The sequence below is a fragment of the Lemur catta genome, chromosome 3 (assembly GCF_020740605.2).
Source record: "Lemur catta isolate mLemCat1 chromosome 3, mLemCat1.pri, whole genome shotgun sequence".
NCBI classification, from domain to species: Eukaryota; Metazoa; Chordata; class Mammalia; order Primates; family Lemuridae; genus Lemur; species Lemur catta.
In genome coordinates, this window is record NC_059130.1 from 107,977,303 (window position 1) to 108,116,986 (window position 139,684).

Genomic DNA, 139,684 nt, shown 5'->3' on the forward strand with positions numbered 1-139,684 from the left:
GGATATTAGTGGGCATGAAAACAATATTAATTTCCTGTACATCTCCATCAGAGCTCTTGGGTGGTCAGGTGCATGCATTGTCAATGAGCAGTAATATTTTGAAAGGAATCTTTTTTTCTGAGCAGTAGGTCCCAAGAGTGGGCTTAAAATATTCAGTTAACCATGCTATAAACAGATGAGCTGTCATCCAGGCTTTGTTATTCCACTTATAGAGAACAGGCACAATAGATTTACCATAATTCTTAAGGAACCTGGGGTTTTCAGAGTGGTAAATGAGCACTGGCTTCAACTTCAAATCACCAGCTATATTAGCCCCTAACAGGAGAGTCAGTCTGTCCTTTGAAGCTTTGGCATTGACTTCTCCTCTATGAAAGTCCTGGATGGCATCTTTTCCCAATATAAAACTGTCTTAATTGAAAATCTGTTGGTTAGCATAGCCATCTTCATCAATGATCTTAGCTAGATTTTCTGGATAACTCGCTGCAGCTTCTATATTAGCCCTTGCTGCTTCACCCTTCACTTCTTTGTTATAAAGAGGGCTTCTTTCTTTAAACCTCATGAACCAACCTCTGCAAGCCTCAAACTTTTCATCTGTAGCTTCCTCACCTCTCTCAGCCTTCCTAGAATTGAAGAGAGTCAGGGCCTTACTCTGGATTAGGCTTTGGCTTGAAGGAGTGTTGTGGCTGGTTTGATCATTCCAGACCACTCAGACTTTCTTCCTATCAGCAATAAGGCTGTTTTGCTTTCTTATCATTCATATGTTCACTGGCATGGCCCTTTTAATTTCCTTTAAGAACTTTTCCTTTGCATTCACAACTTGGCTAACTGTTTGACACAAGAGGCCTAGCTTTCAACCTGTCTTGGATTTCGACATGCCTTCCTTACTAAGCTTAATCGTTTCTAGTTTTTGATTTAAAATGAGAGACATGTGACTATTCCTTTCACTTGAACACTTAGAGGCCAATGTAGGGCTATTAATTGGCCTAATTTTTTTCTTATTTATTTATTTTATTTCAGAATATTACAAGGGTACAAATGCTTTGGTTACATAAATTGCCTTTGCACCGCCCAAGTCACAGCTACAAGCATGCCCATCCCCTAGACAGCGCGCACTGCACCCATGAGGTGTGAATTTACTCATCCCCTCTTCCCCCCTTCCACCTGCCTGACACCTGATGAATGTTACTTCCCATATGTGCACATAAGCATTGATCAATTAGCACCAATTTAATGGTGAGTACATGTGGTGTTTGTTTCTCTATTCTTGTGATACTTCACTTAGAAGAATGGGCTCCAGCTCCACCCAGGATAATACAAGAGGTGCTAGATCACCAATTTTTTTTTTTGTTTTTTGAGACAGTCTCACTTTGTTGCCCGGGCTAGAGTGAGTGCCATGGCGTCAGCCTAGCTCACAGCAACCTCAAACTCCTGGGCTTAAGCGATCCTACTGCCTCAGCCTCCCAAGTAGCTGGGACTACAGGCATGCGCCACCATGCCCGGCTAATTTTTTCTATATCTATTTTTAGTTGTCCAGATAATTTTTATTTCTATTTTTAGCAGAGACGGGGGTCTCACTCTTGCTCAGGCTGGTCTCGAACTCCTGACCTCGAGCGATCCACCCACCTCGGCCTCCCAGAGGGCTAGGATTACAGGTGTGAGCCACCACGCCCGGCCAAGATCACCAATTTTTTAAGGCTGAGTAGTACTCCATGGCATACATATACCACATTTTATTAATCCACTCACATATTGATGGGCACTTGGGTTGTTTCCACATCTTTGTAATTGTGAATTGTGCTGCCATAAACATTTGAGTGCACCTAATTTCTTTTTTAAAAAATTTATCTAGATAGTTTCTGAATTATTTTTATGTAATTAATTGATTTATTTGTTTTGAGACAGAATCTGTCGCCCCAGCTACAGTACAGTGGTGTCATCATAGCTCATTGCAGCCCCTCAAACTCCTGGGCTCAAGGGATCCTCCTGCCTTGACCTCCCGAGTAGCTGGGACTACAGGTGCACGCCACTATGCCCGGCTAATATTTTTCCTATTTTTTTTGGTAGAGATGGGGTCTTGCTCTTGCTCAGGCTGGTCTCGAGAACTCCTGAGCTCAAGAGATCCTCCTGCCTTGGTCTCCCAGAGTACTAGGATTACAAGCATGAGCCACGGCACCCAGCCTATTTATTTAGTTTCGAGACAGGGTGTCACTCTGTTGCTCGGGCTAGAGTGCAGTGGCGTCATCATAGCTCAAGGCAACCGCCAACTCCTGGGCTCAAGCAATCCTCCTGCTTCAGCCTCCCGAGTAGCTGGGACTGGCAAACTTATTCCTCTCTGAGGCTTAAATTTCTCCATTTGTGAAATGGCCAGATTAAAAGTCCAAATTCAAATTCCCACAGGATCAAGCAGGTCACACAAGTAAGTGACTTAGGTAAGGAGTTGTACACCACTGCATCAGGCCTTGGCCTAATTTCAATATTCTTCTATCTCAAGGAATAGAGAGGCCTGAGGAGACGAGTCAGTGGAGCAGTCAGAACACACACATTTATTAAGTTCACTATCGTATGTGGACACAGTTCATGGGGCCCAAAACAATTACAATAGTAACATCAAAGATCACTGATCACAGATCACCGTAACAGCTTGGCATGGTGGCTCACGCCTATAACTCTAGCATTCAGGGAGGCCGAGGCAGGAGGATGGCTTGAGGTCAGGAGTTCGAGACCAGCCTCAGCAAGAGTGAGACCCTGTCTCTACTAAAAATAGAAAGAAATTAGCCAGGCAACTAAAAATAGAAAAAAAAAAAAAAAACCCAGCCAGGCATGGTGGTGCACACCTGTAGTCCTGGCTACTCGGGAGGCTGAGGCAGGAGGATCGCTTGAGCCTAGGAGTTTGAGGTTGCTGTGAGCTAGGCTGATGCCACGGTACTCTAGCCCGGGCAACAGAGTGAAACTTTGTCTAAAAAAAAAAACAACAAAATAAAACCCTATCTGTTAGAGATACTGAAATAATTCAGTTGAAATGATACGATGTCTGAGATTTGCTTTGGAATACTTTGGAGAGAGGAAGAAGTGGGGAAGTAGATGAAACAACATTGGCAAAATGTTGATAATTATTGAAGGTGGGTGATAGGTACATGAGAATTTATTATATTCTCTCCACTTTTATGTATGTTTCAAATTTTCCATAATAAAAAGTTTTTAGGGCTTAAAGTAAATAATTAGCTGGGGGCCCAATGGCACAAGCCTGTGTCCCAGCTAATTGGGAGGCTAAGCAAGAGGATAGTTTCAGCCCAGGAGTTTATGACTATTCTGGGCAACATAGCAAGACCGACTCTAAAAAAAGATTAAAAAAAAACATAAATAATTAAGAAAATTGAGACAAAGAGAAAATACAGATCAAAAAACATAAAGGTTCTGAGCTTCTAGCTGGAAGTGGTGGCTCATGCCTGTAATCCTAGCACTCCAGGAGGCTGAGGTGGGAGGATGGCTTGAGGTCAGGAGTTCCAGACCAGCATGAGCAGGAGCAAGACCCCATCTCTAATAAAAATAGAAAAAATCAGCTGGGTGTGGTGGTGCACACCTGTAGCCCCATCTACTCAGGAGGCTGAGACAGGAGGATGGCTTGAGCCTAGGAGTCTGAGGTTGCAGTGAGCTATGATCACACCACTGTCATCTACCCTGGTGACACCAAGACTCTGTCTAAACAAACAAAATTCCCAGCTTCTTAGCAACCAAAGCAAAGAGGGAAACAAGAGTCATGCTAGTCAAGAAATTTATTTAAACCAAGTTTCTTGTAATCAAAAGGATCTGGGCCAGGCCCAGTGGCTTACACCTATAATCTCACCATTAGGCTGAGGTGAGGGAATCACTTGAGGCCAGGAGTTTGAGATTAGCCTGAGCAATATAGTGAGACACCCCCCCCTGCCCCCCGACACCCATCTCTACAAAAAATTTAAAACTTAACAGGGTGTGGTGGCGGCACAAGCCTGTAGTCCTAGCTACTCAGGAGACTGAGGTGGGAGGATCACTTGAGCCCATAAGTTCGAGGCAGCAGTGTGCTATGCTAATGCCACTACACTCTAGCCCAGGCAACAGAACAAGACCTTGTCTCAAAAAAGTTGTTTTTTAAAAAATAAGGTACATGAATTATTTTTACATTTAAAAAATTCGGGCAGGGCACGGTGGCTCATGCCTGTAATCCTAGCACTCTGGGAGGCCGAGGCGGGCAGATTGTTTGAGCTCAGGAGTTCGAGACCACCCTGAGCAAGAGCGAGACCCCGTCTCTACTAAAAATAGAAAAGAAATTATATGGACAGCTAAAAACATATATATATATAAATTAGCTGGGCATGGTGGTACGTGCCTGTAGTCCCAGCTACTCAGGAGGCTGAGGCAGGAGGATCGCTCGAGCCCAGGAGTTTGAGGTTGCTGTGAGCTAGGCTGATGCCACGGCACTCTAGCCTGGGCAACAGAGTGAGACTCTGTGCCCCCCCCCCAAAAAAAATGGGTTTTTTGAGGGGAAAACTGGCAGGGAGGGTTTCTAGGAGTTTCCAGGCTAGACAGCAGAACAGAGAGAATGGCAGAACGAAAAGGACTCCAGGGACTCTGCACTTCAGTCCTTCCGTCCATTTGCAGTTTGAGCTCTCCCCAGCTACTGGGCTGGAAGGGAGGAGTTAACAGCCTCACTCAGTCTTCAGCCCTCAAAGTGCCCTCCTGGCCAGCACCCTGGTCCTCCTGCAAAGACTGAGGGAGAAAGGAGCCAGCTGAGGTTGCCCTCCAACCCTCCCCGAGCGACCGCTCTACTACCTCCTCTTATGGAGAGTAAGGTTTGCTGGAGCACGAAGAGGTCTGGGGGAAGAAGGCCCTGACACAGGGAGATCTTTCTAGATGTGGCTTGTGGTCCCAGAGCCTACCCCAACCCCCAATCTTGTTGAAACTGAAGATGAAGGAGGGATCCAAGGGACCGCACTGCCTTGCCGGGTTCTGCGAGTAGACCCAGCCGGCAGTGTGGAGGCAAGCAGCCGCCGAGTCCCCAGACACTGGGAGGACAAGCCTGGGCAGTTCCTAGAATGTGGGGGAAACGGCAGCAACGACACAGTGAGGGCCCCTATCAGCCCGTCTCTTTAAAAACCGTCGCCTCCAGGTCTAGCCACTAGATTGAGTCCCAGGATTTCCCGGCTGGTTCCAAGAACCCGGCCCGGAAAATGGGCGGAGTTCCTGTCTGCTCTTCCCCTGCCCGCTCGGGGCCGTCGGGTACAGTATTTGGGCCCCAAATCCGGACCCAATCCCAGGGCCAGCCCATCCAGCACCCAAGTCTAGCCGGCCTTGCGCTCCCTCAAACGATCCCTGGGTGTCCGTCCCTCCGTCTTGCTGCCCCCCATTTCCGCATAGTTCCCACTCCCGTCACCCCGCGCGCAGCCTCGCGCAGCTCCTCGGCCCGCGGGAACCGGAGCTCGGAGGCCCCGCCCCCGGGGCAGGCCCCGCCCCTCAGTGGGGCCCCGCCCCGGCACGTGCGCGCGCGTGCTCTGTCCGTTGCTCCCATCCTGCTGGATGACCCCCAGGCACAATCCGCGCACCTATGAGCCCCCGGGACCGGCCACGGGAGGGTTGGGATGAGGGTGGTACCGTTCAGGGAAGCTGGGGGAAGATGCGGGCCTGGGAGGCGGAAGCAGATGCTTCTTTCTTTCCCCTGAGGTGGAGAGGGCCCGGGGTCGGGGAGTTAGGGCTTCACAGCCCGAGCCCACTCCGACCTCCTATCCCCCAGGCCGGCGCACTTGGCCGCGGGACGAGACTTTCGGACTGGGCTCGGCGGGCTCGGAGTGGGGTGGGCCAGGGTTGTGGGCTGGCCAGGTGCCCGCCAGGTGAGCAGCGCGGGACTCACCACAGGGCAGGGGCCCCACGAGAGCTTGTAGGGGGTGGAGGGCGAGTGACGTCAGCAGGGGGGTCTATGTCCGCCCTAGGATCGGGAATGCAGGCCCCACGAGAGATATGGAGTGTGTTTTGGGGAACATCCAGTCTCAGGCCCAGCGGCCCTATTCTCCTGGATGCTGTCACCTGCCCTGGCAGAGGCTGCAGAGCAGGGCCCAGGAGGCCCAACCCACAGGGCGCTGCCTCCTGGTCGCCTCCTGGGTGGGGCGCGGAGCTCGTCTCTGCCCCGCCACCTTGTGGGCTGAGAAAGCAGCGCCTGCTTGGCGCCCGGAGACTCCCCGCGTCTGGAGGGGACCTGGCGACCGAGGCAAGAGCTGCCCTCTGGGCAATCGGCTGTCAAGACCCCGCCCCCTCCCGAACTGGGTTCCTGGAATGGGTTTGAGGTTGCCATGGCGACGGCTGAGCGGCCAGGGCCTTTCTCCACCCGTCGTGGGACCGGGGTGTGGACACACCCAGCATCTGCCTCCATCCTACTCGCTGAATAACCTGGAGTGGTCCCTCCTAAAGCAGCAAGGCCTCTAATAACCAAGCAGCTCTTCCTAAGCGTATGCTGTGTGTAAGGCAGCGTCACCTGAAGGAGGCATACAAGAATGATTAATTAAAATGACATTCGTGGTTCATGAAAATAACAGGTAACGTTTAAGGAGGGCTGACTATGCTAAGCACTTACTGAGTGCTTTTATATGCATGATCACATTGAATTCTCACCATAATCCTAGGGGTAGGCACTTTTCTTCCCATCTAGCAGATGAGGAAATTGAGATTCAGAGAGGTTAAGTAACTTGTCCAAAGCTAGCTAAGGATTGAATTTCTAATCCCTGGCTTTTAACCACTACACTAGGCCACTCCCCTGAAGGAGGACTCAACTGGGACTTTGAAGGAGGTTTAGAAGGGATGGGAAGGGTATTCCAGGCAGGAGGGTTGCATATATAAAGATGTGGTGGGACTTTCTGGGTATTTGGTGAGTTTGGCTTGAACTGAAGTTCCCAAACTAGTCAAGTTTCAATCTCATAGAGTTTATCCCAAGCAATAATTGCCACAAAATCATGGGTTCCATGTGCAAGTTTTATTTTTTGAATACCAATAGTGATAAATATGTAACTATTAAAAAGTATTGGATCAGATACCACTAAAAATCATCCTGAGAGCCCCCAAGTGGTAGTCAGGCCCCATTCTGGAAAACACTCTCACAGGGAATTACTGGAAGTGCCCTGGGGAGGAAGGATGAGGCCACTGTTTATTGAGCAAGGGATGTCTATGTCCCAAGTAAGGAAGCTTGCTGCTTTTCATAATTCTCAGCCCCAGACCTACCAGCATATCTGATCTTAATCTTTCCTGCTGGCAATGCTTTGGTTGTTCCCCATTCTCTTCCAGATAAAGAGCAAATGTGTTAACAAGGCTTTTTGGGACCTTGGGGTGGCCCACCATGGCCCCATCAGGCTGGGGAATAGAGGGAGTGAGAAGAGGACCACCAAACAGGGGGACTGCCTGGAAGAAGTGACACTAGAGCTGAAATCTTACCGATTTGTGGAAGAGAACTGAGAACGGTGAAAAGCTTTCTAGGTAGGAGGAACTGCATGTGCAAAATTTCTGAGACATGAAGGGACTTTTCTGCATGTGAGCATCTGAAAGGCACGGGAGGAAGGAACTAGAAGAGGGGAGTTTGCAGAGGCCAGAGCCTGCATGCCCCGGAGGCACTGGACTGTGATCTTAGCACTGCCCTATGGAAATCCATCTAGGGTTTCAAGTAGGGGGATGACTTTTTTTTTTTTTTTGAGACAGAGGCTCGCTTTGTAGCCCAGGCTAGAGTGAGTGCCATGGCGTCAGCCTAGCTCACAGCAACCTCAAACTCCTGGGCTATAAGCAATCCTACTGCCTCAGCCTCCAGAGTAGCTGGGACTACAGGCATGCGCCACCATGCCCAGCTAATTTTTTCTATATCTATTTTTAGTTGGCCAGATAATTTATTTCTACTTTTAGTAGAGATGGGGTCTCGCTCTTGCTCAGGCTGGTCTCGAACTCCTGACCTCGAGCGATCCACCTGCCTTGGCCTCCCAGAGTGCTAGAATTACAGGCGTGAGCCACCGCGCCCAGGCGGGGGATGACTTTTATTCAAGTACTTGAACAAATAACTTTTTGAGCACCTACTACATGTAGAGTGCTGGGGATTTTATAGTAACCAAACTCTTGTGGTCCCTGCCATGGGGAAGCTCATAATCTTTTTCTTTTTTAACTAAAGTTAGACATGCACAAAATTCAAGCAGATGACAAGTATTATACGTTTTCTATGAAAACAAAAGGCAGTCCCCCGTTTACACTTTCCCAGAGGCACCCATTTGCAACTCTTCCAGCTGACTATATTTTATATTTATCTCCATATCTTTAAATAGATATGCTTGTTTTGCTACTTCTTGATGTTTCAGTTTTAGGCACTCTCTCTTGATTTTCTACTATAGAAGATGGTTTTAACTCCCCCCATCACCAACCATAGACACAATCCCCACCACCGCAACTGCCAACATAATTTTGGTTAGTTCTGTGTTTGTTGTTTGCATTATTATATGTAAGCTATGATTCCTTTCCTCTGAAACTTTTTGTTTTCCCTGGACTTCATAATTGCCCTGTTTTGTCACTTGCTTAGTTTTTATGTATTCCATTCCCCACCAGTTATCTAAATCTCTTTTTAAGATGTTCAGCCAAATCAGATGTCTCAGGTTGGTCTTTCTGGAAGGTACATGGAGAGGGAAATGTTTGTTAGAGATCAACACCTGGGAAAGGATATGGGTGGAAGCAGTCTTGGGCAGAAGAAGTTCAACTGCAGTGCAGGCCTGAGAAAGACTAGACCAATCTGTGGCGGGGAGCTCTCGAGCAAGTGTTGCCTGTCAGAGTTTGCCAATCCCGGCTGAAATGGCCAGGCCTTCATGCTACTCTCTGGGTGGGTCGGCTGGTGTGGGCTGCTGTAGGGAAGGATGTGATCTTGGGCAAGGCTGCTCTCTGCATCTGAGGCCAGCCCCGAAGGAGCTGACAGCTGGAGGCTGTCTGCTGTCAAGACTCCCCACAGGTGGGCAGCAAGCCCTTCCTTGAAAGAAGAGCTGGTAGTCACACCATGTGGTAGTCACACCACGTCATATACTCTATCAATTTCATCTTCTTAAAAAAACTCTTCTTGGAGTCCTCTGTTCTACTCCAGTCTGGAGAGTTTGCCCCTTATACCCGTGGAACAGTTATTCTGGGCAGGAAAGATCCAGATTTTTGTAGGGTCTAAAGATTATACAATCTGGGAGTCTTTAAAAAAATACAAAATTAGGTATAATTTACTTAGCTTGTTAAAAAGAAATCAGTAAATTAGTGGAATTGCAGATTCCTGGCGACTCAGGCCCCTTTCTTCTGCGATCTAGCAGACACATTCCTGATGGCAGCCTGGCTTCTGCCGACATACAACCCTCTACAACTCCAGCAATCACAGGGGTTCATGGAGGTGCAGGAACCTGAAGCTGAGGCTTAATCTTCAGGGCAATTCTGCCGTGATGCTGGGGTCTCCTTCACTGTCATCCCAGGGAGTCCCCTCATCTCGTCTAAGTTGGCTTTCTTTGGGATTGCTTTGTTCTTCCTTTGCTCCATTCTTTTGGTGGAGCACCTACTCCAGTGGTTTCTTGGAAAGAGGGTGTTGGAGGTGACATTTTTGAGAACTTGCATATCTGCAAACTTCTTCATTCCACCCTCGCCCTTAATAATTTGGCTGGGTACAGAATATATGAAAAATCCTTAAAACCGTGCCTGGCACAAAGTAACAGCTACAGAAGTTTAGCAATTATTACTATAAAAAATTCTGGTTGGAGGCTGTGAGTGGTGACTCACTCTTGTAATTCTAGCACTTGGGGAGGCTGAGGCGGGAGGATCACTTGAAGCCAGGAGATCAAGACCAGCCTGAGCAACACTGCAAGACCCCATCTCTACAAAATATAGAAAAATTAGCCCGGCATGGTGGTGCATGCCTATAGGCAGGAGGATCACTCGAGCCCAGGAGTTGGAGGTTGCAGTGAGCTATGATGATGCCACCATACTCTAGCCCTGGGGACAGAGGGAGATCCTGTCTCAAAAAAAAAAAAAAATCTATTTGGAGATTATTTTCCTTTAGTGTTACTATGGAGAAGTCCAAAGGCATTCTGATTCCTGGTGCTTAGTATGGAATCTCTTTTCTACCTTGGAAGTTGTAGGATGTTCTCTTTGTCCCCAGGGTTCTGACATTTCGTGATGGTGGCCTTGTTATGAATGTGTGTGCTAGTGCTCATCTATCACAGCACGTGGAGGCACGGTTCAATATGGAAATACATGTCCTTCAATTCTGGGAATTTTCTTCAATTTTTAATCGATAACTCCTCCCCTCTGTTTTCTGTATTTTCTCTTTGTGTAATTTCTATTTAAATGTTGGGTGTCCTGTTCCAGGCCCCTAATTGTCTTTTTCCTTCCTCTTTTCGATCTCTGTTCCTCTTTGTTCTGTTTTCTGGAAGATTTCCTCAAATTTGTCTTCCAGCCATACTGTTGAATTTTTATATTCCAACGGCTTTTTTGTTGTTGTTGATGTTTGACTATTTCTTTTTAAAATAACATCCTCTTTTTGCATCATGGATGCAATATCTTCTCTTATCTCTCTGAAGATGTTAACAGAAGGTCCTCCCTCTTGGCCTGGTCAGATTTCCTCTGAGGAACCTTTTCTTGATCTCCTGGCTAGGTAGCAAAGCCATGGTGGCCAGCTTTGTGGGGGCCCAGCTGGGAAACAGGGTTGGGGGTGTGTCTGCATTCACAGTGTCTGGTCACTTCATCGCCTGATGTGGGAGGACGCCCCGCCCTCAGCTGTGCCTGTGGTCTCCCACGCCAGCGATCCTGCTTCCCCGCCTCCGAGAACAAACCTCTAGTTTTCTACCGGGAGTGGGGAAGCCACAGGGACCTAACAATTTTGATCCTTAGACAGCTTCAACTCCTTATTTTATCACCCCTCACCCCCATTTAAAGAGGTGCCTGAGCCTTTGGGGGAGTCTGTGGTCTACACTGGGTTGGTTCTTCTCTTTCCCCACATCCACCACTACAGTTTTCTTACCCCCACCTGTCTCCTTCCCGGCTTCCAAGTGCCGCGCTCCTGTCATCTCCTGCCTTCTCCTTGTGTCAGTGGGTTTATGCCTTAAACAAAATCTCTTTCCTGTCGTTTTAGTGAGGTTTTGGGAGGGACTGAAATTAGATATGTATGTTCAGTCTGCCATAATTTTCAGAGCTTCTGTTCTTACCTAAACCAGCAAGCAGATTAATAACTACAGACTGTGAGTGCTACAGACACGGGGCCAGGACAAGGATGGCAGGCAGGACAATGCCGACTTGCAAAATGCAGATTTTGTCTTTAACATTTGCCTCTTGCTGCTGTGTAGAGATGAGGTTGTGCAGGAACACGGGGGAGTCTGGGGGACGGTGAGGAAGCGACTGCGGAAATCAGGGTGAAGGATGGATGGGGTGGACTGGAAAGGTGATGGCTGTAGAGCCGGAAGGAGCCATTTAGGACTCAGAGAGACTGTAACCCCCAGAGGTCAGGTACCATGTCCATTTTGTTCCCTGATGTGTATATAGTCAGAGCGTAACATGGTCCCTGGCCACCACAGACATTGTGTAAAATGTTTGTTGAGTGGACATGGGGGTGAGGAAGAGAGAGGGACCAAGGATGACCTTCATGTTCCTCCTCCTCCTGGTATAGACCCCGAAGGCCAGCTAAGGGCTGTGGAGCGTATAGCCAGGGGGAGCCACAAAATGTCCGGGAGCAGGGGAGTGACCAGGTGAGAGCAGGTCCTTACCTGCACCGTCATGCCCCTCCTCTCTGTGGCTTGTCCTTTTCCACACCACACTCTTTCCACTCTGGCCTCCTCGCTCAAGCAGATCCTGCCTGACACAGCCTCTCCCCAGCCCCACCCCTTTACCTGGCCACTCCACACTCCTGTCTTGGCCTCAGGGGGCCACAGTCTAATTCTTATTTTTATTTCACTTTTTATTTATTTTGTTTTATTATTTTTTTAAAGAAGGAGTCTCACTGTGTTGCCCAGGCTGGCGTTAAACTCCTGGGCTCAAGTGATCCTCCCACCTCAGCCTCCTGAGTAGCTGGGACTATGGGTGTGTGCCACCAGGCCTGGCTTTTTTTTTTTTTTTTTTTTTGAGAGATGAGGTCTCTATATGATGCTCAGGCTGGTCTTGAACTCCTGGCCTCAAGCAATCCTCCAGCCTCAGCCTCCCCAAGTGCTGGGATTACAGGTGTGAGACACTGTGCCCGGCCCCCACCACCATTTTAACACATTGACTGCCACACTAGAAAAAAATATTTTTCCTTGGGGCCACAGTGTTTTATTATGAAAATAGAACAAAAACTTCAAAAACAAAATGATCCTTTCTAACTTCATGAAAAATTTGTTATTTTTTATTGTTTTCTGTGTGTGAGTTATATATAACTTGAAAAATAGTTCATGCAGCTCCCAAGGTGAAGAGACATGTGAGTTACATATGCTTCACGAGGCCCTGGGCTCAAAACTAGCGTGAGTTAAATACAACTCATATGGCAGTTGATGTGCTAAAGATGGGGAACACTGAGGCTCAGAGAAGAGAAGTGACTTCTTATAATCACAGGGCTGATCAGAGGACTTACATCTAGGCCTGCCACCTCTGCAGCCCACCGTGCTCACCGTACTCCAAAGCAAGGCAGGTAGGACCAAGGCTGCTTCTCCCAGCCAAAGCTCTCACCTGGGTGTCCTGGGGGGTTTCATGTTACACTAGGCAGAAGGAGAGGTGGGGCTAGGGGTAATTTAGCACACTGGTCAGAAGCGCAGATTTAGGAGCCAGAGTGCTCCGGTTGGAGTCTTAGTTCTGCTGTACCCTCCTCGATTTTGCCTTTGGGAAGATGGGATGATAATAATATTTACCTTATAGGGTTACTGTGGGGATTAGATGAGGCACATAGATAACACTGAGTGTTGCTTGTCATAATTTCCCTTCCTGAAACCCCTCTGCTCAGTCAGGGCCCACTGTTTTCTCTGACACTGTTCAGTGCTGGCACCAGGGAGTAGAGGTTTCTCTTTGCTCTGGCCTGGGGACTGAAGACAAGAGGAGGTATAATTTCCTACTGTCTTCATTTAATAATGAGGAAGCCAGGCCTCAGGGAGGAGAGGTGACTTGCCCAAGGCCACACAGTCAGGCACAGAGCCAGGGTGAGAACCCGAGTCCACCCAGACCTTGAGCCCAGGGTCTTGTTACTGTGCCAGCTGCCTCCCCAGCATGTTTCTGAACCCTCTGGGGGAAGCTTGGCAACATTTCCCTCACCAGGAGACCCAGAACGTTCTTCTTCCAGGTCTAAGATATGCACACAACTCCACACAACTGGATTACAAATCCAGGAATGAGGCTTAAGCCCTCTCGTCCCATTCCCTTGCAGGGTCAGAGAACTGCAGGTCAGGAGCTAGTTACACACCCCACCCTCCACCCGGATCCCCAGTGGGCCCTAGGGATAGCCGGAGGTGGGGAGTCAGGGCACAGAGGGCAGGCCCAGGGTGGGAAAGGGAGTGCACTGTGGGCCCTGGAACCAGGCGGCTTCAGATTTGATTTTAGCTCCTACCACTTTACTAGGTGACCTTGGCCAAAGTCGCTTCACCTTCATGAGCCCCATGTTATTCAGCTGTAAAATGGGTGGAATAAAACCTTTTCTTAGGGCTCTTGTGAGGTTGTTACCTTAAGGTTGGTGCCCAATAGGCATCCAATACATATTTATCGAGGGAGTGACTGACCCAATGCATGTAAAGGTGTGTTAGCACAGGGCCTGGCTCACAGGTGGTTTCTGCTGCATGTCTCCTTGGTACCTGGCTCTACCTAGTGCTGCACCTTTAATGCAGCCTGCTCTTCTCACCTCTGTCTCATCCTGCAGGGATCCTTCAGCCTGCCAGCCCACCCCCACCTGGTGCTGCTGCTGTGGCAAACCAACCCTCCCCTCCCCGTTTAGTGTCGTCAACACTCTCCTGCCAAATCTCACCCCCAGCTTCTGTCCCTCATTGTCCCTCCTCTGGCCATGCTTATGACCTCAGACCTGAAGCTTGTCCCTTTTCAAGCTCTTGAATTCACCTTCAACCAATTTATTCGTTCTCATACATTTATTGTTTGGTTCCTGCATAGCATCCAACAGTCAAGGCCTGGTATATTAACACTGTATTGAGTATCCACAGTGCATGGCACGTAAGAACTTAGTCGATGGACTCAATGCTTGAATTCACATCCCAGCTCAACCTCTCATTAGCTCTGTGGCTTTGGGGAAATTATTTACCTTTTCTGTGCCTCAGTTTCCTCATCTATAAAATGGGATTAATAATACTATCTACCTGGTAAGGTTGCTGCAAAAAATTAAATGACCTAGAATGGAAGTGCTATAAGGGCAGGGAGTTTGGTCTGTTTTGTTCATGGTTGTGTCCCCAGTACCTAGCATAATGCCTGGCACACATAAGCTATTCAATAAATGTTATAAGTATGTAGAATAGTGAAGAACAGCACATAAAGCGGCACTGAAATATAATGCAAGCACATATGTAATTTTATAATTTCTAGTACCCATGTTTTAAAAAGTAAAAGGATGGAGCCGGGTGTGGTGGCTCATGCCTGTAATCCAAGCACTCTGGGAGGCTGAAGTGGGAGGATTACTTGAGCTTAGGAGTTTGAGACCAGCCTGAGCAAGAGTGAGACCTCCATCTCTAAAAATAAATACATAAATAAATAAATAAATCCAAAATATTATCATTGTAACATGAAATCAATATAAACTATTATTTTTTAGAGATGGGGTCTCACTGTATCACCCAGGCTGGAGTGCATAGCTCACTGCAGCCTTGAACTCCTGAGTTAAAGTGATCTTCCTCCCTCGGCCTCCCAAGTAGCTGGGACTACAGGCACATGCCACCATGCCCGGCTTAAAATAATATTAGCGAGATACTTTCCATTCTTTTTTTCCCACAAAGTCTTCAAAATCCAGTGTCTGTTTTACATCTACAGAACGTCTCAGCTATACAACAGTATCTTGTGTGACGTGATGGTTAAAGTAAAATGTAGTTCTACCAAAAAAATACAGTTGTGTTTAATAGAAAAAATATTTTTGTTTTTATGTTTAAATTAAATACGATTGAAAATTTAGTTGCTCAGTAGCACTAACCACATTTCAAGAGCTCAGCAGCCACATGTGGTTAATGGCTACCACTCTGGGGCAGCACAAATGTAAAGTGCTCCGCATGAGTTAAGTTCTCAATACAGTTCAGCTGTTATTATCGGTAACGTGGAAGCTGTCTGTGCTTTAGGTTAAGTGGAACAAGCAAGTCACTGAGCACTATGTAAAATATGGCTTTACTTGTGCACAAAAAACCCTGCCCAGATGTACCGCAGATGTAAGCAGATGCCCCTTGCCTTGTGAGAGCCTCCAGCTCCAATCAACAGAAGCACCAAATGCCCGCTGAGGAGGACGGGCCAGCTCAGTGAAAGGCCCCTGGAGGAGCTGAATGGAACTGAATAGCATGGGCAAGGGGAGGGGGACAGCGTGAGCCAGGGAAGGACAGGGTGATGAGAAGAGGAGGGACACGCATGGGGTAAGGGGCAGGGAGAACCTCTCCATCACAGGTGGTGGCTGGAGGGACTCTGAAGCCTTCACAAAGATGCCACTTAGTGTTTCCGTGTGGGGGTACAATGTGAACACTTCAAGAAACCCCCAAGCTCTCTGTGAAGTCTACCAGAAGGCGGCGCTGCCTCGGGAGGAGCGGCTTTGGAGACACAAAGGGTATTTTCACCTATGCTTTCTGTCTGTACTGCTTGAATTGTTTAAAAATTATTTTTACCGTGAGCAGCTAAGGCTTTTATATTTAGAAGGAAAACAAAACACTCCCCTCTGCGCTCCCACCCCAAGGAGTACCTGGCTATTATGGGAAATTTAGTACATTAACTGCCATGTGAGTTGTATTTAACTCACAGTAGTTTATTTTTTTTCCCCCCCAGAGTCTCACTCTTGCCTGGGCTAGAGTGCCGTGGTGTCAGCTTGGCTCACAGCAACCTCAAACTCCTGGGCTTAAGCAATTTTCCTGCCTCAGCCTCCCGAGTAGCTGGGACTACAGGCATGTGCCACCATGCCCGGCTAATTTTTTCTATATGTTTTTGTCCAGCTAACTTCTATTTTTAGTAGAGATGGGGGGGTGGGTCTTGCTTTTGCTCAGGCTGCTCTCGAACTCCTGACCTCAAGCGATCCTCCCACCTCGGCCTCCCAGAGTGCTAGGATTACAGGCGTGAGCCACCGCACCCAGCCTAACTCACAGTAGTTTTGAGCCCGGCGCCTCATGAAGCAAAACCTGGGCAAAATCTTGCAGTTGGTTTGTGAAAATCTTATTTGTTGGTGTTCTTACTGTTAAAATTAATGTTGACAATTTAATTCTAAAAATGTGGATTAAATGAATACAAGTCAATAACAAATTTTATTAAATTAGAAAGGATCGTTTTGTTTTTGAAATTTTTATTCTATTTTGATAATAAAACACTGGGGCCCCAAGGAAAAAAATTCTTTTTCTAACATGGCAACCATTGTGTTAGAAGATATGAGTTGGTGAGTAGAAGAAGCAAGAAGTCATTAACTCACTGCCTGGCAGCCACCGATCTCTTCTCAATTGTTTCTGTGCTCCGGGGAAATGTCACACTCTGGGTCTATCCTGACAGGGCCCTGCCATCTTGCCCCCGCTCCAGAGTAGCCAAAAAGGCTGTTTCAGGGCCAGGGGCTGAGAGGTCTTGGCCCGTGTGCCTGAAGTGCTCCTGCTTTGGTGTGGGGCTTGCTGCAGGCCTTAGGTATGTCTGGGCTCAATTTTGGGGCTGTGCTGGGAACACGAAGCCTCTGAAGAATCACCAGAGCTGTAGGAGTCATAGTGATGCCCATGGCATTGAAGGCACTGCCACCTTGTGGCATAGCAGTCAGTGTGGCCAACTTGCTGTGAGCAGGTTACTTAACCTTTCTGGGCGTCAGTGTTATTTTCTGTGAAATAATGTTGTGAGAGTTAAATGAGATGATGTATGTCATACACTTAACACGAAATGATCTTGGTAAGGATACAAATATTCCAAGAACTAGTCCCTGCTCAGCGAAAGTTAAATGTAGAAGGTGACAGATAGGGTCCCAAGGGCCAGCATTCTGCCTGGGAGGAGCAGGAAGGGAGAGTGTTACTAGAAACTCTGTCTCGAGGCAGTGGCCCTTCCAAAGCTTCAGTGATAGAAAATGGTGGGTGGTAGGGCGGTGGCTGGCAGCTTTAAGGGCTGGGGCACACGGGGTACACCCTTGAGGTCATGGAAACCAGGCCAATGTGAGAGGCAGGTATAGACTCTAGTGTCCACTCTGCCATCACTGTGGCCAAGGGTGCACTATGGAGAACTAAGAATAGTGTGGAGGTTTCTAGTGCTGCCTTTGGGCTTAAACCACTCAAGTTCAAGTCAGGTTTAGTCACTTACCAATTATGTGACTCGGGGCACGTTACTTAACCCTCCTGGTGGCTCAATTCTGCAATCTATGAAATGGGGACAATGATGTTACTAGGTTATTATCAGCATTATATGAGATAAAGCATTTAGAAGAGAGCAAGGCTTATACTGAGGGCCCAGTAGGGATGAAGTGTTGTTGGTATTTCCTGTTTGCATCATGAAAGAGTGGCAGGCAATCCTTAGGGTTTTTCTGGTTTTAAAAGTCATTATCCAGGCCAGGCACGGTAGCTCATGCCTAGAATCTCAGCACTCTGGGAGGCCGAGGCAGGAGCACGAGCTTAAGAGTTGGAGACCAACCTGAGCAAGAGCAACATCCCATCTCTACTAAAAATAAATAAAAACGAGCCAAGTGTGGTGGCACATGCCTGTAATCCCACCTACTTGGGAGGCTGAGGCAGGAGGATCACTTGAGCCCAGAAGTTTGAGGTTGCAGTGAGCTATGATGACACCACTGTACTCTAGCCTGGGCAAGAGCAAGACCCAGTCTTGGAAAAAAAAAGTCACTATCATTTAGGTACCTAACCCAGACTTCTTAGAGGGCATTTTAAGACTAGTCTCTCCTGTTCAGTTCTACCTCCAGCTCTGAAGAATGACAAAGCTTTTGAAAAAATGATAAAAAGTTAATTTCCCCAAAGTCACAGAGCTAATTCTCTACTGCCTGCATTTTTATGAGAAACGAAAGGGAGTTTTCTGTCGTGGTCAGTAATGCCTCAGACTTCTAGTCCAGAGTCCAAACAGTTGTCATTCATCTTTTCCTTCATTGATACAGCAAATATTATCTGGACCCATTTGCAGAACAGAATCATGGTTTGTGGTGTGGGCTCTGGAGTCACATGGACCTGGACTCCTGGCTATACCACTACCGCAGGTCTGACCTTGGAAAGCCTTTCACTGCTCCAAGACCTAGTTTCTTCAGCTGTAAAATGGAGAGATTAATTCCCACTTCCTCAGGTTGGTGTGAGGATAAATGAAACAATCCACTGAATCGGTTAAGACTATTTTCAGCTGCAGGTAACAGAATGCAGTAGTCCCCCCTTTATCTGAGGGGAGTATGTTCCAAGACCTCAAGTGGATGCCTGAAACTGAGGACAGTACTGAACCAGATCGTGGTCAGTGGAACGTTTCTGTTCATCTCTTCCATCCACGAATTTAATGCCTTTTCCATCTTATCACTTATCATGTACTGTGGCTGTAACTTTTGCAGTTTGAGGTGTGACAGCAAAACAGGCACAAATTTCTTCTTCACAATTTCACAGATTTGTTCTACCATAGATCTTAGCAACTTCAGCATCTGATTTTTTTTATTAAGAACTTGCACCTGGCCAGGCACAGTGGCTCACACCTGTAATCCTTAGCACTCTGGGAGGCCGAGGCGGGAGGATTGTTCAAGGTCAGGAGTTTGAGACCAGCCTTAGCAAGAGCGAGACCCCCGTCTCTACTAAAAAAATAGAAAGAAATTACCTGGACAACTAAAAATATATATAGAAAAAATTAGCCGGGCATGGTGGTGCATGCCTATAGTCCCAGCTACTCAGGAAGCTGAGGCAGAAGGATCGCTTAAGCCCAGGAGTTTGAGGTTGCTGTGAGCTAGGCTAACACCACGGCACTCTAGCCAGGGCAATAGAGCAAGACTCTGTCTCAAAAAAAAAAAAAAAAAAAAAAAAAAACTTGTACCTTTTCACTTAAAGGGAAACACTTTACCGCTTGTCTTTGGCATATGTGAATGGCCAGCATCACTACTATTATGCTTTGGGGCCACTGTATTAATAAGGGTGACTTGAACACAAGCACTGTGATATGGACAGTCGATCTGTCACTAAGATGGCTACTCAGTAACTAACGGGTGGCAGCTCGAATATTCCCCTTTCCTGTCTTCAATAACCAATTTCATGTCTTCACCTCATTGCCATCTTCCCCTCATCAGTGATTTCTCCTCATACTTCACAGTGGTAGAAGTGCAGTTAAGAAAGGACCTACCTTGTCTTCCCCACCTCCACTAACTACCTGAATGCAGCGCGCACAGGTCCTGCAAGCCCTCCAACTACTCCAGGAAGGAGGCTTGTGCCTCTGCCACCTGTTAAACAGGACAGCAATCACGTGCCTCTTGCCGGGGTCAAAAAGTTTCTGCCTCATCTGCCTTCTCTTCTTAACCAAATTCTTTTCTTAGTTGCCCACAACAGTATTCTGGCTTTAATTTCTCCCTCTCCTTCACACTCCATGACCAACCCGGCAATAAATTCATTGGCTCAATATTCAGTATCTACTTTGGACCCAACCAGTGGACACCAACTCCAGGAGTTCTCAGATTCCCCAATGCCCCCTCTCTCATTTTGCTCCTCCCCTGCACCAGAGCACCCCTTTCACTTACAGGCATGGATGGAAAACCACTTCTAGGGGCATGAGATCTGGCTTCCTAAAAGGAAGCCAAGTAGCTGTGATTCAGTCCATAACTGTGAAGTTAGCTTCCCAAGACATAAACGCTGAAAAGTAGGAAACAAGATGGCAGGGCATGGAACTGGGCTAATAACTGCCTCCTCCATCTCTTCTGTGATCTTCCCCAAGGTTCCTCCCGGCAGCCCTTCCGGAAGTCTCTGTGCCAAGCAAATATACCTGATTGACCTCCTGTGACTACAGCTTCTTGAAAAGCAGTAGCCAATGCATAACTGCTTTCTTCTCATCTTCCTCACCTTCATCACCCTGGGCTTGCATCTCCTAAGTAAGGCACCAGCATTTAATCCTTTCTTCAGCTGCCTCTCTGGAGACAAGGGTAACACCAGGGTAAGACACAACCCTAGTCCAAGCCACCACTAATTCCTGTGAACTTGTTAGCAATGCCAGTGAAGTTCTTGGGCCCTGTCCCATATTCGCAGAGGCAGAATCCCTGGAAATGGGGGCCCAAGACTGATTTTAAAAACTGTTCAGGTGATTCTTGTGCCCACTTAAGATTTTTTTTGAGGGAAAATGAGTTCCTAAAGAAAAGCTTGTTGCTGCCTTTCCCCTAGCTTCCTTGAATTGTTTATGAGAAGGTGAAGCTTGGAGCTGCAGCTACCACTTTGTGAGCAAGCGCCAATACTGAGGATGGCAGAGCAGAAAGCAAGCCTGGGACAGCACTGAGCTGTCAAGCCATTACAGCTACTGACCTCCAGATACTTATGTGAGATGAAATACCTGTATTGATTTGTTAGGTACAGTAGTCCCCCTTTATCCATGATTTCACTTTCTGCAGTTTCAAGGTCCAAAAATATTAAATGGGAATTTCTAGAAACAATTCATAAGTTTTAAATTGCATGCCATTCTGACAATTTAAAAATTAGCTCGGTGTGGTGACATGCACCTGTAGTCCCAAGTACTCAGGAAGCTGAGGCAGGAAGATCGCTTTAGACTAGGAGTTTGAGGCTGCAGTGAACTGTGATCACACCACTGCACTCCAGTGTGGGCAACAGTGAGACCCTTATCTAAAAAACAAACAAACAAAAAACCAAAAAACTGGCCGGGCGCGGTGGCTCACGCCTGTAATCCTAGCACTCTGGGAGGCCGAGGCGGGTGGATCGCTCAAGGTCAGGAGTTCGAGACCAGGCTGAGCAAGAGTGAGACCCCGTCTCTACCAAAAACAGAAAGAAATGATTTGGACAGCTAAAAATCTATATAGAAAAAATTAGCCGGGCATGGTGGCGCATGCCTGTAGTCCCAGCTACCCGGGAGGCTGAGGCAGGAGGATCGCTGAAGCCCAGAAGTTTGAGGTTGCTGTGAGCTAGGCTGATGCCACGGCACTCACTCTAAGCCTGGGCAACAAAGCGAGACTGTCTCAAAAAAAAAAAAAAAAAAAAAAAAAAACAAAAAACCAAAAAACCAAAAACAAAACGTGGGCATGGTGGCTCACACCTGTAATCCCAGCACTTTGGGAGGCAGGAGGATTACTTGAGGCCAGGAGTTAAGAGACTAGCCTGAGCAATACAGTGAGACCCTGTCTCTACAAAAAAATAAATAAAAATTAGCCAGGCATGGTGGCATGCACCTGTAGTCCTAGCTAATTGGGAGGCTGAGGCCAAGAGGCTCATTTGAGCCCAAGAGTTAGAGGCCAGCCTGGGCAACATAGCAAGACATCATCTCTAAAAAAATAGTAAAAGGAAGAAGAGAGAAGAAAGTTACATATATATTTAATAAAAAATAAATAGGACTTCATTAAAATTAAAAACTTTTGTCAAAGGACACTACCAACAAAGTGGGATGGGCGAGGTGGCTCACACCTGTAATCCTAGCACTCTGGGAGGCTGAGGCAGGAGGATCACTGGAATTCAGGAGTTTGAAACCAGCATGAGCAAGAGTGAGACCCTGTCTCTACTAAAAACAGAAAAATATCAGCCAGTCGTGGTGGTGCACCCCTGTAGTCCCAGCTACTTGGGAGGCTGGAGGATGGCTTGAGCCCAGGAGTTTGAGGTTGCAGTGAGCTATGACAATGCCATCTTTTCGACAGAGCAAGACTCTGTCAAAAAAAAAAAAAAAAAAAAGTGAAGACAAGACACAAAGTGAGAGGAAATACTGACAAATTATATAAGGATCTAATATCCAGGATATATAAAGAATTTTTACACCTCAACAATATAAACTCAACCCAATTAAAACATGGGCAAAGGATCTGAATAGACATTTCTTTCAAAAAGATATACAAATGGCCAGTAAACATGAAAAGATGCTCAACATCTAATCATTAGGGAAATACAAATCAAAACCACAATGAAATGCCACTTCATACTCACTAGAATACTTATAATCAAAAAAATGGAAAAGTGTTGACGAGGATGTGAAGAAACTGGATCTCTCAAGATTGCTGGTGGGAATATAAAATGGCATAGCCAACGTGAATGTGTGGCAGTCTCTCAAAGTTAACATATGACCCAGCAAGTTCACTCCTAGGTATATGCCCAAATGCATCGAAAACTTATATCCACACAAAATGATGCTCATAGCATTATTCATAATAGCCAGGAAATGGAAACAACCCAAATGTCCATCAACTATTTAGTATATATCCATACAATGGAAAATTGGCAATAAAACAAATGAACTAAAAAAAAAAAAATGAACTAGTTGCTTCAACATGGATAAACCTTAGAAACATGCTAAGTCCAGCCTGGGATACATTGCAAGACCCCCATCTCTATAAAAAATAAATTTAGTTGGGCTTGGTGTCATGGGCCTGTAGTCCCAGTTGCTGGGGAGGCTGAGGCAGGAGGATCACTTGAGCCTGAGAGTTTGACGTTACAGTAAGCTATGATGACACCACTGCACTCCAGCATGAAGAGACTTGTCTCTCAATAAGAAAACAAAGCTAAAATGAAAGAAGCCACTCAAAAAATCAAAACCAAAACCAGATTGTTTGATTCCATTTATATGAAAAATCCAGAAGAGGTCAGTTTATAGAGACAGAAAGTAGCAAGTACCTAGGGATGGGGCGGGGAAAGGACATGGAGATTTAACTGCTAATGGGCATGGGGCTTCTTTTTTGGGGTAGTGAAAATGTTCTGCAATTAGTTGTGTTTGCTGCACAAAATTGTGAATATACTAAAATCCACTGAAGTATCTGCTTTAAAATGGCATATCTGGCTGGGCATGGTGGCTCACGCCTGTAATCCTAGCACTCTGGGAGGGCAAGGCAGGAGGATAACTTGTTCGAAGCCAGCCTTAGCAAGAGACCCTATGTCTCTACTAAAAATATAAAAAAAGAAAAAAAAGAAAATGGTAAATTTTAGTGGTATATGAATTCTTTCTCAAGAAAAAGGGAGGAGGGGTTATACTCAGCAGTGTCAAATGCTGCAATAAAGTCAGCTGAGGCCAGGTCTGGAGAGATCAGGGGATCTGAGTATAGCAGTAAAACTGTCTGCCCAACAGCCCTTTTTCTACCATCTACCCCTCCCTTATTTAAATCCAATAATCCTCACTGGTCTAAAGAGATTCTGTAGTTCAATCCCTCCTGCTATGGTTGGTTTGGGAACAGGTAGACAATTCAGTTCTGCCCAATAAAACAGACTGCTGGGGGATTCCTGGGAAATATTTCATTATTCTTAAAAAGAAAAAAAAAAAAAAGAGAAATCGTCTTCCTGCCTAGGGACATCGGTGTGGCAAGTAATGATGCCCAGAGCAGCCAACTTGAAGGGGAGGTGCTTAGATAACATCCTGAGAGCAGCAGAGCAGAAAGATGGACGAAAGAACCACCTGGGTCCTTAAAACCCTACCTCGGGACTTCTTGTTTTAAGAGATAAATCCTCCTGTTCATGCTATTTGATTTTTTTACTTAAAGCCCAAAGCATCCTAATGCAGGTTACTGGTGACTTTTCTTCTGAAATCAGTTAGAAGAATGAGCTTGGAAATGGGGCTAAAAAGAAAAAGTCCACTCTATCGATGTTCATACCTTAGTTCAGGACAGGGCTGGCACTGAGCATACCACAACTATCCTAGAGAATGGTCCTTACCACATTTTGATGTCTGGTTTCTTTTTAAGCCCACCACTCTCATGGTCCAAAAGCAGTCAAATAAATAAGTATGTTCCAGGAAGAGACAAAAAGTTCAAGCTCACCCTGTTCATCCTAAGTTTTTGGCAACATAAAAGAGGGCCAAGTAAACACAAACAGAACAGGTTACAAACAAGTTTAACCTCAGCTAGTTACTTCACCTCTGAGCCTGCTGCTCAACTATAAAATAGGGGTAAGATCTAGACATTGTAGGACTGAACAAAAGATTAAAGACCGTGTGGCACAGGTGCTAGCATAGTCCATGGCTCAACAGATTTTACTATATCTGAATACTGACAAAGAACCCCAACTATAGCTTTCTCAAATTCTGCAACTTCCACTCAAATACCAACCAAATGTACACCTAACCACTTAAGACACCTGTAATGGTTCCCACTCTAAAGATTACCTCCTCTAGAATCCTGGGATTTGTTCTGTAAAATCTGGATTCAGTCAAAAGGCCGCACTTAAGGATCTAGGCAGCCAAATGCAGCCTCAAGACTGCAGGTTCCCTACCCCTAGACTAGCTGAAAGTCTGAATCCTGACTTTGCTGCTCATTAGATGTGCACATAACCTTAACCAAGTTTCTTCATCTGAGCCCGTTTCCTCATCCATAAAGTGGCGTAACACTTGCATTACAAAATTGTCTCAACACTTAAGATGAGAGATAATACATAACCTTCTAAAGGAAGCTTAACTGATACCTCTACCTTTTTGACTAACGATAGACAAAGCAATTTTATAGCCTCCAATTTACTTTATTCCCCTCAAATACAGTCAGGTGGTCTGTGAAAGCAAATTCAGACTGCAAGCACAAATTTGTTACAAGTTCTATATCCTTACAGATAACTTCTTGGTGTTTTGCTACAGGAAAGGGGTTCTCTGCAGCATCTCCAAATTAAAACAATCAGAAAAGCCCTTATTACATCTTTGTTTGCAGGTCTACTTAAGTCATCTGCCTCACACATCTTACAGCCAACTGCCTACAAACACAGGGGTATTTACTGACAAAAGCCTACCATCAGATTTATTAATTTGCTAATTTTACAGGGGTTGTGAGAAGCTCCTTGCTGAGAGCTACCAGCAAGCAAAACTTTAGATCAACCAAAAATCTGCACGTAAAAATATATTTCGTAGTGCAAAAAAACCCCAAACACTTCAGGGAATGCTACATAACCAAGTAGAGCAATCACTTCTGTTCCCAGCCTCTTACCACCAGTCAGTCTATTCTGGGAATGCTTCCTAACTCCACCTAGCACCACATGCTCTGGAGACTGACTATAAATCAATGAAAGATCATTCCACTGTACACGGAACCTCCACACCTCAAGGCAGAATGCATCCTGCCCCAAGAGACTTGGAAAAACCAGGTTCCCCCACTTGTGGGAAAAGATCAGAGGCAGTATTCCAAGCCAAACTGTATCCAGCTTTATTAAAGATACTTTTCATAAACAATCATGGTATTTCAGGCAGGACATGGGCAGACAATCGTTAACAGTATACAACAACTTTCAAACTCCCTTCTTCAATGGTCTACCAAAATCAGAAAGCCACTATAAAATCCAATGAAGTCTTCATTTGATGCTCTGAACAGGGAAAGTTTAGAGTGAGGGTTGACATTTCACATTTAGCATGTTGTTTAACAACTTTTCACAAGCCGACCCTGACTTTCAGGAAATGAAATGAAAATGACAGAATTTATCTGAAGATCCACAATCTACAAATGGAACTGCTGCTCTTTTGAGGGGCACCATCTCAGTGGTGCCACTGGAAAGTCCAGATTACCCAACATACTGGTAAGCAATTATTGGACGTCAGGCCCCAAGAGTTGTCTGGGTTTAAGGGAGTTAAGACTATGCTGAAGGCAGAGAGGGAGAACAGGACATAAAAACAAATTAGTTTTTCCATACCACAAGGCATTTGTGCCAAGGTGGCTATGTGTCAACGTCAGGGAATCCCTCCTCCTGAGAGCCAAGAGGGAGTCTCTCAAAACTAGAAGGGAAAGGTGTTTTCCCCATATGGATCTAGCTTTGGAGACATTCTATTAGTGACATATGCCCCCTTCCCCCCAAAAACAACAATGAAGTGTTCTGTGTGCTAACAACATAGCTTAAAAAAAAAAAAAAAGTAAAACAAAATTCTGCATTTTTATAAAACTTGATAAAAAATAGTATTTCAAACTGTACAGTCACCAGAAGTACACAGTTATCAAAAATGCACACACTTCACTTGGCATCTCCAGCACCTTCAGCTTTCTGTGCCTAGAAGAAAAACAGAAAAATTAATGCAACATGTAGATTTTGAAACCACCTTTGTTCACATCCCACCTATAGCCATCATTTTGCTTCCAGGTCAAAGTTCAGGTTTCAGGTACTTAGACACTGAGACTCAGCATTTCTTTTGAAAACGAATTACTAGGTAACCCTTCAAAGTCACCTCTCCTCCAGGTCCTACTGTAAAATTAGGGAAGGGGGGCATGCCAGGGTTAGAAGATCTGTGGTTACTCCTAGCAGTGCTCTTTTCCTGATGGCAGAAACTTCAAGAATCTGGGATTTAAGTTAACAGGAAAACCATAAGCAAACTCTCTGGACCACAAGGTACTTTTGGAGTGATGTACATATAAGGGCAATAAAGTCTTTGAGATTAGAAACTGAATGGACAGACTTAACACAAAGTGAAACAATTAGCCATACCTGGTCTGTTTTGGCATCTCCGTTTTCTGCAGGGTTATTCCCCTCCTTGCCAGCGTCAGCTTTTCCCTTTTTCCCTTTGGGTACCTTCTCTCCCTTCTAAAAAGGGGAAAAAATATAGAATTGTTTCTCCCCATTTCATATCACCAGGGTATGGTCTGCAAAATTCTACATAAGGTAGGATTTTTTATTGAAGATGAAACACACACAAACTCTCACCCGTTGATAACAACTGATCAAAACTGGCTATTATCTATATCTGCTGTGGTCTTTACTATATAAAAATTCATATCTAAGTAGAAATAACTGAAGAATACATCAACTTGAATACTTGGGTATTAACATTTAAAACTGCAAAATTCTCTGTAAACTGATGACAGAATTCTTGATTAGGAAACTACTATTATGTCAGGGATAAGGAAGCCATCAAAACAATTTATAACATCCATTAATGGAGTCACCATTACAGTGAATGAAGTTACTAAAGGACAGTCCTCATCCTGTGAAGATGATCCAATTCCAATGTAAGCACTAACCTTTGCAGGGGCCTTTTTAGGCTTGGGCTCTGGCTTTGGAGGAGCAGGTTTCTTTTTTTTTTGGCAGAAAGAGAGGAAAAAGAACATCAGTACAATGGACCAAAGAAAACCCACAACTAACCTACAGTATGCCAATGATAGAGAAATTTCTCCCACTTCTCAAAGTTTTTGTAGTTGGCTTTCTTTTAGAACATCAGCTCTTCAGAAACCCACTCAAGTAACACTATGAAGTGTCCCACTTTGGTACAGCCATCAGACTTTCAGAGCCAGCAATCCCCAAATGGGCAAGAGTCCAAAGTACAGTAGATCACTAAAAACCAGCCACTAACCATAATTCATGGGAAGCAAAGGGGATTGTTTTCCAGTGTTTCTTAGTTTCAGAGATAAATAGGAAGACTTAAAAGTGTACACACTTACAGCAGACAACCTCGCGGATCTTCTCTGTGGCTGTTAAAAATAATGAGAAAGTCAGAAATAGGACAGAAGAAATTACTTGAACAAAACAAAAATAAAAATTGTGGTGTCAATTTGCTCTAGACTATTGGAAGTGAAGAGAGCTTATTTAGGTAAAATCAGAACTAGGGTTACGGTTAATTCCCACCGAATGAGTCCTGTGGTCTCTACTAGTCCAAGGTTTGTAGGACCCTAAAGAGAATAAATAAGACTTACTTCGTCCTTTGCCTTGGCTTTATCTCCTTTAGCATCCCCTTCAGCCTATAAAAAAACAAAAGACTGCAGCTTTTGAGGTAGCTAGGGATTCCCTCAGTTTAACAGAATCCCAATGAAAGAAAGTTAAGGGACTCGTCCACACAACTTTTCTAAGACGTGTACGAATCAACAGTTTTCAGCACGCCCAGCCCCGATGCAAGTAACTGGAGGGCTCAGGAAGCTGTAAGCTTACTCATGTGTTCAAGCCCAGTACGCTCACGGGAGAGCGGGTGTCAGGAGCCTGGGCCACGCGGCCCGGGGAAGCGCCGCCTAAGCCGGACCGAGGCCGGAGAGGGCGGCCGGCGCCCGCGCCACCGTGCCAAGCAGGAGCAACAGCTGCAGATGGTGCAAACCCCTCCGGAGGCGGAGCCGAGCGCCGTTGCCATGGCAGCTGTCGAGGGCGGGAGCGGGAAGGCGCGCGCAGCCGAGGAAACTCGTGGGCGGCGGCGCGCGTCTCGTGCGCGGGGAACGTGGGCGGGCAGGGGAGGGGCCACACAACGCAAAGCCCCGCCCGCCGGGGAAGCGGCCCCGCCCCCTCACGGCGGCGGTTTTTTGGCGGCAGCGCGCTCCCCCGCCCGCCAACCCCGAGTGCCGCCTTCCCGCCCTTTCGGGTTTGAATTGCCCGCCCGCAGGGAGGGGAGGGAAGGGGGCCTGGCGATGGGGGAGGGGGCACGGGGCGGGCGCGTCGAGCCCGAGGGGAGCGGGATAAACAGCCGCCAACATGGCTCCTCCCGCCGCGGCCGCCGCTCCTCCAATATGGCCTCTGGCGCCCGCGGGCAGCCGAACCGCGCAGAATTAGCCCGAGGCAGCCCGACACCGCCTGGAGCCCCCGCGCCTGGCGGCTGCGCTTGCTCCAACCCGGCGCCGATTCTCGTGCCCCTCAGTCGAGGAGGCGGCGGCGGCTGCAGCGGTAGTGGCGGCGGCCCAGCGCCTGGGGCCCTCGCGCCACGTACCTTTCTCTTGGGCATGGTGGCGACGGCGGCGGGACGTAGGCGCTGGACACGGGGATGTAGCGGCGCGTGGGCTTTGGTCGGTCCGGGGGTCGTTCTCGCTTCCTCTTCTTCACACTGCTCGGGCTCCGGGGGGTTTATAAAGTTTTTATAGCGCTGGGAGCCCCGGACCGGTTAGAACCGGATTTCACCTCCCGCCGCCGCTCATTGGCCCAGCTGGGGTCACGTGGGCGGGGTTTAAACTCACCTCCTCTGGAGGGAGTGAGGAGGGGGGTGTTGGGGGGAGGGCGCGCGAGACGGCGGCGCGCAGAGGGGGTGGGGGCGCAGTGGGGGAGGCGCGCATCGAAGGCAATAAATGAGGGGTGCGCGAGTCGGCGGGCTCTGGCTTCCGGCTCCCGCCAAGAGCTGGCTTTTGCAAACTACCAAGTTCCTTCCACCTTATGCAACCGAGCTACCCACTTCTCCAAGCCGTGCGACACTCCGGGCGCATCTCAGCGGCTCTCCTTCCTGCTCCCGCCGGGGGCCCCAGAAGAGGGGTTTGCGAGGCCTGGCCGCAGCGCCCTGCTCCACTGGAAGCGGGAGGAAGCGCGCGCCTTGAGGCACAGGCTGCTGTTCCCAGGACCCAGGCTGACGCCGAAGTGGGAAAAGAGCGGGGAAGCCGGCTTGGCGCAGCTGGACGTGCATCCTTCCGAGTTGACACTCTGGGGAAGCCTTTCGCGCACCTCACCTGGAAGGCAGCCCACTCGAGGTGGGGTAGGGGTTTGAGGGGGAGACTTCCCGCGCAGAGGTGCCTTTCGGGTGCTGTGGGGCAGGTAGGAGCTGTCCTTTCAGCACCCGTGGCGCAGCCGCCACCCCAAATGCTATGGAAGCCCCTCTGCCCAACGCCTGTGGGGTGGCCCTTAAGTCCCTGTACCTCTAGCCCTCAGGACTCCCTACATAATGACGTAGAGCGGCCGCCAGGAGAGCATACCGGCGCTTATTGCCCCTACGCTCTAGCCATCTCACAGACATCTAGCCCAGCTGCCCCCCACCCGACGTGGCCACCTAGCCTGGCGCTACGGACACGCAGCTGGCGAAATCCCTCCTTCCGCACCGTCAAGCTGGCTGCCTTTCACTTGCGCGAGGAAAAGGAGGGTGGAGGAAAGCGCCCGGGGATTAGGAAGCAGGTACTGTGATGGCAAAAGGGCTCTTCCAGCGCCCCCCAGCCCAAAGCCAGGGGTCCTGGAGCTAGCCAAGCGCACCTGAGGGAGGGTAGGCAACTGCAGCAGCAAAACAAGGCGTTTTTCCGTGGCAGTTAGCGAACAAGTTTTACATCTAAGAATCTAAAAATTCTATTCGAGACCCAGGCGAACACAAGAGCATAAATGCCCTCAAATGGGGGCTCGGCTTACAGGTGGGAGGACACTTACATGGGTCCCACCTGGTTTCTTAAGGGAAGGGTTGAAGCTGGTTTGTAGAAATTATACTGGTACAAAGCAACCACAATGAGTTCAAGTCAACTTAATATTTTGCACCCCCTGCTCCTGGGTGACAGTGGCCTCTCTGCCTCTTCTTTCCACTCCTACAGTGCCTCCTGGGGCAGCTCTTCTCTACTCCACCCTGTGCACCTTTCCCAGAATACAGGACCTCAGGCCAAAGAGGTACCAGCCTCAATAATCACCTCTACTGTACCCCAATTATATTAGGGAAAGTCAGACACAGAAAGGAGAAAGGATTGAATAGCCACGCTCACAGGGCAGATTCCGTTTGCTGCCTCCAGCCCTCATTCCCGCCTTAATTGTAGGGCTCTGCATTACAGCGGCATAATTCATGCCTCCCTAATTAAGGCTGTCAACAGCCCCATTGTAAAGCTGGAAAATGTACAGCACCTGCTTTCCAGGAACTCTGTGCCAGGGATTGGTAGTGGGGAGCACCAGGTGTGCAGGAGGGGTTTGCCAAAGGGTGCACTGATTGGCTTCTCAATCGCAGTGTCTGGCATTTATACTTGATTCTGGAAGCAGGGATGATGGCCAAGGGGTCTCTAATGCCAGGTATCCAGGCAGAGAAAAGGGAGGGGGGCGGGGGTCTGGGGTATAGGAAAGTTAAGGGTCTAGAAAGTAGGCTCTTAACATTGCTTGCAAGACCCCACCCCTCCCCTAGAGGGAGATGCTGGGGAAACGGCTTGTGGAAAGTAAAATGGGAAGTCTGAAGGCAGCAGCATCTGGTTGGTGTTGGTGGCTGGTACTTGCTGCTGTGGGGCACCTGAAGCAGAGTTGCTCAGGCAGACAGCTAAAGGCACTAATCCTCTCAGCAGCTCTGCAGCAAGGCCTGACAGGGAGGTAAGGGAAAGGACATAGCCTTGACCCTCACAAGCAGAGAGGGCCTGAAACGAGCTTTGCCATGCTGAGAATAAATCGTCTCGGAGCCTACTGAGGGAGCCAGGTCAAAAAGCTGAGAGAAATCTTGAAGGCTGGAAGTGGGAATCAGAATTGGAGATGGTGAGGGCAGGAGGCAGAGTCAGTTGAAGAAGTGCTTGGTTCTGCTCAGCCCTGAAGTGTTACAGGAAAGGCTTGTGCTGGATTAGAGTCACCAGGGCCTACAGGCCCTTCTGTTACCCTGTACCATGGAGGGGGCTGGTCTCACTTGGGAGTGGAGCCTGGCCCCATGCCCTGCAAGAGGAGGGGAAAAGCTTGTGTGGGCTGAGTCGACAATAGGTAATTGGATTGTAGTCACCCGCCTGGCTTCCATGCGCCATTGGGGGCGCAGAGCCTTTCAGTGAGCAATCAGTACTGCATGGTGGGAGGGGGTAGAGATTCAATAGCAAATCCCAGGTGGAGAGCCAAGGGGAGGAGCAGCAGATGGGCAAATTTTCTTTCTGTCTCTCCCGCCCGTTTCTTCCTTCCCCAAATAACTGGCTGCCTATTATTTATTTACCAGCAGATCCAAGGTAGAGCCCAATCTTTTGTGAAAGTTGGGTGGAAGGCTAAGATGGATGGGTAAAGGGCTACAGTTTTGGGGAGCCCTCTTCCCTGAAACTGTGTTGAAGGATGTGCTGGTGGAAAGAGAAAGTGCATCTGGGAGAACAGGCAGTTGATGAGTTGGTATCCCCTGCTTTCCAAACCTACTGATGACCAGAGCTGGGTTTACTGTACTTGTGGAAGATCTCACCCTCAATCCTCCCCAGGGGCCACTGTCCCAGGCAGCCCAAAGGTATCCATGGCCAGCAGACTTGGCTGGGGGTGGGGGGATTCCCCTGCCAAGCAAAGGGAACACAATTCATCATCAGGAGGGAGGTGCCTTCACCAAGGAAAGAAAGGGGAGTGGGGCCCTGGAGGCAGAGGGCAGGCCAAAGTGGCAGGTGGCCAGCCTCCCTCAGGCTGATGCAGTGCCCAGACGTGCCAGCCAGTCAGCTCGCTTGAGTTCCAAGGCCTGCAGGAAGCCTTGGACTCGCTCTTCCCGTCTGGCTGAGAGTTTGTGCAAGCGTGTCCGTCGGAGCTGGGCGTCCCCACTGGCCTGGAGCCCCTCTTGCAGCAGCTGCTCTGTCACTGCCGCTTGGTCCCTCTCCAGCTGTTGCCACTTCCGCTCCTCTGCATACATGTCTCGGGCCTTCTGCTAGAGAAAAGTGGGGATTGGGGTGTGGAAATCATTTTTAGGTGTGGGTGGAACTGGGATGGAGGAGGTAGGAGGTGGGGCACAAGGTGGGCCAAGTGAAGTGGAACAGTGGAGCTGTGTACCAGATTTGGAAAGTCTTGGGAGTAGGTGTGCGGTGGGTTCAGAGCAGGGAAGTGATTTGCTAAGCCCATGTTGTACAGGCAGGGCAGTGGCAGTTCTGGGTCCATCTTGGCTTGTTTTGTATGGAAACATCTGTATTTCTTAAATCTTAAATCTCCACTTGGAAGTGAAGAAGGCAAACATGGGTCTGACTTCTGATCCCTACACCAACTAGCTTTGTGGCTTTGGGCAAATCTTCTCCTAACCTCATTTCTTCATCTGTAAAGTGGGGGTTGCGGCTACCTTAAAGAGTGATTTTAAGGATTAGAGATAATATATGCAAAATCCTCTCTAGCATGTTAGCAGGCTCTCAGAAACAGCAATTTTACAAGTTGTTATTGTCTATTCTCTGCTCTAAGGAAGGTCCTATTCCTGTGGGGGGCATATCTATTGGGTCACTTCCGTTGGTTCTCTGAGGGTACCATCCTCCCAACTCCTTATTTTTCAGGCATCAGCTCTAGACTTGTGTCCTGTATGGAGACCAGCCTGATTCTTCCAGCAAATGACCCTCCTATGAACATTCTGAGAAGCAGGTTCAACTCTCTTAAGCCACTTATTGTATTCTGCCTAGTAGAACAGGTGTCAGTGTCCACAGTCCACTTTTTCTGTTAGAAAATAAGCCCTTGAAGGCTTGATAGAGCCTCCAGGGTTCCTGGAACCAGCCCTGACACCAGGTGGTGATCATACTCCCTGGCAGCACTTCTCATACCTGTGTGTGTCTCCAGACAAACTATAAACTCCTAGAGGCCAGGGACTATGTTTTTTCCTCTCTGGCACTTGGGGTGCCCTGTACATGTGAAATACTCAGTTGACTGACCACATAATCCCAGGAGGGGAGGGAGGATGCTCCTGACATAGGAGAGGGGAAAATCCCTTCGGAGCAGAACCAGGGCCTGCTGTGCCTTGCTGATGCTCTCTGTTCCTGCCAGGCCTTTGTGCCAGAGCTGCTCCTGCCAAACCTATTCCACGTGTGAGAAACTGTTTCCATGATCCTTACCCACATTCTATCTTATATTATGGTAACTTGTGTACATGTCTTTGTACTGTCTTCATCGTGTAAAGAATATCTTGCATGTACACAAGCACTTCATCTGTTGTTTCATTTGACCCTCACAGTGGAGCTGTGAGGGAGGTCCTTGCTGTGGGACACAGACATGGAGGTTCACAGCAGGGAAGTGATTTGCTAAGCTCTCAGCAATAAAGGTTTATTGCATGAATAAAGATGACAAATGAGAATTCTGGAATATCCCTCCTCTAGGCTCTTGAATGATCCAAGGCATTCAAGGATACTTCTCTTCTGCTATTATGATGAGTCACACATGTAGCTATGAAGGCTATGGGCTTGAGCAGTTGCTGCTAAGGCTCTCCATCTTGCTGGAAAAGCTTCTTCCTAGTCTTGGTTAGAAGGAACCCTGGGTCCTATGTACAGGACTTTGTTGGGGGTATGGAGATGCACAGGACACAGTCCAAGGAATCCAGGTGCTTACAGGCTGATTAAGACACAGTCATGTACACAAAGTACCAGAATACAAGATAGGATGTGGTGAGGATCATCAAGGAAGCAAGAGGAAGGCCTGGCAAACTTAGAGGAGAAAGCAATTGTGGTTGATGAAGGTTAAGGAGCAGTGAGACCTCATGGACAGGCAGAATTTGAGCTGGCTTTTAGCTAATGGGGAGGATTCAGACATATGGAGTGGGAATAAGGGGCAAAGATACATGAAACTGAAGAGTCCACCTGGAATACTGGGGTTTCAGAAGTTCTTGTCCAAAGGACTCTATCACCTCTCTAAGTCTACTTCTTAATCTGCAAAATAGGGATAATTGTACCCACCTCACTGGGTTGTTTCAGGAAAATGAGATGATGAATGCCCAGCCTAGTGCCTGACTATTAACTGTGGGCTGGTCTTCTATTACCACTGCTGTGGCTGGGGCTAAGTAGGCTAAGTTCTGGCAGGACGGAAAGGATGGGGGACACCCAGCCACAGAGGGAGGAAACACAGAGCTGGTTAAAGACACTGAGGGGTGCAGGATTCTTCCCACTGATGGCCCCAGATTGAATGCCAGCAATAAGGGCCATGGCCGGGCAAAGCTGGGCTCCTATTTGCCAAGAATCAGTGGTTCATTGTTAGGATGACAGAATTGGGAGAGTCCCTAAAGGCCATCTGCTCCAGCTTCCTCATTTTATAGACAAGGACACTGACGCCAAGATGGGAGGCACTTGGCCTCTGTCACACAGCTGGTTGAAGTTCCCCTGGCTTCTCCACTAAGATGGCTTCATGAGAGGACAATGGGAAATATATCTTGTGCATATGTGTAAGCTGTACTTTCTAGGGATGGAGCGGAAAAGCTGTGACCTGCATCTGGATACCTATCTGTCCAGCCCCTACATGGTCTAGATCTACCCTTCCAATCTCAGAGGTGTTCTAAGTTCTTGTCAGGCACTCATCCTTGGAAAATTCAAGCTAGCAGAAGTCCTAAAGGTCCACTTCTCTCTTCCTGACCACATGTCTATTATACTTTACTTGGATAATGACCAATCTATACAGATCTAATACAATCTTGGTGCAAGGGCTCCAAGATGCTCACTTTGAGAAATGTGGCTCTTATCTATTAATCTAAACTCCTCCTGGGCATTGAGCCTCTCTGGTCCTGTTCTCTCCTTGGTAGAATCAGAGAACAAGATGTAATAGCTTCTCCAGTACTTAAATCCTCAAGTCCTCTCTCACTTCACTGGAGAGACGCTGCAAGTCCTGGGCTTCAAAACATTTATTAGCCAATGAAAAGTCTTCCCCTAAGCCAGCATGCCCAGGTGAGTAGCACGGAAATGCATTTCTGAGGGCTGCCCTCAGGCACAGAGAACACCTCCTACCAGAGACATGATGTTCTAAAGCACCCCCAGAGTCTCCCTGCTTGGGGAACTGTTCTGGGGACAAGATGAGCAGGGTGCTTTTCCAGAGACAGAAGTCTGATGAAAGGCCCAGAGGCGCACATGTAGTAACAACATTGGCTGCTGTTCTCTGAAAATGAACTCTGTTCCGGGCACCACACTCATCATATCATATATGTTAGCTTACTGAATCCTTATCAGAAATTTGCAGGGTAGATATTATAATCATTACTCCTCTCATTTTATAGATGAGGAAAATGATACTCTGAGGGGTTAAGTAACTGTACAGTCAGTCACCCAGCTAAGTAGGCAGTGTCGTGATTCAAAGTCAGGAGTTTCTGAGACTAACTCAAGATTTAACTTCTCTTGAAGAGAAGAGAGTGCCTGCAGAGCACTAGGAATATAATGGTCGATCCAGCCTGGTTTAAACTGTGACACATGCATTGAAGGAAGCTTAGTAGGAACGTGTGTCTTCTCCCTTTCTTGGGGGAGAATCCTTGGAGATTATGTGGACAAACACTTTTTACTTATCTCTGTCAATGACCTCTCATAGACCTCCCATTCATGCAACTTGTAACTGAGGATCAGTTCCTCTGCACTGCCACCCTTCCCTGGTCTGATGCCCTATCTGTCCCTGCCTCCTTGCTGACTTGTCCCACTGTATCCTAGTCAAGAACTCCCTTTGCCAGCCTCTAAGACTGGCTGGGTGACCATCTGTAGACTGTCATGGTCCCTTCAGATACCAAGGTCTTATAGGTGAGTCCCTGCTTCCCTTAGCATCTACTAGCTGCCTTCCTCCAGTAAGCTACTCTAGGTCTAGAGCCTCACCCCTGCTCTCTGCCTGGCTTCCTGTAGAGAACAAGGACACACTGGTCTGGGCCTAGGGACAGAACAGCTCAGATTTTGACAATGGGAATTTGGGTGATGGAGCAAGAGCACAGAATAGAGGTAGGAAACTGAAGGTATGGGATTAAGTGACTATGAAGAGGAGTCTGGTTTGGCTACAATACAGGGTATGTAAAAGGGAGGCATGAGAAACGGCTGGAGAGAGAAGTTTGGTCTGAGGACAGACTGAGGAGGATGTTGTTAGTCTGGAATCTGTCAGTGCTTCTGCAAAGGTGATAAGGTTTCTAGAAACAGAGCTTTGAGGGCTCATGGGTACAGAAAGCTTGGCCAGGACCCCCAAGGGGCTCTGTTGGAAAAGGCTTCAGGATAGTCAATATCTCTGTTATAACTCTGGTTTCCAATAATAGTATTATCTACCTTATAGCACTTCGTAGAATCTATGTAATGGCTGCCTAACATTGATAAGAACTCAATAAATGTTTGCAATTACAATTCATAGATACAAAACAGAATTCTTAATAGTCATCCTCAAACATGTTCCATCCCATCCCAGGAAACAGTAGAACCCCCCACCCAGTTGCCCCGGCCACAGCTTATATGTCTGTTCTTAATAATGTTAATATTTATATATTTATTTGCTTTATCTTACAAGAAACATAAAGAGTCTCAGAATTACATTATCAACATTGCCACTAAAAGTAAACCTCTTAAGTAACGTTTAAGTTGGCTTTCCAGTTTGAGTTACTCTGAGAAGAGATTCCATTCAAGATGAATAGTCAGAGAACTGTGTTCAGGTACCTGGAATTAATTCCTTTCTCTGGGGGGTTATATTATCACCTTGATATACTTAATTTCATTTGTTTCTGTTTTCAGGTTTGTTTCTACTCCCATCTTCAGTCGTCCCCTCCCTACTGCCACCACCCTACCTGGAGGCACATCTTCTCTCACCTCAACTACTGCAGTTCTGTCCCTTGGCTTCTCCTCCTGCCTTCTAAAAATCCTGAGTGATTTTTACAAAATGCAAATCAGATCCTGTCATTCCCTGATTAAAGTCCTTCAGCTTTTTTACCAGACCCAAAAGGCCCGGTATGATCAGAAGCCTGACTCCTGCTGCCGCCGCATCTCATGCCTTCTCCCTCAGGCTCACTGGCCTCTTTTTTTGTTCTTCCAAGACCCAAACTTTTCTTTTTGAGACAGGGTCTCGCTCTGTCACCCAGGCTGGAGTGCAGTGGCATGATCACAGCCAACTGTAACCTCCAACTCCTGGGCTCAAGAGATCCTCCCACCTCAGCTTCTCGAGTAGCTGGGACTGCAGGCACGTTGCCACCATGCCTGGCTAATTTTTCTAGTTTTTGTAGAGATGGGGTCCGGGTCTCACTCTCACTCAGGTTGGTCTCAAACTGCTGCCTCAAGCAAGCCTCCCACCTCCGCCTCTCAAAGTGCTAGGATTACAGGCGTGAGCTACCATGCCCAGTCCCAAACTTTAAAACCTCAGCACTCTCTTCATAACTTTCTAGCACATCACTCTGTGTATTCTTCCATCACCTTATTACAATCAGAAATTATATATATGTTTACTTGTTTATTTCTGTCTCCTGAAGCAACAATACAAGCTTCACGAGACAGAGATCTTGCCTGGTTGGCTAACTGCTCACTTCCTGCGTCTAATACAGTGCCTGATGCACACTAGATACTGAATAAATATTTCTGGGATGAATGAAACTTCAGTTAACTCCTCTGACAACTATGTGCAAAATATCTGAGAAATATGAAATTACTGTAAAACATTTCTGAGCAGCCAAATTAGAGATAAGAATATCCATGCACAAAAACTCGTACACCAAGCTCCTCTGGGCTTCATGCAGAGCCAATTTACTCTTTTTATAAACATATTTCTAACGAGCTTGACTAACTGGTTTCCTTGCCTATAGCTGATTTAAAGCAGTAAATAAGAGAGGAGGAGGGATACTGTCAAAATTAGCCACTGACAGCAGCAGGAAACGAAAGAGGGAGGATCCAAAAAAAATATACAAGAAATCCCAAAGCCAGGTATTTTGGGACCATCTAGCTTAGAGCAAACAGCCCTACTCTTCAAGGGCATTGCTATACAGTGAAGTTCTTAAAGATGATGGTTACCATTATCATCACCATTAGAGTGTGATTACTCTAATCATCATTATTAGCAAGGCTGTGGAATATAGTAGGTGTCAATGAATTATGTATAAGGTACATTTTAGAAAGTTTTCCATCAAAAAAGAGTATAAGAAAGTTTTAGTTTTTAGAGACAGCTTTGGTCATGTGGAAAAATCTGACATTCATTCCTCACTGACAGTGGAGAATTGAGGCTTTGCTGCTTTTCGTTTCACTTGTCCTAAACTTCCTCTTTCAATTTCCTCATATTCTGAGACTTAATGATCAAACACATGATCACATCTTTGTGACTTGATTGACTTACATGAAGAGTTCTGGACTTGGGATTCACAGGCAGATTTCAGGGGTTACGTGAATGCCCTGCAAGTATTCTATGTGTTTCAGTGATTAAGTACAATTCTACACAAAAGCCCATGTGTTTGATCTGCAGTTTTTCTAGAGAGATGGTCTATGGCTTTCGTTAGATTCTCCAAAGGGACCCTAATACCAAGGAGACTGAGAAGCCCTGACTTACATTATTATTTCTTCCTGGCCATTATCTCTCCAGACTCAAGCAGCAACACCAGCTATGATTTTAAAATTCAGGTTCCCAGTTCTGTGGCCTTGGAACAGTCACTTAGTCTCTCTACCCCTGTTTCCAAATCTGAAAAATGGGGACGCCAAACCTGCTGGGTTGTTGGGTTAAATAAGAAAACTTACGTAAAATCACCTAAGTGCCATAGTAGATCCTCAGTATGTTAGCCACCATCCCCCACACTACCGCTATTATTAAGAGTCCTAATCAAGCACAGGTGACTGCCTGCTAATGAAACCTGTTTCAAGATTTGGTTATCAAAACTGAAAGTAGAATTTCAAGTCTTGGCACAACACAGTTTTACACAATGGAAACACAATGTTATTTTATTCTTAATCCCTTCTGGAAAAGGCTTGGGAATGTGTATATCTCCACTGCTACAATCTTTTATTAGGCTCATACCTTCAGGGAATAATGGCCAATCTCTCTGAGAAGACTGTTCCTGGGTCTTTAAGAGATAAAAAACATTTGGCTTGAATCCTACTCTTATCTCTTATTATGTGCCCTTGACTAAATCATTTTTCTTCTTGTGCTCATTTGTATAAGGGGGCTAATAAGACCTCTTCATTGGGTTCTTGGGAGCATTAAACGAGATGCTGCATGTAAAATGTTCACAGTGCCTGATGCATAGTAAGTCCTCAGTGGTATTTACTAAGTGGTAGCTACTATCATCATCATCATCAACATGCTTGGTATATGGTAAGGTGGTCAATCTGTGCTAACCTTTTCTTCCATCCCATCCAGTCAGGCCAGCCCTGAACTCTTACCTGAAGTGCACTATGGTTCATCTGGAACTGCAGAATGGCCTCGAAGAGGTTCCAAAATGTGTATTCTGGCCACAAAACAGGTTGGAACACCAGGCAAGAGTGGGAGGTCTGGGAAAGGCAGGGAAGGAAGAGATTATGGTTTAGTAAGATATTGCTGGACTGCATCACTGGTCAGTTCTCCAAAGAAGGACCAAGTTGAGCAGGACCCAGAAGCCCAGAGATGAGATGGCACAGGCACCCTGAGCTACAGCTGGGCCTGATTCACTCACTAATAGGGGGAGGGGTCAATTGAGGCAGCTAGATCACCTGCCTGTGGCAAAGGAGAACTAAAACAAGACTAGATCAACATTTACACCAGGATTCTTCTGGGAGCCAATTTTAGGATTATGAAATAACATCTGGATTATGTTATTGGCTCTTGGCCCTTAGAGGTCATCTGGGAGACATATTGCCTGATAAAAGTCAGCAATGAGCAAATAGTAGCTGCCATTGTTATTTTAAGTAGCAGCAGTATGGCACAGTTGTTAAGAGCATGGGCTCTGGAGAAAGACTTGCCTGGCTTTGAATTCTGGCTCCAACCATTTACCATCTATTTGAGCTGAGCTAAGTTATTTAACCTCTCTGGGCCTCAGTTTCCTCAAATCTAAAATTGAGTAATAAGAATACCTAATTTTTAGGGTAATATGAAAATTAAATGAGATAATGTACATAAAGTAGAGCACAGAGCCAGGTGAAGATTTTTGACTGCCACTTTAGTGGTGAGGAATTCAATGCCTCATGGGGAATAACTCTAGTTGCTGGATAGTTTGTTAACTAAACCCATGTCACCTTCCCTGCAACTTCTACCAAGTTCCCAGGTATTTTCTCTAGAACAAATTTGTTTCTTCTTCCAAGTGACAGTCTTTCAAATATTTGAAGGCTAGATGAGAGCTACCTGTTATTTGTACCCAAGGTTGTAATGACTTGTTCAGAGTTTGTCTTTACCAACAAACTCCAATTTTCAAGAAAGTAGGGATCATTTGACTTGGTCATTGCTGTATTTCCGGCATAAAGAAGGCCCTCAATAACTTTTTCTGAGAGAATACACTGTCACCTGCTTCCCTTTGCCAGACCCCTATCCTTTGCTCGTAAGACATGAGATTCCTTGCTACTTAGGTTGGCCTCTTACAGTTAAGTCCTCTAGTTTACCAATGTACTCTCTTAAAATTCAGGGCCCAGAAGTAAACTTCCCAAACATGATCTGAGCAGCAGAGTGGGCCACAGAACCAATAGGCACACATTATACTTCTTTCAATGCAGCCAAAGACTGAAAATACCTTCAGTAAGCTAATTGTGAGTTCACTTTTAAGACTGTGGTCTGGCCAGGCATGGTGGCACCCACCTGTAATCCTAGCACTCTGGGAAGCCAAGGTGGGAGAATTGCTTGAGCTCAGGAGTTCAAGACCAGCCTGACCAAGAGCAAGGCCCCGTCTCTACTAAAAATAGAAAAATTAGCCAGGCATCATGGTGCGCACCTATAGTTCCAGCTACTTGGGAGGCTGAGACAGGAAGACTGCTTGAGCCCAGCAGCTTGAGGTTGCAGTGACCTACGATGACACCACTGCATTCTACCTGGGGTGACAGAGTGAGACTCTGTCTCAAAAAAAGACTGTCCATTACAATTTCTGGAGCTTTATCATGTGAGCTACCTCCATGCTGAGTCTCTGCTTCCAACCTCTCCTAGAACAAGGACACCCCCCAGTCATGTGCCATCCAGGGACAAACTTCATAGGGGATGGAGATTTTCAAGCAAAAACAAACTTAATTGGATATGAGCTTTTTGGGGACCACCTATGCTGGGGTAACTGAGCTGACAGGCAATGGCAAACCCCTGAGAGAGAGTTTGAAAATAGTTTTCATCCCTCACAGACCATGCTTGCATAGATGTGGCCCTTTATGCTGAAGGGGAGACTCTAGTAACTGCAAGGCAAAGTTCTAACCCAGAGGTGCTAGCGTACCTGGCAAGTTACCAAGGCAGAAGTCCCATTCCTTGAACAGGGGCACAAGTGAAGTTTTCACTACGGTTCCATAACCTTGACTTTCCTTCTAGGCTGGACACATTCCACTTTCAAGAGCAAGAACCACATAAGTTCCCAAAGCCAGGGGCAGGTGGGGAAAGGATAGCAAATGTTACTGGGCACAGCCTGGAGATACTTTTCCAGATTTTAGCTTCTCCCCTCAAGTTTTCTGGTCACAGAAAGGCTGGGAGTGGGGGTGAACCACTCTCAACCACACCGTGGGTGCAGTGAGAATTTTCAGCCTGACACAAACATAATGGTGCATGGAAACTACCTACCTGCCAGAGTAAGAAGTCACTCAGCCGCACTTCTCCAGAAGTCCGTATCAAGATATCAGGATGAGGAGAGTGGTTGGTATAGAGGCACTTATCGAGCAGAGACTCAGAGATATCGCTAAGGTAAACAGGAGGAGACAAAAAGAAGCACATGTCTCTTTTTGTGGTATTCTCCTGGTGAACTTCCACACATAAGGCTTCCCAGTTTATAAAACACCGTCAAATACACTAGCCAGTACTATCTGGTACACAGAAGGCCCTCAACAAACATTTGTTAAATTAACAAATGATTTTAAATCTTCACAACTGCATAAGGTATCTCTATCCTCATTTTATAAGTAAGGAAACTGAGGCTCAGAAAAGATGAATAATTTGCCAATAGTCATTTAGCCTCCGACCTAAAACCAGATGGATGCACTAGAATATATGTTATCCTTCATTTAAAACATCTTGTTTTTGGCTAGGCTCGGTGGCTCACACCTGTAATCCTAGCACTCTGGGAGGCTAAGGCGGGAAGATCCCTTGAGCTTAGGAGTTTGAGACCAGCCTGAGCAAGACTGAGACCCCATCTCTACCAAAAAATAGGAAAAATCAACCAGGCATGGTGGCATGCACCTATAGTCCCAGCTACTTGGGAGGCTGAGGCTGGAAGATCACTTGAGCCCAGGAGTTTGAGGTTCTAGTAAGTTATGATGACACCACTGCACTCTAGCTGGGCAATAGAGCAAGACTCTGTCTCAATTTTAAAAATGCTATATCCTAGGAACCAGAAATTTGATGAAATATCATGTAACTGCTTGGTTTTTTTAAAAGATAAATCTAAATGTGCTGATTTGGAAATATGTCCAATATTTAATGTTAAATAAAAAAGGCAAGTTTTGAGCTTCATGTCAGTGATACACACAAAAAGAGCAAATTTCTGAAAATATACAGTGTAAAAAATACCCCCCCCCACACACAGGTGTGCATACAGGTATTCATAAAGAACAAAGTCTAAAAAGACACACATTATACTATTAACAGTGGGTTGGATAAGAAGGAAGGAAGGAAAGACTATCTCTTTTTATTTTATGTAGCTTGTTATTGTTAGAATTTATTATAAAGAGCATTGTCTTTTTTTTTTTTTAGAGAACAGGTCTCACTATTACCCAGGTTGGAGTGCAGTGGCACATTCATTGCAGCCTCAAACTCCTGGGCTCAAGGATCATCCTGCCTCAGCCTCCTGTGTAGCTGGGACTACTGGTGCATGCCACCAAGTGCAGCTAATTTTTTAATTTTTTGTAGAGACAGGGTCTTGCTATGTTTCCCAGGCTGGTCTCGAACTCCTGGCTCCCCACCTAGGTCTCCCATAGTGTGGGATTATAGGGGTGAGCTATCAACCCAGCCATAAAGAATGTTTTTAAAATCTTAAGTTATATGGACCCTAAAACACTGGAAAAAATCCACATTACTCAGGATTTTAAATAAACAGTAAAATGATCAGTTCTCCTATGTTTGATAAGAGCTATTAATGCTTTCCCAAGCAGGCAGATATCAGAGAGGAGACAGAATTGAGGAAAACGGGCAACTGGAAGCATTTATCTGAAGTAAAACTTTCTTGCCCATGGGAAGAAGGTATTTGAAAGACTGGTATATGCTGCTCCAAGGATACCATTTAACTGTCCTACCAATAACCCAGAAGCAGAATTTGGAATCTCCAAATGGCCAAGAGTTGTATCTCGGAAAGGGTCCAGAAGACAAAATTTCTTGGTAAGAACATGTTTCTGGGCATAGTCAAGAAAGCAGAAAGATCTGGGTTGAGTGTTCAAAATTAGACTCTACACTTACTAGTTCTGCACCTTTGGGCAAGTTACTTCATCTCTCTGTCATCTTTTTTTTTTTTTTTTTTTGAGAGAGTCTCACTTTGTTGCCCAGCTAGAGTGCCGTGGCGTCTGTCTAGCTCACAGCAACCTCAAACTCCTGGGCTTAAGCAATCCTACTGCCTCAGCCTCCCGAGTAGCTGGGACTACAGGCATGTGCCACCATGCCTGGCTAATTTTTTCTATATATTTTTAGTTGTCCAGCTAATTTCTTTCTATTTTTAGTAGAGACGGGGTCTCCCTCTTGCTCAGGCTGGTCTCGAACTCTTGACCTTGAGCTATCCTCCTGCCTCAGACTCTCAGAGATCTCTCTGTCATGTTATAGCAAACCAGATGGGGAGCTTTATTTTCTATCTGATCACAAAGGAAACAGTATGATTATGTTTGGGCATGAGGAAGGGTTCTGGTTCAGAATTCCCTGGTAATCTGATAGTCTTGTCTCAGCAGCTCTTAATTCTTAATTCTCATGCTCTTAATTCTCTAATTAAGGTATGTGAGACCCTGTACAAGCCACATAATTTCTCAGTTGTTATCTTTGAAATGGGCCCATTTATCCTACCTACCTAATAAGTTATTATGAGAGTCAAAGGAAATGAAAAAATAGATTTGAGTGTACTTTGGGAACTATAAAGTGCTATATAAAGAATAATAATAAACATTATTTCCAGTCCCACCATCGTGCTGTGTGACTTCAGATACCCACTTAATCTGAGTTTTATATGTGTCTGCAAAGAGTTTGTCCTACCTACTTCAGGCACTGAGCAGAATTCTTATGGAAAAGGAGGACAGTCTAGGTGGGGAAAGATAAAATTGACAAAATCAAAATGGAATATCTGTAGACTTTGGCCAAAAAAATTCCACCACTAAAGGGAGTGGTGGGTTAAAGCTGTCTACATAAAGACTTTTTGGAAATAATTTATATTAAATAACAGTAAAATACCACCAGTTTTTACCTATAAAATTAGAATAGTTTACATTAAAAAATCTTGATAATCCTGGCAAGAGTAAGGTGAAATAAGCACCTCCAGAACCAGATCCTAAAGAAATGATCTAAAATGCACATAAAAGTTTGAAATTTCATTGTGGCATTATTTGTAATAATGAAAAATTGGAAACAACCTCCATACCCAATAAATAGAACAATGATTAAGTAAATTAAGGCAAGATATACTTTGCAGCCATTAAAAATGATAAGAAAAATTACTAAAATCACGGGACATGGAAAAGTACTCACAACATTAAGTGAAAAAAGAATGATTAAGAGTATAAACTATTCATGGTGTGATTTCATAATGTTATAAATATTAATGTCATAACTGAATTTGTATTTTCAAAAGATGGCTCTGGCTACACTCCCAACCATACCCGATCACTTCTTTTGTCAGTACTAGTTCTGGGTACTGCGTATCCATTACTGTAGTACACAGCATGATGGATTACTTATTTGTGTACGTGAATTAGACTGAGAGCTTCCTGAGGGCAAGCCCCTTGACACATTCATCTCTGTTATCCTGCTCTTCCAGCATAGGACATACCTGGCACAGAGAAAGACTCAATACATGTTTGAATAAATAAATAAATGAATTATTGAAAGTAGATCTCAGAAATAAATACATACTGGCTTTCTGAAGGTAAGGAGCTTATATGCTAAAAAATTCTTTGACAAGGTACTTTCAAACAACCTAGAACCCAAACATAAGGTAACAGAAATTGTTACAACTTAATGGGAAAGATCAGCACAGTTAATTAAATACACACACACACACACACACACACACACACACACACACACAGACACACACACACACACACACAGAGCTGGAAAAACTTACTTAGTTACCAGGGTATTGCTGAGGGTGGGATCCTGGGAGATTTAAATTTCTATTTTTATATGTCTTGTATTTTGTAAATTTTCTCTAACATGTATGACTTTTATAATTATAGAAGTATGTGTGCATGCAGGACGTTGTATTCTTTGTTAAAAAAGTAGTATTTCTGTTTGGGATAATAAAAATAGTTCTGGAAATAGTGGTGATGGTTTACATAACATTGTGAATATACTTGATGCCATTAAATTGCACACTTAATGGTTATAATAAACTTTATGTTATGTATATTTTGCCACAATTTTTTTAAAAAGTAGAACATCTTGGCTGGGTGTGGTAGCTCACGCCTATAATCTCAGCACTTTGGGAGGCTGAGGTGGAAGGATCACTTGAGCTCAGGAATTTGAGACCAGCCTGAGCAAGACTGAGACTCTGTCTTTACTAAAAACAGAAAAACTTAGCTGGGTATGGTGGCATGTGCCTGTAGTCCCAATTACTTGGGAGGCTGAGGCAGGAATATCACTTGACCCAGGAGTTTGAGGTTACAGTGAGCTATGATGATACCACTGCACTCTAGCTGAGGCAACAGAGCAAGACTCTGTCTCAAGATCAAGAAATAAAAAACAAACAAACAAAAAAAAACAAACACAAGTGTTCGAGGTAGATGGACAGGAGCTGGAATCCAGGTGATTCTGCCCAGTAGCTTATGTGACTTTCAGAAGGTCCATTAACCTTTTAAAACCTTAACTTGTCTTACAGAATGGAGCAAACCAGTCATTAACATATATGAGAATTAAATAAGACTATGCATGATAAATTCTTAGCCTAGTACCTGCCTAATAAGGTCCAGTAATATTGGCTATTATTTTTATTTTTATATTGCCTTATTGTTCATTTCAACCTTCCTATGAGACAGTCAGTATATCATAGTGAATGACAGCACAGGTTGAAATGCTGGCCCCAAGGTTTGCCAACTATGTGAACTTGGACAAGTTACTTTACCTGTTCTCAGTATTCTCACCTTTAAAATAGGCATAGAAAACAGTATCTACCTTACAGGGTCTAAGGATTAAATGCATGTAGAATATTTACTAAATGCCTGGCAGAGAGTAAATGTTAGAAATTATTATTATTAACACTATTGTTTGATAAAGAAGACAGAGGCCTACAGGGGGTTAAGTGACCTATTCAAAGATACTCAGTGGAATAGAGTTTATTAACTATCCTTCAGGCTCAACCTAATTTCTTTTTCTGTAATTCCAGACTCACAGTCTTATTTCTTTAATTTCTAAAAAGAAAAGTGTACCCTGGAAGAAAGAAAAATGAGGAGGTGGATGCTGGTGATGAGAGATCGGGAAAATTCCAGCTATTAGAAGTGTAGATAGGCCGGGCGCGGTGGCTCACACCTGTAATCCTAGCACTCTGGGAGGCCGAGGCGGGTGGATCGCTCGAGGTCAGGAGTTCGAGACCAGCCTGAGCAAGAGCGAGACCCCGTCTCTACTAAAAACAGAAACAAATTAGCTGGCCAACTAAAATATATATAGAAAAAATTAGCCAGGCACGGTGGCGCATGCCTGTAGTCCCAGCTACTCGGGAGGCTGAGGCAGTAGGATCGCTTAAGCCCAGGAGTTTGAGGTTGCTGTGAGCTAGGCTGATGCCATGGCACTCACTCTAGCCAGGGCAACAAAGTGACACTCTGCCTCAAAAAAAAAAAAAAAAAAAAAGAAGTGTAGATAAAACAGCAACTCAAAGTACTGTTGGGAGAAAAAAATAAAAAAGTGTAGAACCTAACTGTAATTAACTCACTGACTTTCTGTTATACATGTGAGTTTGTCTAAATTTGAATGTAAAGTGCACCAGCTCAGGCCCTGTACAGCCCAGTGTGAGTGGAACACCAGGTGTTAGGAGCTGATCAGCCTCCTGACTCCGGTGACGCTGCCCAACCCACACCCTGCCTGCGTGACTAATCCCACACAGGCAAGTCACTAGACCGTGCAGGACAGTTATGGCAAAACTGGCTGGACAAGAAGCAGGAGATAAGGTCAGTAGTTACTGCAACGTGCTATGAAGGTAGAGCACACTGGCCTTGGAGTCAAGATCAGAGTTCTAGTCGTAATCATGAATGCACATTAAATCTGCTTGCCAAATAGCTTTTTCTTTCTAGCATAAACACTTGTCCCATATTATTTTTAATATATTATTGCATACATACAAAAGATTATTCAAAACATTAATTATAAACCATAATACCATAATGAACAACTATGAAATCACTCCCAAGCCAAGAATTTTAAAATTACCAATAATGTGCATCTATTTATATAGAACCCTCTTCTATCTCATCCTCCTGCCTGCTCTTACCACTGCCAACTTAACCAGTCTCTTTATTTCCCAACAGCTAATTTTTAATCTACATTTTAAATGACCTCTCCACAGCATATGACACCATTGTTCCCATGAGTCCCCATGCCCCTCCCCAACCAGCACCAACAAATTCCCTTTCTTCTTGGCTCCTGCAACACCCATTGCCCTGGTTTTCTTGCTACCTTTCTGGTTGTTCATTCTCTTTCGCCTTTAAGGCTCATTCTCCTCTACCCAGCCAGTAAAAGGTGGAGTTTGTCAAAATGCCATCCTAGCCCCTCTCTTCTTCCCACTCTAGATTCTCCTTAGCTTCCTCATGCCCTCTTTGTTCAGTTACGCTACACAAGGATGACCTCCACACAAGTGACTCTTAACTGTCAACCTGATGTCTCTATTCAACACCTACAGGATATCTAAACCCAAACTCCTGACCCTCTTGCTTAAACTGGATCCTCTCTCCTAGTTCCCTAGCACAGTAAAGGGCACCACTATCTGCTGTTATATAAGTCAAAAACCTTGGGGTCACCCTCAACACATTCTTTTCCCAGAATTAGCAACAGTGGAATCCTAATTAAGTCTGATTGATTTTACCTACTTGATAGCTCTTGAAGCAGTCTACTGTATCCATTCCAGCACCACCACCATAATCCAAGCTCCCTTCCACCTGCTCTCTACTTGAATTATTCCAACAGCCTTTTTGGAACCAATTAGCTCCTCACAGTCCTGCCTCTTTCCCTAGCTACTGCTTATTCTTCCATCTTAGGTCACTTATTTCCTCGGGGTAGCCTTCCCTACCAGGTCCATTCCTCTTATTATCCCCTTTTGTACCATGTACCAATCCCTTTATAGCACTTATCACCATTATAATTTTATGCTAATTTATATAATCTTGATTAATGTCTGTTTCCCTTGCCAGAGCTCCATAAGGCAGGAAATATGTATTTTTATCCCCTATGTACAGCAGTGTGTCTACATAGAGTTGGTTTTAAAAATATTTGTTGAATGAATGGATGATTGACAGAATGAACTATGTGGCACAGAAAGATCACCCAGTGTTTGGGAGGAAAGGCACTCATAAAATAGCCTTAAAAACTATCTCCTTTCCTTCTTATCTAATTCCATCCTTAATGAGCAACTTCTTGATTTTTAATTTAGTTTCCCAAGTCAACTGAATTATACCCGAGAAGAGGGTCAGAAAAATTCCTGGGTCCAAAGATCCCATGTAATAGAGGTAAAGGATGAGAACTCTGGAATCAGACAGTATTAGATATGAATCTCAGCTCTGGTACTTACTGTAGAATGACCATGGGCAAGTCACTTCAATGACTCAGTTTTCTCATGTATAAAATGGACAATAGACTTGAATCTCTCACACACGAGGTTAATTACATAATAAAATACAGACTGTGACACAATGCCTGGGTTATTTATTACTCCTATTATTTTACTATTGCTATTATTAGTTTAATAATATTATTACTAATAGTTACATTAATAACATGAGAGGGATCAAATAGATAGATGGTTTCCAAAGTCCCTCCCAAGCTCTAATAATTAGGATTCTACTATGCTGCTAATCATTAACAAATTTTCTTTTTGAAAAATATCTGAATCTTTTTTGGGAGATTTCCCCCTAAATCTTTCCATATGCACCCCTGATTTGACCTCTGGCCAAGTTCATGGCACAGGAGGGGTCTTATGGTTTGGTATACACCTGTTCTGTAAGTTACCACATGCAAAAACTTGGAATACCTAGGATCCAGCAGGCCTTGCTCTACGCCCCAGGCCATCTCTCTCACAGCATTGCTGATCTCATGACGGGATGTGTATGCAAAGCAGACATTCAGGAAACATCTGAGGTGGAAAAACAGAATAATTTACCAAAGAGGGACAGGGACTGATGACTGCAGTCACTGAGTACAGAGCAGCCCCTCCCTGGGAGAACAAACACACACCAAAGGTTAACTGTGGATACCTCTGAAAGGTGAGATTATGAGTTTGTTGTGGTTTCCAAGATTTCTTGTAATAAACATGTTATTAGTTTTATAATAAGACAAAGACTAAATGGTCCTTATTGCCCTCCTACCCCTCTCCCCTTCTATTGCCAACCAGCTTTCAGAGGATGTGAATCCACTGTGATATTAGCACAAACAAAGGAAAATAGGAAGGAGATCTGATGCAAAACAAATCCAGTGCCAAACACAAGTTCTACTCCCAAACTATACAAAATGAAGCTTGGATTATTGAACTGTATTCCCCTCTGCATCTGTATGACCTCCCAAGGTCATCCTATCCATAGGTTAAAGGGGTGGAACAAAAAATGAATTTTTTTTTCCTTAATTTTTCTTTTTTAAATTTTGTAAATATGAAAGGGTAGGAATTTGTGAGGAGGAGTGCTCAGTTGCCTTGTTTTTGTTAAGACAGAGTCTCAATCGCTGCCCTGGGTAGAGTGCAGTGGCGCCACTGTCCTGCAACCTCTGACTCCAAGGCTGTAAGCAATCCTTCTGCCTCAGCCTCCCAGGTAGCTGGGACTACAGGTGCATGCCACAGCACCCAGGAGGGTTTTTTTCTCTCTTGTCTTTTTGGTAGAGATGGGGTCTCACTCTTCCTCAGGCTAGTCTCGAACTCCTGAGCTCAAGTGATCCTCCCACCTCAGCCTCACAGAGTTCTAGGATTACAGGCGTGAACCACCACACCTGGCTGAAAAAGAATTTCTTGAAGGATCTAGCTTCAGAAAGACAGGGATGAAGACTGCTGCACTCCCATCCCATTCCCTGCCAAGTTAAAAATTATATATATATATATATATATACACACACACATATATATATAAAAATATATTAACATATATTTATATATAGTATATATAATTGGGGGAGTAGGCACTTTTCAGCATGAGAAACTGTGTGTATGTGTCAATATACACACATATAATATGGTATTGCAGAATCATCTCTGGTCTGCCCCACAGATGGAAGGAGAAAATCTCTAAGCATCTCAAACTATTCCCTCATTGTCCCTTGTACCAAATGCATACTAAGGAATGCTCGATACCTCCCTAATACCAGCGGGGAGTCAAAGATTGCTACAGGTCCCAAGGGGAAATCTGAGAACTTACTTGTTGTAGTTCTTAGTGGCCTGTATAGCTTGTGCAATCAACTCCTGGAGATCCAAGGGCAATAAATGCAGATCGCCCAGGACCCGGATACACACCCCATGCTTCTGCAGTTTCTCCCTGATGGGGGGAAAAGGAGGCAGGGTTGGCAAAGAGCACCTGCAGAGCTAGAGAGAGGAAGGTGCTTAAATAATAACCAGCTACCAGTTTTGGGGTGCCTTCCTGTGTCTCAAGCATTGTTCTACGTGTATTATTTCTCTGTATCCCCTCAACAACTCTGAAAGGAGTTTACTACAGTGTTGAGAGTTAGGATAGTCCGATAGGGACAGTGTTGCAGCTCAGCTAGGACAGTCAGAGACTGTCACATAGTCGTCAAGTGCTGTGTCAGGACTGAAACCCAGGTCTGTCTGATTTGAGAATCCAAACTCTTTCACCACATTACACTGCCTCATGTACTTCTCAGCAAGTTGCATTTTATGTATTCTATGATATATTTGTCCTATTTTGAGAAGTGAGTGAACTCCTCAAGGGCAAGAGATTTATTATTGGTTACTTTTGTTATGTTCTGGTGAAATAGGATAATAATAGTGACAGCTAACATTAATTATATGTTTACTAAGTGCCAGACATTGGTCTAAGTGCTTTACATGCAACAACACATTCCACCCTCACACCAAGGATTAGTATTCCCCTTTTACAGATAAGGAAACTGAGGCAAAAAGAGGTTAGATAATTTGTTCAGACAGCTGGTGAATAGAGAGCCAGGATTTGAACCTAGGTAGTCTGCCTCCAGAGCATATCCTCTTAATTGTGACATTATATTGGTTCCATACAGTAACTCCCAAACCCTGCAGATGGTAAGAATGAATTTTGTTACCCTATCAGCTTCTGTCACCTGGGAATGCTATGGAGAAACTAAACACTTCATGTTTGGAAAATGGCAGCTTAAATAAGTGTACTAGAGGACCCTGGCCCAGAGCTGAAAGCCATATCCATAGCCTATCCACCCAACATAACCTTCAACCATATTTCTTCAAGGTTTGTGAAGCAAGATCTAATCAACTATTTTTAAGAACCTACTGGAGACAAACATATAGTCAAATCAAGGCAAAACTCTGAACAAGAATACCTAGATTCAAGTCCTAGTGCCCCCATTTAATAGATGATCTTGCATGAACACTTGGCCTCTCTCAGAGCCTCAAGGTCTACCGCCCACCCAATACCTGCAAACCAAGGGTTACCACTGCCCCTACAACACCATCTGCACAGGCTTGTGTTAAGTGAGAACAGGTACATGAGAGTGCTTATTCTCAGACAGCAGGTGCAAGATTTTGGGGAGGTCTATATAGGAGAAGGAACCACAAAAGCCCTGGGGAGAAGCCAGATCTGAGTTCCCAACCTGGCTCTGCCACTAGCTTGCTGTGTGACCATGGGCAAGCCCTTCTCTTCTCTAGGGCTCAGTTTCCAACTGATGAACCTGAGCTAAGCCAGTGATTTTACAACTTTCTTCTAGCCAAAGAACTCTTTTTTCAAATCAAATCCTATATGGAAGTCCAACATATAAAATGGATAAATGCAGACCAGTACCCTATACCCCACTTCTGATAGGTTTTTTTCACATCTACTCCCTTAGAACTCTGGGTTCTGTAGCACATTATTGGAAAAGCTCCTCTGTGGTTTCTTTTCTTCTTTTTTTTATTAGACACAGGGTCTCTTTCCGTTGCCTAGGCTGGAGTACAGTGGCATGATCATAGCTTGCTGTAACTTTGAACTCTTGGGCTGAAACGTTCATCTACAGGTGTGCATCACCATGCCCAGCTAATTTTAAAATTGTTTGTAGAGACAGGGTCTCGCTATGTTGCCCAGGCTGGTTTCAAACTCCTGGCCTCAAGTAATCTTCCTACCTCAGCCTCCCAAAGCACTGGGAATATAGGCATGAGCCACTGTGCCAGCATGAATTTTTTCTTGCACTGGCCAGAACTTCATGATAAATATTTAAATGAGACCATTTTCTCTACTACTACTGATTAAAACAATTTCACTAGCAAAATAACTGCCAAGCACTTTGATCTTGCAGGAATTTTAAGAATGCGGTCTGTCTCTCATAGTGTAGTACACAATAGCTCAGCTCTGGAGTCAGAAGGACCTAGGTGTATACTTTGGCTCTGCCTGTCTGATAGCTGTGTGACCCAGGATATATACCTTAACTTTTCTGGTTTTTACTTGGGTTAATAATATCTTTCTCCTGTCCCTCTCAAAAAATAAAAAAAAAAATAAAAAAATTAATATCTTTCTCATAGGATAATGTGACTATTAAATTAGAAATATATTGCAGGCTAGTACATAGTAAGCACTTAAGAAAGGTTAATATTAATGTGCAGTACAGAAGAATTTGGACACATGGGATGTGTCCCCCATCCCCAGGTCCTTTGGTGTAAACTCTGAGCTGCATGGGCTCTGCTAGGGACTAGAGAGCAATGTCTGTGGCCCAAAGTTTCACCATCCTAGTATAGACAGAAAGAAGCCTGGTTACCCTCCCCACCACCTGTTGTTCTAGGCCCATCTTCACTGGAGCTCTAGGCTTGCTGTTTTCTCATCTTCCCAGTACTGGTGTAGGTAGGTGCTGGGCACATATCAGTTATAATGGTGACTTTGGGGCAATTCTGATGAGGGCTCCACACTTTGAAGCAAACAATCTCCATAGAACTTCCTCTTTGCCCCTTTCTGGCTTTGTTCCCTAAGTTAAGCCTAAACTTAATGACAGCTAAAAATGGTACTAAAGCTACAGCTAAGAACAGTACTGACACTTCCTCATAAAAGCCTCTTATGCACCATCCCATCCCTCCCAAGAGACTCTGCAGTGGGAGAATAGTAACTTCTAGTGATCACTATGCAGAGAAAATGAATTCCACAATGTTTCTTTCACTCCATTCCCTTGGCCACAGTTTATTGGTTCTTGGGTAGAAATTTGATAAAAGGTGGGCCAATTAAGGGATTTAGTTCATTCTGGGCTACTCTTCTGAAGCAGAGAAAGCTGGTCTGCAGAGAGAGAAGGAAGTAAATATATGAAGGGGTTCTACCTAATGGATTTTAATTTCTGGTTTCAGTTTTGCTTGAGGCTGGCTGTACTTGACCTTGAATTCTGTGAAATACTTCAATATCCTCAGATAAATGCCAGAAAGAAAGAAACGAAAGAAAAGAAAGAAAGAAAGAAAGAAAGAAAGAAAGAAAGAAAGAAAGAAAGAAAGAAAGAAAGAAAGAAAGAAAGAAAGAAAGAAAGAAAAGGAAGCGAGGAAAGGGAGGAAGGGAAGTAAGGGAGGAAGGGAAGTAAGGGAGGAAGGGAGGGAATAGAGGAAGGGAAGGATGGGAGGAAGGCAAACTAGCTTACATTTCTGATATTTGTCACTAAAGACATCTAATTAACATTAAAAGGATTTGAAGTCCCTTAAATAAGCTTCAGATAACAGAGTTGGAAGGGTTAGGGTGAGGCTGGGGGTGGTGGAAGAACAAGCTCTCCCCCTGATAGCATCTTACTGTTCTTCCATCAAGCGGGTGAACTTCTGCCGGGCCAGGTCCATTAGCCCGTCTACCTCACTCTTGGAGCGTTTGAAGTTCTCAATGCTGAATGCGTAGACTGTCACCTCTAGGATGCCCAGGTTCAAACACCAGCGCAGAGTCTGAAAGGGAAGAAGGCAAGGAGCTAGGATACAAGGAAGAGCAGGAAGGGAAATAAGAGATGTTTTGGCCCTGACTCAGAGTTGGAGATGGGAGGCAGAATTTTCTCCCCAAACCTGGGTAAAGCTAGGATAACATCAGTGTTTATGTCAGAATAATGAACCAAATAACCAGAAAGTCACCATTAAAAAAAATGAAAAATGTGATCTTAGTGAATGCTGATGCCACTGTGATTTACTGGAAAGAGCTGTTCACTGAAAGTATAAAGACCTAGGTTCTAGTCCCTGAGTCTATCATGCACTACCTACTATGTGATGGCAGGGAAACCTTTTAATCTCTCTGGGTCTAAGTTTCCTTATCTGTAAAACAGGATCACAGGCCGGGCGCAGTGGCTCACGTCTGTAACCCTAGCACTCTGGGAGGCTGAGGAAGGTGGATCGTTTGAGCTCAGGAGTTCAAGACCAGCCTGAGCAAGAGTGAGACCGCGTCTCTACTAAAAATAGAAAGAAATTATATGGATAACTAAAAACGTATATAGAAAAAATTAGCCGGGCATGGTGGTACATGCCTGTAGTCCCAGCCACTCGGGAGGCTGAGGCAGGAGGATTGCTTGAGCCCAGGAGTTTGAGGTTGCTGTGAGCCAGGCTGATGCCACGGCACTCTAACCTGGGCAACAGAGTGAAACTCTGTCATAAAAAAACAAAAACCAAAAAAAAAACCAGGATCACAATCCATCCCTCACAAGGTGGCTAAGAAACAATATAAAAACACAAGGTATTACAGCATAACGTCATTATTCTGGTAAATTGAGAGGCTGATGCAGTAAAAGAATAAAAGCAATTGGACAGCTGTTAGCATTTAATAGTCTGCAAAGGGTTTTCACATACATTATTTCATTTGATTCTTCAACCACTTAAAAATGGCACTATTTCATGCCTACTTTATAATGAAAAACAGGCTCAGAGAGTTGAAGAAATGTTAAAAGCACACAACTCAGCTGTATGATTCCATTATATGAAGTTCTAGGACAGGAAAAACAAATCTATTCCTACAGAAATCAGAACAGTGGCTGCCTAGAGAGGGAAGGACGAGGTAGAACAGGGGCCAACTAGAAAGGGACACCAGGGAACATTTTAAGAGGTGGAAATGTTCTGTATCTTGAGAGGGGTACAGGTTAGATAAACAAATGCAATTGTCAAAACTCAAAATCTGTGCATTTCACTGTATGAAATTATACCTCAGTTTAAAAAGAAGCAAAGGCCGGGTGCAGTGGCTCATGCCTGTAATCCTAGCACTCTGGGAGGCCAAGGTGGAAGGATCGCTTGAGTTCAGGAGTTAGAGACCAGCCTGAGCAAGAGTGAGACCCCGTCTCCACAAAAAAATTGAAAAAATTAGCCGGGCGTGGTGGTACACATCTGTAGTCCCAGCTACTCAGGAGGCTGAGGCAAAAGCATTGCTTGAGCCCAGGAGTTCAAGGTTGCTATGAGCTAGGCTGATGCCATAGCACTCTAGCCTGGGTGACAGAGCAAGACTCTGTCTCAAAAAAAAAAAAACAATAAAATAAAATAAAAATAAGTGAAACTCAAACGTGGTCCTTTGGGACTGCTCTAACCCAGTACTAATAAAGGTAGAGAACAAGCTCAAGCTGAGAATAGCAATGTTGAGATGGGGAGCTGGAGGTTATAGAAGGCATTTGAACAGAACCAAAGAAACAAAGCTGAAGACTTACCTCTCTAATCCCTTAACAGACATATAAGCAAACAAATCCATTGCCACCTTAGGAAAAGGACTAGATGAGGCATAGGATTATATAAACTTGATTTATTAAGGTGATAAGAGAAGCAATTTTGTTCTCATTTGTAGTATTTTGTGCTAATTCATTGGGTGATTACTTTTTTAATGTCATTATGAGATCGATAGCTTTCAAGCAAGCAACAAAACAAAGAAACAACTATAAAAAACACTCTCAAACCACAACAAACTCAGGGCCTGGTTTTCTAGCCATAATCGACTTCTCCAAAGACTGTTCACTTTGGGCTCTGCTATCCACACCCACCTCAGCCAGCTTGTTGAAGCCCTGTGAGTGGCCCTCCTGCCGCTCCACCTGGCACTTCTTGGCATAGCGACGGTTCCCATCCATTATGAATGCAATGTGTTTGGGCATCGGGCCTGCCTGTGGAATAAGAAGACAAATGATGAACAGGTCTCATATTCTTCAGGGATAAAAGGGGACACTACACCCTAAGCTGACGGGTTTGGGCTACGTAAGAAAGGCCCTAAGGAAGGGAATTGGATATTTCATGCTTTTAGCTCGAGTGCGGTGGCATGCTCATAGCTCACTGTAACCTTGAATTCCTGGGCTCAAGAGAAATCCTCCCACCTCAACCTACCAAGTAGCTGGGACTATAGTTACATGCTACCATGCCCAGCTAATTTTTAAATTTTTTATAAAGACATTTCTATGTTGCCCAGGCTGGTCTCAAACTCGCAGCCTCAAATGATCCTCCTGCCTTGCCCTCTCAAAGAACTGGGATTATAGGTGTGAACCATCACACCCAGCTGTATTATCTTCATTTTACAGGTGAAAAAACAGAGGCTCAGAGAGGTCAAGTGATTTGCACACGTCACACAACTAAGAAGAGGCAAAACAGGGATTCAAACTGAGATCTGTCTGCTTCCAGAGTTCATCTTTTAACTATATGCTCTTAACTACCACCTTGGTTTCCTCAGTCTCCAACTGGAAGGCAAAGGAAAAATATTTATGGTTATAGTTAAATAGAGAAGGCATATTCCACATAAAAAAGGTACCCACTCCTCACCTCTAACCAAAATTGCTGGTACACAGGAATTGGGGCTCAGTGCTGTTTGGATCTTCTAATTTCCCAAGAAAACCAAATATCAGCATTTTTATAAAAATGTAAATGTTTTTCAGTAAGACTGATAGCTTAAAAAAAACAAACAAAAAAAATGTAAATGTCAGGAACCATTTCAAAGCAAAGACCAAAGATATTTTTTGAGCCAAACAAAACTTATGTGGCTTACAGCAGCTCTGGGTTGTCTCCCACAGCAAAAACGAATCCTTTGCCTATTCTCCCTCACCTGGAGGGGCTCTTCACTGTCTGCTTCCCCAGCACCTCTCCAGCATTTTCTACTTTTGTCCCACAAATGTAGTCTTTCTGAAAAAATCAAGTCAAGTCCTGTGGCTTGTTCTTCCTAACAAGCCAGTGCAGTGGTTCCCTGAGGAGACAATTTCCATTTCCTGGCCTATTTGAGATCACTCGGCATTTGTGTGTGAGTGCATGTGGGGTATAAGGCTTACTGACTCACAAGTAAGTATGCTTCAGCCTGCGGCTCAAGACCAAAACCAAGCTGACTGGCCCTACCCTCAAACCTGTCTTGGACAGAGGATATATTACTAACATTGTTGTGATTCCTAGAGAAAAAGCTGAGGGGAGATTTGAAGAAGCAAGAGGGGTGTAGGAAATGGGGTGATCACAGTATTCCAATGGCTGAAAGACAACCCCAATAACAGTAGTAATTAAGAACTACTAGACGGACGTTGTGCTAAGAGCTTTATATGTATGTTTTATTTAATTCTCATAACAAGTCTACAGTTGTTAAAATCACATGGTTAATAAATAATAGGTTAGGACCTTCACCCATGTTTGTCTGCATCCAGAAGCCAAATTCTTACCTTTTGCTCTCCTGCCAGATCACAGAAAGATTAATTATTCTATCTAAATCCGGAGAACAGTACTAGGAACAATGGCTCAAAGTTCCAGGGAAACAAATTTTAATTCTCTATAAGGAAAGTTTAACAATCTATGCTGCCTAATGATATTGGTAGGCCTGGGCTTTCTGAAAATGTTAGAGTTAGGACGATAATCTACCAGAAATGTAGACCTGGAAGTTACCTTACAATGCTAAGACGCTTTGATTTCCTTGTGAAATTCCACTAAACATCATGACTTGCTTAAATTTAATAACAGGTTTTGACACAAAATTACCCAACTGACCAGAAAGCCAAGTAGTGCTCTGGTCACTGCTCACCTTTATAATGTTGGCACAGAAACGCTCCCAAAGTGACAGCTCGCCTTCCTTGATCCATGACATAGTTCTTGCTCAATCAGAAGATCACCAGGGAACAAGACAGGAGCCAGGTAACCTTGGATAAACAAGAAAGAGAACAAGAAGTCACCAGGGCTTGCAAACAGCTACAGATGACTTCTATGGATTCGACTGGACTGTGGAGAGCGGCCAGCATTAAAATCCAAAGACCTTGGACTAAGCCTCTAATACTTCACCACCTAGAGCTGTAAAAGCCTATATGACCTTTAGGGGCAGAAGCCTTTTCTTGGTTCTCCTAGCTTCATGGGCCTGCTCTCATTCCTTTTTCCTCAGTATCTGCACTGACTTCTGGACCTCTAAGTCGGCTTCCTGCCACATCATGGTGCCCGCATCTTGATCATTTTCCGCATCTTCCCCCAAGCCGTTCCCCACTCTGCGCTCTCAGTTACTAAGCCCTTCAGTTATCGCAGCCCTGCCTGCTACCGCATCCCTCAGAGATCTCCTAACTATCTATTCCTCAGCTCTCTCCTGACCTTTGCCGCAGCCGCCTCCCCCCCGGTCACCCCTCTCTCCTCTCGCTCACCCCTTCAGTCCACCAGCACCTGATTCGGCTGTCTGTGTCCCAACTGCTCCAGCGGGCCAACACTTCCTCACGACGTGGCGCTAGAAGAACACGTCATCTTTCGGCGCTGGGCACGCCCTCTCCCGGCACCTGGTGGGCGGGGCCCAGCCCTTGGCCCGCGGGCCCGCAGGCGTCCTGGGGCCGCAGTTCGCGCGCTCCCCCGCGGCAAGGGAAGAACCGGGCGCCATGCTCACGTGACCGAGCGGGGCAGGCCGCCGGGCTCTAGGCCACGTGCTGGGGACCCTGCTGGGGAAGGTGGGGCAGAGCCCAGCATGGGAACCGGAGGTCAGTAGACTTACAGAAAGAAGGCAAGAATTAAGGGAGCACCACTTAAGAAATTGAGGGGCTTCTCGGCCGCTGATGGTCGTTTAGGACTGCTGTAAGGCAGTGTTTGCAGGGTGGACTTTATTAGAGCCCTGGTACAATATAATCTTAAAAATTATATTTTTACTGATTCGTGTTTTATTTAGTGGATTTTATTGTTTGGGGAGAAATTCCTAGCCCTTGCCAATCCTATAGATGGACTGAATATCAATCCATTTTGTACCGACTTAAGAGATTTAAGGTACCGTGTTTTCGGATTTACGGATTTTCAATACCTACCCAAACGAACGCAAAGAAAGAGGTAAGGCCTGAAAGAGCTCTGCCATCAGAATGACTTCTAAAATATCAAAAAGGCCGTCAATTAGCCCTGGTAGAAAAACCAAGGTCTTTTGCTCTGTACCAAACCTTAGTATTGGTGGGATTTTAGGCACTAACTTACAAAAGAAATTAATAGTTTAATTTTCTCAAAATTGAAAGCTGGAAAAAAAAAAACTTTCAGATTTTAATCCAGCCAGTATTTCTTTCAAGTATAAAACAACTTGGATCTGAATCTTTTGAGTAAAATAGAATTTCACAATTTTCAAAGAAGCTTCTTATAGTATCTGACTTTGCATAAACCCAGTCTCATAAAAAAAATGAGGCAAGAGATGTTGCACTAGTGATCCCTAATTCATGATGTGTCTTCCACTCTTTCTGATGAAAAGTTTAACAGAGTGACATCATCAGAGAAAGACCTCGAAATGAGTAGATATGAATATATTGTCTTAGCTTTTCCATCCTTCCTGCTTTGCAACCTGGAGAGTAAATTTCAGCATATGTTATTTCAATTTTTCAGGAAGACTATTTACTGAAGCCTTGAATGTTGGTACAGTTGTTAGTTAAGGGGCCAAAGTCCCTGGAATGAAACTTCTTACACTTGCTTTGATAACGTTGCCAGGCTTTAGGATTTAAAAGTTTCCCTGTTTCCTTGCATTTTTTGTTAATACTTGGTTTGTCTCCAATCAAGTTTTTTTTTCCTTTTAAAATCTTCTTTCCCTTAGGGGGAAATAGATATTTTAAAAATTCAATGTTCATTAGAAGGCTGACAAACTTTGGCTCAAAGAAACCGTTGCATTTATAGCTAGTCAGTGAATCTTTTCTGGCCTCAATTTCCCCAGTTCCACATACAAATTTATCTCCTTGGGGTGCTGCAAGGGGTTAATTAATTAAGATTTGTAAAGGGCTTTGAGGAGTAGGGGACAAAGTATTATTAGGGTCTCATGCCCCAAGCCATGGCCCCATCCTTTCATCCCAGCCAGTGGCACAGGCAACTCCATTCTTATGCATGCCAAACCCCTAATCCTCTCTTGAATGTGGCAGCTTCCAAGGAAAGGACAAGAGGCCTTAACTAGAAACAAAAATCCACTGTAATGAGGTACTAAGAGGACTGAAATTTCAGAGATTCACTCCTAACAAAGTGGCAAAACAGGAAAACTTAATGGTTCTTCTGTGACTTCTGAGTCCTGATCCAGGAAGGTGGAAACTATGGGAGGAGAAAAAGCATGACAGAGAGAAGGCAGTTTCAGTACCAATAAGTCTTTATTTATTCATTGTATTTTCCCAGGGAAAGTAGAAAGGAAGGGAAAAGAGTCAGCATGTGTGCTACAAAATGATTAGAAAATGGGAAAGGAAGCACCCAGTACAGCAAAATCAACCATCAAATAAACATACCCCAGGATGGGGTCACCAAAGCCCAAGGGGGCTCAGTCTCCTGCAGTTCAGGAATGAGGGGAAGGGATCAGGAAAAGAACAGACAAGCATAGACTTTCCTACCCTCCCTCCCTCCCCATAAATTCAAGATTTCACACAAAGCTTTGGTTTCTAGCAGTAAACATGGAGTTACATTCGTCCGTCTCCTATTAAACAATCTTGTGGCCACTTTGACATAAGTTTCTTGCACCTGTATAATAAAAGTTCCTGAGTGACTTGGATATACATTCATAATCCTTTTCTTGGTCTCCTGCCCCCACTTTCTACATGGAAGGCTCCCAATTGCATCTCTCTACTTTCAGATTACAGATTAAGTAGGTTTGATCCATCTAAAATACAGCAGTGTTTCAAGTGTTTGGCATGAATCACCATCAAGAAATGGTTTTGACTTAAGAGGTTGGGAACAAGGGATGGAGGGTTCCTAGCTTCTTAAGGATTTTTGCATAAATCATTGAAGAATTGTGAAGCTATCCCAAGAATTAAATGCATTATGTGTGTGGGTGTGTAGGTTTTCTTTTGGGGGGGATGGGAAAGAGGGTAGGGTAGGAGACAAGTTTTTAGGACAGAAGATCTGGTGGAAAATAAGAAACGGGAAGGGGAACACAAAAGAAAAAGGTTGGTGTTCAAGATCCCCACTTCAAGAAGAGGGCCTCCCCAAGCTAATGTTTCAGATCCTTTTGCCTGGTGCAGAACCTTCTGTCAAAGATGCTTTGGCTATTTTTCTCTCAACACAAAAAAGTTTGTAAACAATAAAACCCCAAAATAACATGAAAGCCAACACATTATATATTTACACAAACTAGGCCACCTAGCAATCACCAACTCAGTAAAGTCCTACAAAGCCCAGACAAATACAATAACTAGAGGGGGGCAGCATTTAGGGGAGACAAGAACCCAGGATCAGACACACACCACCCAATGCATTCTATTGCATTTGTCCCGTTTCAACAGTGAGGTAGGTTTGCAGTGATCTCACAGCATGTAAACGAAACCCCCTTTTGCTCCGTCAGCTACCATGACACTATTAATGACTACTGCAGCAGGGCAGGACACTGGCTCCGGGCACCACAAAAGGTCCTCCTTTATGGATCTCCCTGGAACCTAAGAAATTTGAAAGGTTAAGGATTTTTGTCCTCAATTCATATATCCATCCCTCAACAGCATAGGATGAGTACAGGGATATTGGTCTTAAAACTTATCCTTACTAACTCACAGTTTTTACAAAAACACACATACACCCTGTTGTGCATGAATAGGCCTAGCCTAAGCCAGTGAAGGATGGATTGGGTATGTAAAGCATGTCCTGTGCCCTAGGATTAGACAACCCTTCCCTAACCGTGGCTTCCTCTCTGGGCCTTTCACCTGACCCAGCCTCTCCTAACCTCTCTGCAGCACCTTTTCCTGTTTAGACTAATTTCTAATCTTTCAGTAGAAGGCGATCAAGTCATGGGACAACCCAGTTAGAACCTAGTCTCCCATGAAACATATTCAAGGTGGAAGGGGTTTCAAGTAGACACTATGGCAGAAAAGACAGCTCTAATTGGCAAAAATGAGGTAGTTCAATAGGCTATGCACTCCAATTAGTTGCTCTCTATGGTGATAAAAACAACAAAAAACATTCCTGCTGTGCAGACCTGGAGATGCTGCCAAACTTATCCCTGAGATTGCTCATGTACCTGAGAACACAGTGCAGGAATGAGGGCCTTAGATTAAACTATACAAAAATACAAAACCAGAATATTTATATTAAGAAAAAAAAGTTAAAATGCACAAGATACGTCATTCGCACACAGCTAGTGCAGTTGGCATCCTGGAGAAAGTGGGACCCAAGGTGCAGTTATCCAAGGGAGCAAATAAATAAAATCACATTGGCCCAGAATGGGGTGGGAGTGAGCTTAGGAGCAGCAGGTCTGCAGCTGTTCCCCCAACCACCCTTTTTGCCTGTCATCACTACCCATTGCTTGGGACAGTTCCCAGCACTCTATCTCAAGAATGGGTGTGAGAATACAAGATGTGGGAAAAAACCCTGCCTTACTCCTGAGAGATTCCCTCCCACAGAATGTAGTGGCTTATGGGTGGGGTCCATTAATCTGGTCTTGTACTTAATTGTTTCACTCTGGCATGGGCATTATATTATTACATATCCTTCTTTAAAAGGAAAACAACTTCCTATCCAGGCCACTTTCAAAAGCTAGATTCTGGGGATGGAGTCTCAGATAAAGCATTCAGGTTCTAGGGTTATTTCCCCCTAAAGCCCTCCCTTGCATGTGGATAGAGCATGGATGGGTAGGGTTCCTTTGCTTCACCCTTTCCTCCCACCAAGAGAGAAGAAAGGGTGATGCCGTGAACCCGGCCTGAGATACATGGCAGTGCCAACCACCCCCAACCCACCCTATCCCCACTTTCTCCACTTTGCCCGCTCATTGAAACTTCCTGATAGCAAAAGAATAGCCCCCACCCACTGTGGCTCAATTCTGGGCCTCTGGGAGCAGGGCAGGGCTGTGGATCTCTTCTTCTTCCTCCCGAAAGTAGGCTGGCTTTCCCTGTGCGCTAGGGGCCTGCTGGGCCTTCAGTGGACACGAGGCTACCATGTGGCTGATGCTCTGGCAGAAGTGGCACTTCTTGGGCTGGGGTGGCAGCTTGCATTCCTTAGCATGATGGTCTAGACCTCCACAGTTGTAGCACCTAGTACAAAGCAAGATGGTAAAGGTGAGAGAAAGCAGCAGGAAGAGGTCAGACACATCCCTTGAGTGAGGACACCTGGGCTACCTGGGCTCTGGTCTAGATGTGTCACCAAACTCATTTCCCTTCCTGGAGACCAGAATCCCCACTTAACCAGCTGATCTCAAAATACTTTCCAAATCTAATTGTCCAGATGATCTCTTCAGATTCATGTCAACTTGAAAAGACTAAGATACCAAGAATAGAAGTCATTGACCCCAAGTGAGAATTTCAACTTAGGGGACAGGTGAGATTCTATTAATGCTATACCCTTAATAAAAAAGAAATTAAAGAAGCCAAATTATATTTTCTGCTCAGAGCTATGGGGCTTTAAGCCCAATAGCAAGATTAAAGAAACCAGCCATTTGGAGACCTGGTAGAAAAGCAACAGATATAGATATACCATCTTGTCCCATCACTTACCTTATCCAAGGTCTCCTTAGTGTCATTAACTTCTATTAACAATAGAGGCTAGAGCTTATAGAGCAAAACTATGTGTCCCAACTAGAAGAGCTAAGTCATCTCCAGTGCCTGCTGCATACATTGCCCTTGTCCACACCTATGCCTGGCACCTCAACCATCCAGAGGTTGTCAGGAATCACAAGCTTCACTTTACCTTTGGCAACCTGGCCTAACAAATGACAAGACGGGGAGGGCTCTCGCCATCCTCAGCACATCCCTAGCAACCTACAGAAGCTGCCTTCCAATCCATACCTGTCTCCTTTTGATCTGCGCTTCTGCATGTTCTTCCCCTTTGGCCGCCTCTCACTCCCAATACAGAACACTCCACCAGGTCCAGTGACTCGGATAGATTCCAGGCCCTTGGCAGACTTCTTAAAGGTGAACTCAACTGCCTCACCCTCCTTCAGGCTCCGGAAGCCCTCCATGTGCAGCTTACTCTGGTGAAGGGAAATGTGGTCAATTTCAACATTAGTTCCCATTATTGCACCAAAAACCAATAACAAAAAAGCACACACCTATTTCTGTAAGGCCGGAAGAGCAAATGTGGTAGCATTCCCATTTTATCAGTAACTCAGTCATCATAATGAAGAACAAAAAAAAAAAAATCTATATTACATTAACAAAGATTATGATTATATAGGCAGATGCCATAACATTTTTTGCAGCTAGTCAGGTTTAAAGTTTCAAATAAAATAGAACAGAAGGAAAATTTCTAAATATAACCATTTGTAAGAAATCAAATATGAAATTGTAAAATATAAAGGGCAACACCATAAAGTGCTTACCCATTATGTTTTCACATAATGACTCAGTTTTTATATCATCAAAAGACCAAATAAGTAGAATACTGGAAAAAAATATAAAATTAGGCAGTATTTTTATATCGAAGTCATATTGTATACTTTACTTATACCTTACTTTAAAAAAAAAAAAACTCAAGATGTTCAACAATTTAAGGAATAATCATAACAGCAGCAAAACTCATTTTAAAAAACTTGGAATAAATTTAACAAGGTAAAAAGCCTATATTGGGGGGAAAATGGAAATTGTATTAAAGGATATAAAATAGGACCTGAAAAAAAATACAAATACCACACCATCATCTTAGATTGGAAGATTTAGTGATTCTAAAGGCTATAGGAGGCCAGGCACAGTGGCTCATACTCATGGTCCCAGCGCTCTGGGAGGCTGAGGCAGGAAGATCACTTGAACCCGGGATCACTTGAGACCAGCATGGGCAACATAGCAAGATCCTATCTCAAATAAATAAATAAAGTTCATAGGAAAACATAAATTGCCAAGAGTACCAGATATTATAATTTACTTTAATCAGAAATAATCAGCAGTTTCTCAATTACAAAGGGAAAAACAGCAAGTTTACAGTGGGGAGAACTGAACTGGCAGATAGCAACCCTAGCCAAGTTCTTCAAGTTTAGCATTGCTTATAATGGAACATACATATCTCCTGATATGCTGCATCAAGGACGTATGTCTTTAAAAATGCCCACCTTGAATCTAACCTTGAGGGAACATCAGATAAACCCCAACTGAGGCACATTTTACAAAACAAGACTTCAAAAAGCTGAGGTCATAGAAAGACAAAGCCTGAAGAACTGAACAGTTAAATGCAATGCAAGATTCTGGACTGGATCCTGGAACAGGAAAAAAAATTAGGAGAATTGACAAAATTTGCATATAGAATATAGATAAAGGTATCAATGCTAACTTTTACGATTATGATCATCGTACTAAAATTATGTAAGACAATGTTCTTAGGAAATACACACTGAAATAGTTATGGATATAGGTGTTTAATGCTTACAACTTATGGTTAAGAAGAAAAAAAGAATGAAACTATCTGTACAGAGATAAAGGGAATGATAAAGCAAATGGGACAAAATATTAAGTACTGTTGCATCCGGGTAAAGGTTACATGGGAGGTTTTATAACTATTCACGCAAGCTTTTACTAAATTTGAAATTATATCAAAATAATGCTAATGAAAGTTGAAGGATAAAGACAGTATAAGCCAAGCAAATAGATCAGGGGAATAAAACGCAAAGTCACTAAGAGATCCAAGAATATATGGAAAAGTTAATAGGTGAGGAAAACACTTTAATAAATGCTGCTGAGGAAATTATCCACTTGGAAATGAAGTCAGATTCCTGCATTTTATGTTATACATATGCAAAATACATTAAAGAGGAATTAAATATCTAAATGTTGAGAAAACTATAAAAAGTCAAAAGACAGATAATCACACTGATAAAACTATAAAAAGCTACTAGAAACCATTAAGAAGAATTATATAACAGAATATAAGTAGGTAATTTGTAGGAAGACTTAGCATGACACATATATTCACTCTCATTGTTGGTTTAAAAAAACTGGAAATAATTTACTAGTTTATTTGGAGGGGAATGGTCGAATTAAATATGATACATCTATAACAATGAATATCATGCAGTCATTAAAAACAATGTAAAGTCTCTGGTTTGTTCACTGCCACATTTTGGTAATAAAAATAATACCTAGCATATTTTTGGATGAATTAGTGAACAAGGAGGTAGATTTTAAATCATTCAACTTAGAAAGATGACCAGACAGTATTGTTCAGGGAAAAAAACAAGATTTAGAACAGTATGTATGGATAATCCTATTAAAACACTGCATGTTTATACCAAACTTCAAAAACATTGACACTTATAAAGCAGTTAACAAAGAGCCTGGCAGCCTTCAAAAAAAGGAGTTATTCATACAGCTCTTTGAGTAGCAAAACCAGGGTCGGAAGAATCCATAATCCCAATTTAAAGCTCCAAAATCATTCTACAATGCTACTTACTGCACCACCAACACATCAGTGGAGATGACAGCATCTCAGACCCTACTACCCAGAGTAGACTTCATTATAGCTTCATCTATCATATTACAGTAAAACACCAAAGAGTGTGTCTAATTATGTCAACAAGGAGTAGTCAACATAGAAAATGGTGTTCAGAGAAGTAAAAGGTTATCACTGTGCATCTACCTAGTCCTGGCCCAAGAGAACATGAATAAGTATTAATATTGAAGGGGGGATGAAGGGAGGATGAATATTTCAAACTGGGACTTAAATCAAACATTTTCTTTAGCAAGATGGGACCTGCAAATTCCTCAATCATTTTAATTTTTGTCTTAAGATGCTATTACAGCCGGGCGCAGTGGCTCACGCCTGTAATCCTAGCACTATGGGAGGCTGAGGCGGGTGGATTACTCGAGGTCAGGAGTTCGAGACCAGCCTGAGCAAGAGCGAGACCCCATCTCGCTAAAAATAGAAAGAAATTATCTGGCCAACTAAAATATATAGAGAGAAAAAAATTAGCCGGGCATGGTGGCGCATGCCTGTAGTCCCAGCTACTCGGGAGGCTGAGGCAGTAGGATCGCTTGAGCCCAGGAGTTTGAGGTTGCTGTGAGCTAGGCTGATGCCATGGCACTCACTCTAGCCCGGGCAACACAGCGAGACCCTGTCTCAAAAAAAAAAAATGATGCTATTACAAAAGACAAAACTTCCATTTTAGGTAACTGGTTAAGCACACAGGCTCTGAGGCCAGACATATCCTGGTTCATGAAATGCTGGTTCTACCAATTACTGGCTGTGTGGTCTTGGTCAGCCATTCACCTCTGGGGCTCAGATCCTTCAGAGAATGGGAAAACAGTACCTATCAACCTAATAGGGTCTAATGAAGATTATGTGGGCATGGAAAGATCAACTGTTCAGTGAATATTTCATGTGTTACCATTATTTGTAGCTGTCCTATCATAGAAATAGGATCTTTTCACTTGTTTTTATGTCCACAGGAACATGCAGGGATGTGATTGCCCCACGCCCCTCCTCCAGTATGCCCCAACTTGTTGTGGGGGAGGGGGTAGATCATTAAAGCAGGAAATAAAAAACACCGTAGGCTGGGTCATGCCTGTAATTCCAGCTACTTGGGAGGCTAAGGTGGGAGGATCACTTGAGTCCAGGAGTTTGAATCCAGCCTGGGCTACAGTGAGATTCTTCTGTCTCTTAAAAAAAAAAATACCCACACTACCAAGGCAAAAGGAACTTTCCTCCTCCCAGCTGCACAGTAACCACCCTGAATTTAAAGTAAGATTTGACTTGTCTCTTTTTGAGCTGGAACAAGAAACGGGAGAGGTTAGTGAGTTGGGAGGTAGTGGAGGAGCCAGACCAAGAGCCTTGTTGACCCAGGCAATTCTAGCTTCATCCCTTTGCCATGTTGGCTCTTAGGCTGGGACACTCCCAATTCTAGCTGGGATTCAGCAGGTAAGTGGTTAAGAACAAGGGTTGAGTTTGAGGGCCTGTTCCCTCTCTTCTTTAATCATCATAAAATGGAGTAAATACTAATTTTATGGTGGTGCTCTGAGGTTTAATGCATGAAAAGTAGTTAACACTTCGCCTACCACACATAAATCCTCAGTGAGTGGCAATTATCAACCTCTTCAGACTGGATCAGGGCGGGGTAATAGTGAGAACCAAGTGCCAAGAGACTCTAGTTTTATCACTCACCAGCTGTAGAACTCAGAAAAATATCCCCTCTCTGAGCTCCAGTTTACTGGAGAGGAATACATTCCTCCATGGGCACTTCATAGGCTTATTTTGAGAACAAGAGGATAATATAAATGGGATAATATAAATACTGCAATTTCATGTGCAACATGAAATTGACCAGTCCTCTCAGGTCATGCCACCATTGGAGGATCTGATGTCTATTTAAGACTTTTAAAGAGTCAAAAAAACAAAAACCCCTGCAGGCACCTCAACATAACTGGCTGGCCAAGGTTTAAACTGGTGGTCTCCAGGGGTGGCTGGGGGGGCCACCCTCCCCCACCCCTTTCTAAAACACATAGTTTGAATTCCTCTCTTATCAGATAGGTAATCAGCGTGCAGCCCCACAGAGCCAGCCTCCCAGGGCCAGCATCTGAAAAGAGCCTGAAATTCTTGTACCACCCCCACTCCACCCCCAACCACACACAAAGCAGGGCCCCGCCCCTCTCCCCATCCCCTCCAAAAAGAAAAGGCTTTGGGGGGAGGGGCATGGCCTGAGCTCCCCCAATAGAGCCCAGCCCCAGGAAACAAAGAGTTGACACTGGTTGGTTCTGGTGGTCAGATTCCTGGAGTTCCAAGGCTGCAGATCCCCCTTGCAGCCCCCTCTCCCTCCCCCTACATTCAACAGTTTCTTCCTTCCTCTCTTCCATGCTGGGGTTATGGTCACGGTGAAAGAACTAGATATAGAACCACCACCTTCTTTCCCCATTCCCCAGTCAGTCTTGCTGGGTTTGCCAAAGTCACCTCCAGCAGTCACCTTCCCTTCCCTCTGGCTTGCCCACCCCATACTTCACAGATGGAAATGGACAGGACCCCCTTCCCTCAGGGGCCTTCAGTCCAATCTTCAATTATTTATTCAGATAAATTATTTTAAAGGGGAAGAGGAGACCGGATGCCCATCTTCCTTTCATGATTTGTTTATGTCAGGAGGGTGGGCAGCCTACATGGGCCCACAGTTGCAGAAAGCATTTCTTTTTCTTTTCTTTTTGATGGCAGGGAAAGAATCTTTCCAGTTCAACTACTTAGGCCTTCTCCTCCCTTCTTAATACCTTACTAATTAATTGCCTACTCTCCCACTCCCCACATCAAGTACCCCATCCCAGTATCAACTTATGTCTTTGTTAGGCTTAGAGATAGAGTGGACTTTAGCAGTCACTTAGGAAATGTGGTGAAGTTAAAAAAAAAAAAAAAATCACTCAGAAACTTACAACTTGCCCCAAGAAAATCGGAGTCTCTGGTTCTTTCATAAAAATCTTTTGTCAAATTTGGGCATCAGACTTGATGCTAATCAGGTCCCTTCCAGTTTTTTTTTTCTTTTTCCTATGTACTGATTGACAGTTTTCATTAAGCCCCTCCAGTTCTTCACACTACATTTTAGTCACATTGCTCCTTTCTACACAAGTGGCCACAGAGTCAGAATTTCAGGGTACTTGCTCAGGTTGTGGGGATCAAAGCTGAGGTTCTCTGCTCTTCTGCAATACCAGGGCCCTTCCCACTGCGGATTATCTCCCAATTGTCTCCTGCATGTCTCTACCCTCAGTTCCAGGTTCCTGGCAGAGCACAAACATTTGTTGAATAATCTAAGTTCTCTACTATCTGAATTACCTTAGGAGTTGATGCTTACTATAGGTTAAGCTGTGTTGTAAGCACTCTACATGTTGTAACTCATTTAACCCTCATATCAAACCTATGCAGTCGTTTTATGACTCCCTTGTTACAGCTGGAGGACATGGAGGCTGAAGGGTTAATAAGCATTTTAATTAAAGTCACAGTGAAGGGAAGAGCCAGGCTGATTGCAACTGGCCTGACTCTACAGCCGGTGTGATCCAATATGATGCGAGCCGCATAGAGAATTTGAAAACTTTCTAGTAGACACGTTTAAAAAGTAAAAGGAAGCAGATGAATGTAATTTTAATGACTCAGTCCTGTGGTGAGCTCCATTCCTGAAGGTAGGATTTGGTAGAGGTCAGGAAACCAACCGGTTCTCCCAGAAGCGGTTATTGGATGATGTGTGTCAAAGAGGGTGGGGAGAGGATGTCCAGAACTCAAGGCTGTAGGCGGCCAACCCCCAGTCGCCTGGGCTCAGCCACAGCCAGGCCCAATAGCGCCTGCCCGGAGTTCTCCACCAGATGGCGCTGCTCAGCCTGTGCACACAGGGAAGCCAAAGGCGCCAGCACGCCAGAAGGGACGGAGGAGCTACCTGGTTCTGAACTGTGAACACAAGTGTTCAGGTAGGTTTATCTCCACAACTCCTTAGGGCAGTCATCTTGTCCTCATCTTCAGGAAGATGGACTTTCAAGGATTGCGTGCTTTCCTCCTGCCCCACCCCCACCCACCGGCCTACCTGCATTAGATCAGGGATAAGAATGAGAGGTTTCTAGGGTTTTAGGCCAGAAACCCAATTCTTGTACTTTACTGTTGAGAAAAGCCAATTACTCTCCTTGGACTTCGGTTTCCTATTTGAAGCTGAGATCATGTTAAATAAGTCCGTACCAATTATAAACTATTCTTGAAAGTTTTCTCCTTCTCCAACTCCTTCCCAGACTGACTACTAGGCTAGTAATTGCTGTTCATGCTTGCAGAAAGAAGGGAGCACTAGTTTTACCTAGGGCAAACTAGGTAAAACCAAAAAAAAAACCATGAATTCCAGTAGGGTGGGGAGTGTGATTGTTTGATTAGGAATGTTCAAGAAACTATATTGCCCTGGTGAATGTCACTGAAAACCACTCATATGGCAGGAAGCTTTCCATGTTTGAACCTTTGTTTGGGATAGTGGCACAGCCTTTACTTTAGACATTGTTTAGAAAGCATATGTCCTTAGAAAGACCCCAGAATATTTGACAATGCCCTAGTTAACCCTCATCCTTCTCTACCAACTTTCTGAAAAATCAAAGTGATTTATTTTTAAGCTGCCTTTTCCTATTAAGGTGGAAATGAAATAACTAATGAATGGCCACCCCACTTGTGGCTTCCAGTTCCTTAAGAACAAGAGGATCCTATCTGGGCTCAGAGTTGTGGTCTGTTGACATTCACTCCACAAATTTTCATGGTGCCGTATTGTGCCAGGCCATGTTCTAGCCAGCCCAGAAAGACAGCAGCCATCAGCTAGCACCCCTCCCTCCCTAACTCCAATCTTCTCTGGATGAAGAATTCTGCTGACATGGATCCCAAACTGCTCTGTGTACTCCTGATTCACCAAGGTCCTCAAGATGCCCTTACTTTTTCACATTCATTCTTTCTGCCTTCCAGGTGCATACTGGAAAACTAACAAGACTTAACTAACAAGCTCCTCCCTTCGAAGGTTAGTTAGGAAGGTGTACAAGTACGTTAATAACTGGACATGAGGAAACGAAAGGTGTGACGTTACAAACCAGGTGGGGAAGACACCATATATTCCCCAGCCCCCAAACCCAACAGACCTAACCTACACCCTGGCATTGTTCTTGCCACCAGCTCCTCACTCATCCCTTTCAGAAAAAGCAGGGCCACATGGCTTCAGGGCAGTTCCTGCGGTTTCCGTCTCAGTATTTCAAATTCTTTTCTCCTAACTCAACTTGGCTCCTTGGTCAAATTTGGGCTTTTCTTTTGCCTCCCAGCCTCCTAATATAGTATTTTAGTCAGAAAGCCAATTTAAACATATCTGGGTTCAGAGGAACTATGGGGAAAGCAGGAAATTTTTCTTATTTCCAAATTTCTACAATGTTTGGGAGTTTGAGAATTGAGCCACAGGAAACATGAGTTAAGCTAAAACTCTTAAAATGGCCATAGGGGTTTTAGAATTGTTGGTGAATCTCAGGAAAATAGTTGACGGTTTAGCACTTTCTTGCTCCAGCTTTCCCTATGTAACCCTATTTCTCCAGCAGGGGTGACTTTGCCTCCCAGGGGACATTTAGAAATGTCTGGAGACATTTTTGGTTGTCACAACTGAGGGATGCAACTGGCTTCTAGGAGGTTGCTATACAACCTAAAACATGTCAATAGTACCAAGGTTGAGTGAGAAATCCTGACTTAAGGGCTTGCCCTCTGCCACTATGATTTTTAAATTCCCCTAACCCCAGATATAGGCAGAGATTTCTAGATCTAATGACCTGTGGCTAAGTGAAAGGGTTGTTATAGAAATCTCTGTTTTATGTTTTGGGTTTTTTTGAATTTTGTTTTGTTTTGGTTTTTGGCTAAGGGTGGGCTTTTTCTCCCACTTATCTACTCCTGGGTGGCACAATATAGTATTTGGGAAGGAGCCTAAGAACAGTAACACGGTGTTGGGACCCTAATAAACCAACCTTGGAAGGGGTCTCCCTGACCTCTTCCCCCTGGCAGATGCGCTATCTTGGGACAAATGCCCTTCTCACCAGCCCACCCCAGTCCCAGGGTGCCCAACACTAGTAGCCAAAGAATGCGAAGTTTTGGTAAAGATTTCTTACCCACTCTCTGCTTCAGGAACACTTTCTTCTCCCAGAAAACAATTCTTAGAGGTTATCCTGAGTCCAGTAAATTCCTCTAACATTAGATTTCCAGAGAGTTATTTCAACTTTCTCAAGTGCAGGGGCTGGAATCACTAGTCTTACTGCTAAGGTGGGGTTTCAGGACCAACCCAAGCCCCCAGCAACATGCTATCATAAAGACAGCTACTAGGTAAAGGCTCAGGGAATTCCCACCCATTATTGTACTCTTTGACTAGAGTTGGGAGAATTGGGGATTAGGAGACACATTCTTGATTCTACTCCAGCTCAGCTCCTTCTTGATAACTTATTCAACTCTAGGGCCCTGGACATTCCAAGACCCTAAAGTCCAGAGGATCTCCAAGCTAATCAATCTGAAACAGCAAAGTGTAGGCTCCACTGCCCAAGCCTGCTTTCCTCTATACCACGCAGTAATTTCCCCATTGCTCTGGATCCTAATACTCAGCCTGCTGAGGCCCAAATTCCCATTTGCTCAGAAAAACCTTCCTTGATATATCACCAAGGAACCCCAGAACACGAGAAGATACCTGCTTTTCAGCCCCTCCCTGTTTGGCAGCCTTTGGACGGGAGATGAGAAAATGTTGGATCTGACTCTTTTATTCCAGGCTCCCAAAGTTGGGGAAGCTGTCCAGTCTCCAGACCAGGAAAGATTTTAATCTCTTTGTGATCAGATAAATGGGAGAGTGGGGGAGGCTTGCCACCCCGCTGAGGAGGGCCATTCAAAGCTGGTTCCTGTAATAAAGTGATTTAATAGATCTAAAGAGGCCAATTCCCTTCTTTCTCCCACAATTACTTCCTGTGGGTTATCATTCACATATGTAAATGAGAGGGAGGGGGGCCAAGCTACCAGTCTGAAACTCTCTAATGTGGGGGTTGAAACGGGGTGTTGCAAGGGGGTAGCTAGGCATCCTGCTGCAGGTCCTCATCCTCTGGGCAGATGTTCAAGTAGCCCAGTAACCCCATGGCCCCAACAGTAACTGAAGGGTCCCTATCTCCCTGCATCCTCTGTGTCCCTTGTTCACCCCACTCAACTTCCTCACTAAAGGCTAAGCTCACAGACTTCCTTGCTGCCTCCAACTGGTCCACCCAGCATCTCCCTTCCCCACCCCTCCCCCCCAGAATGCCATCCCTCAGGCTCCAACCCTTAATCCCCACATCCTCCTTTCCCCTCCCCCACACCTCCTAAAGCCAACCTCCCCGAAGTAACCCCTCCCTGCCCGGCCTGGGTGTCAACCTACAGGGCCTGAGATTAGCAATTTCTGCTTTCCAAATCCAGCCTCAAACCTCCACTAGTGGAAGGGATGCAGGCTGCAAGCAACTTCCTTTCCAAGGTCTTTATGGGTAGCTGGTGGCCCAGGACCACCGGAATGCCTCTAGTATATTCAGGAAGGGGAAGCCTGGGAGGAGGGAGACCTAAGAAAGTCTCTGGCTCCTTGTTTGAGGCCAGGAATGTTAGGACAGCAATCAATGGCTGTCTGGGGCCATAAATGCCAAGCTGAAGAGAATAGGTCCAGAGGCCAGCCTCCCTCCACCCCCTGCCCTGCGACACTGAATTTCAACCCCCACTGTGCTGCCCTGCTTTAGAACTTGGGATTGTGACCTACCCCATTCCCTCCCAGCCTGGCCCAGAATGGAAATGAGGCCTGGGATCCTTAGGCTTCCCTTGGGACAGGAACTGGACAGCAAAGGCTCCTGTCCTGAACTTTAAGGAGGCCTCTGGAGGGCTTTCAGGCCCCCAGATGGATCCTTCAGGGATCTGCCAAACCTACGCAGGCCCCAAGGCCTGAGTTTTGTATGACCACCTGGGTGGGGTCTGCTTAAAAAGGGGATGCGGCTGACTTCTCAGCTTTGCATCCCTTGGGTCGGGTAACCAGCTCCCCTCACTCTCTCCCGCCTTCTGAGCTCCATTCAGACGTTAAAAGCGCTGGGTGCTCGGGGCGGCTGAGGCCAGGCATGTGCTTCCCTGGCCGGGTTGCTCGCCCTCCCCCCACCGGCAAGCACAATACAACCTTAGTTTCTGCCACATGGGGTCACCTCCCTGCCCCCTGCCCCCTTCCCAGGGGAAAGAGGTAATAGACACGTGGTAAGCCGGAGGGGTTCCAGGAAGGGGGCAGGGAGGGGGGTGCTGATCATTGGTGCTGCCTTCCATTCCTGCCCTAAGTAACGGGGACTTGGAATTGGGGTGCCACGGCAAAGACGGGGACGCACAATGAAGGCCCGGAGCCTCAATTCAACAGCCGAGCCCGGCTCCCACCCATGGATATGCGCTCCTAGACGCCCTTTCCCCGGAAAAGTTACCGGAATCAGTCTCACCTGGTGCACAAAGACGTCCACAGGGGGGTCGAGCGCGACCCCGGCGCGGGCGGTCATGGACAGGAAGCCGAACCCCATGCGCACGTTGAACCACTTACAGATGCCGGCACCATGTAGCAGCTGCGGCTCGTCAGCAGCCCGGGCCGCGTCCTCCGGCGCCTCCTCGGGCGCCTCCGCCGCCTTGGCGCAGCCACCTGGAGATAGGGAGGACCGGGCACTCAGCTGGGGGGCCACAGCATCGGAGGGCCCTCCCAGGGAGACCCGAGTGTCCAGCCCACTGGTGGACACCCAGGAGGGGGCAGCTGCCAAGCGGCCGGCGAGAAGAAACCTGTCCCGCTCGCCTCCCGCGCTCCCCAAGCGTACACCTAGGCCAGTGGTGCCCCGAAAGTTTTGCTCCTCTTCCCGCAACACGTTTCCCGGGGACACACTGCCGGACAGGCCCCTCCTCTTCGCTACCTCCGCCCTAGTAGCCTCGGCGCGCACGCCACTGGGACACCAGGGTTCCTTGCTCCAGAGGTGGCCCCAGGAAACAGGAGGCCGCACTGACTTGGAGTCCTTCGGGCAGCCCAGGGGTCACTTCCCCATCTCCCTTCTATGTACCTCCTGGCCGCCCCTGCATCCTAAGGTGTCCCTGCTAACTCCCGAGCTCGAACCTGCAAACTGCTGGTTGGACACGGAGCCCATGGTCGTCGGCTGAGCCCGCGGCCCCTGGCCCCTGCTCAGGCGGCTGCTGGCCCCAGAGAAGTCCGGAGGCAAAGGGGTGGTTCGGAGAAGAGGCTGCTACATCTTCCCCCGCACAATGGCGGTGGGAGGGCCCACGGCTTTTCAAAGGCTCCCAAATTCTAAAAGACAATGACCCAACCCCCCGCGGGCAGCCCCCTCCCCTCCCCTCTCTTCTCTCCCCTCCCTTTCCCTCAGGCTCCAGCTCGGGCCCTCCCCCACCGCTCCTGTCTCTGACACCTCTGGGGTGTCCCTTCTCAGAACCCTGAGGGTTGACACCCCCTCCCCACACACATATCTGGAGATGGAGGCCGTCTGCCCTAAAAGTCGGGGACCCGGAAATTTGGGATCCTGTACTTTAAGGACTCTGTAGGGGGTCCCAAAGCAGATACAGGTGGGGGAAATGGGGGGTAGTTTTAAAAGCACGTGACTGCTCCCACACACACTCACACACCACCCCCACCCCCCGCGCAGATAATTATACATTCCAGAGAGTTGGGGGAGGGAGGTGTGAGCCTGGCGGCGCCGGCCAATCAGAAACACAAACCACCTGTCAAGGGAGAAATGGATGAGCCCTCCCCCTCCCCCAGCCCTTGAGCGCCCCTCCCCCTCCCTTCCCCCTCAGGCCACCGAGCTGACCCGGCTGCTCGGCGCTGACCCGCTCTCACCCCCCACCCCGGTGTGCTTAGATAGACCTGGAGTTCTGGGCACCAGGAAGCCTGGATGGAGGAGCAGGGGAGAGGCCGGAGACCCAGCGGGGCTGATCGGTCCTGACCTGGGCGCTGCCTCTCACTACAACTGAATGTCTCTTCCTCCCAGAGTTTCAGAGTTTTTCTGGATCTCCCCCAATGAGAAGAGAGAAGGCGCTCTTAACTGATTGTGTAGAGAACCTTTCCTTCTTTCTTTCCCTCCAAATCTGTCTAAAGTTGGCCCCAGGTAGAGCTCCCTGGGACAGCAGGAAGAACCCAAAGTCTCGTGTGTTTCTCTGTCCGTCAGCCGCCTTCTCACCCTACCCCCACCCCGTCCCCAACCCCGCTGCGACAGGGGCTGGGTGGGCTGGTGGTAGAGGCACTTCCTCCTGGACTCCCAACACTGTTAGAGTCTCAGACCCTCCTCGTTTGGGAGTCGCCGACCTAAAATGCGCTCCTCTCCTCCTAGCCGGGTTGGTGCAGGCACTGGACTAGGGGGTCTCCTCATTTGAAGAGGCAGCCGCCCCTTCTAGGAGATAAAGAGGGCTGTCCAGGGGGGTGGCTACTGCCCTGGTCGGAGGTGGACAATGGCCCGGGGCTCAGTGCACGGCCCTGGCCCTGCCCCTTCACTTCCGGTGCTCAGTTCAAACTGGACAATGCCAGCTCCGGCCAGTTCCCCTCCCCCACCGCTACAACCCATTTAAAGGGACAGAGCCTGCTTTCGGGGGCATCCGGTTGCTCTGAGTTCAGTCTTCTCCACAAAGTATGCGGAACCTCTCGAGCTTCTCACGCCGCAGCCCTGTGTATGTGCGTGTGTGCGTGTGTGCGTGTGCGTGTGTGTGTATGTGTGCACGTGTGTGCGCGCGCGGGCACGGGTGTATTTTAGAGAAAGGGATGACTGTGGTTAGTGAGGGGAAAGACGGAGAGGAGAGCAAGAGACAGGAGAAATTATCTCCCTTTCTTTCCTATGGAGTGCTCTCCAAGAGACTAAAGCTTAAGTGTAAGGAACGGGTGATAGGACTTGGGGGGATAAAAAGGACAACTGTGACCCTTTGCTACTCAGCCTAAAAAATTCATATCGTTAACAAATATTATTAGCAGTGCCCCGCTCCCAAGTGAGTACTGTAATTTAGATCTTTCAATAACTCTCCGAGTACATCAGCCAAAGCCATTTTTATTTACATAATTCTCCCTATCTAAGAGTCTTATCTCCCCCATTAGTATCTCCCCCTTAAAATATATTCACTCCCTGTACCTCTGTTCCAAAGATTCAGGGGCAGGTGGCCGAGGTCTGTCTGAAGAAAAGAGAGGGAAAGGGAAGCTGAGCGTGCCCGCTTCGCGTGGTGGGTTCTCAGGCGACGTTCGGTTCCCGCGGCAGCCGGACCGGCGTCTCTGTCCAGGGTCCTGAGGGCGTCGCCAGCTCTGTCCGCGGTGCTGAACTAAGCCACGCTCTCTTGGCCGCCCGCTCACAGCTTCGACAGTGCCTTGGAGTTCCCGTATCCAAGTCCTTCCCAGAAAACCTGATTCTCCTCAGCCCCCCAGCCCAGTAACACTGACACACTTGAGACGAATGAAGAGACTTTTTTGGACACTAAAGAGAGGGCATTTCCAACAGTATTGATAGACGATTCTGTGAGAGTGGTGTGCATAACTCAAGCACCCCTTCAGAAAAATGGGTAGACCTACTTACACGGCTGTAGAGGGTGAGAAAAGAGGACATAATTTTTTTGAGTCAAAGAATACCAGAATAGAATAGAGACTAATCTCTACTTTCAAATTATTTTCTTAATTACCAGCACGTCTTTTCACAGGTGCATAGACGTTGGAGTCAGATTACCCATGTTTGGATGTCAGCTCTACTATTAACATTTATAGCTCTGTGACCTAGGGCAACTTTCTTAACCTCTTTGTGCCTCAGTTTCCTCTTCTGTTCAGTGGGAATAATGAGAATACTTAACCCTCAGAGATATTGTGGGAATGATGTTAGATAATGTTTGGTTTTTTTTTGAGACAGAGTCTCACTTTGTTGCCTGGGCTAGAGTGAGTGCCGTGGCGTCAGCCTAGCTCACAGCAACCTCAAACTCCTGGGCTTAAGCTGATCCTACTGCCTCAGCCTCTCGAGTAGCTGGGACTACAGGCATGCACCACCATGCCCAGCTAATTTTTTCTATATATTTTTAGTTGTCCAGCTAATTTCTTTCTATTTTTAGTAGAGATGGGGTCTCACTCTTGCTCAGGCTAGTCTCGAACTCCTGAGCTCAAATGATCCACCCACTTCAGTCTCCCAGAGTGCTAAGATTACTGGTGTGAGCCACCATGCCTGGCCTCTAGATGATGTATTAATAGATAAACCTTTTAAACTATGCCTGACATATCACTTCTCAGCCTTTTGGCGAAGATCAAATGTAAAATAGTGCCTGACATATAGTTAGTTCTTAATAATGTAAATTATTACTATTAGTATAGCTATTGTGCACATGCTTGTCTCTATAATCTAGAACCTTCTGGATCATTTGCTCCCTGAGAGATGGCACCTTCATGTGTTTTTTACTTCTGCATCGTCCCCCACATCTTTTCCAGCACCTAGGGCCCACAGAAGCCACCCAAGAACGTTTCCTGAATAGGATTTAATTAAAATAATGAACATTATTAAAATAGTCATAATACTTATTCTCCTAGGCTGCCTCTTTCAAGTCTATTTCCAGAAGAACTCAAGAGGGGTTTAGATCCTCATTAAGTTGCATATATGGAGGCAGAGGATACTTTAGGAAGGGACACATGGCTCACAACATAATTGATTCCTCGTCCTCAATGGGGTTTTCCATGTGGGGGGTGGGGACTCCTGACCAAATCTTCTTCCTCTCTTGGGTCCCCATCTCAGTGAAAACTTATCAGGTACCTACTATGATCCAGTTATTGTGCTAGTTCACAAGTTTGGTGGAGGAATCAGATAAGTAGTATGCACTAGGTAGTATGATGATATACAAAAAAAAAAAAGGAAAGAAGAAACATTCTCTTCCTCCCAAGAAGTTATAGCTTAATAAGGAAGACAATACCTGATATAGCTAAGTATTATAAGTTCCTTGTGTACTGGTTTCTGAGAATAATAATATCTGGGTAAAAGGGGGTAAAGGAGGGTCTTTAGACAAGACAAGGATGTCTAGTATCAACAAGAAAACCATCTTCCCTTTATGGTATTTTGCTAAGTTCCTTTTGTGCAGGTTCATAACTCCATAAAAGTTTAATAGCTGGAAGAGGTCTTAGTAATAATATTAAATAACAATTCATTCAACAATTACCAAATATTTTTTGAGAACTTCCTTTGTGACAGGCATTGTTCTAAGGGTTGGGAATGCATCAGTGAGGAATACAAACAAAAATCCCTGTCTTTGTGGAGCTTACATTCTATTCTGGTAGATAATAATAACAGCTATTATTTATCAAGAATACAAGCACTTTTCTTATCTCATTCAAGCCTGTCAATAACCCTGAAGAATAGGTATTAAACTCCCACTTCACAGGAGAGGAAACTGAAGTTTAATGTATCAATATAGCTTGCCTAATGTTGTTCAGCTAATACATGGCAGAGGCAGATTTGAACCCACACCTGTTTGACTCCAAAGCCCACATTACTCCCCCAGTTCTAGAATGTTGTTATCATGACTGGTGCTGTCACTCTTTTACCAATGAGGACAAAGATATAGGCAGGCAGAAAGGCTGTGGAGGGAAACTGTATATTCAATGTAATTAGTATAGGAACCAAACTTGTGATTTCTCTTCCCTAGGCCATTCTAGCCTGTCATTTCTATTGATCAACCTTCCCATAACTCCTTGGCTTTCTAGATCAAAGAGTTGGCCAGAGCCAAAGAAAGTCCTCTCCTGGGTAATCATCCAAACCCAGCTCCCATTTCTGAAGTATTTTGAGAACTCTGTGGTGGAGTCCAGGGTGTTATCTAAGTGTAAAGCCCTGACCATCTATAACATGAATGATGATATGTATTTGAGAAAAGTATCTCCCACAATGTGTCCCCCAGGATACTAGTGCCATGGGATGATTAATATATATTAACATTGAAAAATGTTTCTATAGTGAAATCATTTGGAAAATGATATATTAACTATGTTTCCTATGCAGGGATTTTTAAAGTATGGTAATATGCTGTATGGTTTATCAGGAAGGGAATATGATGTGTGCAGTGCTTCTATTTATTCATTTACTCATTCACTCACAGACCTGACAAATATTTACTGAACATATATTATGTATTAGGCAGGACTATTTGAAGCACTGGTAAATACATCGGTGAATAACACAGTTAAAATTCCTGCCTCAGAGAGCTTCCATTCTAGAGGAGAGAGTGACAATAAACAAATAATTCAGTAAAATGTATCTTATATATAGTTCCACCCTGTTAATTTGCTCTGTGATCTCAAGCAAAGCACCCAGTTTTACCGTTTAAGGGTAGAATGAGAGAATTGGATTAGTTGTTAGACAAATGTTTTTTTCAGCTGTGACATTCTAAAGTGATATGATGGGTGTGTGTGTGTGTGTGTGTGTGTGTGTGTGTGAGGTGGGAGATCTCATTCCTAATTCACAGAGAAACAATCTGCTTTAGCCCCATGCTGTCATCCTCATCCTCTTCCAGGGACTAAGGCTTCCTGTATCCAGCAAGATTGTGCATCTCTCACCTCTCAGGCCTGTTGAACTGGCAGGAGGATGAGCCGAGGGTAAGGGTAGAATGAGAGAATTGGATTAGTTGTTAGACAAATGTTTTTTTCAGCTGTGACATTCTAAAGTGATATGATGGGTGTGTGTGTGTGTGTGTGTGTGTGTGTGTGTGTGTGTGAGGTGGGAGATCTCATTCCTAATTCACAGAGAAACAATCTGCTTTAGCCCCATGCTGTCATCCTCATCCTCTTCCAGGGACTAAGGCTTCCTGTATCCAGCAAGATTGTGCATCTCTCACCTCTCAGGCCTGTTGAACTGGCAGGAGGATGAGCCGAGGGAGTCCCTTCCTTCTTTCAGCCTGCTCCCCATGCCGGCCCTGCTTCACAGAGCAAGATGCCAGGCACTTGCTTTCACCAATAATGGCTTCATTAGATTGAAAGGAGACCAGAGTGACCTCAGTGAAATAGACTTCCTGACCCCAGCTGACCTCCGACCCTCACCCTGACAGCCTCTAAATCTTTTCCTTCTGACACATCCCCCACAAGGTATAGGCAGGAAGAGAAAATGATGAGCCTGCTACAGCCTGCTATCCTGCAACTGCAGCTCTCCAGGTGTCTGCTCGCAGGGGAACTCACCATACCCAACTGCAATGTCCCTCATGGCCACTGATCCTCTCAGTGATCCTCACTGTGACTCTAGTCCGGTTTGTGGATCACGATCCATCCAGCTGTCATTCACCTGGTGTCCATTTGTTTGTATCCAGTGGTTGCCATGTACCACGGAGGCAGAAGGGTGTCTAACCAAACACTGTCATGTCCCAATGCTACCTCAGTCTAGGCCTTTCACCTACTCTCCTCTGTCTCTGTAGTTACTGATTATTGAGTGCTGATTGTACACCAGGCATGCACTAAGTGCTTTGTGTGTATTTCTCTTTTGGTCCTCAACCATCTTAATAAGATCCCCATTTTGCTGGAGAGGAAACTGAGACTTACTGGTGTCAAGTGACTTGAATCAATTCACAGATCACAGGGATAGATCCCAGGTCTGGCTCACTCTGATATTCTCTTTCTTCTTTACTTAAAAAAAAATACTGTAGTTAAAGTAATTAATGCATGTGGTTTAAAAAAATCAATTAATATTGAAAGAATTATTCAATAATTCTGGCCACTAGCCACTCCACCCTCTCTACTCCCTTGAGGCAACCACTCTTTGTGCCATTTCTTCTGGAGGATATTTCCATATCCCTAAATAATATGCATGTATGTATATTCCTTGATATATTTATTTTTGATCTGATCTATTGATCTTCTGCTATGGTAGTGAGGACTTACCTCTCTTTTAGGGCCCACCTCATCTGTCCCCTTCCTCCCAGCATAGTAAGATCATCATTTTCAACTAAATTGATAGCCAGTGTTTACATTGTCATGATTATAGAAATATTCACTCCATTGCCAAGTAGAAGACTAGGTTAAAATTTCCTTTCTTTCTTTATGTTTTTAGTGACAAAGTCTTGCTATGTTGCCTAAGCTGGACTCGAACTCCTGGGCTCAAACGCTCCTCCCACCTCAGCCTCCTGAGTAGCTGGGACTAAAAGGAAATTTCCTTTCTTACACTGCTTTTTATTTTCCCTGGACTCTCTAACTGCCTTTCTCCCTTTCCTGCACTATTTACCATTGAAATAATCTAGGTTATTTTCAAAGCCTCCATCATATTATTTCTTTCACTAAGCCCTTCCCCCAGCCCCCCAGCCTCTTTCCTGAGACCCCCCCCCCATTCTGGTTGTTCCCTGGGCTTGCTTCCCAGCGGTCATCTGGGGGCTTCCTCTCACTGCTTTCCAGGTTAGAGCCAATGTTTCCTGGACCCCATGTCAACAACTTAACAACTTTCTTGGTTCACAGTTGAGGAGCACATCTTCAAAGAACTGCCCAAGGAAGGGTGAACAGGAGTGAAATTTTCTGGACCTTACAAGTCTGAGTGTGTTGCTGTTTTATCCCTACTTTTCAATGGTTTCAACTCCATGCTCTTTTTCACTCTGCTCTGAAGATCACTAGCAGAATGAAGAAAGACACTCAGCTTGCTTTGAGGACATTCAGCTTAGAGATGTCTTTTCTGTATTCTGAGGTTGTGAACAGAGTTATCAGTGGAATAAAAATGATGATAGCTGAGACTTTTTGAAGGCTCACCATGTGCCAGGTACTGTGTGAGTGCTTTACATAAATGATCTGCTTTAGTCGTCACAAGAAACTTATGAGGTAGGCATGGTTATTCCCATTTTGCAGATGAAGGTGGTGCACAGAGGGGTTAAGTAGTTCCCTCACAGCCATAGAGTAAGTGATCTTCAGGATTCAAACTCTGGAAGGTTGACTCTGGAATCAGCATTCAGAGTCAATAATCTACACTTCTTCCATTAGACGAGCCTTAGGAGTTAATATCTTTAGGCCTTGCCTTTCTTCCACCCCATTTTGTAAATGTGGCAGCAATATCTAAACTCCAAGTAACTTGTTCAAGGTCCCATAGCTAGTAAATAACAAAAAGTAGAAACCCAGGTCTCCGGCTTCCTGGTATACTCCTCTCGATCTGGGAGTGTGGGTTCAAATTCACAATTGTCCCCTGTCTGTTTGATGGGGAGAAAGCTAGTGGAGAAGACAGATATATAATTAGACAAAGGCATCAAACTGTGGCTGGGAGGCATATGTAATGTATGGGAACAATGAAAGCTCGTACATGTTATATATTATGGAAGGCTTCACAGAGAAAGTGGTATTGGGTTAGACCTTGCATAAGCTTTTTTTTTTTTTTTTTTTTGAGACAGAGTCTCACTTTGTTCCCCAGGCTAGAGTGAGTGCCGTGGTGTCAGCCTAGCTCACAGCAACCTCAAACTCCTGGGCTTAAGCGATCCTACTGCCTCAGCTTCCCGAGTAGCTGGGACTACAGGCATGCGCCACCATGCCCGGCTAATTTTTTTTTTATATATATTTTTAGTTGGCCAGATAATTTCTTTCTATTTTTAGTAGAGACGAGGTCTCGCTCAGGCTGGTCTCGAGCTCCTGACCTCGAGCGATCCACCCGTCTTGGCCTCCCAGAGGGCTAGGATTACAGGCGTGAGCCACCACGCCCGGCCAGACCTTGCATAGGCTTTTGAAAGCTAGGATGGCAGGACATTTCAGAGAAAGGAACAGCAGAAATGAAAGCCAGGAAGCCTAAAAGGGAACAGCTTGTTTGAGGAACAGCCACAGAGTTTGGTTCCCACATTGGCAAGTCCTCCATGTCTCTGGGAACACATAGAGAGAGACCTGCAGTCCTTTCATTCAATCTTCAATGATACATTCATTCAACATTTTGTCAATAATAGAGATAGAATGGTATGTTAAGAAATTTCTGGTTTCCAATCGTGGCTTTGTCACTAACTCACTGTGTGTCCTTGAGCAAATCTCTTTGTTTCTGGGCCTCAGTTTCCCATCTATCAAATGGGAGAGTGGATTTATGATCTCTAAGCTCTCTCTCACTGCTCACTGCATTTGTGATGTTTACAGATAAAGAATAGGACAAAAGGTGTCAAAGTAGCCCTGACTCCCCGCTTTAGAGTAAGGGTTGAAAATCACATCTGTTAACTTCTGCTGTGTGCCTGACATAGCCGCCTCCAACTACCGCATGAGGGAGGTGTTATTCTCTCCATTTAGCAGAAGAGAAAACTGAAGCTCAGGCCGGTGCGGTGGCTCACGCCTGTAATCTTAGCACTCTAGGAGGCTAAGGCGGGCAGATCGCTTGAGGTCAGGAGTTCGAGACCAGCCTGAGCAAGAGCAAGACCCCGTCTCTACTAAAAATAGAAAGAAATTAGCTGAACAACTAAAAATATATAGAAAAAATTAGCCAGGCATGGTGGCGCATGCCTGTAATCCCAGCTACTCAGGAGGCTGAGGCAGGAGAGGAGGATCGCTTGAGCTCAGAAGTTTGAGGTTGCTGTGAGCTAGGCTGACTCAACGGCACTTCTTGAGCTCAGAAGTTTGAGGTTGCTGTGAGCTAGGCTGACTCCACGGCACTCTAGCCCGGGCAACAGAGTAAGACTCTGTTTCAAAAAAAAAAAAAAAAACCCTGAAGTTCAGGGTGTTTGATTAACTTCCTCAAATCCCCCCCAGCATGTAACAACAATAAAATGCAAAGGGTCCCTAACTTAAAATGGTTTGATCTACAACTCTGCAACTTTAGATGGTGTGAAAGTGATACACATTCAGTAGAAACCCTACTTTGAGTACCCATAGTACACTCTCAGTACAGTATTCAGGAAATTACATGAGATATTCAACACTTCATTACAAAATAGGCTTTTTGTGTTAGATGATTTTGCCCAACTGTAGACTATTGGAAGTGTTCTGAGCATGTTAAGAGCTAACCTGTATGAGTGCTTACCATGTGCCAGACACTGTACCAGGCCCTACATTAGCTGGTGTAATCCCCTAACAACCTCCCGATGTGGAAATTATTGTGTCTCCATTTTCAAAATGATCAGGCTCAGAGATTTAACAATTCGCTCTGGGTAGCCCTTACAGGAAGACCCATCCAGGTTGGTCCCGTGCTGCAATCTGTACTCCTAACCACTCAGCTACACTGCATATCAGTGATAACATGAGATAACACCAAACTCCACATTAACCATCCTGAGCTCAAGGCCTCCAAACGATAGGAGTGTGCCTCCCTCTCCTTACCACTGAGTCCCTGTGGTTTGGCCATGGGTGGGAGAAGGACAACAGAAAGACAGATGCATGAAGCTGTCCAATCTCCCTTCCAGCCTTTTCCGAATGCAAGTGGCAATGTTAGGTTCTGAAAAGAAATGCCCTCACTCCACTCCTGTTCTATGAAAGGAAGGGGAACAGAGCAAAGAGAATAGACATTCCAAGATCCTTGATTCCAAGACTCTCAGAGCCAAAAGGGACCTTACAGATCAGCTAACCCCCTCCCATACCACAGTTTGACATAAACCATTTTCCAGATCAGCTTGCAAACTTCCAGCAACAGAGAACTTACTGCTTCTGGATGCTTTGTCCACCCACTGACAGTTGGGATTGGTAGAAAGTTCTTTCTTCCATTGAGTTGAATCTAATCTCTGTATTCTTGACCCACTGGGGTCCTTAGGAAAAGTCCTCTCTGTCCTTTGCAAAGACTCTGGGGTCATGCTTTCTGTGCAAACCCCAGTCCTACCATTCCCTGGTTGTGTGACTTTAGACACGTTTTTTAGAGGCTCAATACCTCCATTTTTGTTAATTTCCCAGTGTTCTTATGGAAGTTAGCCCAAAGCCAGATTTACCCAGCTTGATCATGAGTGATCCACAGTCCCTTTCTGTTGTCTACATACTACTTTGTATAATGCTTTTCCAACCACAGATTTTCCCATTCATTGTAGCTCCAGACCCTGGAAAACAGGGCTGCTGGAAAAAGAGGGAGACAAGGTGAGCATGTGGTTTTCTCAGTTTTGCAGGTGAGGAACCTGAAGTACCCTTACTTTCACTTTGCTGATCACTGTTCTTTCTTTGGGCTCTAATGTAGATGTGCTCTGTCCATCCAGGCATCTCTTTGCCTCCCTCCCTGCCTCCCCAATACCCCTTCCCCATTTTTTATGGTACCCTGCACTCCTGTGACAGAGCATCTGCCCCACTCTGTTATATTTGCTTATTTATCTTTCTCTCCCACTGACCACTGGAATGCAAACTCCATAAGCCAGGGACTCTGTCTGTCTCCTTCATTGTGTCAGCACACAGCACAAAGCTTAGCAGAGCATACTTGCTTATTAAATGTTTGTGGAATGAATAAATTCATGACTTGCCCAAAGCTCCACAGTTCATAAAGGGAAAAATTAGAATCCAGGTTTTATTTCCAAGTCCAAGAATTTCTTTTTACTATCCCTTGAACCCAATCTAGTTCTTGCCCCTAACCCCAACTGTCAGTCCTGTCCCCATTAATTCCTGAGAATCTTAGATTGTTTATCTGGAAGGGACCTTAGAGTTCATCTGATTCAATCCCTTCATTTATAGATAGAAAACTAAGATCCATAGAGGTTAAGTGATTTGCCCAAGGCCACACAGGAATTCGTGGCCATACTTCCTGACTACTATCCTGGTTCTTTTTCCACGGGTTTCACCAATGAGTTCATGGACTCCCAGGGGTGGGGGTGGTAGTAAATAATTCCATCCAAGCACCGGTTTTTATGGCCTCTGCTACCCCAAAGGCCAGACACCCAAGAAGAGTCTGTTCTGAGACATCCCACCCGGCAGAAATTGCAGGCAGGACAGGATGGAAGGGGTATGTGTGTGTGTGTGTGTGTGTGTGTGTGTGTGTGTGTGTGTGTGTGTGTGTGTACGCATGTGTGTAGGTTCACGGGGCGCTGAGGATGCAGATATGAAAACCGGCGGCAGCACAGCCCCACTGTTGTGGGGTCCCTTGAGTCTCCCACCATGGCAACACCACTCCCCCTGCCCCTGAAGCTGACCTTCGGGGCCAGAGATCAATAACCTGGACTTTGGCTTCAGCACCCTTTAGCCCCCCCAGTGACCACAGGCTGCCCAGAAGAGCTAGCAGGACTCAGGGTCATTAAGTAACTGTCACTCTTCCCCAGCCCCACTTGGGGGCATGGCTGGGGGAGTGCCAGGGATGGGAACCTACAGAGAGTCACAGGTGTGGTCCTGTGCTCCCACCCTCCACAGAGGAGGAGCCACCTCCATCTCTCCTTGACCCCACCCATGTCCCCCTTTTTCCCTGGGCAGAGGGGTTTCCTCCTGCCCTCTCTGCTCCCTCCTCCGCCCTAAGCGCTCAGCCCCGACACCCCTCACAGAACCCCCATGTTCCTCACTAACCCCACACATTTCTCTTAGTCCAATCTCCTCTGAGACCCTCCCCTGCCACTGTGCTCACATTGTACGTCAACTGGGGGTATGTTACTCTTTCTTTCAGTCAAGGCAGTAGCTGGGAATTCTTCATTCACCTTTTTCTAACTATCCCAGGTATCTTCTCACCAACTCTTCCCCCCCAAAGAAATCCACAGTCCTGTCACACTTTTAGCAAGACCTTGTTTCAGAAACACACTTACCACCCCACCCCCACCCAGCCAACTTTCCAAACTCCCCGCCCACCGTTCCTGGCCCACATCCACCCCAGCGCCCCGGCCAATCACTTCTGATTGACTGATCAGGGAGGAGGAAGAGAGGATCGATGGAGGATTCTGGGCCTATTCGTATTCAAAGCTGAAGGTCCAGCAGCCAGGGATATTAATTGTGCGGAGGAGCAGAGCTGGTCTGCAGTGTGGGGGAGGATGGGTGTAGGAGTCAGACTACGGGGGTAGGGAGGAGAGCGATGGTGGAGCTGATCGAGGTGGGAAGGCCGAAGTCAGGAATCTGGTCATGGGGAGGGGTCCCCGAAAGCCCCGCAGGAAGGAAATTTACCACGCTGTCATGCTTCCCAGCTCAGAGAGGAGGTCCTGGGCCCCTGGTACTCCCGGTGTCCGGCAGGGGGCGCTCGTTCCCCACATGACCCCTTTCCTCATCCGCCATAACCACGTTCTTTTGTTCATTCATTCCTTGAAAGTATTATTTGAGTGCCACTGTGTGCCAGGCACTGTGCGCCGGACGCTATGCCACAGACTGGAAAAATAAAGGCGTGAACAAGATAGACAAACAAGGTTCCAGAACTCGTGGCACTAGCAGAGTAGGATTACAGGGTATGATTTCATATAAGGGAAAGGGAATTAGACAAAGCCTTTCTGAGAAACTGAGACTTAACAGATGCCTAAATCTTGACCAAGTGAAAATGTGGAAAAGAGGTGAAGATGAGGGAGTGTGTGTGGGGGGAGTGGGGGTAGGGAGTTCAGACACAGGAAACAATTTACAAAGACCCTGAAGCAGGAAAGATCAGGGCCCCTTTAGAGGGATGGACAGAAGCCTGTGTTTGGGGAAGATTGAGTTTTGGTCAGAGATTTAACCCTTTCTATTGTACCCCTCTGGGGCCCTCAACTTTCTGAGGCCTTTCCAGAGTAACCAAGCTCAAAACTTGTCTTCCTGAAATGAATGGAAAGTGGTAGATTTAGCTTAAGGTTTGGGGCTTCTCCCTGGGAGGAATTAAGTGATGTGCACAAATGAGATACTTTAATCACAGTTGGAAATTTTAAATGTATACAGCCAGAAGTTATTCTGCTAAAAAGTAGTGTGGAGGTGTGCTAGACAATTAACTGATACATGATTTTATGTGCTAATTTTATGATTTTTGATATGTGTGGTATTTTTGGTATTTTATGATATTTGTGGTATTTTTCAGCTTTTATTTACTTATTTTCAGCTTTTAATGTTTATAATTTATCATGACTTTTCTCATTCTAAATAAACATTCACTTAGAGTACACATTTTATATTTATAATCTTCAGTTCTTTTTCTTAAAGAAGCACCCCTCCCCCCAAATTGTAATAGCTCCAGGCCTAGTAAGACCCACATCTGCCTGAGGGGGGATTCCAGAGTCCTGTCTGTCCACTCCAGACCTTAACTGGGCCCTGGACCCTTCCTCTCACTCTGATCAATCTCTCCCACCCCTGTGTGATGTCAGTTTGTCCCATTGTAGGGGAGGCTGAACTTGAATCACTTGGTTGAAGTAGAGTCTGTCAGCTCTCTCCACTGTAAATTTACTATTTTTCTCTTTGTGATTAAAAGTATCTTATAGGGACAGACATTAAGATCATGTAAATATCCTCTTTCTCACCAAACTTTCAACCAATAGTTTTAGCATCCGTGAATTAATCATTGCCCACATCAATTATTATTTTCATGGTCACCAAATGGTGATTTTCTAACTACATTATTCCTGTACATTTATTAGAAGAAGAGTTTTCTCATCTCCCCCATGTATTTATATCAGAACGGATTTATAGATTCCTCTTTTCCAGTGGGCTGTAATCTATTGCTATCATTATTCATTCTGATGCTTAAATTCTCCCAGATTTGCCTAGTGAACCCCTTCAAACGCCTTCCTGGGTCCTTGTGGCATGCTCTCATCTTCCTCTGAGCAGTCCTTGCTTTCTGGCACATCTGGCTGTCCCAGGCTCACCTACACTTCTCCAGCATGGCACTGAGATCAGCCATGTCTTCAAGGAACCAAGTGTTTTACAAACTCAAAGTGATATATAGGTGCCATGTTCCTATTAGTCTAGTGTTTTAAGTTTGTAGAATCTAGTATCTCATGTTTCCTAAAAAGCCTTTGGCCTTAGAAAGAACTGAGCTTATGGCCGGGCGTGGTGGCTCACGTGTAATCCTAGTACTCTGGGAGGCCGAGGCGGGAGGATCACTCAAGGTCAGGAGTTCGAGACCAGCCTGAGCAAGAGTGAGACCCCCGTCTCTACTAAAACTAGAAAGAAATGATCTAGACAGCTAAAAATATATAGAAAAAATTAGCTGGGCATGGTGGCACATACCTGTAGTCCCAGCTACTCGGGAGGCTGAAGCAGAAGGATTGCTTGAGCCCAGGAGTTTGAGGTTGCTGTGAGCTAGGCTTGATGCCACGGCACTCTAGCCTGGGCAACAGAGCGAGACTCTGTCTCAAAAAAAAAAAGGAGTTCGAGAAAGAGCTGAGCTTGCACATCAAATCTTCGTGCTGGCTTTGTGGCCTCAGGTAGTGTAACCTGGGAGCCAATGCTACCCCCGTCTCCCCCTCTCTGAGTCCTTGTGAGGCTGCGCAGTCCAGGAGCACGTGGCTCTTGGGCTGCTTTGGGCTGCGCTATCCTAACACCTAGAACGAGGCCTGGTGCACAGCTGGAGCTCCACAACAGTTATTGAAGGAAGCAATGATGTGAGATGACAGGTGTAAAGCATTTGCCTCATGCCTGACACACAGTCAGCCTGGTCTCAGGTGTGGACACTGTTGTTATTTACTGGATGTGACCTGCCTTGTGGACTGTTTGTATATGGTCAGAGCTGGAGCTACTGTCAAGAGTGCACTGATAATGGGTTAGCTGGAGACCTCTGCCCCTCTCATTGGAAGAAAGGGTTCCAATGGCACGGAGCAAAAACTGGCCTCGATGTGCTGGGAAGGAGGCAGGAGCCAGGCAGGAAAGTCCGGAAGGAGCTGCAGTTACAAACCAACCAGCTGAACCAGGCGTGGTGGCGCCTGTAGTCCCAGCTCCTCGGGAGGCTGAGGCAGGAGGATTGCTTGAGCCCAGGAATTTGAGGCTGCAGTGAGCTATCATCGTGCCACTGTACTCCAGCCTGAGTGACAATGTGAGACTGTGTCTCTAAAAAAAAGGAAAGAAAAGAAAAGAAATCAACCAGTGACCAGCAAGCAGCAGCCGTGGAAAGAGCCAGGTGGGCTGGGCCCTGGGTGGAGGACGGCAGCTGGGAGGAGGGGAGGATCGGAGGCAGGAGTGCTGGCAGAGGCAGACTTCTGGGAAACACAGAGAAGCTCTGTGCCAGACTTGGGGAAACAGTGGAGGCAGCTGCATTTTGGGGGGCCACATGAAACTCCCAAACTAAAGAAGACACAGAGCCCACCCTCTGGGGCCTCCTCATCTCAACGGGAAACCAGGACTGGACCACTGGGGAGCCCCTAGTCTGACAGGAAGACACAGACCTTGGTTTTGGAGGATCTGACCCCTTGACCTTCTCAACACTAACCCGGCCCCCTCCTCCTCATTCTCCTCCCTGATCCTCCTCCAAACCTGTGGGCCCTTCAGAGCCTGGGTTTGTCCCTGTCTGGGCAGAAGGGCCCTTCTTCACTCAGCCTCTGGGGGTTCCTGGAAACAGGGCGGTGGTGACAGTCTGCTTCAGAGTGGCCACAAGTCTCTCTTCAAAGATTATTTTGGAAGATGACATCTTCCCCTTGTCTACCACAGCCCCCTCTCAAAGTTTCCCTACCTCGCTAGCACCCGCAGCTGCTGTGGCAGCTATTAATAACTCGAGGGAAACCACAGCACCAGCGCTTGAATCACTCTGCTCAGGGGTAGAGGGTGGTCAGGAACGAGGTCTCTGCTTGGCAAGCCCCATAAAACTAGTGTCAAGTAGCGTAGTAGGCACTTAATACTTCATATTTAATCCTCACGGAGGTATTCTTACTCTCATTCTAAAGATGAGAAAATGGAGGTCTCAGAGTGATTATCTTCCTGCAAGACCACTTGGGTGAAGCATGCACATTCATCAGGACTTAGTTGCAGAAAACATATATTCTATTTTATTTTTAATTTTTTTTTTGAGACAGGATCTCACTCTATTGCCCATGACAGAGTGCCATGGTGTCATCATAGCTCACTACAACCCCAAACACCTGGGCTCAAACGATCTTCCTGCCTCAGCCTCCTGAGTAGCTGGGACTACAAGTGTGCACTGCCACGCCCAGCTAATTTTTCTATTTTTTGTAGAGATGGGGGTCTTGCTATGTTGTTGAGGCTGGTCTCGAACTCCTGACCTCAAGTGATCCTCCTGCCTCGGCCTTCCAAAGTGCTAGGATTCGGCCGGGCGCGGTGGCTCACGCCTGTAATCCTAGCTCTGGGAGGCCGAGGCGGGTGGATCGCTCGAGGTCAGGAGTTTGAGACCAGCCTGAGCAAGAGTGAGACCCCGTCTCTACTAAAAAAATAGAAAGAAATTATCTGGCCAACTAAAAATATATATACAAAAAAATTAGCCGGGCATGGTGGCTCATGCCTGTAGTCCCAGCTACTCGGGAGGCTGAGGCAGTAGGATCGCTTAAGCCCAGGAGTTTGAGGTTGCTGTGAGCTAGGCTGACGCCACGGCACTCACTCTAGCCCGGGCAACAAAGTGAGACTCTGTCTCAAAAAAAAAAAAAAAAAAAAAAAAACAAAGTGCTAGGATTATAGGTGTAAGCCACCGCACCCAGCCAGACAACATAAATTCTATGGCCACGAGGAAAAAGATGTGATACAGGGCATTAAGTACTTCCAAAATAATTGGAAAGGAGCTGGTTCTAGACTAAGTTTACAGGAATACTCCAGAACTCCGCAGAACTGAGCAGCCAGGGGAGCTACCTCCTTTGCTACACTCAGAAAGGTGGAAAATCAGGGAGTCTACACTGCAGCTGTTGGCTCCACACCTGTGCTAGATCCATGCCATGAAAAACACAAAACATAAAACATTTGTACCTATGAACTGGTGTTAAATTTAAAAAAAAAAGATGCCAAGTTTTAGTTATGTAAGATGCATAAGTCCCAGTGATCCACTGTACAACACTGTACCTATAATTAACAATACTGCATTTAAAAAATTGGTTAGAATGGTAAGTATACTTATCATGGCAAGTATTCTTACCACAAAGCAACAACAACAAAGGAGCATGAGGAAATTTTTGGAGGTGATAGACATATTTATTGCCTTGATTATAGTGATTGTTTCTTGGGTGTATGCATATGTCCAAACTCACCAGATTGTACACATGAAATATGTGCAGTTATTTGTATATCAATTATACCCCATTAAAGCTGTTATAAAAAAAAAAGATGCCCCAAACCTTGACCCTAGGCCTTCAGCTGACACTGCTGCAGAAATAGCCTTGACCCAGGGCCTTTGACCTCTTTGCTTCCACCTTTCGAATCTCACCCAAGTGTACCTAGATTAGCAGATCCTCATTCACATCCAGAGCCCTAACTGCAAGGGAGTCTGGGAAATGTAGTTTTTCACTTTCCACCTGTGTTGTCCAGGAAGGCACGCTACGAGGGCGCAATGACTGTCGAATGCCAAGCCACCATTTCCACCATTTCTGCCACTGCAAAAGCCTGTGCTCTTCCATTGGACCACCCTGTCTAGGGTCTACTCTTGGTGTGGGGGATGCTGACACACAGGTTTTCATGGAGCTTTATTGAGCTCTCATTTCTTGGAGCTCCCATTCCGGCAGGAATTTATGGGAAACCCCAGGAAGGTAATCCAGTGTCAGGAGAACAGGAATCTCTCTCTCTCTCTCACTCTCTCTCTCTCTTCCCGCCCCCCTTCACTCTCTCTGTCCCTCTCTCCAACTCTCTCCCTTTCTTTAGCAGCTTTATTAAGATATAAAAGATATAATACACATACTATACAATTCATTCATTTAAAGTATACAATTTAATAGTTTTTAGTCTATTTACAGAGTTGTGCAACCATCACCACAATCAAGTTTAAAACATCTTCATCATGCTAAAAGCAGACACTCCCCATCTGCCCCTGCCAACCCCCAGCCTCTGGCCACCACTAATCTACTTTCTGTCTCTATGGATTTGCCTATTCTGGACATTTCATGTAAATGGAATCCTACAACACATTGCCTTTATGTCTGGCTTCTTTAACGTAATGTTTTCACTGTTCATCCATGTGGTAGTGTGTATCATATTAGTACTTCATTAGTTTTAAAGGATGAACAATGTCCCATGTATCAATATACCACATTTTGTGTATCCACTTATCAGCTGATGGGTTATTTCCATGTTTTAGCAATCATAACTAATGCTGCTATGAACATTCATGTACAAGTCTTTTTATGAACATATGTTTTCAATTCTCTTGGGTATTTTTGCCTAAGAGTAGAATTTCTGGGTCATATGGTAAATCTCTGTTTAACCTTTTTGAAGACCCACCAATTTGTTTTCCATGGTGACTTCATCATTTGTTATTTCCACCAGCACTGTATAAGGGGTCCAATTTTTCCACATCCTTGCCAACACTTGTTTTCATGTTTTGTTTTGTTTTGTTTTTTAGTTACAGTCATCCTAGTGGGTGTGAAATGGTATCTCATTGTGGTTTTGATTTGAATTTCCCTCATGACTAATGATGCAGAGCATCTTTTCATGTGCTTCTTGACCAATTGTATATCTTCTTCAGAAATATGTTCAGATCTTTTGCCCATTTTTAAATTGGGTTATTTTTCATTTATTATTGAGTTGTAAGAGTTATTTATAAATTCTGGATACATGTTTCTTATCAAATATATGATTTGCAAATATTTTCTCTCATTTTGTGGGTTGTCTTTTCATTTTCTTTTGCTGAAAAATAATTTATTGAGGTGAAATTCATACAACTCAAAGTTAACCATTTTTATTCTTGATATATTTTTTAAAAAATTTTTAAGGGGAAGTGTGGAGGGTGGTTCAATTTCCTTTTTTTTTTGTTTGTTTGTTTGTTTTGGGACAAGGTCTTGCTCTGTGGTCCTGGGTAGAGTGCAGTGGTGTCATCGTAGCTTACAGCAGCCTCAAACTCCTGGGCTCAAGTGATCCTCCTGCCTCAGCCTCCCAAGTAGCTGGGACTACAGGCATGTGCCACCACACCTGGCTAATTTTTCTATTTCTAGAAGAGATGCGATCTCACTCTTGCTTAGGCTGGTCTTGAACTCCTGAACTCAAGCAATCCTTCTACCTCGGCCTCCAGACTGCTAGGATTACAGGCCAAAATTAACCATTTTAAAGTGAACAATTCAGTGGCATTTTGTACCCTCACAATGTTGTGCAACCACCACCTCTATCTAGTTCCCAACATTTCTATCAGTCCAAAGTAAAACCCCTTACCCATTAAGCAGTTTCTCCCATAGCCCCCTCAGCCCCTGGTAATGACCTATCTGCTGTTTCTATGGATTTATCTATTCTGGACATTTTTAATGAATAGAATCATACAATATGTGACCTTTTGTGTCTAGTTTCTTTCACTTAGCGTAATGTTTTGGACGTTTATCCACGTTGCAGCATGTATCAGTACTTTATCCCCCTTTAAGGATGAATAATATTGGTTGTATGTATATAATACAATTTGTTTATCCATTCATCTATTGATGGACCTCTGGGCTGTTTCTACCTTTTGGGCTACTGTGAATAATGCTCCTATAAACGTGCATGTACATTTACTTGTTTGAGTACCTGTTTTCAATTATTTTGGATATATACTAGGAGTGGAATATGGTAATTCTTTAATTTTGAGGAAACACCAAACTGTTTTACCATAGCACCTGAACCGTTTTGCATTCACACCAACAATGTGTGAGGGTTCCAATTTCTCTACATCCTTGCCAACACCTTGGTATTTTTCTTTAAAAAAAAAAAAAAACAACTTACAAACCAGGCACGGTGGCTCACACCTGTAATCCTAGCACTCCGGGAGGCCAAGGCAGGAGGATTGCTTGAGGTCAGGAGTTGGAGACCAGCCTGAGCAAAAGTGAGACCTCATCTCTACTAAAAATAGAAAAAATTATCCTGGAGCAGTGGCCTGTAGTCCCAGCTACTTGGGAGGCTGAGGCAGGAGGATTGCTTTAGCCCAGGAGTTTGAGGTTGCAGTGAGCTATGATGACACCACTGCACTCTAGCCAGGGTGACAGAGTGAGACTCTGTCTCAAAAAAACAAACAATTTATAGCTATCCTAGTCTTTTCCTTTGATATAATCCTTTGAAGCATGAAAGTTTCATTTTGGTGAAATCCAATTTACCTATTTTATCTTTTGTTGCTTGTGCTTTTGGTGTTGTATCTACGAAGGCTTAGTCTAACTTAAGGTCACAAAGATTTGCTCCTATATTTCCTTCTATGAGTTTTATAGTTTTAGCTCTTACATTTAGGTCTACAATCCATTTTGAGTTAGTTTTGTGTATGACAGGAGAATGGGTACAACTTTTTTTTGTATATAACTGTCCTGTTTTCTCAGCACCATTTGCTGATTTTATATCCTGCAACCTTGCTAGATACTTATTAGTTCCAATAGGTTTTTGTAGATTCCTTAGGATTTTCTAGGTTTAAGACTATGTCTCCTGTGTATAGAAACAGTTTTACCTTTTTTTTTTTTTTTTTGAGACAGTTTCTTTCTGTTGCCTCAGGTAGAGTACAGTGGCATCATCATAGCTCACTGCAACCTCAAACTCCTGGGTTCAAACTATCCTCCTGCCTCAGCCTCCCAAGTAGCTGGGGCTATAGGTGTGAGCCAGGATGCCCATCTAATTTTTCTATTTTAGTAGAGACTGGGTCTCTCCCTTGCTCAGGCTGGTCTTGAACTCGTGAACTCAAGTGATCCTCCCACCTTGGCCTCCCGGAGTGCTAGAATTACAGGCATGAGCCAACGTGCCAGGCTAGTTTTACCTCTTAATATCCAATGTGAATGCCTTTTATTTATTTTTCTTGCCTAATTGCCCTGGCTAGAACCTCTACAACAATGTTGAGTAGAAGCAGTGAAAGTGAATATCTTTGTCTTGTTCCTGATCTCAGGGGGAAGCAACCTGCCTTTCACTGTGTGATCTCAGCTATGCGCTTTTTGTAGAAGCCCTTTATCAGGTTGAGGAAGTTCCTTATCTCTAGTTTGGTGAGTGTCTTTTTCATGAAAAGGTAGTGGATTGTGTCAAACGATTTTCCTCCATCTATTGAGATGATCATGTGGTGTTTGTCCTTTATTCTGTTGCTATGGTATATTACAGTAATTGATTTTTGCATGTTAAACCATTTCTGGAATAAATCCTACTTGGTCATGGTGTATAATCCTTTTCGTATGTTGCTGGATTCTGTTTGCTCATATTTTGATGTAGATTTTTGTATCTCTATTCACAAGAGATACTAGTCTATTGTTTTCTTGTGATGTCTTTGGTGTTTGGAATCAGGGTAATATTGGCCTCATCAAATGAGTTGGGAAGTGTTCCCTCCTCTTCTATTTTTTGGATGAGTTTGTGAAGAATTGATATTAGTTATTTAAATGTTTAGCAGAAACAATCTGGGTCACAGCTTTTAGAAACAGCTGGAAACGTGGAAAGGGCTTGGGCTTGGGGACCTTGGGCAGAGGCTGCTGAATTTGGCACACAGGCCTGTTCTGATTGGCATGCACATTATTTTAAGACATTTGAACCAGCTTTTTTTAAAAATTAGAGATTTCACATAAAAATCCTGATTTTCAGATTCTCTAAGAAAGTTAGAACCTCTGGCAACACTGGCCCCTGCTTATGCTGAATAGGGGCTGCCCTTTAAGAATGGCCCGTGCTCTCTGGTTTGCCCTTGCTGTGTCTTCATTTGCTCATTTATAAAATGGAGACATTGATAATTCTTACCTTGGAGAATTTTGAGGAAGATTAATTGAGATGATTGTAGAGAAGTTTGGCATACAGAAGTCACTGAATAAATTTACCTCTTGCCTTTTCCTGGCTGCGTAGTATTCTGGTGCATGGATATACATACTATGTAGCATTCCTTCAACGGTAGACATATAGATGGACTTCAAGTTTTCCCTGTTTCACACCAGGCTGCAAAGGATATGCATGTACATGACAGGCAGTTTTCCATAGTGATTAAGAGTATATTCGTGCTATTGGACTTGAATCCCAGCAGTGTGACCTGCTTATCTGCTTATCTCCTATCCTTTTGGAATGGTTGAGATGAGAAGGTGAGTGGGATGACCTCACATGTCATTGAAGATATATCTGCAGTTTTGCGCTCAAAAGGATGGGAAGGGCACAGGTGGGTGCAGGAAGATGCAAGAGTCTCCAGGCCCCTTCTGCAAATGTGAGAGCTGGCATGCCCTATCTCAAGATCTCTTCCCCACCCTGGAGTGTGAAGCCAAGTGCCAACTCACATGCATCTGACAGACTAACAGGTGGGCAGTCCGGGGAGATAAGCAAGTGGGTGTCAGGCAGAGGGAGGGAGGTGTCAACCACAGAGCAGAGCCAGGTGACAGCAGCCTCAACCCCACACTCAGCCCTGTCCTTAACCCTCTGAGCCAATGATGGTCCCAGACCCCCTCTTGACCTGGAGTCCTTACCTGGTACCCTTCAAAATGTCCATGTGACAGAGCTCCTGGACCCATGCACTGAGCAGGTTGAGAAGTCAGCTGGCTGGCCTCAAGGTTGGAGGTGGCAGTGGTTATAAGTTGAAGAAGTTTTTGAGGTTCTCAGGGAGGAAGTGGGGCTCCTAGCTGTGGTTCCATTGCCTCCCTTTCTTCTTGCACGAGCCAGCCCAACCTCCTAGCCCCGGCCCTACTGCGCTCCCCCAACCCCAGCCTCCTAATAGTAAGCTCTGCTGTGTGTACATCACTTTCTATTTCAGCAACATCCAGTAAGCTTCTGATAGCCGGGCTCTAAACTTCAAGGTCTGGGTCATATGCCTATGGGCTAGATTCCCAGAAACTAGTCCAATGCCCGATACATAGTTGGCAATCAGTAAATATGTGAATGAATGAAGGAGTGACTGAATGAATGAATGACAATTGCCTGCAGGGTGCCAGATGCTAATTCTGTACCTCATTTTTCCAATCCTTAACTTGGGTCTCTGTCCATCTTGATTTTTTGGGGGGTCCTATGGCCCCTTCTACCATGACAACTGCGTGGCCCCTTTCACCTCTTCAAAGGCCCGGCAATCCCTCCATGAGCAATCCTTCCCCTCTGGGACTTCACAGCACCAACTTGGGTCATGTGATTCTCTTTAAATTGTATATATTTAGGGTGTAGGACATGATGTTTTCATATATATATATACATAGTGAAGTGACTGCTACAGTCAAACAAGTTAACATATCCATATAGTTACCTTGTGTGTGTGTGTGGTAAAGGTACCTAAAATTACTCTCAGCAAATTTCCAGTATGCAATACAATATTATTAACTATAGTCCTCAGGCTGTGTGTTAGATCTCTAGGCTTACTCATCCGACATAACTGCAGTTTTGTATGCTTGGACCTCCATCTCCCCACTCCCCTCACACACACACACACCCTCGCCCCTGGTAACCCACCTTTCTGCTCTCTGTTTCCATGTATTCCAGTTTGGGGTCATGTGATCTTGAATAAGTCACTTTCTTCTGTCAGTTTTCTTGCCTGTGAAATGGGAATAACGGCATCTGTTTTGTGGGGTCATTGTGTTGATCAAACAAAACAAAGCATGTTGAGAGCTTTGCACAGTTCCCGGCACACAGTGAGGGCTCGCGTGCCGAGAGCTATCATTAATATTATTGTGGTGTGTGGACGGGAGTGGGGGCCAGACTTTTGGATGAGAGCAGTGGCCCGGCTACCTGGGAGGGGTCAATGGACAAAGCAATGAAACTGATTGTAGTTGATCTCTCTAAGTCCGCTCCCCAAGTTCTGATCTTCCAAAGTGAGCCAGGAGTAACCATCACAGTGCAACACTTTTCGGAAGCTGTCTTTCAGATGCTTGCCTAACTAGACATATAATATCGACCGTCACCCACATTTATCAATGCTTTAGGGCAGGCACCATCCTAGGGGGTTTACATGAATTATCTTGAGGAATTCTGGAAATAACTCTATGAGGCAAGTACTATTATTATCCCCATTTGACAGATGAGGAAAGAAGCACAGAGAGGTTAAGTGACTTGCCATAAAGTCATCCAGCTGGGATTAAACGTAACAAAGCTAATTTTTTTTTTTTTGGTGAGACAATCTCTGTTGTCCAGGCTAGAGGGCAGTGACATCATCATAGCTCACTGCAACCTCAAACTCCTGGACTCAAGCAATCTTCCTGCCTCAGCCTCCCAAGAAGCTGGGGCTACAGATGTGTGACACTATGCCCAGCTAATTTTTCTATTATTTGTAGAGATGAGGTCTCACTGTGTTGCACAGGCAGGTCTCAAACTCCTGTGAGACTCTTGCCTCAGCTTCCCAAAGTGCTGGGATTCCAGGTGTGAGCCACCTCGCCCGGTCTAAGCTAATATTCTTAACCACTCTGTGTACTCACTCTGTACGGAGATCCTTGCTAGCCTTGTATGGTAAAGGGAAAAACTGGAGCCCACCCGTGTGTCCACCAACAGGCAAATGCTACATATTATGTCCGACCCTGCAATGAACACGACATAGTCAGGGAAAAGCAGGAGCTGGATATGTATGTTCATGGCATGAACTGATGGCCACAATAGATTATTGGATAGGAAATCCGGCAGAGCAATATATATTGGATATTCTCATGGTTGTATAGACATAAAATTTTAAAAATCCATTTACCTGTTTGTTGGTTCACAGAAAAATGCCTGGAAGGATAAACACTCAACAGTTCCCATTGACCACTGGGAAATTGTGAAGGAGGAGGAGCTTTCATCCTTTGTTTCTGTATTCTCTGCTATTTGAAATGTTTACCACTAGTAGGTATTATTTTGCAACTAACAAAAGGAAGAAGAAAGTAAGTGTGCAGTGAGCACCAGAAGCCTGAGGACCCAACACCCTCCAGCTCTGGTCCCCTACCCCAGCGCGATCTCCCCTCAGAGGCCTCTCTAATGTGTCCCCCCAGCCCTGGAGGCAGCTCCACCCTGCTTCCCCTCCATGGGCACTTCCTGAGCCCACTCTGGTCACCCATGACTTTCCTTGGCCAGGGTCTCTCATCTGGGTCTGGGCATGTGCCCAGGCCCCCCTCTTAGAAAGCCATGGCCCTACCTACCTCTGTGCTACCTCCCTGGATATTGGGACAAGGTGACATCACAGTTAGGCCTGTGACACCACAAGGCATGGAGGCTGACAAGACAGAGGATCTGGCAGGGACCCGGGAGATGGGAGCAAGGAAGGGCTTGGCAGGTAGAGGCTGTTCTGTGTGGGAACTTGAGGGAGTGTGTCCTCAGCCCACCTCCCGGGACATTTCTGAGCCAAACCAGGGGACTTTCAGGATTGGAGACCTGGAAATCTCCAAGACTATTTCCCTTTTTGTTCTAACCGAGAGGTTATGCAGCCGTTCTGAGAGTTGGGCGCAGAGTGCAACGTCAGGACGAGGTGGTGCTGCAGATGGAAGGCAAAGATGTGTGGGTCTGTCTTGGACGTGGGGGTCTTCCTTCAGAGCCCAGCGACCCCCACTTCACTGGATTCCCAGCAAGACTGGAGGGGGACAGGCTTATGGGCTGGGAGTCTGGGGTCGGGGGGTTCTAACTTTTGGAGAGTGGAGTTTTGGCGAACCAAGACTGCAAGTGGCATCGTGGGAGAAACTCCTCCATTAACCTGAAGGACACTGGGAGGGCCACTGGGGAAGGAGGCGAGGCTGGGGAGGGAGGGAACAGCATGCCAGAAGACAGCATGAGAAGCAGAAATGAGGGGTGGGCATGGTGGTGCGGGGAGCTGACATTGCCATGAGATGGCGGAGTCCGAGGTTTGGCATTAGAGAGCTCTCGGCTACTTGCTCTGTGGCTCCGGGCGAGCTGCTTACTCCCTCTGAGCTTCTGTTGATCATGGGAATAATAAAATCAACCACACAGGCATATTGTGAAGACTGAATGTGATAATGCTTATGAAGCCACCAGCATGGTGCCAGGCACATGATACTCTGAGTGGTTCGTAAGGCTAATTCTTCACTCTGATCCTTGGAATACTCCAGCCTGAGCCCTGTAGCTTCATCTTCTGTTCTGGGCATGTATAATGCAGGATCCTTGGTTGTAAGCTACAGAAACCATTTCAGGGGGATTTAAGCAGAAAAGGAATTTACTTAAAAGATGCTGGGCTGGTCAGGCTTGGTGGCTCATGCCCGTAATCCTAGCACTCTGGGAGGCCGAGGCGGGTGGATCACTCGAGGTCAGGAGTTCGAGACCAGCCCGAGCAAGAGCGAGACCCCGTCTCCACTAAAAATAAAAAGAAATTATCTGGCCAACTAAAAATATATATAGAAAAAAAATTAGCCGGGCATGGTGGCGCATGCCTGTAGTCCCAGCTACTCGGGAGGCTGAGGCAGAAGGATCGCTTAAGCCCAGGAGTTTGAGGTTGCTGTGAGCTAGGCTGACGCCACGGCACTCACTCTAGCCCGGGCAACAGAGTGAGACTCTGTCTTCAAAAAAAAAAAAAAGATGCTGGGAAAGCTCACAGAAGGCTGGAGGGGCTGGGCTTGGAGAATATGGTGGATAGACCGAGGCTGGTAGGAGCCGGGACCACAGCTGAATATCACACCCCAGGACCAGCCCAGCAAGGACTCTGCGGTCTTCTCTGAGCCTCTCTCTTTCCTCTGTTGCCCTGGAAGCTGGACATGGCACCACAGCATTGGCAGTGTGGCCACTGACCTGCCACCTCAGGGCCACTGGCTTCTGATCCACATCTGGGTGGGGGCATCTGATCACCCCAGTCCACGTGTGCCAGCATCTGTGCTGGGGAGGGGGTTGGAAGCCGCTTTGGCTTTTGTAGCAGGAGATGCCTTTTGCTCCCTCGAGACTCACGGGGGGACAGTTTCAGACGCTATTCATCCAAAAACCTAACACATGTCTACACGGGAAACAAAAATGATTTGACAGTGGTCCCTGTGCTTGAGATGCTCACAGACATGTGGGCGAATACTTGTGGTGGGAAGTGATGGAGGCAGCTGCGGACATAAGTGGCAGCTCTGGGGGCTGAGCTGGCAGAGGAACACCAGCAACACGCCCCAGCCGTGGTGGACAGTCCGAGATGGCCCTCTGTGCTCCAGGTCACCTGGGTGGCATGGCTGGGGTGGAGACTGATGACTGGGTGGGGCTGTGTCCCCCTGGGCCAGACTTGGACACACTAGAATTTGTGTGAGTCCCCGGGGGGAGATGCACCTTGTGATGCTCACGGGAATAACGAAATTGCTCAAGCTAAAAAGCCACGACCTGGCTGGTGAGGCCTCCCCTTTCATAGCTAGTCATGCTTTACGCCCATTTTGCTGCATCCTTGAATTATCTCTTGCCCTCTTGGGGCCTCAGCTTTCTATCCGGATCAGAGGATAGACTGTCCCAGGATCAGGAGATCCGAGATGGGACCAAGAGAAGGAAGATGTGTTTGCTGCTCTGGGACTCCACTTGCCTCATTCCATATCCTTCTATGTTCCTATTCTTGTCTCTGCCTGTTCCTGTTTCTGCAACCATCTCTGCCTCTTCTGTCACCATCTCTGCCTGTTCCTGTCCCTGCCTGTCACCAACACTGTCTTTGCTGTCATCAATGCCTGTCTCTATCTCAGCTCAGCCCCTATCTCCAGAAGGACCCCACCTCCAGCCTTTGAGCCCAGCTCTGTCCCTCTCGTGCTCAGCCATCTGGGTTCTCTGAGATCAGAGGTAACACCCTTCCCACCCCCAATACACACACGTCCCGAAATTCCAGCAGCCCCAGTTCTCTGTGATCCAAACCTGTGCATTGGCCTACAGAGTTGCTGCAGGGGGCAAAGGCTGGGTGATGGCTCCCCCTTGTCACATCTTGCAGGGCTCCCAGGGCTGCCTGCTCACCCCCCTCTTCCTATTTGTGGCATCTTCAAATGTAGCACCTTCCTGTCATCTCTCACACCCATGAGACCTCAGCCACAGGCAGCTGCTGCCCGCCTGCCCACCCTGCTTCCTTCCCCAGCCGGAGCAGTGCTGCAGAGCCAGGAGAGCCCACGGCAAGTGGCCCTCAGGGGCCAAGGTATTTGTTTTGAGACCAGAGGCGGGGTTGGGAGGAGTCAGGGGAGAGGGAAGGGAGAAGGGTTTGGAGGGCTGAGACACTGGGTGCAGGTTTTAGGGTCTGAGGGCATTTGTGGTTAAGGAGGGAAGAGAGGTCACTGAAGGGACAGGGATAGGGTCTTGGGGCATTTGCCAGGCTGAGGTGATCCCTGTGCCGTGTGGCCTCAAGTGAAGGATGGCAGAGGAGCAAGGTGCTGAGTGAGCAGATAGCTGAGCTCTCAGAGCATCCTCCCATCAGCCCAGTCAGGGCCCCTGGGGACTCTTGGCTCACTCAGGCTTTGTTCATGGCAAAAGTGCAGAGCCTGGGCCATCTGGGTGACAGGAGTGTACACAGCTGCCCAGAGGAGCTGTCTGGGTGAGCTGGGATGCACGACTCCCCTTGGTGCAGAGCCTCTGGTTGGTAGAGGCAGGGACATCTCACAGCACAGAAGGGGTGGCCTCTCAGTTCTTGGTGACCCTGAGGAATCTGGAATGTTCCTTCAGATCTCTGAGCTCACTTGAAAATAACCTCCATGAGGACCCTCCTCTCTCCTCTCAGTACAGCTCTGCTCCTCCCCTGACTGGTTAGTCTCCATTCGATCTCCTTCCCTCACCTATCAGGGGAGCATCATTGGCTTCCACATGTCAGCGCTAAGACAGTCCCTGCACAGCGACCAGTCCAGCCCTCCCATTTTGCAGATAGGGAAACTGAGGCCAAGGGAAGTGAATGGCTTGTGGTCACACAGCATATTAGTGGGAAAGCCAGTCCTAGAACCCAGACTCCTATTTGGAGGACTTTCACAGCTTACCTGTGACTCACCTGTCTTCCCAGCAGGTAGAGGGGACATGAAGGGAGAACCAGCTGCTCAGTAGGGTTATTGCCACAAGACCAAGGCCTTGAGGGGGACGGGGGACTCTCTGTCCCCAAACCTGGACTTCCAGCTCTGCCAAGGCGACCAGGTAAGGTGGGGTCCCAGCCTTATCTTTCTGGGTAGTCTGCATATGATAGGAGGTGACATTAGGAGGAAGCAGGGGGATGTCTGAAGGGGCCTAGATCACCGTCCTCCCTGGTCCTGAGCACCTCCTGCCCCAGGCACATCATGGGGATGTGCCCTTGAGGGGCCAGAGACCCTCTCCCCGTGCCCAGGTTCCATACTCTCCTATGGGGGAAAGAGGGGGAGGCCCATGCAGAAACGTGGCTGGATGACCATGGCCTTGGGTCTCAGTGAGGGGGCTCAGGGCCACCCTGTGGGGTTGACAGCCTTGGATGGGGATTTTCTGCAGGTTCACCCTGGCTCCATTCAAAACACAGCGGGTGGTCTGAGACACACTGAGGACCAGGGTGGTTGAGGTGGTGTTGGGGAGAACAGGGCTAGATAGTGTTCTAGGGGGCAGGGGAGGGCAATCCTGCGGCTAGTCCTTGGGGAAAGAAATCTTTGGATGAGGGAAGGGGAAGCCATTTGAGTGACAGATATGGGGTGGGGGAGTGAGTGCCTTAGCTTCTTCTCCCCTTTGGAAACCACACTAGGGGTGGTGGCATCCAAGGGACCCATGGAGTCCCAGCCACCAGCCCCCAAGCCCCTTGCCCCTTGCCCTCCAGGTCTTCTCAGCCTGCAGGCCACCTCCAGACACAGTGGATTCTCATAGCCCGTCCTGTGCCAGTTGGCTGTGCCCCTTGTCACTGGCACCGGCCAGATCTTCCCGGCTGGCCTGCCCCCAGGGCCTGGACCTATACCTGTGCACCCTGCAGCCGGCACCCCTGGGCACAGTCCCGCAGGGTCTCAGAGAGGACTCCTTAAGCATGAGTAAGGCCAGAGCACAGTGCTGTACCCGCACCTTGGTGGAGGCTGGAGGCGGGGGTGCTGCTAGGTTTGGAGATGGGAGGTAGAGGGGACACGGTGTCCCTGGTGATGACAGAGCCTCAGGCACACATTATTTCTATATTTTGGCCCTGGCGTTCTGGTCTGAGGGTGCCAAGGGGCGATCAGGTGGTGACACCTGAGCCAGAGGAGGAGGTGGGCAGTGGCTTTCATAGCCGAAGACACGGGGGTGGGAATGGTGTTCTGTCAGCTTACAATGTCTGAGCTAGTGGGGTTTTTCTTCAAAGATAAGAGCACTGGACTGGGAGTCAGGGAACAGGGGTTGGAGTCCTGGTTTTACCCTTGCTAGTTCTATGAACTTGGGCACATCCCTGAGGCTTACTCTCTTCATCCATAGAAGCGAGATCTCATCTATACCTATGTTCTAGGTTTGTTGTATTGTAGTATTATAATATACCATTTCCTTAAGCAACTGTGACCTCCTGGAGGGCAAGGACTATCCTGCTGTGTCCTTCATTTCTGGGACCCCAGCACAGAGCACAGAGTGAAACGACTCAGTAGAGCTGAGTGAGTCAATAAATGAGGCTCAAGCAGACAATCTACTTTTGAATAGTTTTTTCTTTTTAGTATTTTACTTGTTATTGCTGTTAGCTTTACTTCTACCTCACTGCTGTTGTATCCCAGTTTCCCTGGCTAGCTCTTCTTCTCTTACCTCCTAAATATTTTCATCCCTCAGAGCTCAGCCCAGAGTCCTCTACTCTTCTGTCCCGTCCCCTCCTCTCTTCTTTTTCTTTCTTTCTTTTTTTTTTTTGAGACAGAGTCTCACTCTGTTGCCCAGGCTAGAGTGCCATGGTGTCAGCCTAGCTCACAGCAACCTCAGACTCTTGAGCTCAAGCAATCCTCCTGCCTCAGTCTCCCAAAGTGCTAGGATTAAAGGCATGAGCCACTGTGCCCAGCCTACATTTTTTCTATATATTTTTAGTTGTCCAGTTAATTTCTATTTTGTAATAGAGACAGGTTCTCGCTCTTGCTCAGGCTGGTCTCAAACTCCTGACCTCTAGCAATCTTCCCTCCTCAGCCTCCCAGAGTGCTAGGATTACAGGCCTGAGCCACCGCACCCGGCCCCCTCCTCTCTTCTTGTCTTCTCTTCCTTCCTTCTCTCCTCTTTTTTTCCTCTTCCCCTCCCCTATTCACTTCATCTAGAGCAGCGCTGTTTGATAGAACTTCTTGCCGTAATGGGAATGTTCCATACCTGTGCTGTCCAATACTATACCTATTGAGCACTTTAAATGTGGCTAGTGCGACTAAGGAACTTAATTTTTTTTTTTTTTAAGACAGAGTCTTGCTCTGTCATCCAGGCTAGCATGCAGTGGTGGGATCACAGCTCACAGCAGCCTCAAACTCCTGGGCTCAAGCAATCCTCCCGCCTCAGCCTTCCGAGTAGTTGGGACTAGAGGCTTGCACCCATGCCTGGCTAATTTTTAAAACTTTTTGTAGAGATGGGGTCTTGCTATATTGCCCAGGCTGGTCTCGAACTCCTGGACTCAAGCAATCCTCCCACCTCAGCCTCCCAAAGCGCTAGGATTAAAGGCATGAACCACTGCACCCAGCCTACATTTTTTATTATACTTATTTTAATTAATGTAAATGTAGTCACATGTATCCAGCGGCTGCCACCGCAGATCTAGCATCACCCTTATGTGGTCTCATCTGGGCCCATGGCACCCAAATTTCTGTCTCCACCTCATATATCTCCTTTAAACTCCAAACCAATTTATCCATCTATCCACTTGACTTTTCCACCTGGATGTCTAATAGGCTTCTTGAATCATTTTCTCCCCCTGAAATTGTTAAGCACTAAGAAATGCTAGTAGCTTTCATTGGCAAGTGCACCTGCAGACCAGGAACCTGAAGCCCAGAGAGGGGAGGCCGCTTGCTTAAGTTGCCCAGCAGGCTTGCAGGCTGGAGCTTTCCCACCCCCGAGCTGGGCAGGTTTGATAGGGAACAGAACTTTACCCCAGGCTGTGGGGTCCTGACCTTCTTCCTTTTCCTGCTCAGAGCACCAGCCACCGGTGCTGCATGCCAGCTCCACCGATGAGAAACTCGCAGCCAAGTGCCCACCGAGCAGGGACAAGATGGGAAGCCAGCCTGAAAGAGCTGACAAGGGGACAATCTGCCCAGCTTTCTCTCCTCACAACGGCTCTTCTCCACCCCCCTGGCAGAATAGAAAGGGCCTTAGCCCCTTGGCTTTCTGCTCCTGCCCCCTTCCTGCCCCCATCTCCAAGGAGCCCCCATTCCACTTCTACCCCTTCTACCCTGGGCACCCACTTCTCCTGCCTCCACGCTACCTGTTCACCTATGGGGCCCTACCTTCTGTCCAACGTCCCCACCTCTTCATGCTGCCCCAAGACACCTCCTACCCCACCATGGCTGTGCCCAGCTTGCTGATGACAGTCAATGAGCCTAGGCACCCCGGTGCCCTGACAGATAACCTGCTTCCCAACCCAGGGGCCTGCCAAGCCTCTGGCCAAGCCCTGTCCTTCCAGGCCCAGAATCCAGGCCCTGGAGCTGCTCCAAGCTACTCCTCAGGTCTGGAGTGTGCTGGCGTGGTGGCCCCAACGAAGAGGGCCCTACCGGGCTCCCAGACAGGCACGGCAGCCCTGCCTTACCCGTTGAAGAAAGAGAATGGCAAAATCCTGTACAAGTGCAACGTGTGTAGCAAGAGTTTTGGGCAGCTCTCCAATCTCAAGGTACATGCCTCCTGGGCTCTGCTGCTCCCCTCAGCCTCCTTCAGTGGCACGCCACCCTCTACTCCTCGCCTGCTTCTAGGAGCAAGGACCTCAAAGCTAGAAGGGCCCTGGGCAGCCTGGTTCATTTGGGTGGAGAAAGAGGCTAAGATGGCACCAAAGTCCTCATCACCCTAGAAGACTGTCTATGAGATCATCTAAGTTAAAAATGGGGAAACTGAGGCTCCTACTGGGCATTTGCCCAAGGTTACTTTGATTTAATGATGGTGTTTGGCTTTGATCTGTCTCTCAACCTCTAGTGCAAAGCACTTTCCAGGACAACCATCCTTTTGGATTCCCAGTAAAGCCTCTGCTTTATTTTTTTGGTGGTCTGTTGGGAGAATGGATAGATTTTGGTGAGTCTAGATCACACCCTGACAACCAGCTTTTTTCAAGTGGGATCCCGCAAACCAGCACACGTGCTGTTGGCTTCATCACCGCATCTCCCAGCAGGGGGCGCCCGAGGGCGCATCGCTGTGTGTTAGAGAGGACCGGAAGCTCTGCACAAGCGGGCCGCGCTGAGGTTGAGGAAACGTTATGGTTACTGGGGGACAGCCCTACTGTATCCAGTCGGGCAGGAGTTCTTAAACTTTAATAAGCCTCAAACCAAGCTGGAGAGCTAGTAAACATGCACATTCCTAGGCCCCAGTCCAGAGTTTTTGATTCCACAGGTCTAGGGTGGGGCCTGAGAATCTGCATTTCTAACATGCCCTCAAGGTGCGATATCAATGCTGCTGGTCTGTGGACAATGCTTTGAATAGCACTGCTCCAGGGTATACCAGGGTTACCCCTTACCAGGCCTTGGGACCCTGCCATCTCCTCTGCAGGGCAGCAGAAAGAGGAGTATCCTGGGGGTGATAGGCCCGGAGGGAGGTGACAGAGAGGCAGGGGATTGAGGGGCCTGCATACCAACAAGGGGTCCTGCAGGGAAGTGGGCAGAGATTCAGAGGGGACCCCAGGCCCTGCTGGGTGCCCTGGGAAGTTGGCAGCGTTTCTCCCACACCTGGTTCAGGTCCACCTGCGTGTGCACAGTGGGGAGCGTCCATTCCAGTGTACCCTGTGCCAGAAGAGCTTCACCCAGCTTGCCCACCTGCAGAAGCACCACCTAGTGCACACTGGGGAGCGGCCTCACGAGTGCCCGGTGAGACCCTCTTGCCCCTCCCCTGTACTCCTGCAGGCTGGTGAGGAGTTCTTAGCCCCTGGGGGGATGGCACCTGCAGCCTCCATTCCCCAGGCCTTTTGAGCAAATGGAGACAGGAAAGAGGAAATGCGGGGGGAGGGGGGGCCCGAGAGTCCAGTGTATGTGAAAATGATCCCTCTCAGCCTGGAATGAGTGATGTTGGAGGTCCTTCCCAGGGCCTGGGGGGGTGGGGAGGGATTAGAGACTGATGTCTGTGGGGGGAGAATAATAAAGTTGAGGGTCCTGGAGAGTGGATACCCATTACCCACCTCCCAGGGCTGTCGGAGGAGTTAATGCCATAGTGTATGCAAGTATCCGAGGAGGAAAACAATTAGATCCATGTTAGCTCCCTCCTCCTGTGAGCCCAACCACATCCCTTGGGAGATTAGAAGGGCAAGGATTCTTTCCCAATTTTACAGGGGCAGAATGAAAGCAGTGTAGTGGCTGAGTCTGGGCTACAGGATCAGGCTACCTGTGTTCAAATCCTAGCTCTGCCTCCAATTTGCTGTGTGACCTTTGGCTAGTGGCTTTACTCCTCTGAACCTCTGTTTTCTCACTATAATACAGGAGTTGTACTAGTTACTTAGTCATGCTTCCTCTGGGGAAGACTACATGAAACCAATTCCTGGCATGTGGCAGCCACCAGTAAAAGTTCATTACCTCCACAGAAGCTGCAGACTCACACATATGGGTTCTATGTGATTATCTTATTCAGCCCCCATACCTGTGAGGCTAGGTATTAATAATCATATGTTACCAATGAAGAGAAGAAGGCTCAAAGAGCAGTTACTTATCCAAGCTCGCACAGAGAGTAGCAGAGCACTGACCCAAGTCTGCCTGGCTCTGATATGCAGTCACTGTGGGTTCCAGGGAGAAATCATCAGGAAAAGCTTCTGGGCCTGCATGGACAGGGAGGGGTTCATGTTGTGGGGTGTTTCCCAAATGGGGAGGTGGCGCAGAACTCCTGAGTCTCCAAGGGCAGAGCTGATGCCAGCGTTCCCATCAGACATGCCACAAGCGCTTCAGCAGCTCCAGCAACCTCAAGACCCACCTGCGTCTGCACTCGGAGGCCCGGCCCTTCCAGTGCAGCGTCTGCCTGAGTCGCTTCTCCCAGCACGTCCACCTGAAGCTGCACCATCGGCTGCATGCCCCAAGGCCCTGGGGCCTGGCTCACACCCATCTGCCCCTGGCCTCTCTGGCCTACCCTGCCCCATGGCACCAGGGAGCACTAGATCTTGTAGCAGTGCCATCGGAGAAAGAGATGGGCTGGGATGTGGGCAGGGTCAAGGTGTCCTTGACATCCCAGGGAAATCAAGAGCAGCCAGCCTGAGTGGTGGTGCCAGGACTGCCCTGGGGAGGGGGCTGGGGAAAATAATTAAAGGGTTTTCTCTCTAATGAGTTGAGGCCTCCTAAACTTCAACAGTGGAGGGGAAAACCACTGTGTATTTGCCAGACCCCACACTCCACGTGAGAGCAGGTCAGGGGACACAACTGGAGTGGGGAAGAGCCTGTGCTGCCAGTGCCTGGGGTGGGTGCCTGCAGCCATCTACCTCCGGCTGCGTGTGGGTTCCACTCCCTGTCTGGGACCTATCTGGGACCAGGCCTCCGTCTCAACTCACCGTTGGGCAGTCCAGCCCTCCAGGACTCTGCGCCGTGCAGACTGTGCTGCCCAGCAGGGGCACACTGCCCTGTTTCCGAATGGCTTTTCCAACACCTGTCCAGGTGTCTCTGCTGCCTCCCACCACCTTCTAGTCTCACAGTTCTTTCGTGGCCACAATGCCCCCTCCGCCACACTCCCTGCATGGCTGGGGCGGGGGGTGGTGCTCCTTGTGGAGGTAGCAAGGAAGGAGACACAAGGTGTCAGCGTCCACTCATGACCAGCAGAACAAAGTCATCCGTGTGCCAGGACCAGTCACCACAGAGGGAAAAGGGCTAACGGGGTGCCGAGCTCCGGGAAATGGGTACAGGCAGAGGAGAACTGGCAAAAAAACTGAGGAGTGGGGATCCTCCTGAGGGCCCTTCTCCCTGCAGGCCCGGGGACCCCCTCAAACGCGCAAGTTGTTCCCCATCCCCGCTCTTGAGTCAGAGAGGCAGCGTCAGAAATGGCTATGGCTGGCAGGCAGGAGGCCCAGGCTGTGATTACAATAAATGATAGCTATTATTAAACATGACAGTAATTTTCAGACCAAGTGGGGCTCTCTAGCAGACTTCCAGCAGGGGCAGCATCTGCACCCCTGTGGGGACTCAGTGCTGCTTCTCCACCGCAGTGCAGAACCCGATTCCCGCTCTGCGTTGTAGTTGTCTCGTAGGGAATCCAGCATGGCAGGGCAAGGGCAGGGTCGGCTGCGATCCCACCGGTTCCAAGCCCACCTCAGTCACACCTTGGGCCCCGCGCGGGACACCAACCACTCGCGCTAGGCCCCGCCCAGTCGGCGAGGCCACGCCCATTCCCGGCCCTTGGCCCCGCCCCGTGGTCTAGCCTCGCCTGCTCCTGGGCGGTGCCCCTTTGCTCGGCCCCGCCTCCCGGCCCTGCCCGGCCCTGCTCGCCCCAGGCCCCTGGTTCCCAGCCCGCCTCGTGCAGGTCCAGCTCCCCAGCTGGCGCCCCGAGTCGGCACCTGCTGACTCCTCCCGAGGCCTGAAAAAGTAGCACGGCCAGGGCGGAGAGCAGGCGTGGGGGCGTGGGCTCAGGCGGAGGGGCTGGGGGCTGCGGTCCGGAATGGGGGCGGCGTCCTCCAGGGCGCGCGCCCTGCCCCAGGGCACGGGCAGCATCTGGGTCCGATCCCCGCCCTTGAGGGCCGCGGGTGGGGCGGTTGTTTGCTCATTGGCGCGGCCGGAGGAGGCGTTTCTCCGCAAATGCAGCGGATCCGGGTGGCCCTGCTGTCAGGTGTCCAGACGGCCCAAGCCCCGGGCCTTGCCCTTGCCATGGCCGAACGGCGTGGGGGTCTGGGGGCCCGCCTGGTCCGCCTCTTGGCCGGACTAGGGGTCCGGAGGGAGCGGAGGGGGAAGGAGACCTCGGAGGAGGCCACATCCGGGGATAGGTGAGGGGAGATGGAGAAAGGCCGGGAGGGGCGCCCCTGGGCCCTAGGGGTCGTGTGTATGTGTGTGCGCGCGCTAGAGTGCAGTGACTGATCACATAAGCGTGAACGCATAAGAATATGTGTCAGTGTGCCACAATTTGGGGTGTGAATGTGGAACGGTCCCTTGTGCTCTTTTATAACTTTAAAACATTTACAATTTCGTAAGTCAGGCAGGCGGCCTACAGACAATAATTTCCTCTCCAGACAAAGTTTAAAGGCAAATGGAGTAGTTCCTCCCTCCCCTGTGGACTTTGATTCTCACATAGCAGGCCAATGTCTTCATGTCCCTTTGTCATGAGTATGAAAGGTTCCAGAGTCGTCTTAGACTGCACCGCCTTTGCCATTCGTTGCCACGGAGAGGTTTTCTCCATCATCCCTCCACCTGGAGATTGCTCTAGATGGTAACAACAATCAGCCTTTTATTTGCTGCTTGCTTTGTGCTTTACCTGGATTATCTCACGTAATCCTCGCAGCCCCATGAAGCAAGTATTCCGTGTGATTCAGATACGGAAATGGAGGTTCAGAGAGGTGAGGTCACCTACCCTAAGCCACACAGCTGGGAAGTGGTGGAGCCAGGATACGGGCTTAGGCAGTCTAACTCCAGAGCCCACATCCTGAAGCTCTGTTGCCTTCACAGACTGCCAGACTGCATGCAAGTGCTCCTAACCCTAGGTGCCACTGGTCGTGCGACCTTGAGCAGATTGCTTCACCTCTCCAAGCCCATGCCCGGGTAGCTGATGGAGGAGTGGAAGGAAAAACACCCTGTGGGTGGCTGAGCTGAAAGGCTGGGAGGGCGATAGTGAAAATCCAAGAGAACCCCAGGAGCTCACAGGCCCCGTATCCCGGAAGACCGTGGCTTGTGCTCTCGGGCATGGTGTTTGTACGTCTGCGCAGTTACTGGGCAATTTGTTCTGATCTTATCATGGCACAGCTGTCTTCAGCCACCCAGGAGGGGTGGGGGGCGTGGTGGGGGCAGAATGAGGGGAGGAATTTGTACTGCTCTCTCACCCTAAAGAGAGCGGAGGGGAGGGCCTAGCCACCCTATGCCTGGAAGCCTGAGTGCCCTGGGGTGCCCACACCCTGCCAGTGCCCTGCCCGCCCCCGCCTGGAAGGCACGCCCTCTCCCTTTACCCTGTCTGGCAGAAACCTGCCCTATAGGCCCAGGTGGCACTAGGAGAGAAGGAGGCGGGGTTGGAAGTACAAGTGAGTCACAGGTGGGGAGGGCAGAGGAGGGGCTGTACAGGCTCCTGGCAGGGCTGGCGTGATGACACATGCCATATGTGCACTTGCACTCGGTTCTCACCGGCTGTAGGAATGGGACCCCAGTGCTGAGGCACAGGCCTCTGATTGCTGGGTTGGGGGTCCTGATGGCATGGAAGAGGAGCCAAGGCATTTCCCCATCTTTCCCCTATTATTGCCATGATGTCCAGGCAACCTCTGGAGTGGGAGTCCTAAGTCCAGGAGTTCTAACTCCAAGGCTCTTTAGCTGTGTGACTCTGAGCAAGTCACTTCACCTCTCTGGGCCTCAGTTTCCTTATCTGAAAAATGGGGACACTAACAGCCACCTTCTAGGATTATTGTGAGGCTTAAAGGAGATCACGTAAGCACAATACTTAGGGCAAAGTCTGGCACATGGGAGGGCCTCGGCAAGTGGCAAGCTTCTGAATTATCAGAGCGCTATCCTTTCCCTGTATTCTAGCCCAGATACAAGGCCAGTCCTGCTTTTGATCCAAGCCCATTCTTTCTTTGCCTCTGGGGATGGAGTGGACAGCTGGGGGAGGGAGCAGAGAGGAGGGTGACACAAAGGCCTTCCACAGAAATGTTTTAGGAGCTTGTCCTGCTGGGCTATGGGCCCTGAGAGAAGGTAAGGGGAGAGGGCCACTGGGTCTGGTGTGGGGGTGATGGTGTTGAGACAGGAGAAGGCAACTTCATTCTGTTCCCCCTGTGCTTCCTTCCCAGGCCTTGGAGTGGCCAGAGCTGCCCTGACCTGGCTCAGGGCCAAGGCAGCACCAGCAATGTCAGCCTCAAGGTAGGAGAGAAGCCAAGGGGGGCGGGGGACAGCAGGTCCCAGAGGGCTGGCCAGGCTCTTAGAACCCTGACTTACAAGTCAGACAGGTGGAGTTCTAGTCCCCCCTTTGCTACTGATCCACTGTGTGACCCTGAGCAGATCACTCCCCACCTCTGAACCTCAGTGTCCCTATCTGCAAAATGGGGACAATAATGCCTTTCTTTCAGGGCTATTGTGAGAAATAAAGTAATGGAAGTGGAAGGCCCAGCATGAATGGGGCCTGCACCTTCCACAGGAAATGTGATTTCCTAGTGCTGGGGAGGGGAGGCATGTAGGGGCAGTACCTGTTCCCAGGACCCCCTTCGCTCCATCCCCTTCCTCAGTCCCTTTCCCCCACTTCCTGGCATGGCCCCCCTTCTGGCCACAGTTTCCCCATCTGCAGTGGAGACCTGAGCCATGAATCGGACAGTGACAGGGTGTTCTCCCCTTGGAGGAGCAGAGCAGCCTCCTCTGGAAGTGGCTCAGTCATGTGTGTCTTTTTGGTCCTGAATACCATCAGTAATTACTAGAGTTTAACTGACTCGTTATGTGTTGGGCACTCTGCACGGATTATCTCCTACAATCTGCACCGCACTCCCAGAAGGCAGGTACTGTTAATATCACACTCATTTTATACACGGGGAAACCGAGATGCAAGCGATATTGCAGCTAGGCAGCAGCAGAGCCGGGATTCAAGCACAGGCTGCCCCTATCCAGACCCCCACATTGATCACTGTGCTCTTTTGTCTCTTGTGTTCAGTCCCTGGGGAATGAGAGGCTGTATCTATTTCATAGATGAGTAAATTAAGTCATTTGGGATCAAGGACCCCTGCTAGAAGGAATTTTGACCCCAAATCGGGCTCCTCTGTTGCCAAGGACACAGCCCATCCCTTAAAACTGGTGGTTTGGGGGGCAGCGTCCGTGTGAGTCTGGGATCCTGAGTGCTTATCCGCACAGCCAGGCTGAACCCCCAGGGGAAGAGAGAGCAGACAGAAGTCAGGTGTTGTCTGACTTTCAGGGGAACCCTCTTCCCTGGCTCCCTCATGTCCCAGGTACACCTCTATGCCCAGGTACCTCCTCCCAGCTCTGCTGTGAGAATCACGCTGGGAGGGGCCAAGGGAGGTGGCTGCAGGCTCTCTGGTAGCCTGGAGTGGGCAGAGGCCATGGGCACTGGAGGCAGGCGTGCCAACGTAACCCCTAATCCCCAGGGCAGCTGGTGCCAAAGGGCCAGAGGCCTATGGACGCCTGGGAAAGTGCAGTAGGCCTGTGGGGAAGCTCAGATCACCAGTCTATGGGAGGCATGGCCAGGCCCTGGTGCCTTTTCACCTGGGAGGCAGTGTGGCACCTGAGAGTTGGGAGCTCTCTGTGCCTTGCTGTGTGACCTTAGCCATGTCCCTGTCCTCTTTGGGCTGCACTTTCCTCGTGTATAGCATGGGAAGTGGTGAGTTGTGCCCCTTTGTCCAGCTCTGGTGGCCCCAGCAGCCTCTCCCTAGGGCAGCTCAGCTTGGTGTCAGAGCCCTGCTCAGCTTTGCGGTGCCAAGGAGGGCAACCCTGGGTGCCTGGAGGGCAAGGGAGACCCTGTCACCATGCCCCTGCCCCTCTTGACGCCTGCTCCTACTTTCCCCAGGCTCGAGCCCAGAGCGCCTCAGAAGGGGACCTCCGCGCAAGCAGCCATGGTGGTTTCTGGATTTGGAAGCGACAGCGCATCTCAGGGGGGCCCGCTCAGCCCCTGGGGCGCCTACAGAGGCCAGCTGTGGGCAGCGCCTCTGACCTGGCCAGCCATGCCTCCGTGGGGCCCGAGAGCCTGGCACTGGCTGTGGCCTCAGCAGAGCCTGCTGGTACCAGGCACCCCCCATTCCCGGGGCCCACTCCTGGACATTGGGAACAGGGATCCCCAGGCTGTGCCCGTCAGCAACCCCCAGACACAGCTCCAGCGGTCCCTCTGAGGCCTGAGCCACCCGGCAACCTGGAAGACGCACCCATGCTGCCCCGCCCAGCCTCCTTCTCCACGGCAGAGGGGGCAAAGGGCAAGCCTGGCACCCCAGGGCCAGCCCCACGGGAGCCAGCTCAGACCCTACACACACGTCCCTCTGCCAGGAGGACCCGCTACTGCATCACTGTCACCCTGCAGGGGCTCGCGCAGGCACCTGGGGAGGAGGGTGAGGAACCGGCCCAACCAGCTCCACACCCCTGCGGCCCTGAGGAATCCAGGGGCTGGCGGGAGCCTCCCCAGGGGCCACGCCCCATCACGGGGTGTCCGACCGCCCAGCCCTGGGAGCCCCGGCTGAGAGCCCGACGGCATCGGGGCAGCGCGGCCCAGCGGCAGGAGCTCCGGGCCAGCCGGACACCTGGGTCTCTACGCAGACGGTGAGTGGGGGTCTGTCCCCGTGTGGGGTGATGGTGGAGGCGAGACTGGCGTCTTGCGTCTCTGCCTGTTCCCTGGGCTTCTCCAACTCAAGGCCCATTCATTCAGCACCCTGAGCGTGAGCCGACTCTGCCACCCTCCTGCCTCCTCTCCTCCCTTCACCCACAGGCTACCTCCTGAAACCCCTGCTGCTCTCCCCTGCCCTCCCAGGGAAAGGGAAAGCCTGTCCAGAGATGATGGGCAGGTGGGGGGTCACCTTCTCCTCAGCAACACCCCCCACTCCCCAGTTCTGTTCAGGAGGCCACAGACCCAGCCTGGGAATAGGCACCCAGCCAAGTTGCTGGGTGTCCTGGGGCAAGTTGCTTAACCTCTCTGGGCCTTAAGTTGTCAAGTGGATTTGGTGCCTAGAGATGAGGAAGGAGGAGGTGGTTACAGGAACATGCTTTGAACTCTAGAGAGTTGAGCTGCCAAAATAGCAGGGATGCTTATTAATTACGTCTCAGTGGCAGCAATAATTACCCCACCTGGCTCTGCGTTGGCAGCCACAGGAACAGGCGTCAGGATTCCTAAGCCCTGGTTTTTTATTTGTGTACAAATGACTCTCCTAAATCTGGTGGGTTCAGAGGTAGAAGGATGGGTCCCCCAAAACTCAGTGAGGAGGGTTGAACGTGGGACCTCCATAGGTCTCAGGCGGGGCTTTGAAGGCTGATGGGGTGGCTGTCACATTTTGTTTTCTGAGCATGACTTTATTTAATCCCCACAATAGTCCCATGAATCCCATGCCCCGCCACCTAATTACAGTAGGGAAACTAAGGCTCAGAAAGGTTAAGTCAGTTGCCCAAAGTCAACTTGAAAGTGAAGGGGCCAAAATTTGAACTGAGGTTTCTACACCTCCAGTGTCTGTGCTCTAAGCACTTCACAGCCTGCCCTGCAAAGAGACCTCTGACCCCATGCAGAGAGCGGAGGGTTGAGCCGGGTTGCTGATTGGACTCTAGAGTTTTCTGTGATCATGGTGGTGGATTTGGGGACATTGTACTAGGAGAGGCAGAATCAGAATCAGGAATTCCTGGGTCCTCTGGGCAGGGGTGAAGTATGCTTGTCCTGTGCCAAAGAAGAGGGAGAGGCCAGGTGCGGTGGCTCACGCCTGTAATCCTAGCACTCTAGGAGGCCGAGGCGGGAGGATGGCTCAAGGTCAGGAGTTCAAGACTAGCCTGAGCAAGAGCAAGACCCTGTCTCTACTAAAAATAGAAAGAAATTATCTGGACAACTAAAAATATATATAGAAAAAAAATTAGCCGAGTATGGTGGCAGCTGCCTGTAGTCCCAGCTACTCGGGAGGCTGAGGCAGGAAGATTGCTTAAGCCCAGGAGTTTGAGGTTGCTGTTAGCTAGGCTGATGCCACGGCACTCTAGCCAGGGCAACAGAGCAAGACTCTGTCTCAAAAAAAAAAAAAAAAAAAACAAAGAAGAGGGAGATGTGAGACCCAGGCTGGCTCTGAGACCTGTATGGATGCCCCAGTGGGGGGTGGGAGGATGGGGAGGGGAGGGCGGCAGAGAGAGGGAAGGAGGGTGGATGAGGCTGGCCCTGGAGTGGGGGAAGGGGAAGAGCAATAGGGTTAGCTGGGGGGACACGGGTTCTATCTGACACTTCCTGGCTATTTTGGGCCCAGGTGGATAATGACAGACTCAGGTGGGAGGCTAGGGCTCACTTAGAGAGGGAGACAGGTGACTTAACTTCTAGGGACATTATTTTTTATGTGGGGGAGGGATCTCTGGGCCAGGATTGGCAAATGTGGAGCGGGGCAAGACACAGCTGGGGCTGCAAGTGGGAACGTGGAAGATGTGTGTGCATCCAAGTGTGTGTGTCCATGTTCAGGTGTAGGTGAATTTTAGGGGGAGGAGAGCTTGTGGCTGTGAATTAACTGTGTGCACATGTGTGTCATTATGCCTGTGTGTTTCTCTGTGCATGTATGTGACTTGTATATCTGTTGTATCTCTGAGCATCTGTGTTTGTAACTCTGTGACTGGGTGTTTGTGTTTCTTGGTGAGTGTCTGCGTGTGTGTTTGTGTGTGTCTTGTGTCTCCGATTTTGTGTGTTCACGAAGGCGTCTGGATGTATTTCTGTGCCTGTGTAATTCGGTGGGTCTGCGTTGGCGTCTGAGTCGGTGCGTGTGCCTGGGTGACGCGGCATGTGTTTGCCGGCATGTGGGCCTGTGGACTGGTTTGGCCTAGTTTGGGGGTGACTCACAGGTAAGACGGGAGAATCCAGGACTTGTTGGGTTAGACAAGGCTCTTTCCCACACTCCCCCCGCCCCCTGCTCAGCCTCTCCCTTCTCAGCTCCACACACCTTGTTCCGAGTTCACAGGTCACCCTGCCAACAAATCCACTTCTGGTCTGGGGCCCCGAAGAAGGGCTTTGGGAATGGGTCCTTCTGCGGGCTCAGGAGAGGCAGCCTGCGTCATTGGCGTATGTCTTCAGAGCAAGGACAAAACGGGGGAGCTATAGGGAGGCACATTCCAGCATAGTTTGAAGAACATTCTAGCAGTCATGACTGTCCAAGGATGGGGCAGGTGAACTGTCAAGTGGTGACCTCCCTGGCCCTAGAGGTATGCGAGCAGAAGCCAATGACCACATGCTTGTGGAATGAGTGACTGCCAGGGGTGTTGTCCAGGGTTTGGTTTGGGCTGGGAAAGGCACTGAATTCTGATTGTTGGAAGGTCATTGACAATATATCTGATCTGATCATCAACGGCTTCCTTTAAAGCTGCTCTCCTGTTGCCGTGCCAAAGCTGACTGGGCCTTCCAAATGTTGTTCCTGCTTTTACATCTAATTCTTTGATCTCTGGACTCCTAATATACCACCTTCATGAGAAAGTTGGCTTTGGATGAGTTTAACCAGGACCTAGCACATCACCTGACACAATTAGCACTGAATGAGTGAATGACTGAATGAATGAGTTACTATTAGCACCATCAGGTACAAGGGGTCTTAGGGAAGGGTAGGTGGTTGTACTATTATTCAGAAATGGAGAGAGACTCAGTGAGGAGGACAGGGACCTGGGGGGCTCAGCAAAGGGGTCAGGCTCCATGTGGGGGAGTCCCAGTGAAGAGGATGGGGGTTCCAGTGGGAAAGGGGGGCTCCGTCCTTAATGAGGACAGGGGAGGGTGTTGGGGCCTTGGTGAAGGGCTAAAATCCAGGGCCTTGGGTGTCTGGCTGTGCCTTGCTCTCAGGAAGCTCTGGCTTGGGGGAATGGGAACCTATCTAAGCCCCACCTTCTGGGGGCCCCCCAGACCCTGTCCCAGATGCTGTCATAGCCACCAGCGGTCCTGGAGTCAGGTCAAGCTTTCCTGGGCCTCAGTCCTTTTCATCTCTGCCCCTCATAAAACCTGAGTCATGGCTGGGCATAGGGTAGGGTCAAAGTTCCAGATTCCACCAGCTCCTCAGGAGGGAAGGAGACGGAGATGGGGGAGGGGAGTTGTGGCAGTGGGTCCATTTCTGGCTGGGGTGGGGTCTTTGGGGGCGGCCTCATGGAGAGGAGGAACGGAGCTGAAGACAGGCCAGCAGTGAGACTGGGACTGAACAGGCTGATCTCTCTGCGGTCCTTGGGGTCTCAGAATAGGATTGCCTTGGTCAGTGCAGTCTGGAATGGGGGTGGATAGCTCCTCCAGGACTGATGTGGCCCCCTTTAAAAGTGAACCCACAAACCAAAGAGACTCAGTTTATCAGATAAATACATGAAGGTGTTTGGAAGGGTTAGGGTTCAAGTCTTGACTCTGCTACCATGTGACTCTGGGCAAATTTCTTAACCACTCTGAGCATTTTTAAAATCTCATCTGCAAAATGGAAATATTTATTTATAATGTGTTAATAATTTATTCTTTGTGAGGTCTCAAGGTCATGGGACTCTTCTGAGACTTCAACGGGACAATGAACATAAAGCACTTAGCAAGGTGTTTGGCAGAGTAAACTCTCAATAAATGGCTGCTGTTGTTATTGCAACGATTAAAACAGAGAAATTTACCACAGAGTTCCTAGGGAGTTGTCTTCGTCTGTTTCCTGTTGCTAATAACAGAATACCTGAAACTGGATAATTTATAAGCAACAGAATTTATTTCTTCCAGTTCTGGACGCTGGGAAGTCCAAGGTCAAGGGGGTGCATCTGGTGAGGGCCTTCTTGCTGGTGGGTCTCTGCAGAGTCCTGAGGTGGTGCAGGGCATCACAGGGCAAGGGGGCTGGGTGCCAGGTCTCCCTTTCCCTTCTTCTAAAGCCACTCCCATGATCACATTAACTCACTAATCCATTAATCCACGAGTGGATTAATCTATTCATGAGGGCAGAACCCTCATAACCCAATGGCCTCTTGAAGGCCCCACCTCTCAGTCCTGCCACACTGGGGATTAAATTTCAACATGAGTTTTGGAGAGGCAGATATTCAAACCAAAGCAGGAGCTTAGAGGGCTTCTTAGGCGGGCGTTAATATTATCCCCATTTAGTAAAGAAGGTTATGGGGCCCCAAGAGATCAAGGGAGGGTAAGAAAAAAATAAGACCCAGGCCTCGCGCCTCCAGGAGTGAGGGTGAGATGTGCTCTACTGATGGGCAGAGGAGTAGCAGTGCCCAGAACTTTGGCCCTGCGGGTAGGAGGGAGGATGCCTAGATGTGAGCTTAGGAGATGGGAATTCAAACCCTACCTTGGCAACTGCATAACTGCACCATCCTGAGCTAGTCACTCTTCTCTGACCCTCAGTTTCTTCATCTGTTCCATGGGGGAAATAACAGTCTGGGGAGAGAATTGAGGGGAAAGTACAATTGTAAAGCCCAAAGTGCCATGTCCTGAGGGGCTCTGTTTAGACCTACACATGCACACAGACTTGCCCCACGCTCTGACCATCATCACCACGTGCTCATGCTAGTACACACATGTGCACACCTGCTAAAATTTGGTCCCAAATCTCCAAAGTGACAGCAGGAAGTTTATGAGCCAGGGTTTTAGTTTATAAAGTCAGTTTTCATTCTTTCTCTCTTACTGGACCTTGGCATGACTCCGTGAAGCACACAGTCATTAATTCAGGTTTGTGGCCGAGGACCCTGAGGCTCGAAGGGGAGAAGTGGCCTGCCCAAGGTCAGCCAGCTAGGGAGCGACAGGCCTGGGGGACCCTAGCTCTGCTTGAGGCCAAAGGCCACCTTTCCTTTCTTCCCTTTTAACAGTCAGGAACAGGGTTAGAACGACCCTCGCCCAGTTTTCGGCTTTCCAGTTTCCTAGTTTTTGGCTCCTGGAGGACTAGACCCCGGGCTCCTCGGGCACAGTCCCAGCCCCTCCATGACCGGCGGGCCAGATGCACCTTCCTTTCCTCCCTTCGCTCTCCTTTTAGGCGCAGGCCTCAGCTTCACCCTTGGAAGGACCCTGGCATAGGAGATCACCCGAGAGTGGGCGGGGGCTGGATGAAAGGCTCCTGGCCATTTTACAGATAAGAAAACAATGACCCAAAAGGTCCAGTGACTTGCCCGAGTTACCCAGCCTGACAGTGGCAGGGGTAGTTATTCTGCACTTTGGGAAACCATTCTCGCCACGCTCTGACCCTCATCTCTCTTCTTCCTGGCACCGTCAGCAGGGAGCTGGACCACAGTGAGGCAAGGACGCCACAGGACAGGTCGCCAGGGCCCAGCATGGAGGAGGCAGGTGGGCCCCCGGCCCGGGCTGAGGCCCGAGTGGTGAGTGCCACGCTGACATGGCGGCAGCGGCCCCCTGCCCAGGAAGAGATCAGACACCGTTTGCACAAGGTGTCCCTGGTGTCAGGGGCCCAGATGGAATCCCCCAGGGAGGAGATGTTTGAGTACAGCCACCATCGTGGGGAAGTCAATGGCTTTCCTACACGGGAAGAAGAGACTGTGAGTTACCAGGGCCCTCGGGATGGGGCTGGCTCCAAGAACGTCCAGAGTCATGGGCCCATCTCTTCCAAGAAGTACACGCCACCCTACAAGGAGAAAAGGCCAGGGGGGTGGCTGAAGGAAGCCATGGACCACGCTGATGGCAGCCCCCAACCTCCCAGGACAGAGCTCCCAGGCTTGGGAGCTATGGCCAGGACTGAGCTCTTAGTGCCCCTGCCTGGCCCCCGAGAGCCAAGCCCCCACCCAGGTGTGGGTCTCACCAGTGGGAGCTCCCGGGGCCTCGAGGAACGGCGGGTGACACGCACCGTGCGGACCACCACGGTGGTGGGAGAGCATGTGCACAAGCGGGTGAGCAGCTCTGTGACCGTGGAACCGTCACTTCCGGGTGAGGCCCTGCCAAGGGGCCGCAACGCTGCCCGCACGGTGCGGGCCATGGTGGTGAGCCCTCAGGTTGAGGGCTCGCCCAGCCGCAGCCAGGCCCTGGAATTGCTAACCATCCTTGTGCCTACTGAGCACAACCCACCTGCCAGCCACCTGCCTAGGCCTGTGGGTGTCGTGCCAAGGACCCTGGGTCTGGGCAGCACAGCAGGGGTAGCCCTGAAGCAGCCATCGGAGACAGAGACAGCAGAGTTAAAGGACACCTCTGCCCCGGTCCCTACAGGCATCCCAGCAGAAGGTCACCCACCTCAGAACCAGGATGTCCCTGTAGCCCACCCAGACCAAGACCAGGACAAAGCCCTGGATGCCAGGGCCTATGAGCACCCGAGGGTGCAGAGAGCCTCCAGCCCCACCCAGCTCCCTCTCCAGGCTTCTCAGGGCCAAGCACCAGTCCCCTCCTCGCCCAGACTCCAGACCCATGCCCTTTCCGTGGACCCAGCCCACCCCCCAGAGCAGCCTGTGGTGCCCACTCACCCCAGGGCCCAGCTCACTCCCCGTTTTCTGCCCACTGTAAAAAGGGAAGGGCTCACGGACCCCCCTGCTGCCACTATCCTGCCCATGGTGAAGAGCGAGGGTGTGAAAGTCCCTGGCCAACCTCTTGCTCTATCCTCTACAAGAAGGGAGACTGTCCCCAGCCCAGGAGGTCTTTCTGCTCCATCATCCCCAAGGAATAAGTTTGTTCAGGACTCTAAAAATGTCCTTGTCTTCTCCGCCACCCAGAAAGAGGTAGTGCAAGGCCCTGGTGCTCCTGCTGCCTCATCCCTCTCAACCAAGGTTGTCCAGGGCCCCAAAGGCAGCCCTAGCATCCAAAAGGAGGTTGTCCAGGGTATTGCAGGCAGCCTTGCCCCTTCCCTCACCAAGGAAGAGACTGTCCAAGGGCCAGCTGCTCCTGCTCCCCTGATCTCCAAACAGGATAAGGTTCCCCAGAATTCTGAAGGGAGCCCCATCTCACCTCCCACCCAAAAAGAGGTTGCCCAGTGCTCGGGTGCTTCTGCTGCCTCATTTCCCGCCCAGAAAGTGGTTTTCCAGGACCCTCCTGTTCTTCCTGCCCCATCCTCCTCAGTGGACAAGGTGTCCCCCAGCCCAGGAGGCACCCCTGCCCCAGAGGCCACAGAAACAGAGGCCAGCATGGAGCCCCAGCTTGTCCCTGACCCCACTGAGGGCAAGACGTGTCCAGAACCACCGAGGGAGGAGGATGAGGTGGCCCTGGATGCTGACCTAGAGATTTTCCTGGATACCCTGCGGAGCATGGAGCCCCCTGAGATCCTCCGCACTCACCGGCTGCCACGAGCCCCGCGCTCCTCCTACCTGGCCATGTATGCCACGCTGCCTGCCATAGAGGAGGACCAGCCCGGGCCATGGGTGCTGGGACCCGGCCCCCAGGAGGTGCCTGCACTGGAAGAGAAGGTGGAGGAGGAGGAGGAGGAGGAGCCAGAGAACCCCTACCTGAGTGACGACGAGAAGCTCCAGCGCAGGCAGGAGAAAGCTGGGCCCGGCCCCTCCTGGGACCTGCGCCCCGCCAGGCCCAGCCAGGCCTCTTGCTCTCCTCTGGAGATGATGAAGAAGCACGTAGCAGGTGCCAAGGGCCCCCACCCAGAGCTGGGGCTGGAACTGCAGGCAGGCAGCAGACCTGCTTCCCGTCTCGGAGGCAGCCTCCTCTTTGGCAGTCTGGTGCCTGCCACCAAGGAGGCCCCCACCCCAGAAACACTGGGCACAAAGCTATCTGCTCTGCCGCCCCATGGAGCACCAGGGCTCAGGAAGGTGCCAGGACAGTTGCCCCTGCTCTGCAGCGAAAGGCTGCCGCCAGAGAGGCCTGCATGTTCCCAGTCCCCAGAGGGGTGGGTGAGTGAGGCCTCAGGTGGGCCAGGGAGGGTCTGGGTGGTGTGAGGAGAATGGTACCGGGTGAGGGTTAGGGTCTCTGGGGGCAGGAGGCTGTGAAGGCCCATCTTTCTGGGCCTCAGTCTCCCTATCTGGACAGTGGGAGGTTTGCTCTGAGGATTCCAAAGGGCTTGGTGGCTCCCATATCCTGGAAGCTGGGGGAGGGGAGGGGAGTGATGGACACCCAGCTCCTGGGACAGGGTGATGAGGCCCCTGGGGGTTGGGAACAAGCGTGGCATCCTCAGTGGGCTACACCTTAGGGAGGATGTGGGATCCTTGGAATGGCAGGGTGTGGGAAGGCAGCAAAGAGGTGACCCCATAAGACTTCTTGCCATCCCCTCCATTTCAGAGCCCAGCCTTAAAGACCCAGGGCAAGCTGAACACCAGGCCTGGAAAGGTAGGGGCGTGGGGCCGAGTGGGTGAGGGCAGCAGAAGGTGGGGGCCTCGGGTGGGGCCTGAGACTCCTTCTGTGCCTTCTCAGGTGATCCTCTTCTCGGAGCCTGGCTGCCAAGGCGGCAGCAGGGAGGTCTGGGAAGACATTGCTGATGCCTCAGGCTGGGCCTGCGTAGCCTCCATACGGGTGGTGCGAGGCTGGTGAGTGGGGACTGCCCAGTGGGCAACCTGGCTGTGAATCTGGGGGTGCGGAGGGCAGTGAGGAGTGCCCAGGCCAGCCTGGCAGAAACCCCATCAGCTACCCAGAGATCCTGGGCACATCCCCCTCCTCACCTGTGACCTGGGGTTTCTGTGTCCACAGCTGGGTGCTGTACGAAAAGCCCAAGTTCCAGGGCCGGAAGATGGTCCTGCCTGAAGGAGATGTGGAACTCAGAGCCCCAGGGCCAACGTGGGGCACCCAAGGCTTTGGCTCCCTAAGGAGGGTTGTCCGGGTGAGTGGGCTGGAGGGTGCACACAGCCTCGAGTGCCTAGAGTTGGAATCTCTGGGAGAGATCATATGGAGTAGGGGGCAAGGGGGCTTACTACGGATTGACCTGTAGATTCCTGCCCTTGGCGCTGACTGGGGGAGAAAGGGCTTCTGGGCAGCGTGCAGCCTGGCTTGGGGAGTCAGGGGCCAGGCAGAGGCCAAGCCCCAGCTTGGGGAAGCAGCCGGAGGAAGTTTGAGCTGGTGCTGGAGCAGGACAAGGTGAGAGCAGCAGAGACGGGGCAGGAATGGATGTGGGGTCACCTGCCACCCAGGGGCCGGCTCTCAGGCCCACAGTCAGATCCCAGGTGCCATGCACGTCTGTTCATTCATTTGTTCGCAGATGCTCACTCGTGTCTACTGTGTGCCACGCACTGTGCCAGGCAATGGGCGGGGGTGAGATCTGCTCTCTGCCCTGCAGGACTTACAGTCAAGCTGGGCTATGAGGGTTGGATCTGAAGTAGGGACGCCATCTAATCAGGTAGGGGATTTATGGATGTCCCTCTGGCTGCCAGGTGGAGAAAAGACTGGAATCCTGAAGGCAGGGAGACAGGGAAGGGCTGTGATTTCCAGCCGGGAGCGCCTCTGATTTTTGAGGGAGGGGTGTGTGGTTTCAAAAGTCAACATTGTAATTTACTATTTGTAAAGGGAAAAAACCAGCAACACTGTTTTGACAGCACAGATTTACAAACTTTCGAAATGAAGCTTGAGAAAACCATCCCCACCACTAGGGAGACCCAGAAGGAAGAACAGTGACTCTAAAAGCAGGGTCTATCACACATTTGGGATTTTTTTTGGTTTGTTTTTTGCTTTTAATGAATAACTCAGTCCGGAGCTTTTGCAATCTTCCTGGTTAAGAGACGACAAGAGCTGATTAGCCTTAACTAGGGCAATGGCCCAGTAAGACAGGAGTTTTCAAAGCCTCTCCAGAAACACACAAATGTTTGTGGACAGTTAATTGTGAGCTTCTCACAATAAATTCATCTTCATGTGGGAGGTAACGAGCTACAAGAGAAAAACAAAGGCTTTGAAGTCAGATGGTCTGGAATTCATTTGATCCATTCAGCACTGATTGGGCACCTGTTGTGTGCCAAGTGCGTGGGAGGTGCTAGGTTGCAACAGTGAACAAAAACTACACTACTCTGTGTTTGGTCTGCTACTTACAAGCTGTGTGACCTTGGGCAGGTGTCTTAACTTCGCTGAGCCTCACTTTCCTTGTCTGTGAATGGATTAGTAACACCCATGGGCAGGATTAAAGGACGTGGGATAGCACAGTGCCTTGCACTCAGTAGATGCTTCATAAACCTTTGTTGAATGAGTGAATGAGTGAATGAGTGAAAATGGTCCTGGTGAGGAAGAAACACCCAGAATGCAGAGGATCTGTTGCTTCCTGGGATGCGGTGCAGGCAAAGCCAGTCCAGACAGAGGCAGGAATTGTACCTAAAGGAAGGGTCAGAGGGGGAACCTCAGGAAGTGGCTGTCCATCTTACCCATGTCCTCATCGGGCTGGAAGTCAGGCTGCCCGGAGGCAAGGGGATGGGAATGGCGCTTTGCAGGTTCACCTGGGAACTTTGGTCTCTTGTTCCAAAGGTCCAGCAAGGGACCAGCAGGGGCTTTGGTCTCAGGCTTGGCTGGCTGACCTTGCAGAGAACACCCAGTCACTATCCTGGTTTCTGAAGAGATGGCCACAAAGGTTTATCCAGAAGCTCCCTGGAGCCTTGGCTGGACAGACTTGGGGAGCAGAGGTAGTCTCCAAGAGGTGCGGTTTTACACTTTGTTCCCCTCTGCTCCTGCAGGACTACAGCATCCCGGAGATCAGCCTGTTCTGTGATGAGGGGCTTCGGGGCGAGCAGGTGAAGCTAACAGAGGCCTTGAAGGACCCCCAGGGCCTGGAGAAGCCCCTGAAGGTGGCATCTGCCACTGTCTCTGCAGGACTGTGAGTCTGGGCTGTTCTGGAATCCCTTCCTTTAACATTCATTGTGCTGGGTGCTGGGGACACAGAGGTGACAGGACACAGAGGTGACAGGACACAGCTCCTGCCTTCTAAAGTGCTCAGCCTACTGGTGGGGACAGGCAAGTAAACAAACAATAGGGATCCAGAGTTCTGGAATCCAGAAGCAGGGTCCCTGCATGGAAGGCACCAACCACCGGGGGGCAGGATGTGGGAGTCAGAGAAGCCTTTTTGGAGGAGGAGACACCTCAGCTGGAATGAGTTGCCCGAGAATCTAAGCTCCACGAGGACAGGAATTTTGTATGTTTTGTTCACTACTGTATCCGTGATGCCTGAAGCAGGGTCTGGCAGTGTAGATGCCCCTAAATATTTGTTAATCGAATGAATGGGGAAAAGAGTGTATCTGGCAAAGAGAACAGCACATGCAAAGGCCCAGAGGTGAGACATCTAAGCTTCAAAATTTCAGCCTCGCCAGTGTAAGTAACAAGGAGGGAGAGACGAGGCCCAGGAGGAAGGCAGGGCCGCTGTGCCATTGGGCTGTATTGTGAGGCTAATGGGGAACCACTGGGGGTTTTAACCTGGTATGTGTGCCAGAAAGAACTCTCCAGCTACAGAGAGGGCAAGGCCAGAGGAAGGGAGACCAATGTAGTGGCTACTGCAAGAGATTACAGAGGACTGAAGTGTCCTCCAGAGTCCCCAGTGATGGGAGCCTGCGCTGCAAACCTCCTCCCCTCTAAACCTTCCCTCCCTTCCACCAATCTGTGTCCCTTGGGGTCTGGAGTGCAACAGCCTCTCTGCCTTCCCCCAGGTGGCTGCTGTACCCAAAACCATTCTTCGAAGACACCCCCTATATCCTGGAACCTGGAGAGTACCCCACCTCAGAGGCCTGGGGCACAACGGACCCCAGTGTGGGCTCCCTGGAGCCCGTGAGATTGGTAAAGAGCAGGGGTCACCCACAGGCGGGTAGGTCTGGGCTCTGCCCTGGTCCCAAGTAGCATGGTCCTGCGGTCTGTAGGAAAGGGGGAGATAAAGTGTAACACAGCACCCCTTGGGGACCACCCCGTGGGAGCTCCTACTGGGAAGGGTGGTAGGAGGAGAGGGAGGATTAGCCCGAGGGGTTGGAAAGAGGGAAGGCATGAGGGTCTCAGGATCAAGAAGATCATGGGGTCCTCAGCCCCATCTTTCCTCACCTCTGGGCTGGTGTCACATCTCTGTGTCCTCTGCAGGGCTGCCCATGTGTGGAGAAGCCAGGGGAGCCCAAGGTAAGAGTCTGGGCTTCAAGGTCAAAGGAGGCCTTTGGTGTTGGGGGCTGAGTGTGTGGCTAGAATGGCCTGGACTGAAAAACCAGAGAAGAGGGCGCTGGGGGCCAGAAGCTGGGTCTGGGGGGATGGAACCTGATGGGCTCACTGGGAACTAGCTTTTGATGTGTAAGGGCCAGGTCAGAGGTCAGAGTAGAGATAGAAGTTAGGTAAGGGGATGGGGCTCAGTAAGGGGGTGGAGGAATGGGGGTGGGGCGCTCTTGCCTGGTGCTGGGCAGAGCCATTCCTGGGCTGGCTGGGTGTGTTTGGGTCCAGATGACTCTCCACCATCCTGACATCCCCTTCCCCCCAGGCTGTGGTGTATGAGGCCCCAGGCTTCCAGGGCCGCAGCTGGGAAGTGAGCAGAGACATCTACAACCTTCAGCAGCCAGAGGACAGCCAGAGCCCTCACCTGATCTCTGTGGGGTCCCTGAGAGTCCTTGGGGGCTGGTGAGGACTCAGGACCCTTCCTTCTACATCAGCTCCCCCACTGGCCTTTACCCTTCGGGGTGGGGGGCTACCTGGGCTGCCCAGGGGTGGGGCAGCTGTCTGAGCCATCCGTGGCCTTCCTGCGACTGAATCTGCCTGTCTTCCCTTCCCCCAGCTGGGTGGGCTATGAGAAGGAGGGCTTCCGGGGCCACCAGTATCTGCTGGAGGAGGGGGAATACCCTGACTGGTCACACTGGGGAGGCTATGATGAGTTGCTGACCTCCCTGCGGGTTATCCGGACGGTAAGCAAGGGCAATTGGGCCATCCCTCTGCCTCTGGCCACAGCCAGATTTTCCCCAGTACAATTTGTGGAGGGAAGAATTTGTACCCCGTCTTCCTGTTCTCCCTGGAAGTGCTCCCTGAAGTCTAGCCTCTCTCCCTCTTGCTGCTCTTCTCCAGGCTACACTGACAGCCTCACCCCTAATTCCCCGGGTGGGCTGCGACCCTAGGGTCTGGGCACTCTCAGGGGTTTCTGTCCGCGGGCGGGAGAGACCTGACTGTCCCTGGGGCCCAGGACTTCGGGGACCCAGCCGTGGTGCTGTTTGAGGCCATGGACTTCGAGGGGCACGGTGTGGAGGTGAGCAAGGCGTTGCCGGACGTGGAGCTGGTGCGACACGGACCCCGCACACAGGCCATCCACGTACTCAGCGGCGTGTGAGTGATGCCGGCTGCGGGAGTGGGGCGGACACGGGCGGGCCGGGGCGGTTCCGGGAGCGGTGCGGGTTCCGCCTCCGCCGACCCACGCCCCGCCCTTCCCGCAGGTGGGTGGCCTACCAGGAGGTGGGCTTCTCGGGGGAACAGTACGTGCTGGAGAAGGGCGTGTACCGAAACTGCGACGACTGGGGCGCGGGCAACAGCGCCCTCGCCTCGCTGCAGCCGGTCCTACAGGTGCGTGCGGGCCGCGGCGGGCGGGGCTCCCGCAGAAGGGGCGGGGCTGAAGGGCTCTGAGGGGCGGGGCCCAGGGAAAGGGCGGGGACGAGGGGGCGTTGCCGCGCGGTGGGCAGTACCGAAACCTGGAGGAGCTGGGCCGGGGGCTGGCGCTCCCTTTAAGTCTCGAATCTTTGGTCCCTCCTCAGGTCGGGGAGCACGATCTGCACTTTGTCTCGAAGGTAAGGAGGGGACTCCGCAGGGAGCCGGTGGGAGCGCACGTCTCGTCTCCCCTCGTTCCAAAGTTCGCCCAGTCTTCACCACCCTCTGCGTCCCACTCCGTCGCCCTCCGCCACCCGCACCTCCTCCCCTGTCTGCTTCCAGGTTCAGCTTTTCTCCGGCCCCGACTTCCTGGGCGACCGCATCTCCTTCGAGGATGACCAGGCCTCTCTGCCCGCCTCCTTCCACTCCCAGTCCTGCCGTGTCCACGGCGGCAGGTGAGGACGCGGAGGGGCACAGGGCGGGGTGTGCTCAGAGGTTCGAGGCGGGCAGGACGCGGCCTCGGAGCGCTTAACGCAGTTGGGAATCCCGGCTGCAGGAAGAAGTTCTTTCGTTCAAACGATTTCCTTTCTTAGGCTACCTTGAGATTAGTAGTTCTGCCCCAAGCCATTCAATTTTAAAACAAACAAAATAAAGTTTTAACGGAAAATGTAAAACTGTAGATAGTATAATATAAATAATCCCAATCTTGTTTTATCTGTCCATCTGCTTTTTTTTTCAAGTGAAGTATTTTAAATCCCTGACCCAACATAAAATTTCATGGGTAAACACTTCAATGTAAATCTCTAATAAGAAAGGACCTTCCCCCCCACATAGCCACAAGTCATTATCACATCTAATAAAATTAACGATGATTTTTTTTTTTTTTTTTTTGAGACAAAGTCTCGCTCTGTTGCCCAGGCTAGAGTGAGTGCCGTGGCATCAGCCTAGCTCACAGCAACCTCAAACTCCTGGGCTTAAGCGATCCTACTGCCTCAGCCTCCCGAGTAGCTGGGACTACAGGCATGTGCTACCATGCCCGGCTAATTTTTTCTATATCTATTTTTAGTTGGCCAGATAATTTCTTTCTATTTTTAGTAGAGACGAGGTCTCGCTCTTGCTCAGGCTGGTCTCGAACTCCTGACCTCGACGGCCTCGGCCTCCCAGAGTGCTAGGATTACAGGCTTGAGCCACCGCGCCCCGGCGATGATGATTTGTTAATAACTACCTCATACCCAGTCAAATTTCTCCCATTGTCTCAAAAATGCTTTGGTTAAATTAGCTTGTTTTTCTCAAGATCCAAATAAGGTCCACACATTGCATTTGGTAGATTTGGTCTCTAATCTATAACAGTTCCCCTTCCCTTCTTGTTTTATAGCATTTATTTGTTTGAAGAAACCCAATAATTTGCCCTGTAAGTTTCCCATCTTTTATATTTAGCTAATTGCCTTGTGGTACTGTCTTTTACCTTGTTACTCTGTCCCCCATATTTCCTGTAAACTGATTGTTGGATGTAGAGGCTTGATTAGATTCAGGGTGTTTTGTTCTGTTTGGGTTTTTGGCAAGAAAACTATATAGGTGGTGCCATATACTTCCCATTGCATCACATTAGCAGGCACATAACGTCTGGTTGTCTTACTTTTTTTTGTTTCTACTTTTTCAGAGGTGGGATCTTGCTATGTTGCCCAGGCTGGAGTGCAGTGGCTATTCACAGATCATAGTGCACTGCAGCCTTGAATTCCTAGGCTCAAATGATCCTCCTGCCTCAGCCTACCTAGTAGCTGGGACGATAGGGGCATGCCACTGTGCCCAGCCTATTTTTGATAATATTATAGTCCCAACATTATAAGATTCCCCATTTATCTTTTATCTAATGGTTTTAGCATCCATTGATGATAATTGCATAGACCCATCATTTCTTTAGAGGTTACAGAATGACTTTCTAATTTTTGTTATTCCTTCAACACATACTGGTTAGAATGCTTCAATAAAGATGAACATTCCCTTTTTAACTATTTGGTTACCTGAAATAGTTTACATAGAAAAGGTAGTTTGATCCTTTCTCAAGGATTAATATTTGATACTTTCTTTCAATTTCCAGAATAATTTCTGAATTGGTGCTCTAGCAACTTCCACAGCCGACCAATAACAATTTTTTTAAAGTATTGTTATGAACTCACGGATTTTTATGTAATTGATATGCTTCAATCCATTGGAGTTACTATTCTTTTGTATGCTCAAATTATTTCATCTTTGGCCAGTGGGAGCTCCTTCAAATTGCCTCTGGGTCCTTTGATATGACCCCAGTAGTTTTTTGTTTGTTTGTTGGTTTGTTTTTTGAGACAGAGTCTCGCTCTGTTGCCCTGGCTAGAGTGAGTGCCGTGGCATCAGCCTAGCTCACAGCAACCTCAAACTCCTGGGCTTAAGCTGATCCTACTGCCTCAGCCTCCCAAGTAGCTGGGACTATAGGCATGCGCCACTGTGCCCGGCTAATTTTTTCTATATCTATTTTTAGTTGGCCAGATAATTTCTTTCTATTTTTTTAGTAGAGACGGGGGTCTCGCTCTTGCTCAGGCTGGTCTCGAACTCCTGACCTCGAGCGATCCACCTGCCTCGGCCTCCTAGAGTGCTAGGATAACAGGCGTGAGCCACCGGGCCCGGCCAACCCCAGTAGTTTTGATAACTTCCTGGGTAGAATAAGATGAACAAGATCATTTTGTACATTTTTTGCCCCAAACCTGGAATTAGCCATTTCCCAAGGAACCCTGATTCCTTTCAGTGGGAAGTGATATTTAAAGATCAAAATCTGCATGCTAGGTATGTTTCAAAATTATTAATATAATACCCATATTACCACTAACAGTTAAAACCACTGAATGAAGTTTAAGGTTTCTTGTGGATCTTTTTGTCCTCAGGGCATTCGTGTACATCCCGTTAGGTATATATAGTTCCAAATACTATGCTTTAAAGACATTTGAAATCATACTTTTTAATGTATGTTTATGTCACCAACCTATCAGGTTAGATTCATTTATTTTATTTATTTTCAATTTTTAGGAATACTTTTCATTTTATTTCATTCTGTTTTTTAAATTACATGAAATATTTACATGGTTCCTATCTTAGCTCAGGCTGCTATAACAAAATACCATAGACTGCTTGGTTTAAAAAGCAGAAATTTATTTTCTCACAGTTCTGGAGGTGAGAAGTCCAAGAAGGTACTGACCAATTCAGTTCCCCAGTCAGGACTCTCTGCTTTCTTGCTGTGTTCTCACATTAGTAGAGAGAGAGTGTGAGCTCCTGTCTCTTCTTATAAGGACACTAGTCCCATTGTGGGTCCCACCCTCATGGCCTCATCTAAACTTAATTACCTCCCAAAGGTCCTGCCTCTAAATACCATTACTTTGAGGGTTAGGGCTTTAACATATGATTTTGGGGATATGCAAACATTCAGTCTGTAACAGTTTCAAAGCCAATAGCTTCCCTCTCTGTCTCTGACACTTTTTCCCCTCCCTCCCCTATAGGGAATCATTTTTTTAGTGTTTGGTTTATTTATCCATTGTTTCTTTTTGAAGATATAAGCAAATATATACTCATAATAAATTTACATATACCTATAGAAACCAAGTCTATTTTGTTTCCCTCCTTCCCCATTTCCTTACACAAGAAGGAGCATTCTACAGCCTGGTAAATATACTAAAAAAAACACTGAATTGCGTATTTTAAAAGAGTGAATTTTATGGTATGTGAGTTACATTTCAATCTTTTTTATTTGTTTGTTTTGTTTCGTTTTGTTTTGAGATAGGGTCTCACTCTGTTGCCCAGGCTGGAGTGCAGTGACCTCATCATAGCTCACTGCAACCTCAGACTCCTGGGCTCAAGTGATCTTCCTGTGTCAGCCTCCTAAGTAGCTGGGACTACAGGTGCAGGCCACCATGCCTGGCTAATTTTTCTATTTTTTTTTCTAAAGATGGGGTCTCACTCTTGCTCAGGCTGGTCTCAACTCCTGGACTCAAGTGATCTGCCTGCCTCAGCCTCCCAAAGTGCTGAGATGACAGGCGTGAGCCACCACGCCCAGCCTATATTTCAGTCTTTTAAGGACATGTACTGTAAACATTGTTATATGTCTGATTTTTTTCATTTAACTATTTGGAGATCATTTTATATCCCTTTTAAAAATTTTTTCATTTTTCATTATCATGGGTACATTATAGGTGTGTATCTTTATAGGGTACATGTGCTGTTTTGATAAAGATATACAATCTATAATGATTAAGTCAGGCTAATTGGGGTGTCCAACACCTTAACCATTTATCCTTTGTGTTAGGAACATTCTAATTCCACTCTTTTAGTTATTTTAAAATATACAATAACTTACTGTTGACTGTAGTCACTCTGTTCTATAAAATACTAGATCTTACTCATTCTATGTAACTGTATTTTTGCACCCATTAACCATTCCCGCTTTATGCCCCCCTGCCCTTTGCTACCCGTCCCAGCCTTTGGTAACCATCATTCTGCTCTCTATCTACTCTCTGTGAGTTCAGTTGTTTTAATTTTTAGCTCCCACATATGAATGAGAACATGTGAAATTTGTCTTTCTGTTGTCTGGCTTATTTCATTTAACATAATGGCCTCCACTTCCATCCATGTTGTTGCAAATGACAGAATTTTATTCCTATTTATGGCTGAATAATATTGTGTTATGTATATGCACCACATTTTCTTTATCTGTACATCTGTTGATAGACACTTAGGTTGATTCCGAATCTTGGCTATTGTGAATAGTGCTGCAGTATACATGGGAGTGCGGATATCTCTTTGATATACTGATTTTCTTTCTTTTAGATACATACCTAGCAGTAGGATTGCTAGATTATATGGTAGTTCTATTTTTAGTTTTTTGAGGAACCTCCATACTGTTGTCCATAGAGGGTATACTAATTTACATTCCCACCAAGAGTGTACAAGTGTTCCTCTTTCTCCACATCCTGGCAGCATTTGTTATTATCTGTCTTTTGAAGAAAAGCCATTTTAACTGGGGTGAGAATTTACATCCCTTTAAGAGCACTTTCTCATTCCTCTTAACTGCTACGTTATACTCTATGTTTTCTTAGCTTATTCAGCCAATTCCCTAGTAGTGGACATTTGGGCTGATTCCTCTCTTAGCTATTGCAAACAGTGCTCTAATGAATAGCCTTGTGTGTGTGTGTCATTTCATATCTTTGAAAGGTGTCCTTGAGATAGATTCCTAGATATGAGGTTGTTGAGTAATTGCCATGGAGTTTCGTTTAATATTGCCAAATTCCCCTCCATAGGGGCAGTAGGACTTCATTCAGTGCTTTCTTAAGTCTGACCTTAGTCCCTGCTGCTGCAGTGCCTGTTCATCCTTGACTTCCCTTGGGCTAGGAGAACATGATCAAGTCTGTGTCCCTTCTTGTGCATCGCGAGGAGCCTGGGCAGGCCGAGCACAGGGTAGGCTCAGATACCCGCTCACCTTCTCCATTCTTCCCCTTCCCCAGCTGGATCCTGTTTGATGAGAAGAACTTTGAAGGTGACCAGCACATTCTCTCTGAGGGCGAATTCCCCACTCTCACGGCCATGGGCTGCCTGGCCTCCACAGTCCTGGGCTCTCTCCGGAAGGTACCCCTGGTGAGTTTCTCCGTCCAATTCCAGGCAACCCTGGAGGTAGAGGTTGCTGCAGGGGGTCCTGGGCACAGACCCTCTTCTTGCTGCCTAGTGAGCTTGGGTGGGGGTTGAATTCAGTCTTTGTCAGAACCGCCCAAGTCTCCTTGACTCTGGGCTTCAAAGCCAGTTCAATTTACTCACTATCCATTGAGCACCCATGAAAATGGGACCTGAGGACTCTGCACACATTGGACACGGCTCTGCCTTCAAGGAGCACATGGTCACATGGACATAAAGATTACACACAGAGTGGGGTATCCAGATACAAAAGTAGTTCAGGGATGTTAATCAGCACTCGGGTGTTAATCTCTCCCATCCCTGGAGCAGGGGCCAGTGCTGCCCAGGTGATGTTCCCTACGGGGAGGAGTAACAGGACCAACTAGGCAGATGGCTCTGCTGCAGACGGGACAAGGCAGTAGGGTTGCTGCTAGAGCGACCCAGAATAGACGGTGATACCCTGGACCTGGGAAGAGATGGATGGAAGTGAAATGGGCCAAAATAAAGACCTGGCGTCTGTAGGGCTTGGTGACTGACTGCGTGGGCAACACCCAGTCAGAACAACTGACGCTTACTGAGCACGTAGCATGTGCCAGGTGGCATTTAAAAGGCTTCCCATGAACTAAGGCCTTTAATCCTCACCACAATCCTAAGAGGTGTGTTACCATTATTATCTCCTTTTCCAGTTGTAGAAACTGAGGCACAGAGTGCTCTGGCAACTCGCTCCAGGTCACACAGCTGGTGACAGGCAGAGCCAGGCTTGTCCCCAGGCAGCTGACTCCAGAGTCCAAGCCCCTTACAACTGTGTGTTGGGCTCTGAAGACAGATCTACTTCTGAAGCCCAGCTTTAGGGCCTTGAACAAGCAGTTTACCCTCTCCAGCCTCAGTTTCCCCTCCATTAAATGGGGATAATAATAGGATCTACCTTATAGAGTTGTTGAAGTGTCATAATGAGATCAGATAAAGTGCTTAGCACCGAATCTGGCATGTAGTAAGTCCCGAAGAAATGAGAAGCGCTGTCATCACCAGGATTGTTGCTATGGTGATGATGACAAGGAGAGGATATAGAATGAGCCCCAGGTTTCCAGCCTGGCTGTTGGTTCTTGGAAGTGCCATTTACTGGAAAGGAGGTTTGAGGGGGAAACCCGGGCCCAGTCTGGCACATGCTGCATTTGAGGATCCGGGACACTTAGCTGGCAGTGTCCGGGAGTCAGTGGCCCTGTGGGACAGAGCTCAGGAGGGAAGAAGGCCTGAAGTATACAT

General features: G+C 47.6%; 7 protein-coding genes and 1 long non-coding RNA gene across 16 annotated transcripts in view; 5 read left to right on the plus strand and 3 right to left on the minus strand.

The window, feature by feature from the left end:
- Nucleotides 1-7,253: 7,253 nt before the first annotated feature.
- On the plus strand, nucleotides 7,254-20,721 carry LOC123634357. The gene is made up of 3 exons (XR_006733892.1): nucleotides 7,254-7,491; nucleotides 20,053-20,268; nucleotides 20,493-20,721. It is a non-coding gene; the product is annotated as an uncharacterized LOC123634357 (long non-coding RNA).
- A 4,684-nt stretch (nucleotides 20,722-25,405) lies between these two features.
- On the minus strand, nucleotides 25,406-29,707 carry HMGN2 (high mobility group nucleosomal binding domain 2). Its single transcript, XM_045545881.1, has 6 exons — nucleotides 28,888-29,707; nucleotides 27,896-27,940; nucleotides 27,644-27,673; nucleotides 27,227-27,277; nucleotides 26,694-26,789; nucleotides 25,406-26,261 (listed from the first exon to the last, which is right to left on the minus strand). Exons 1-6 carry the CDS (start codon nucleotides 28,900-28,902, stop codon nucleotides 26,226-26,228), a joined length of 273 nt encoding a protein of 90 aa, XP_045401837.1. The 5' UTR covers nucleotides 28,903-29,707; the 3' UTR covers nucleotides 25,406-26,225.
- LOC123634359 lies at nucleotides 29,325-37,530 on the plus strand. 3 transcript variants are annotated; one of them, XM_045545880.1, is made up of 3 exons: nucleotides 29,325-29,632; nucleotides 29,804-30,050; nucleotides 37,241-37,530. In XM_045545880.1, exons 1-3 carry the CDS (start codon nucleotides 29,325-29,327, stop codon nucleotides 37,373-37,375), a joined length of 690 nt encoding a protein of 229 aa, XP_045401836.1. In that variant the 3' UTR covers nucleotides 37,376-37,530. The 3 variants fall into 3 exon arrangements, with proteins under 3 accessions (XP_045401836.1, XP_045401834.1, XP_045401835.1); XM_045545878.1 differs by having other exon boundaries at nucleotides 29,325-30,050; XM_045545879.1 differs by lacking the exon at nucleotides 37,241-37,530 and adding an exon at nucleotides 33,083-33,877 and having other exon boundaries at nucleotides 29,325-30,050.
- On the minus strand, nucleotides 30,369-59,773 carry DHDDS (dehydrodolichyl diphosphate synthase subunit). Of its 6 annotated transcripts, none has more exons than XM_045545873.1 (9): nucleotides 59,679-59,773; nucleotides 59,078-59,192; nucleotides 57,084-57,200; nucleotides 54,887-55,029; nucleotides 51,356-51,472; nucleotides 49,990-50,091; nucleotides 42,195-42,309; nucleotides 39,860-39,967; nucleotides 30,369-32,472 (listed from the first exon to the last, which is right to left on the minus strand). In XM_045545873.1, the coding sequence occupies exons 2-9, from the start codon at nucleotides 59,138-59,140 to the stop codon at nucleotides 32,236-32,238; spliced, it is 1,002 nt and encodes a 333-aa protein (XP_045401829.1). In that variant the 5' UTR covers nucleotides 59,141-59,192; nucleotides 59,679-59,773; the 3' UTR covers nucleotides 30,369-32,235. The 6 variants fall into 6 exon arrangements, with proteins under 6 accessions (XP_045401829.1, XP_045401827.1, XP_045401828.1 ...); XM_045545871.1 differs by having other exon boundaries at nucleotides 30,369-32,475; XM_045545872.1 differs by having other exon boundaries at nucleotides 30,369-32,475; nucleotides 59,698-59,760.
- A 4,485-nt stretch (nucleotides 59,774-64,258) lies between these two features.
- LIN28A (lin-28 homolog A) lies at nucleotides 64,259-77,018 on the minus strand. Its single transcript, XM_045545882.1, has 4 exons — nucleotides 76,988-77,018; nucleotides 76,335-76,528; nucleotides 65,226-65,410; nucleotides 64,259-64,475 (listed from the first exon to the last, which is right to left on the minus strand). Exons 1-4 carry the CDS (start codon nucleotides 77,016-77,018, stop codon nucleotides 64,259-64,261), a joined length of 627 nt encoding a protein of 208 aa, XP_045401838.1.
- A 29,525-nt stretch (nucleotides 77,019-106,543) lies between these two features.
- Nucleotides 106,544-112,830, plus strand: ZNF683 (zinc finger protein 683). Its single transcript, XM_045545886.1, is given in 5 exon segments — nucleotides 106,544-106,657; nucleotides 107,298-107,502; nucleotides 109,576-110,267; nucleotides 111,316-111,444; nucleotides 112,490-112,830. Coding segments are annotated over 5 exon segments (1,464 nt in total). The 3' UTR covers nucleotides 112,814-112,830.
- A 1,489-nt stretch (nucleotides 112,831-114,319) lies between these two features.
- On the plus strand, nucleotides 114,320-124,454 carry LOC123634877 (collagen alpha-1(I) chain-like). Its single transcript, XM_045546557.1, has 5 exons — nucleotides 114,320-114,521; nucleotides 116,520-116,589; nucleotides 118,235-118,974; nucleotides 119,141-119,216; nucleotides 124,344-124,454. The coding sequence occupies exons 1-5, from the start codon at nucleotides 114,337-114,339 to the stop codon at nucleotides 124,452-124,454; spliced, it is 1,182 nt and encodes a 393-aa protein (XP_045402513.1). The 5' UTR covers nucleotides 114,320-114,336.
- The window catches only part of CRYBG2 (crystallin beta-gamma domain containing 2), a 25,312-nt gene continuing 4,231 nt past the window's right edge, over nucleotides 118,604-139,684 (plus strand). Inside the window, exons 1-15 of one of the 2 annotated variants that reach the window (XM_045545883.1) lie at nucleotides 118,604-118,974; nucleotides 124,581-127,140; nucleotides 127,526-127,573; nucleotides 127,658-127,770; nucleotides 127,931-128,060; nucleotides 129,889-130,028; nucleotides 130,852-130,978; nucleotides 131,270-131,305; nucleotides 131,655-131,791; nucleotides 131,946-132,072; nucleotides 132,345-132,484; nucleotides 132,592-132,718; nucleotides 132,907-132,939; nucleotides 133,082-133,194; nucleotides 138,259-138,388. In XM_045545883.1, the coding sequence (XP_045401839.1) occupies nucleotides 124,639-127,140; nucleotides 127,526-127,573; nucleotides 127,658-127,770; nucleotides 127,931-128,060; nucleotides 129,889-130,028; nucleotides 130,852-130,978; nucleotides 131,270-131,305; nucleotides 131,655-131,791; nucleotides 131,946-132,072; nucleotides 132,345-132,484; nucleotides 132,592-132,718; nucleotides 132,907-132,939; nucleotides 133,082-133,194; nucleotides 138,259-138,388 (3,903 nt within the window). In that variant the 5' untranslated portion in view covers nucleotides 118,604-118,974; nucleotides 124,581-124,638. Of the gene's footprint in view, nucleotides 118,975-124,580; nucleotides 127,141-127,525; nucleotides 127,574-127,657; nucleotides 127,771-127,930; nucleotides 128,061-129,888; nucleotides 130,029-130,851; nucleotides 130,979-131,269; nucleotides 131,306-131,654; nucleotides 131,792-131,945; nucleotides 132,073-132,344; nucleotides 132,485-132,591; nucleotides 132,719-132,906; nucleotides 132,940-133,081; nucleotides 133,195-138,258; nucleotides 138,389-139,684 lie in introns of those variants that run through there. The other variant, XM_045545884.1, reaches the window with a different exon arrangement.

Excerpts from the sequence above, each read along its gene's own strand:
- HMGN2 (XM_045545881.1), bottom strand. Across the intron at positions 27,674-27,895 it reads AAGCCAAGGCAAAGGACGAA|CCACAGAGAAGATCCGCGAG; the intron begins GTAAGTCTTATT and ends TATTTTTAACAG. Across the intron at positions 27,278-27,643 it reads GATCCGCGAGGTTGTCTGCT|AAACCTGCTCCTCCAAAGCC; the intron begins GTAAGTGTGTAC and ends CAAAAAAAAAAG.
- LOC123634359 (XM_045545878.1), top strand. The coding sequence starts at position 29,325 with ATGCAACCGAGCTACCCACTTCTCCAAGCCGTGCGACACTCCGGGCGC. Across the intron at positions 30,051-37,240 it reads GCCCGGGGATTAGGAAGCAG|GTTTGTTTCTACTCCCATCT; the intron begins GTACTGTGATGG and ends TTCTGTTTTCAG.
- DHDDS (XM_045545871.1), bottom strand. The coding sequence starts at position 59,140 with ATGTCATGGATCAAGGAAGGCGAGCTGTCACTTTGGGAGCGTTTCTGT. Across the intron at positions 51,473-54,886 it reads ACCCGCTTGATGGAAGAACA|GGAGAAACTGCAGAAGCATG; the intron begins GTAAGATGCTAT and ends TCCCCCCATCAG. Across the intron at positions 32,476-39,859 it reads TGAACCATAGTGCACTTCAG|CAGAAGGCCCGAGACATGTA; the intron begins GTAAGAGTTCAG and ends ACTTTTCTCTAG.
- LIN28A (XM_045545882.1), bottom strand. The coding sequence starts at position 77,018 with ATGGGCTCCGTGTCCAACCAGCAGTTTGCAG. Across the intron at positions 65,411-76,334 it reads TGGACGTCTTTGTGCACCAG|AGTAAGCTGCACATGGAGGG; the intron begins GTGAGACTGATT and ends TCCCTTCACCAG. Across the intron at positions 64,476-65,225 it reads CGCAGATCAAAAGGAGACAG|GTGCTACAACTGTGGAGGTC; the intron begins GTATGGATTGGA and ends GCTTTGTACTAG.
- LOC123634877 (XM_045546557.1), top strand. The coding sequence starts at position 114,337 with ATGCAGCGGATCCGGGTGGCCCTGCTGTCAGGTGTCCAGACGGCCCAA. Across the intron at positions 118,975-119,140 it reads CCTGGGTCTCTACGCAGACG|GCTACCTCCTGAAACCCCTG; the intron begins GTGAGTGGGGGT and ends CTTCACCCACAG. Across the intron at positions 119,217-124,343 it reads TGTCCAGAGATGATGGGCAG|GCGCAGGCCTCAGCTTCACC; the intron begins GTGGGGGGTCAC and ends CTCTCCTTTTAG.